General features: G+C 48.9%; 4 protein-coding genes, 1 non-coding gene and 1 pseudogene across 17 annotated transcripts in view; 4 read left to right on the top strand and 2 right to left on the bottom strand.

Annotated features, from left to right (window-relative positions):
* The first annotated feature begins 18,464 nt into the window (after positions 1–18,464).
* Positions 18,465–53,765, top strand: DHCR24 (24-dehydrocholesterol reductase). The gene is made up of 9 exons (XM_067726295.1): positions 18,465–18,820; positions 23,376–23,531; positions 32,800–32,905; positions 33,601–33,719; positions 35,608–35,871; positions 40,605–40,748; positions 49,294–49,491; positions 49,622–49,800; positions 50,856–53,765. The coding sequence occupies exons 1-9, from the start codon at positions 18,590–18,592 to the stop codon at positions 51,007–51,009; spliced, it is 1,551 nt and encodes a 516-aa protein (XP_067582396.1). The 5' UTR covers positions 18,465–18,589; the 3' UTR covers positions 51,010–53,765.
* On the bottom strand, positions 32,164–32,290 carry LOC137220346 (small nucleolar RNA SNORA8). The gene has a single exon (XR_010941648.1). It is a non-coding gene; the product is annotated as a small nucleolar RNA SNORA8 (small nucleolar RNA).
* A 17,728-nt stretch (positions 53,766–71,493) lies between the features above and the next one.
* Positions 71,494–96,410, bottom strand: CIMAP2 (ciliary microtubule associated protein 2). The gene is made up of 10 exons (XM_067709632.1): positions 96,199–96,410; positions 95,192–95,279; positions 94,571–94,735; positions 94,244–94,366; positions 89,186–89,323; positions 88,908–89,051; positions 87,096–87,257; positions 85,898–86,023; positions 81,848–81,981; positions 71,494–71,566 (listed from the first exon to the last, which is right to left on the bottom strand). Exons 1-10 carry the CDS (start codon positions 96,408–96,410, stop codon positions 71,494–71,496), a joined length of 1,365 nt encoding a protein of 454 aa, XP_067565733.1.
* LOC137210531 (charged multivesicular body protein 4b pseudogene) lies at positions 83,133–83,782 on the top strand (annotated as a pseudogene).
* A 4,527-nt stretch (positions 96,411–100,937) lies between the features above and the next one.
* Positions 100,938–129,002, top strand: TTC22 (tetratricopeptide repeat domain 22). Of its 8 annotated transcripts, none has more exons than XM_067726288.1 (7): positions 100,938–101,781; positions 115,185–115,240; positions 115,444–115,559; positions 116,187–116,305; positions 117,548–117,709; positions 120,832–121,047; positions 128,583–129,002. In XM_067726288.1, the coding sequence occupies exons 1-7, from the start codon at positions 101,215–101,217 to the stop codon at positions 128,784–128,786; spliced, it is 1,440 nt and encodes a 479-aa protein (XP_067582389.1). In that variant the 5' UTR covers positions 100,938–101,214; the 3' UTR covers positions 128,787–129,002. The 8 variants fall into 8 exon arrangements, with proteins under 8 accessions (XP_067582389.1, XP_067582392.1, XP_067582393.1 ...); XM_067726290.1 differs by lacking the exon at positions 128,583–129,002 and adding an exon at positions 123,143–123,397 and having other exon boundaries at positions 100,948–101,781; XM_067726289.1 differs by lacking the exon at positions 128,583–129,002 and adding an exon at positions 121,517–121,797 and having other exon boundaries at positions 100,953–101,781.
* A 6,504-nt stretch (positions 129,003–135,506) lies between these two features.
* The window catches only part of PARS2 (prolyl-tRNA synthetase 2, mitochondrial), an 8,622-nt gene continuing 6,222 nt past the window's right edge, over positions 135,507–137,906 (top strand). For 2 of the 6 annotated variants that reach the window (XM_067726281.1, XM_067726282.1), the window contains exon 1: positions 135,586–137,276. The gene's annotated coding sequence lies outside the window, so the exon portion shown is untranslated. Of the gene's footprint in view, positions 135,566–135,585 lie in introns of those variants that run through there. The other 4 variants (XM_067726285.1, XM_067726280.1, XM_067726283.1 and 1 more) reach the window with 4 other exon arrangements.

Below are 137,906 nucleotides of genomic sequence, written 5' to 3'. Positions count from 1 at the left end.
ACAATTACCACCATCATCACCACAACCATCACCAGCATCACCATAATCACCACCACCTCCTCTACCATCACCACCATCATCACAATCACAACCATTACCATTGCCACTATCGCCATCAACACAAACATCACTGCCACTGTCATCAGCACTGTCACCACCACCATCACCACCACAGCCGCCACTACCAACACTATCAGCATCACCATGAGCTTCACCACCACCACCACCAACATCACTACTACCAACACCTCCATTAACCTCTCAATTACCCCCATCATGACCATCACCACCACCGCCATCATTACCACTGCCATCACTTCTACCACCAGTCCCACCACCATCATCATCCTTGTATCCAAAGCTCATTCAAAGAGTTTTAGAGCTGAGTCCTCCTCGCTTTCTCAACTCCTGCTCAGTTGTTAACAAAACCAGCTTTCCCAATACAGTTTGTCCCCAGATGTGTCAATGCAAATCTTTCTCTGGTGGGTTTCCTACAGGACTTTCCGTGGCTGTATCAGCCAGACGGTCGGTACACATAGAGTGTTGTGTGGATACTAAACAGGGCTCCCCGTCCACGAGGAGCACATTGAACAGCCAGGAAAGCGTGCTCAGAGCACACAGGTAGGCAGCATGGCTCCTCGCTTCACCTGAACTACCTGACGTAGTGGGTCCTAAAGTCAAAGTGGCCTGGTTTCAAATCCTGGCTCTGCCTTTAAATGGCTCCGTAACTCTGAGCCAGACTTCTCCACACTTCATCCATAAAATTAGATGAGTAGCACCTATTCCTCGACTTGTTGGGAGAAGAAACGAGATAACGCCTGTAATGTGGTAGCTCAGAGCTGCCAGGTATCAAGCATCTACTGTTAGTTCTGTCTGCCCCGAGTCTAGCATGGAGCTTGGCCCGTTGGTCCTATTGATTGATCTCCCCTGAACTCCTCTCCCAGGCTGTGTGATCAGTCTCTTACAAAGGTAGAAAGAGCCACAAGGGTTGAAAGGAAGGAGTGACAGAGCCCAGCTGGAAGCTGAAGGTGGGGCAGGAGGCACTGATCAAAGGGGACTTCATTGGTGACTGAGCTCACTTTGAGGAGTACGCAGGGTTTCCCTTGGCCCAGGTGGATGGGAAGAAAAGGCAAATTTATTGTCCCTTCTCTGCCTTATTTCTGAGCCTCGACCATTGTACAGTTCATGCTGCAGGATGCCCACCACAGAGCTGACTTGCAAAAAAGCTGTTGAATGAATAAATATAAAGTGACTTTATTTACATATTACGCTATGACCACCACTAAACTGGTCACCCCTGAGAGCAGGAACCGCACCTTCTTCCTCTCTGTACCCCAGCACCCAGCAGTGTCCAACACATTGGCAGTGAGCTGTGTTTGCAAGCAACGTAACACAACTCCAGATAATTAAGCAGAAAAGGAACATATTAAAGGATCTTGGGTATCTCACCGCATTTCTGGGAGGCCCGGAGAACCTGGCTTGGAGACTACACAGCCTTGAGCAAGGCCACAGAAGGCGCACGGGCTTCAGTAGTTGTGGCACGCGGGCTCAGTTGTTGTGGCTCTCGGGCTCTAGAGCGCAGGCTCAGTAGTTGTGGTGCACAGGCTTAGTTGCTCCGTGGCATGTGGGATCTTCCCGAACCAGGGCTTGAACCTGTGTCCCCTGCGTTGGCAGGTGGATTCCTAACCACTGCACCACCAGGGAAGTCCCTGTGCTGAGCATTTTCCACACTTTCTCTCCCTTAACTACCAGCACATCCCTGTTAGGTTGTGTACTGTCCCATTTTACAGATGAAATCTGCCTTAGACTTGCTCAAAGCCACACAGGTGACAAGATGAGGATCTAGAATTTGAGCCCAGATGTGCCTGTCCCCTGAACCAGAGTCCTCGCCTGCTAAGCTCTTTTTCAGAGCAGAGCTTAGCCTTAGGGATATGGCTGCAATGGCCATGAGTTAACAGGATGGGCTGCAGAGGGAGATGGGGGCTGCAAGACCATTTAAGCAGCAGGGCATCCTCCAAGCTTTACGTGCCTATTATCCTTTTGGTCTCACTTGCCTCTTACTCGATTCTGAATTCCTCAGGTCGGAGACCACTTTAATTTACCTTTGCCGCCCAGCCACTGGCTCAGGGCCCAGCCCCCAGTAGACCCTCTGTGATGTGAGTTGAGTGAATTGATTGGATGCCCTGTGTGTTTCCAAGACAACAGGCCTGTCCCATTCATCTCTGCAGCCCTAGAGCCTGGCACTGGGCCTGGCACGTGGAGGGCCCTGAATGGCTGCTTGGTGCTCACCAGGCTCCTCATAAACCCAAAACCCTCTCCAAGGAGACTTTAGGCCTCGACTCCCTCCCCGTCTTAACCTCATCAGAAAATTACCTCCCATTTATCTCATCCTCGTGGACGATTTAACCTTCCTAGGTCACCATGTGCTTCTTGTTCTTCTCCGCTGGAACCTGATTAGAACATCGACTTGATCCCCTTTTAACAGCTTGTGTCCTGGCAGCTCTCCAAAGCATGGTGTCAGCTCTCTGCCTGCCTCATTTCTAATTCTAACAACCCAAAGGGGGGTATTACCTCCATTTTCCAGAGGAGGAAATGGAGAGGAAGTGCAAGCAATTTGCCTAATAATTGAGAAAGTCTGATTAGAAACCCAAATCCTGTTAATGCTAAAACATGGACTTTAAGGTCTGTCTACGGGTCTCGCATTAAAAGAAAAGTGTGTAACAGCTTCATCCATTCTGTGTGTGTGTGTGTGTGTGTGTGTGTGCGCGCGCGCGCATGTGTGTATTTGCTGCTATGCCCAGGCACTCACTCCGATAGACGCCAGACTCATCATAATGACCCAGTGGCCGCCCTCCGGGAATTCAGAATCTAGATGGGATGTTTTGTTTATTTTTAAATTAATATATCATAGAGGATCTTGGCCAAGGTCCAGTTATTTTAACAGAGAGAGTTTAGTATAAAGAAATATAAGGTCAGTTCATGTTGTTGACTCGGTAGCTGAAGAGTCAAGAAGGAAACACTTAGGAGGGAGTAAGTGCAGGAAGTGCGAGAAGCTGCTGACTCCGAGGGCTGCGGGACAAAGGGAAGAGGTCGGAATTATTCAAAGTAAACACTTGGAGGAGGGCCCTGTGGGCCTGGGACCCAACCCCTGGGGAAGGGGGGCTGGTTGCTGGTGCTGGTGCCTGTGAGGATGTTCTGCAAGGACTGGGAAAACTGCAGATTGGATCCAGCTGCTGCTACAGGGAGGCACTGCTACTGCAATAGAAGCACTGCCGGGTTATGCTCACAGGGAGAGGATGGCAGACACCTCTGGAAGCAAATAGGAGGGAGCAAGTCCCTTCTTCGCCCTTCCCCTCCCCCACTCCAACTGATGGCTGAGCAGCCTTTCTCCCTCTCTCCCCGCCTCTGTCTCTCTCTTTCTCTCTCTGTCTCTCATGTCTTGAGCACATGCACAGATCCTAATGTAGGGCCAGTGGGCAAAGCAGAACAGTGTAGTTTGCAGAATCCCATCTCCAGTATCCAAAGCCAAGCGTAGAAAGACAGGGTTGGAGCTGAGAGGCGATAACTTAATAACTGACACAGGATAGGAAAGGGTCTGGACTGGAAATCAACGTTCCTGAACCTTCTCCTGCCCCCGTCCACTAACTTGCCATGTGGCTTGAAGTATGTTGCTTTACTCCAAGCTTTGGTTTCTTCTGCTGCAGAATGAGAGGGGTGCTCTGAACTCCTGCTTCTCAAACTGTGGTCCTCAGACTAGAAGCTTTGGAATCCCTTGGGAGCTTGTTAGAAATGCAGACGTTCTGATCCCACCCCGACCTCCTGAATCAGAATCTGCATCTTGGCAAGATTCCCAGTGCACAGTCAAGTTTGAGAAGCAGTGCTCAGAGTACCCCTCCTAGCCAGGCCCAAGGCTGACAAGCATAGCAAGGCCAGGGACAAGACCCAGGCTCGCGGTCAGACAGGTCTGACTCGAATTCTGCCGTGGGAGCTGGCAATTTGCTTAGCTTCTCTCAACTTCAATTTCCTCATCTTAAAAAAAAGAGAGGGATTTCATGAAACTCATGGGATCACAGTAAGGATGAGACAAGGTGAAATATGCAAAGTCTCCAGACACCAGCAGGAGGGCCTCAAGAAGACGTTTATAGAATCTGTTAGAGAATCAGTGTACCAGTGTGGGTCAGGACATCAGGACAGTCAGTCTTCCTGGGAGCAACACTGAAACCGGACCTCAATGAATTCACAGGACATGAACAGATTAACCACACTCAAAGGAGACTGGCATCTGAAGAGACTCCTTAAAAAGCCAGAAATGTCAAACATTTGTTCTCGCCTCTAGAATAAACAGTGTGCACCTAGGAATGCCTCGTATTTGTTGTGTGCTCTTGAAGTCATGATGACTCTTCTCCTGGCCTCAGTTCCCACATCTGTAAAATGGGATCATTTTGTAATTTTCCCATGGTGGACATTACTTATATAATGAAAAGACATTTGCATAGTCGTTTATCTTTTAAAGCGTGACTCCAATGCTTCCAGCTTGGGGACTGTATTGGTTGTGCCACATTCCGGGATAGGGCCTTTGGGAGGTTAAACAGCAAGAACTTCAGGTATGCTGAGGTTGGCGTTCCCGCAGGACTCCAAGAGGAGATGTCCAGTAGCATTGCCTATACAGGATGAGAATGGGGGTATGTTTGTATATGTGTGCCCGATATGTCTCACTCACTTCCTCACTGTACAAATGTGGTCACATCTTTGTTTTTCACATTAACTGCTCAAGCCCCCACCTGCCTTTCTTAACAGAAAGTCCAAAATCTCTCTGTTAAGAGACCTGTTTCCTTCCCAACTACCCAAGGACTCGGAGGATTGAAGTCCTTACGTCACTGTTGTAATGACTCACCACTGTCAGATGGTGTCACTGTTCAACACCACTCCAGCTGCAGCCCATAGAGGCCAACAACCCTCTCCTTCATTTCCCCAAACAGAAGAGCAGAGCTAAGCCCTCCCTGTCCCCCGGTGGATGCTCGTCCACCGGATCCCTGTGGCAAGCTGTCGGTTGAGGCTTTTGCCCTTTCCACCAGCTCCAGGACCAGGGACAAGCTCGTGCGGTCCACCTGCTGGGTGTCTCTACCTTCAGATCTCAAGGAGAAGGGGCTGAGGAGGGGGCCCTCTTCTCCCCAGCAGTGCTGGATTCTTATGTAAATTGGCCCACGTTCCCCTCCGATCCTCTGCTTATCCGAGCCTGAGTCCAGAGACCCTGCACAGAGCCAAGGTCAGTGCCAAGGCGTCTTGCTTGGGAACGACATTTCTGTCTTCCCGGACACCTGGTGCCCAGAAAGGTTTGGGAGCCTCTGCGTATGGGTGAAGAGTGAGGTCACAGCAGGTCTGGGGTGTTGAGCACCAGGAGAGCCATGGGCCAAGGAGGGGTCCCTGAGCCCCACCAAGGCTGGGAAGAGGGAGGGAGGGGGCAGTGCCAGGTGGGAGGCTGAGCAGACTGGTGGAAAGAGGGCATGGGTCACAGGCTCGGGGGGACAGGGTTTCAAGGAGAGAGGACCAAGACGGCAGGGAGGAGGCCTGAAGGGACCCTCTGGGTCAGGCAATTCTAAAGTCATGGGTGGTCTCGATGCAAGCGTTAGGAGCGGGTCACAGGAGCCTAAGTGAGGTTGCAGTGGGATTAGGAATGAGGAAATGGGCAGAAGTATGTGTAACTTACCCAAGGAGCATGTCTGTAAAGAGAAGCCAGAGTTGGGGTAGGGAGGGGGGCAGGTCCGGAGAAGGCTTTGCTATTACAGGGCGGTGCCTGTGAAGACAGCACACAGAAGGGGTAATTGACTTGACTGAGGGAGGAGAGAGAGGGATTGAGGGCAAATGTTGGGAGGAGACGGAGAGGAACAGGAAGGGTAGGTTGGCCCCATCTTGGGTCATCATGTGATACCAGCTTAAGGAACCTGCTTGTAGCCAGCAGGGAGCCATGGAGCTGGTAGAGCAGGGGCTGTGCTTGGAGAAGATCATGTGTCTGGATGTTTACTTCACATTTAACCAAGCTGGAGGTCTCTGGGGTTGACGTTACGTTTTAAGCCAGCTTATCAAAGGAATACCAGTGATCTAATTAAGATATATATTTCTACACTCTGACTTCTCAACCCTATCATCTCCACAACAATCTGAGACACATTTCTGTGCTGGTGAAGAAAGGCAGGACTTGACTTGGGCTAAGCTATTCATTCACTTGACCTGTATTACAAAGATAAAGTTGTCAGTTTCTTCTGGGGAATCAAAATGTTCTAATTAGATTAGATATGTTGATGGTTGCACAACTCTGTAAATATACTAAAAAGACATTGAACTGTACACTTTAAACAGGCAAATTTTATCATATGTAAATTCTATCTCAGTAAAGCCGTTAAAATTTTTTTCATACCCAACTAATGGGCAGCCGCCTATGAAACACCATGCCAAGGGGAATGATAGGTTTTCCAACCTACGATGAAAGAGTACTGTCTTCCTGGAGGCTCCAGCTCTCCCAAGCTGCCTACACACATTGCTCTCTCCTACTGACATCTGCAGCCCGGCACTGCTAGGCTGGTGGAGCCCACGCTCCACCAGTCCACAGCCAGTGCTAGACTGAGTTTTCATTGCTGTGGACCAGAGTTCTAATTATAGAACATCTGACCTTCCCCATGGCATCCCCACAGCCTAGCAGATTGTCTAACACATTGTAAGTGCTCAGTAGATATTTATTGAATGAATGAAAGAATGGCATAGCTGGAAGGAGCATAAAGATTTCTTTTTAATATCACTAACTTTAGGGACAAGAGTACTGACGCTCAGAGAGGTTAAGTGAACGGACCCCTTAGCGAATAAGAGGCAGTGGGTTCAGTTCAACATGTCCTTAGTGAGTATCTGTCTATAAAGATTTATTCTGAGGACTGTGAGTGATACCCACACAATGAAGGTGAAGTCCTCGCTCTCCACAAATAGGGGATTTAAACTGCGTCATGCCCGTACAGGAGAAGGGAAGAGACGCTGAAAAAGTCCTTGAATCAGGCTCTGAGACGGAGCCGTATATTCGCCAGTCTCTTTCAGTCTCCGTAATTTTATTTTCCCCAATTTACAGATGAGGACATTTAATCTCAGGGACATGAGACACTAGAGGAAGATTCAAAATTTGAACAGGGGTCTATCTGGTGGCAAAATCTAAGCTCCTTTCCTAACACTATTTTAATTCAAGAAATAAAGACCAAATGAGTTCAAACGAAGAAGTTGCCTGCATCTCTTGGAGATGAGAGAGTACTTGATTGAAAACTTTGACAGAAAGCCATGAGGTGGAGGGAGGGTAAGGAGATGGGTGGTCATTTTGGATGGAGAAAATGCAGAAGGAACTTCATGTATGAAGAAAGGCCCATAAATCAGTTTAGCTGGAACTAGAGTCCATGTCAGGCAATAGTGGGGACAAGGGGGGAGTGGGAACTTAGGGCCATATCGTATGCAGACCCTTGAAAGCCAGGAAGAGAAACTTGGACTTACTTTGAAGATAGTGTTTCAACAGGGAGATGGCACACATAATCAGAGCTGGGCTTTGGGAAGAGTAACCTATCAGTGTATGCAGGTCAGCTTACAAAAGTGAGAAACTGGAGGGAGGGAATCAGGAAGTTGCTGAAATCATGCAGGGCCAGAAATAAATGGGTGTTCGGTGGAGTTGGAAAGGAGACAATGGTTTATATTGCTATAATGTACACGTGTGTATCCATCTGTGGATGGATGTGGATGTGATCCATCTGTGCTATAATTATATAATTGCTGAGTACATCTACTCAGTAATAATAAGAGATATTTACTGAGTACTGGGCACTTTGCTAAGTGCTTTATAAGCACAAATTCATTTACTACTCATAGCAGACTTAAATGGATGCTGTTATTATCCCCATTGTACAGATGAAGAAATTGAGGCTTAGAGAGACTAGGAAACACAGGCCAGCTCATACAATTAGCAACTGCAGAAAATGGAACTCAACCCAGGTTTGCCTGACTCCAGAGTCCATACTGTTACCCACCTGTTACATACTCTGTCCTCATGGCTACCTCTTCCTGGTTCCGCCTCCCCTTAAATAAGAAGATTTTGATGGAAATTTAAGGGCAACCTCATACAGTGGAAAGAACATGAGACCGGGAGTGCCACAGGCCTGAGTGTGGTGGAATCCTGGCTCAGCCACTCACCAGCTGAGGGATGTTGGGCAGTTACTTGACCTCTCTGAACTTACTCTTTCTGTAAAATGGAGATAAGAGACCAACTTCCCAGGGTTGTTGAGAACATTAACAATGAGGAGATATGGAATATCCCTAGGCAGTGTGTGGCACATAGTATCAAGTGTTCAATAAATGGTGGTTGTTAATAATGAGAATAAAGAGGGCTTCACATGAGGGCAACCAGGCTGATGAGAGGACTAGAGATCGAGCCATGGGAGGACCACTGATGAGCAGTGGCTGTGCTCACCTTGAGAAGGGAGCTATAATCGTCACCTTCAAATGTAGACAGTGTGTTGTCAAGTGCCAGGAGACAGGGAAGAATCATTCTGGGTGGCTCAAGAGGGTAGAACTGGGACCATCGAGACCCGTCCAGGAGTTTCTAACCACCTGAGCTGACTCACATTGAAACAGGCTTCTTTGCGAGGTGGTTGGGATCCTGTCATTGGAGGGTTTCCGGAGAGCATATGTGCCATCCATCTAGAAGGGATGCTTTGGGGGACATCCCTAGCTGTGCAGTGGTTAAGACTCCATGCTCCCAATGCAGGGGGCACAGGTTCAATCCCTGGTCAGGGAACTAAGATCCTGCATGCCACAAGGCACAGCCAAAGGAAAAAAAAAAATAGAAGGGATGCTTTGCAACCGTGGTTCTTCTCAAACTTGGGTGTGTCAGCATCACATGGAGGGCTTGTGAAAGTACAGGTTGCTGGGCCTGCTTCCACAATTTTTGCTTCACTAGGCCTGGGGTGGGACCTGAGAATGTGCATCTGTAACCAGTTCCCAGGGGTGCTACTGCTGGTCTGGGCCCACGCTTGGAGAACCTCCACTCGAGAAAGCAGTAGTTTCTAAACCCCAGGCCCATTTGTTCGGTACACAGCAACACTTCCAGAAGGTGCAGCAAAGTCAGAAAAGTCATGAAATGCGGCAAGTGTTTTGCAATGCCAAATGTGTTCAATTTGAAGGACTGTCCTTTATTCTGAGCATGTGGCTTTCCTACTTTCTCCGACGTTAAAATTTCCTTCCTTTCGTGGAAAGATGATAACAGATGGTGGTTCTCTTGTTAGTTTCTTGGTTTCTTTACATGGCAAAATAACAAGCTGGCAGCCCTGTCATGGTCTTCAATTTTTTAAAACATCTTTTTGGTCCATGTACTTCTAAAATTGAGGACATGCTGCTCCTGGGCATGTAAGAGTTTAGACTGAGTTTCTCTAAGAGATGCCGTCCAAAGTTAAGCTCAGGGGTCTTTTAAAAAGGCATTATGCACCTCTTTGCCTGGCAGAACTGCTTACTTGGAATATATGTGATCTTTTATTGATGATTCAAGGTATTATTATGCACATCTATTACTATAAAGAGCTGTCAAACCCACAAACATGCCCTCAGGGAGGCTACTCAGAAAAGGACAGTTTGTCTCTCATTAAACCACCCAGACTCCTTTCCAGTTGTGAGTAGCAATCCTTCTGCCTCTGCAATTCACTCTCACCCCACCCACTGTTGTCTATTCTTCCACCCATCGCCCACAGCATGTCAGGCCGCCGAGCTTATTAAATCAGTGGTTTCATTTTACACATTTTTAAGTCAGTAGTCTGTGACTTTGGGACTGTTTATCTCTGCCAAGCAATGAGGCCATAGGCCCAGTACATGATCAAAGAGATTTGCCCCTTTCTTCTGGGAAACGATGACAGATAATATTCACTGGAATTTGCTACCTGCCAGGACTTCTCTAGAGTGGATAATTAACTTGCCCAAGGTTAATATATGGAGGAGTCAGGATTCAAATTAGAGCTACGGGAATGAAATTGGTACAGCTAACCTCTTCTCCACCTGCCTTCAGGGGTGTTTGCAGTGCTGAGCAGCTGGAGGTCTGAACACTGAATAAATGAAGGTTCATAGATGGTATTGTTTGTATGTGATGCTTAGTCGTTGATCATTTTTTAAGGGATGTACTGATTTTGTTGGGAGAAATTGAAATTATTCTGATTTCAAGAATCAAGATGGAGAACAGGTAACTTCAGGACACTGGCCCTGTGCGGGCACTGGGCACTGGGCAACTAGGAGACAGCTCTTTTGTCCCCAGGAGCTCACAGCGCGGCTGCAAGAGAGGAAAGCAGGACTGGGTACGGGAAGGGAGGAGCAGGAGACTGCCATTTTTGTGAAAAAACCTCTTACTGTGCTTTGGCCTGTTGAACTATATGCTTGTGGCCTTTGCTGAAGTCGAACAAAGCCCGGACCCATACCACTTGTGTGTGCCTGGTTCATGATAGCTTTCTTAGGAGGTCAATGCCCAGCATCTTATTCTCTTTGTCCAGCTCCCTAACCTCTCCAAACACTGACATATCAAGGACACATCAATGCCTACATTACAGTGTTGTTTTGAATGTTATATTAAGATGATGGATGAGTCATGCCTGGTACAACAGGTGCTCAATTCTTCTCCTTATGATGATGATGCCAGAAAAATTTCCCTTCCTTTTAAGTATTCTGCATAATTGGACCGCTCATGAGGTATTTAGCATATTCTACTTTGTACTGTTACACTGTATTTAATTGTATTATGATAGTGTATTTAAATGTAGAGCATTGAGAATTGTGTCTGACAAAGAATCATGTTCCATAAATATTAGCTGCTGTGATTATTATGATTGGCATTGCTTTTTCTGCATATATATCTTACCTACCACACTATGACCCATGGGACAGAGGTCCTGTTGGATGTATCCATCTTTGCCCTCCCAACCTGTTCCCGGCAGTGATAGGCACATAGGCATTTGACCAATATTTTTGGAATGGACTATGGCCTATCTTATATAGTTATGAATATGTATATGACATTCCCAGAATTTCACTAACAGTTGTGTTTGTCTCTCAGTTGTATAGTACTCACATTCTGCCTTACTTTATAGTTAGCTTTTGTCATGTCTCCCCATTAATCTATGATCTCAAGGACCGTGTCTCTATAACCTAAGACCCAATTCAGTTTGCTGTATGGAGTTAAAGGTGGATACACAGAAAAGTGTCTATATGAAATAAATGAAACTTAAGCTTTAGGGACCCTCACTTACCGGAGCACCTCCTGAATCCCTGGTTAATGAGTGTCCTCAATTCAAAAACCAGAGATTATTCACTGCATGAGAAAATTCGAAATGCTTTGAAGACTTACAGCTCATAATTGAAAGAAACTTAATAGAGATTTTTCCGAATTTGATAATGATCCGAAAAAATTTGCCATGACATTGACAATAGTTACTTATATACCAAAACGTTTCCAAACTATCAATGATAAAAAGCAAATGTTGATCAGCCATGTTGGAAGAAGGACTGAATTATCATTTTATTCTCTCTGCTTATAAAATGATATTATAAAATTGTTTTCACAGGAAGAAATGATAAAAGAGAATTGAGGCCCAAAAATATACGAAAAAAGTATGAGACAGGTGTATCCAGCAGTTTAATAAAAATTTTATTTTTCTAGATTTTGTGATATCTGTGGTACCTGTCATCTTAAAATGTATAATTTGTGATTTTTTCTCATTCTAAATAAGTAACCACAATGATGCTTCATAATTTTGTGGTCTTTTCCTTAAGAAGAGCATCCCAAATTGTATAAAACTTAGACTCTGGGAATTCCTTGGTGGTCTGGTGGTTAGGACTCCACGCATTCACTGCAGAGGGGGTGGGTTCGGCCCTGGTCGGGGAGTTAAGATCTTGAGAGCTCATGGCACAGCCAAAACAAACAAACAAGCTTAGACACCATAAAACCTGGGAATATCCTTGTTGATACAGGTTGCTTGTTAAAATAATAATCTGACTGTATTACTCTGAAATTTTTAATGTTTTTTCTGGCCCCCAAATGAAGTCCAGAATCATTACCGTGGCCTAGCTCCTGCCTGTCTCCTCCACTCTTCTCCTTGTTCCTTAAGCTCCAGCCACACAGGACTTCTTCCTGTGGGTCCTCCCAGGCCCAGAGTCTTCCTTCCAGGAGGCTATTTCCTCCATCTTGACCAAGTCTAACCCAGATGTCGTTGCCCGGATGATGCCTGTTCACTTTTCAGGTTTCCCAGGCAAACTGTCCCTTCTCCCCCAGATAAGATCTTGTTAAAGTGAAGATTCTGATTCTGTAGGTAGGGGGTGGAGCTAAGATTCTGCATTTCTACCAAGTTCCCGGGTGAATCAGGCACTGCCAGTCCAAGGACCACATTTTGAGTAAGAGGCACTGGACCTCATGAAGTCCCTTGCTTTACTACCCTATGTTCCTCTACTGTGCAACTTGTGTACTGTGTTCAAAAACATGATAATGAAAATTCACTGGAACTTTGCCCATCATAACAAAACTTTGAAAATAAATGTCCTTCAATAGAGGACTGATTGAATAAATTAAGCCACACACATATACCCCCGTACACACACATACAAACACACACTGGAATACAAGGAAACCATTAAAAATGCCTATAGCCGGGCTTCCCTGGTGGCGCAGTGGTTGAGAGTCCGCCTGCCGATGCAGGGGACACGGGTTCGTGCCCCGGTCCGGGAAGATCCCACATGCCGTGGAGCGGCTGGGCCCGTGAGCCATGGCCGCTGAGCCTGTGCGTCCAGAGCCTGTGCTCCGCAACGGGAGAGGCCACAGCAGTGAGAGGCCCACGTAATGCAAAAAAAAAAAAAAAAAAAGCCTATAGCCTATGGTTCAGTTTTTATAAAGCAAACTGTAAAGCTCATGTTGAGTTGATCTTGTTTGGGAAATTATGTACATATATGTACATGGGCCCAGAGGTATGTCTAGGAGGATGTTCACGAATATGGGAACTTTAGTTGTCTCTGGATGATGAACCATTTGAGGTGATTTTTTACTTTCTTTTCTGGCTTTTTTTGTGTAGTTTGAATTGTTTAGAAGAATATACCCCACATTTCAAAAGGAATAAAGCTATTTTTACACAAAATATAATAAGTTATAGTATTATTAATCTGCTTTTTAAAAATATTGCTCCTTCTAAAACAGCCATGCCTTTAAAATAGCCACGACAAATTAGTAAGGGCTAATTTGCTAGACTGATTCATTAACGTCTTGGAAAGAAGACAACAGTGCCCTAAAGGCAAAGGATCAGAAAATGGACCCCGATGGCTTGTCCACTACTTACCCCAGTGATGTCCAGTTATCATTTCTTTGCCCCAGACCCAACGACCATAGACTCACTCTCTCAGTCAGTATAACAGAATATTGTAGAGTGGGGAGCTTAAACAACAGACATTTATTTCTCACAGTTCTGGAGGCTGGAAGTCTGAGATCAGGGTGCCAACACGGTAGGGTGCTTGGTGAGGGCCTTCCTCTTGGTCCACAGGTGGCTGTCTTCTCACTGCACCCTCACATGGCAGAGAGAAAGAGCTCTGGTCCTATCACCTCCTTATAGGGGCACTAAGCGCACCATGATTAGCTCTTCCCTCATGACCTCATCTAACCCCAATTACCTCCCAAAGCCCTCATCTCCTAATACCATCACATTGGGGATTAGGGTTTCAACTTATGAATCCGAGGGGACACAAACATGCAGTCCACAGCACTCATCTTTTCTCCTACTCTGCCCCCAACCTATCACTTTACAGTTGGCCCTCCATGTGTGCAGTTCTGCATCCACAGATTCAACCCCCTGGGAATCAGGTGATACTGTAGTATGTATCTAGTGAAAGAAATCCACACATAAGTGGACTCGTGCAGTTCAAACCCATGTTGTTCAAGGGTCAACTGTATAGACATATATATATATATATATAAAAAATGTATACAACTCTTCATGTGCTTCCATAGTACCCTATAATTCCTTATCATAGTACTTAACACATTGATTCATAATTGCCTATTCATTTGTCCAGATCCCCCACAATGATCTGTCAGGACAATGATTGTGTCTAGTTCACTACTGTATCCCCAGTACGTTGCACGATTCCTGCACATCAATAATCACTGAAGAATGCAGACACGGTTAATTTCCATCTAAAATTGATTCCCCTTCTCCTTCAGGATGTTGCTGTATCTGATGGAGCCCCTGGAACCGTGGCCACTCTGGCCATTATCAGGGAAGCTGACCCGGGAAAGACAGAATAAGCAGAAGACAGGAAGAACCGGGTCTTTCAAGAAGTCATTGAGGGGCTTCCCTGGTGGCGCAGTGGTCAAGATCTGCCTGCCAATGCAGGGGACACGGGTTCGAGCCCTGGTCCAGGAAGATCCCACATGCCGTGGAGCAACTAAGCCCGTGCGCCACAACTACTGAGCCCGTGAGCCACAACTACTGAAGCCCACATGCCTAGAGCCTGTGCTCTGCAACAAGAGAAGCCACCACAATGAGAAGCCTACACACTGCAACGAAGAGTAGCCCCCGCTGGCCGCAACTAGAGAAAAGCCCTCGTGCAGCAATGAAGACCCAACGCAGCCAAAAATAAATTAAAAAAAAAAAAAAGTCATTGAGCTAATGACTTAACCAACTCTGGGTCAAACTACACTCAGACTTCTGGCTATATGAGAGAATAAACACCCTTATTGTTGCTGCTGTTTGAGTTATAAAGCATCACCAGTGAGAGGTTGAGGGAACAAATGAATGAATGACTCTGACCACGAGCATAAGAAAGCCAGCTCCCCTAGAATGGAGTTAAAGTCTTGTCCTGGAGACTTCAAAAACTGCTTACTGTTTTTAAGATACACAAGGTGATAAGACAACAAAGTCTTGATTATCTGGAAGTTAGCTTATTATGGTTTTCCAGATAAACTGGGCTTTTAGGCAAAAGCTGCACTTTGCAAGGGAAAAGAATCTCTTATTAGGGCTTCATTTAAAAACAAAGACTATTCTTAGAGATGTTTCAGAGTCAATACACATTCAGTCCAATCTCCTAAATGTTAGCACGTGTAGTCATAACTTGGAGACCTGTTAAAAAGCTGACTCCTGGGCCTCACCCTCAGTGGGATGTGGTGGGGTCCTGGAATCTGCATTTTAGCCAGCAATCGGATGTGGATGGTCTCAGACCACACTTCAAGAAGCCCTATTCTTTTTTTTTTAATAAATTTATTTATTTTATTTATTTATTTTTTTTGGCTGAGCTGGGTCTCTGTTGCTGCACGCGGGCTTTCTCTAGTTGTGGCGAGCGGGGGCTACTCTTCATCGCTGCGCATGGGCTTCTCATTGCGGCGGCTTCTCTTGTTGTGGAGCACGGGCTCTGGGCACGTGGGCTTGAGTAGCTGTGGCACACGGGCTCCATAGTTGTGGCACACGGGCTCAGTAGTTGTGGCACGCGGGCTCAGTAGTTGTGGCACGTGGGCTCAGTAGTTGTGGCTCACGGGCCTAGTTGCTCCGCGGCATGTGGGATCTTCCCAGACCAGGGCTTGAACCCGTATCCCCTGCATTGGCAGGCGGATTCTAAACCACTGCACCACCAAGGAAGCCCAAGAAACCCTATTCTAAAGCTTGCACTTCGTATCTCTAGAACCTAACCACAAGATATGGTGTTTCACACAATAATCAAGGGAGCAGATTCAAGTGATGGAAAGATCCAGAAAATGGGAGCCATAGCTGGGCTTCTCTATTCACCAGAATAAGACGCTGATCAGGCAAGTCTCTCAAGCTCGCTCTGTCTGAATGACCCCATTTATTAAAAACAACGCAGATTAATAGTTCTCTGTATTGCCACCCCTCAGACTGGTTGTGAAGACCAGATGATCTCAGTAGCTGTACTGTACAAATATAATAAAATGCTCTTTGTTAGGACTCTGGTGTTTACTGAGCTCCTTAATAAGTAAAATTATTTGTGTTCCTTAGGCTCTATTCATTAAGCAAGAAATGGGGACTCACATTTTAGAAAGATTGTTTCATGGTCAAACTGTAAAAGGGATTTTGCTTAATTTCCAGTTAACCTGAGTACTTGTTAACCAGAACATCCTATTCCTAAGCATTCTAACTAGGTTTTTATGTAAATAATATACATTTATTAACAGTAATTCATGAGTAGACTCCCTATCAAAGGGAGCTTCCTTGACTTGTGCAAAAATTAATGGGCCCAACAACCCACAGAATTGGAGAAAATATTTGCAAATCATGTATCTGATAAGGGATAATATCCAGAGTACACAGAGAACACCTAAAACTCAACAACAACAACAAAAAGCCCCAATTCAAAAATAGGCAAAGGATTTCAACAGACATTTCTCCAAAGAAGATAGAGCTATGGCCAAAAAGCACATGAAAAGACGTTCAACATCATTAATCAACAGGTAAATGCAAATCAAAACTACAGTGAGATACCACCTTACAACCATTAGGACGACTACTGTCAAAAAATCAAAATAGAAAGCAACAAGTACTGGTGCAGCCACTGTGGAGCAATATGGCAACTCAAAAATTAAACACAGAATTACCATACAATCCAGCAATTCCACTTCTGGGTATATGCCAAAAGAATTAAAAGGGTCTCCGAAAGATATTGGTACACCCATGTTTATAGCAGAATTATTCACGATAGCTAAAACATAGAAGCCACTCAAGGGTCCATGGATGGATAAGCAAAATGTGGTACATAAAATGGAATATTATTCAGACTTAAAAAGGAAAAGTAATCAATATCAAAATTATTAATGAGGTATTCTGCGTTCTCTTTTTTGCACTGTCTTTGAAATCCGGTGTGTGTTTTACACCTAAAGTATGTCTCAGTTTGGACTAGCCACATACCAGTAGCTAGAAGCTATTGTGTAAGAGAGTACAAGTCTAGACAATTCATTTTTGAAGCCTAATGCAAACAGCCTCTATTTTGACTTTTACGTTTACTTGAATATTTGAGCCTCTGTCTACATTCTTCCTTCATTCACTGGTCAGCAAACACTGGCGTGCCCACTATGCACCTAGCATTATGCTAGAAACTAGAAATACAAAAGTGGACATTTTATCCTAAAGCTCAGTCTGTGAGGGTGAGAGACACACAGAGATGATTATGAATAATGTAAAAGAATCATGACATAGACACCCTCTATTTTATGAGCACTTGAAAGGAGAAGGAAGTACCATCAATGTAGTTTTAGAGGTGTCCCTGAGTTGACTTCAAGGACCTGTAATGTTAGCTCTATGAAAAGGATGGGAAAGGGCATTCCAGAGGTGTCAGCTTGAGCAAAGGCCTGAAATGAGAGATAGTGGGACCCCAGGAACGTCCAAAGAGTGCCTGTTAGGGCAGAGACGAAAGAGAGGAAAGTGTGGAGGCAAGCAAGGCCACTGAAGGGCCTGGTAAGTCATGTTTGGCTTCTAAAATAAAAAAATCTACACTTCCTAAAATTTCATAAGAAGTAACTGTCTCTCTACAGGATTGCGGTGGAATGCAAATGGCACTGGATTCAAGCTTTTGCTGCTAACAGTCACGCTCCTCTGGACTGGCTGCTCCTTGTGGGCTGGGCCGTCTGCTTTGCTCACCACCCTGTCCCAGGGCCTGCAACGCTGCCTGGCAGAGCGGGAACTATAAGTTTACAGAGCCGGTACCTTCCTTCAGTCCTTTCCCCCAGTCCTCCCCTCCCCCTCAGTATAGCGGGAGAGGGGGAAGAGCGCCAACCCTAGCCTACGCTTCTTAAGTCCTCGGGAGTTCAGAGGCAGGCCTTCACCCTTCTAGGATGTTTCCTCATCTATAAAACGGGCTCACAACTACCCGCCGCTGGACTGTTGCGTAACTCAAATGAATTTACAGAAAGCGCCTCGAAAAATGAAAAGGTGCATCTCGTGGCCATGAGGGCATAGAGTGACACGACCTGTGGCGGTCGAGGCCAGGTTTCCACCCTCCCTGGCCGGTACGGACATCCTCGGCCAAGCTGCAGGGTGACGGACCCAAGGCGTGGGGCGCCCCGACCCGACCCCCCGGGAGGTAACCGAACGCATGACCGCTTAACGCGCCTCACGAGAAGGCGCCACCTAAGGAGAAGGGGAGGAGGTTGCAGCCGCGCCCCTCAGCGGCGGGGCGACTCGTCAGTCCCCAGGGCCGGGAAACCTGAATCCCGGAGCCGCAGAGCGCCGTAGACCCCACCAGCGCCAGGGTCCCCGGCCACCCCCTCCCAGCGTGTCTGAGAGGAGAAGAGGGTGGAGCGGCCTGACTCCCGCAGCCAATAAAAGCAGCAGGTTCCTGGTCCGATCCCCGGCGCGGCTCGCCATTGGTCACCACCCGGGTCTCGGCCCACCGAACCTTTGCGACCCGAGCCAATCGCGAGGCGGCGAGGTGTCCTGGGGCTCGCGGGGAGCGGGCCGCGGGCAGCAGCGAGCGCAGGCCGGCGAAGAGCGGGTGGCGGTGACCAGCGGCGCGAGCCGGCATCCCCTCCCCCGCGCGGTGAGCCGCCGGCTCCACCATGGAGCCCGCCGTGTCGCTGGCAGTGTGCGCTCTGCTCTTCCTGCTCTGGGTCCGCGTGAAGGGGCTGGAGTTCGTGCTCATCCACCAGCGCTGGGTGTTCGTGTGCCTCTTCCTCCTGCCGCTCTCGCTCATCTTCGACATCTACTACTATGTGCGCGCCTGGGTGGTGTTCAAGCTCAGCAGCGCGCCGCGGCTGCACGAGCAGCGCGTGCGGGACATCCAGAAGCAGGTGAGCGGAGCCGGGTGGGGCGGGAGCCAGGCGCGAAGTGGTGCGCGGCGCAGGGGAGCCAGGGCTTCACGGAGGAGGTGGCGTCTGAGCGGGATTTGAACTAAACAAAAATGTAACTGGGGGGAGGGGTGCTTCCGGAGAGGGAACGGAGTAAGCAAAAGAGTAGAACAGAGCATTGCTCCGACATTTATGGAGTGCCTACTATGTGCAGAGTACGTACGGGGATCTGCAGGGATGTAAAGAATCATAAGAGAGGGTAGGAGAGCCATGCTCAAGTAGCTCTCACCCGGCCCAATCGATTTCAGAGGAGAAGGGGGTCTTCAGGAAGGTTCACCTGGCGCTGGAGACTGGGAAGCAGGGGGAGTGATTGGGGGAAAGTGTGAGCATAGGAGAAGAGAGGCAGAAGGTTGGAAAGTCAGTTTGGAACTAGGTTGGGGAGGGCCCTTCAGTTTGGAGTTTACTCCTTAGCAAGAAGGAGCTTTCCGCCTTCTTGTAATAGAGGACTAAAGTGAGAAGGTAGCCCCACACCAGGGTGGGGAGCCTCACAGACCCTGCGCCAGGCGCTCACTCTTGACAAGGCAGTGCCCACCTCCCAGTAACTCTATACGTCCTCCCCTGTGTCAGCACCCACAGAACCCCTGCCCCTGCTGCCGCTCACAGCCGCGCCTCCTCCCTCATGGCCACAGCTGGCATGGGCATCAGGCCTGGGCATCAGGCCTGGGCAGTTTCTTGGCTCCCTCTGCCCCTCCTTATGTTCCTCTCTTACTGGCGTCAGGTTGCAAAGAGCTTCTGTTTCCTGCTGCCACCCTCGCCACAGGTGTAGCAGCCTCCATGTTCTGTTTGCTGCTGGCTGGGTTCTGCCTCCAACAGCATGAAGATGGATGCGGAGAGCCATCCCTGTGAGGGATAGACCTTGGGCCAGGTGGGAGCAGGCAACATCTGGAAGCGCTTTACTCAGGCTGCCATGGGTTGCGCTGGTCACAGTCACAGCTCCAGAGCCCAGCCTACCCTCTGTCCCAAATGCACCCTGTTGCCTAGTTCTTTCTATGTGTTCAGATTTTTGATTTACCTGCTTGTCTGCCCCATCAGAGTGTGAGCTCCTTGAAGGCAGAGACTGCTATCTGACTCCCCTCTATCCCATGGGCCCTGGCCCAAAGCAGCACAGTGAGTGCTTAGGAACCTAAGCTAAACCAAAGGGCTCACTAGGGACAGGAAGATGAGGGACCTTGCCAGACTGGCCCGCTGCTGAGGACCTGCCCTGTGCCACACCCCATGCCATTGATGACCATTATTTCTCATCCTCACAGCAACACTTTTTTTTTTTTTAACTTAGGTCTTTTTTTTTTTTAACTTTTGTTTGCTTTTTTTTTTTTTTTTTTTTTTGCGGTACGCGGGCCTCTCACTGTTGTGGCCTCTCCCGTTGCGGAGCACAGGCTCCAGACGCGCAGGCTCAGCGGCCATGGCTCACGGGCCCAGTCACTCGGCGGCATGTGGGATCTTCCCGAATCGGGGCACGAACCCGCGTCCCCTGCATCGGCAGGCGGACTCTCAACCACTGCGCCACCAGGGAAGCCCTGCATTTTTTTGTGTGTGGCATTTATTCCCAAGCCATAAGTTTTTTTGTTGTTGTTTTGTTTTGTTTAATTAATTAATGAATTTTTGGCTGCATTGGGTCTCCGTTGCCGCACGCAGGCTTTTCTCTAGTTGCGGTGTGCGGGGGCTCTCATTGTGGTGGCTTCTCCTGTTGTGGAGCACGGGCTCTAGGTGCGCGGGCTTCAGTTGTTGTGGCACATGGGCTCAGTAGTTGTGGTGTGTGGGCTCAGTAGTTGTGGCTCATGGGCTCTAAAGCGCAGGCTCAGTAGTTGTGGTGCATGGGCTTAGTTGCTCCGCAGCATGTGGGATCTTCCCGGACCAGGGCTCGAACCCATGTATCCTGCATTGGCAGGTGGATTTTTAACCACTGTGCCACCAGGGAAGTTCCGTAGGCCATAAGTTTTTATTTCTTCAGTTTCTTCTGGAATATATTTTTCTTCCGTGCAACCTCCTCTTCTGGTTTAGTAACAATCTGCTCTTTTTCGGTAAAGATCATCTCAGTGTGGCAGGGAGAGCTCATGTATGGGTTGATCTGACCATGAGCTCTGTTAAGTCCTGTGCCGCATCTTGGGGGCTTTATTCACTTGGATGTGCTCAATGACCAGAGAATCTGCATTTAAGCCCTTAAGTTCAGCATGACTGTCTGCATTTTTGAGCATGTGCTGTCAAAATTCAGCAGTCCTTTTGGGCCACTGACCCCGCGTCCAGCCCCACTGTTCGGCCTGGGCACACCTACTAACTCCACCGTTGTAACAACGGAATGGCACACGTTGCTTCTGTAAAGTGGTATCCGTCAGATACTTGGTGGCTTTTCGGTTATGCATACCCTTAACGGCCTGGACAGTTTCACCAGTGTTCTTAAAGTGAACACGAAGATTCGAACCTCTTGATTTGCATGATTTTGTGGGATTTTCTGGGTCAAGTGAATACCAAATCATTTTTAGAGGTCACCTCAGGCAGCTTACCAGAAAACGACCACCCTGGTAGGTCTTGTACCTGTTCTACAGGTGGGAGATATTGAGGTTCAAACTGTCAGTCATGTTCCCAAGATGATATAGCTAGTAAATGGGTCTGGAACTCAGGTCAGCTTGATTTCAGAGCCTGAACTGTGACATTTCTCTCCCAGCCCATTTCATTCCACCCTGGAGGTCTGGTTCCGTTGACTCACACCTGGAATGTGATAATAGCTACCTGACCAGTTGCCTGTTCCCTGGGCCCTCCCCACCTCTCCTTGGCCTGCCCTTAGTCATAAGGGCAACACTCCATAGGATTGCCTCCCTGCCCGAAATCTTGGTTGGCTCGGGTCAGGATCCAACCCAACCAATGTTTCAGGCTTGATGGTCTCCACATTCACTTCATGCCCCACTGCCCCCCTTCCCATTCCAGGCTGCATGCAGCTCTCCCAATCCATCCTCCACACCTCTGATCTTGTATTAAGTCCTGGGACTGCAGAGTCAGGCAGGGGCAAGGTCTGCCTGGTCATCCCTTTACCCCCTGCTCACAGGAATCCCTTCCTCAGTAACACCCCTCTGCGCGAACACCTCTGCTTCACGTGGCACCCTGGCCTCTCCAGTCACAGAACAGTTCTTCCCCACGTTGAACTGTTTGCCTGACCAGCTTCAATCCAGCTTCTTCCAAGGACTCTTGGTTGCAAGTGATAGAAAACCAACTCCAACTGCCTTGAGCAAAAAGGGACTTCGTTGACCCAGGTCTTGAAAAGTCCAGGAGTAAAAGTGGCTCAGACATCACCGGATCCAGGATTCCTCTCCAGCTGCCATCCCTTGTCTCTGCTTTCCTCTGAGTTGACTTTACTCTCAGGGAGGCCCCCTCCCTGCGGAGGCCCCCTCCCTGCGGAGGCCCCAGCAGTTTCTGGCTTACATCCAACCAGCCTAGCAAACCCAAGTGAAGTGAGAGGGCCTCTCCCAGCGTCGGTCTTAACTGGCTTCACTTGGATCACAGACCCATCCCTGAACCAGTCACTGTGGCCAGGGGGATAGAATCAGACCTCAGTCATGTGCCCACCTCCTGGGGCAGGAGGGGAATCAGCTTCACCTGGACCAAAGGAAGATGGGAGTGTTACAAGCAGATGAAGAGGACATGGGTGGTCGCAGGTCACAGCAACAGATATCCACCTCCCTGCCCTTGTCCATCAGCAGGAAGGGCATGCTTCCTCCCATGTTCCTGATGGGCTTGTCATTTCCTGGGCCATTTCTTCTCTGTACTTTGTGCTCTGGTCACTTACAGAAGGGTTTTGCAAAAGTTCTTCCTTCCATTGGCTTGGTGGGCCTCCCCTGCCTGTCCTCTCCCCCTGCTAGTGATGCATGAGTTAACATGCGCAAATGCTTGGAACAGGGCTTGGCACCTAATAAGCCTCAGTAAATGTTAGCTGTTACTCTGTTGACTATTAATTTAAGCCCATTTATCCTTCCAGGCCTAACGTTAGTTAGTTCTGATGGTGAATCTGGGCTCTGCCCTTCAGTGGTTGTGTGACCTTGGACAAGTTATTTTGCCTCTCATTTTCTTCGTCTGCAAAAGGAGGCAGGTCATCCCAACCACCTGGGGTTGTTGTGAGAATTAAGTGAGACAAGATACAGCAGTGCTTGGTGCAATGATGGCAGCTAGTAAATAGTTATCATTTGTGCGGTTGTTATTACTACCATTACGAAACCTGTCCTGAACTTTGCAGTGAGAATAAATGTTTTCAAAGTGCTCTGATCCTGTTCTCTTGCTCTTTTTTCATTCTGCTTTGTGATGTGGCAGCACTTTGGCTTTTCTGTCGGCCTCACTAGCCGGGGAGAGTCCAGAGGATAGGGCCAGTGGGTGTTTCATCATTCCGCTCCTCCTGGTACCTGGAAGGATTCAGGGCCTCGGTAAATTCCCAGCTCCTTCTCCTGAAAGCAAGGCTGTGAGCTGCCCAGGGGATCTCTGGCAGGCCCAGCTCAGCCTCTTCTCATGTCTGCAGGTGCGGGAATGGAAGGAGCAGGGCAGCAAGACCTTCATGTGTACAGGGCGCCCTGGCTGGCTCACCGTCTCACTGCGGGTTGGGAAGTACAAGAAGACACACAAAAACATCATGATCAACCTGATGGACATTCTGGAGGTGGACACCAAGAAACAGGTGAGAGTGGCATGGTTCCCTGGCTCTGGGAGTGGGTGGGGCACTGCCCCTGGTGCAGATGACTCACGGGGAGATGATTTTAGCCAAAGGCGTCTCAGAGTGGACGGGACCAAGGCCCTTGGTCATCACAGAAGGCTCTGGCCACCATTGCCATCCTCTAGAGCCTCACAGCTTTGGAAGAGAATGGTCATAGCCCCATCTCACAGGTGGGCAAAGTGAGAGCTCAGGGGGATTCTTTGATTATCTGCAGTTCTACAGGAAGACAGGGATGGGGAAATCATGGGCAAAAATGAGAGACAAAAATGAACCTATTTACCTCTTCCCAGTAAGGAAGCATGCTGGCAAAAATTGGGCTGTGGAGGTGGCTCAGAGGGTGGGCCTCATTCCAAGCTTTCTGGGGACCCACTTGTTAATAGCCTGAGATGTGTGCGTACTCTTTGGCCTATCTCGTATTTCTACTTCTTGAAACCGGGCTCAAGGAAAAGGGAAATAAACTTAAATCAAAAACAACTCAGAGAGAGAGATTGTATCACGGCTTTGTTTTTAATCAAAGACAAACACAATATCGAATAGTAGTGAGTTGTTAAATATGGTATATCCATGTCATGGCATTTTGTTGTGACACCTTGGCCAAATTGCTTAATTTCCCTGTGCCTTTTTTCCCTTAACAGCTTTCTTGACATATACTTGACGTACAATAAACTGCACGTAAAATGTACAATTGGTAATAAATTTTGACATGTGTATGCACCTGTGAAACCATTACCACAATCAAGACAATGAACCATCACCCCAAAAGTTTCTTCATGCCACTTCGTAATCCCTCCCTCAGGCTCCTCCCTGCCTCTTTTCCCCACATCCCTAAGCAGATAATGACCTGCTTTTCATCACTATAGATGGGTTTGTATTTAGAGTTTTATATAAATAGAATCATGCATTATGTACTCTCTTTCATTTTGTCTGGCTTCTTTCACTCAGCGTAATTATTCTGAGATTCATCCATGTTGAAGCATGTATCAGAAGTACATTCTGTTTTTATATATATTATGTATATATATTATATATATCAATCACAGTTTGTTTATTCTTTCACTTATTGATGGATGTTTGGGTTGTTTCCAGTTTGGGGCTGTTACAAGTAAAGTGGCAAGGAGCATTTGTATATAGTCATTGGGTGGACATATGCTCTTGTTTCTTTTGGGTAAATACTCGGCGGTGGAATAGCTGGGTCATATGGTAGGTGTATGGTTAACTTTTTAAAAACTGCCAAAGTATTTTCCGAGTAGCATTTACATTCCCGCAGGTATTCCAGTTGTTCCACGTCATCGTAAACTTGGTATGGTTAGTCTTAATTTTAGCCATTCAGTTGGTGTATAGTAGGTATCTCAGTGTGGTTTTAACTTGCATTTTCCTAATGACTAATGAATGATATTGGGCATCTTTTCATGTGCGTATTTGCCCTTTGTATATCTTTGGTGAAGTGCTTGTTCCAGTCTTTTGCTAAAAGTTTTTAATTGGGTTGTTTGTTTTCTTACTAGAAACAAGACCTTCATCATATATACAATTTGTAAATATTTTCTCCCAGGCTTTGGCTTGTCTTTTGAAAACCAGAAAATTTTAATTTTGATGAAGTCGGATTTAATAATTTCTTTTATAGCTTGTGCTTTTGACATTTTATTTAAGAAATCTTGCCCTACTCCATGTCACAAAGGTTTTCTCTTCTGTTTTCTTCCAGCAGTATTATATTTTTCAGGGTTTACATTTAGAACTATGATCCATTTTGAGTTAATTTTTGCATATGATGTGAGATATGGGTCCCCCCAAATTTTTTTTCCACGTGGATTTCCAATTGTCCCAGCCTGTTTTGTTGAAAACACAATCCTTTCTCCACTGAATTGCCTTTGCACCTTTGTTGAAATCAGTTGTCCATATACACAGGTCTGTTTCTGGACTCTGCTGTTCTATTGATCTGTTCGCCCATCTGTATGCCAAGAACACACTGTCTTGATTACTGTAGCTTTATAATAATAAGTCCAAAAGAATGAGTTGGGAAGTATTCCTTCCTTTTCACTTTTCTGAAGGAGTTTGTATAGAATTTGTATTATTTCTGTAATAATTAGTGGAATTAACCAGTGAAGCCATCTGGGCCTGGAGTTCTGTTTGTGAGCAAGTTTTTAACTGCAAGTTAATTTTTTTTAATAGATACAGGGCTCCTCAATTTATTTGTTTCTCCTCAGTGAACTTTGGCAGTTTGTGTTTCTAAAGGTATTTGTCCATTTCACTAAGTTGTATAATTGATTGACATAAAGTTATTCATAATATTCCCTTACTGTCCTGTGAACATTTGTAGAATCTGTAGTGATGTCATATCTTTCATTCCTGATTCTGGTCATTTTGTGTCTGCTTTCTTTTCTTCCTGAGCAGTCTGGCTAGAGGTTAATCAGTTTTACTGATCTCAGAGAACTAGCTTTTGGTTTCATTGATTGTTCTCTCTTTTTGTTTGTTTGTTTTCTATTTCATTGACTTCTGTTTGATTTTTGTTAATTTCTTTCTTTTGCTGACTTTGGGTTAAATTTTACTCTTCTTTGTCTAGTTTTTTAAGGTGACAGCAGAGGCCATTGACTTAGACCTTTCTTTTTTTTTTTAATATAGATGTTTAGTGCTATAAATTTCCACCTAAGCACGGTTTTAGAGCCATCCGCAAATCTGATATCTTACCTTTTCATTTTCATTCAGTTCAGACTACTTTCTGGTTTCCTTTTTGATACCTGCTTTGACCCAGAGGTCTTTTAGAAGTATGTTAGTTTCCAAATATTTGGGGTTTTCCAGAGATCTTTCTGTTACTGATTTCTAATTTAATTTAGTTGTTGTCAGAAAACATACTTTATATGATTAGAATGCTTTTCAACTTATTGAGACATACCTTATGGCCCAGAATATGGTCTACTTCGTAAGTGTTCCTTGTGCCTTTTTAAAAAAAAATGTGTATTCTGCTGTTTTGGGGTGATGTGTACTGTAAGTGTCAATTAGGTCAAATTGGTTGATAGTGTTGTTCAAGTCTTCTATATTCTTATGAATTTTCTCTTTACTTATTCCATCAATTCTTGAAAGGGGGATATTGAAATCTGCCTGTGATTGTAGATTTGTTTATATCTCTTGCACATCTTTCAGTTTTTGCTTCATGTAATTTGAAGCTCTGTTATTAGGTATATAAATGTTTGGGATTTTTATGTCCTGTTGATTAATTGATCTCTTTTTTTTTAAAATAAATTTATTTATTTTTGGCTGCATTGGGTCTTCATTGCTGCGCGTGGGTTTTCTCTAGTTGCGGTGAGCAGGGGCTACTCTGTTGCGGTGCGTGGGCTTCTCATTGTGGTGGCTTCTCTTGTTGCGGAGCACAGGCTCTAGGCTTGCGGGCTTCAGTAGTTGCGGCGTGCAAGCTCTAGAGCGCATGCTCAGTAGTTGTGGCACACAGGCTTAGTTGCTCCGCAGCATGTGGGATCTTCCTGGACCAGGGCTCGAACCCCTGTCCCCTGCATTGGCAGGCGGATTCTTAACCACTGTGCCACCAGGGAAGCCCAATTGATCTCTTTATCATTGTGAAATGACCTTTTTTAAAAATTTATTTTATTGAAGTATAGTTGACTTACAATGTTGTGTTAATTTCTGCTGTACAGCAAAGTGATTCAGTTATACATATATATATTCTTTTTCATATTCTTTTCCATTATGGTTTATCACAGGATACTGACTATAGTTCCCTGTGCTATACAGTAGGACTTGTTGTTTATCATCCTATGTATAATAGTTTGCATCTGCTAATCCCAAACTTCCAATCTTTCCCTCCCCCACCCCACCTCCCCCTTGGCAACCACAAGTCTGTTCTTTATGTTTGTGAATCTGTTTGTTTCGTAGACATGTTCATTTGTGTCGTAGTTTAGATTCCACATATAAGTGATATCATATGGTATTTGTCTTTCTCTCTCTGACTTACTTCACTTAGTATGATAATCTCTAGGTCCATCCATGTTGCTGCAAATGGCATTATTTCATTCTTTTTTATGGCTGAGTAATATTCCAATGTATATATATACCACATCTTCTTTATCCATTCATCGTCAGTGGACATTTAGGTTGTTTCTATGTCTTGACTATTGTAAATAGTGCTGCTATGAACATAGGGGTGCATGTATCTGTGAAATGACCTTTTCTATTACTAGTTATATTCTTTGCCCAGAAATCTACTTTGTCTGATATTAATGAAGCCACTCCAGCATTTTTTGACTAAGTGGTGACATGGTGTATCTTTTTCCATCATTTTCCTTTTTTTTTGCAGTACGTGGGCCTCTCACTGTTGTGGCCTCTCCCGTTGCGGAGCACAGGCTCCGGACACGCAGGCTCAGAGGCCATGGCTCACGGGCCCAGCTGCTCCACGGCATGTGGGATCTTCCCGGACCGGGGCACAAACCCGTATCCCCTGCATTGGCAGGCAGACTCTCAACCACTGTGCCACCAGGGAAGCCCCATCATTTTCCTTTTAATCTATTTGTATCTTTATAGTTAAAGTGTTTCTTGTAGGCAGCATATAATTAGGTCTTGCTTTTTTATCCAATCTGACAATTTCTGCCTTTTAATTCAGATTTAAGACCGTTTACATTTAATGTTATTATTGACACGGTTTGGTTTAAATTTGTTGCCTTGCTCTTTGTTTTCTATTTGTCTCATTTGTTCTTTGTTCCTTTTTTCTTTTTTTCTGTCTGCTTTTGGATTACTGAATAATTTTTATGATTCTGTCTTAGCTCTTTTGTTGACTTACTAGCTATAAGCCTTTGTTTTGTTATTTTAGCAGTTGTTTTAGGATTTATGGTATACACTTTCCTTGTCACACTCTACCTTCAAGTGATGGTATCCCATTTCATGTACAGTATAAGAATCTTAGAATAATATGCTTCCATTTCTCTTCTTTCCACCTTTGTGCTGTTGCTACCCTCCTTTTACTTTTATATATGTTATAAACCCCACACTACTAGTTATCTTTTAAAGAAATTTAAATAATAAGAAAAATCTTATATACTTACCCATATAGTTACCATTTCTTCATTCCATTTTGTAAATTTATATTTCCATCTGTTTCATTTTCCTTCTGCCTGAAGAACCTCCTTTGACATTTCTTATATGGTGATTTTGCTGGTGATGAATCTTTCAGCTGTTGTATGTCTGAAATAATTTATTTGTCTTCATTTCTTTTCCAACTTGTGTTGTGGTAAGATACACATAACAATTACCATCTTAACCACTTTTAAGTGTGCAGTTCAGTGGTATTAAATATATTCACCTTGTCATTCAGCCATCACCACCACCCATCCCCATGACTCTTTTCTTCTTGTAAAACTGAAACTCTATATCCATTAAACAATAACTCCCCATTCTCCCCTCCCCCCAGACCCTGGCAACCATATTCTACTATCTGTTTCTATGATGTTAACCACTCTAAGTAACTCATGTAAATGGAATCATACAGTATTTGTCTTTTTGTGACTGGCTTATTTGACTTAGCATAATGTCTTCAAGGTTCATCCATGTTGTAGCATATTGCAGAATTTTCTTCCTATTTAAGGCTGAATAAGATTCCATTGTATGTACATACCACATTTTGCTTATCCACTGATTCATCCATGGACACTTGGGCTGCTTCTATGTTTTAGCCATTGTGAATAATGCTGCTATGAACATGGGTGTACACATAGCATTTCAAGACACTGCTTTCAATTATTTTGGGTATATACCCAGAAGTGGAATTGCTGGATCACATGGTAGTTTTAATTTTTTGAGGAACAGCCATACTGTTTTGCATAGTGGCTGCACCATTTTAACATGCCCACCAACAGTGCACAAGGGTTTTAATTTTTCCAAATCCTCACCAACACTTGTTATTTTCTGGTTTTGTTTTGTTTTTAATAATAGCCATCCTAATGGGTATGAGGTTGCCTTCATTTTTTTTTTTTTTAATTTTTTGTATTTTAATCATATAGAGATTTTACAACATCTTTTATTCTTTTATTATTATTATAATTTTTTATTTATTATTATTTTCTTTTGGGGTCCACGGACCTCTCACTGTTGTGGCCTCTCCCGTTGCAGAGCACAGGCTCCGGACGTGCAGGCTCAGCGGCCATGGCTCACGGGCCCAGCCGCTCTGTGGCATGTGGGATCTTCCCGGACCGGGGCACGAACCCGTGTCCCCTGCATCGGCAGGCGGACTCTCAACCTCTGTGCCACCAGGGAAGCCCTGCCTTCATTTTTGAAAGATATTTTCAGTGGTCATGGAACTCCAGGTTGACAGTTTTTTTCCTTCAGTACTTTAAAGATGCTCCAGTGTCTTTTTTTTTTTTAATAAATTTATTTATTTATTTTATTTTTGGCTGTGTCGAGTCTTTGTTGCTGCGTGCGGGCTTTCTCTAGTTGCGAGCAGGGGCTACTCTTCGTTGCAGTACGAGGGCTTCTCATTGTGGTGGCTTCTCTTGTTGCGGAGCACGGGCTCTAGGTGCGTGGGCTTCAGTAGTTGTGGTACACAGGCTCAGTAGTTGTGGCTTCTGGGCTCTAGAGCGCAGGCTCAGTAGTTGTGGTGCACGGGCTTAGTTGCTCTGTGGCATGTGGGATCTTCCCGGACCAGGGCGTGAACCTGTGTCCCCTGTGTTGCCAGGCAGATTCTCAACCACTGCACCACCAGGGAAGCCCTCCAGTGTCTTCTTGCTTGCGTTATTTCTAACAAGAAATCTCTCATCCTTATCTTTGTTCCTCTGTATGTAACTTATCTTTTTCCTCTGGCTGCTTTTAAGATTTTATCTTTATAACTAGTTTTGAGCAATTATTACAATGTGCTGTGGTATAGTTTTCTTCATAATTCTTGTGCTCGGGAGTCATATAATTTTTCATCAGATTTGAAATTTTGGGGGTCATTATTTCTTCAAATATTTTTCTTTCCCTTCCTCTCTCTCCTTTGAGGACTGCTGTTACACATATGTTGGGCCACTTGAGGTAGTTCCACAGCTCAGCTCACTGATATGCTGTTCATTAAAGGTTTTTTCCTCTGTGTGTTTCATCTTGGATAGTTTCTATTGCTGTGTATTTAAATTCATCACTCTTCTTCTGCAGTGTCTAATTTGCTGTCGGTTCCAACCAGTGTATTTTTCATCTCTAACATTGTGGTTTTCATTTCTAGAAGTTTGCTTTGGATCCTTTTACTGCCTTTTAAATGTCTGTACTTAACGTTCTGAACATAGGGAATACAGTATCAATAATTATTTTAATATCCTTGTTTGCTGATTTTAATATCTGTGTCAATTCTGGGTCTGTTTTATCAAAACACATTGATTGATTAGTCTCCTCATTATGGGTTGAATCTTCCCGCCTCTTTGCATGCCTGGTGAACTTTGATTGGATCCCAGGCATCATGAAGTTTACCTTGTGTGGGGCGCTGGATATTTTTGTACCCCTGTAGACCTTAGTAGACCTGTAAGACCTTCATTCTAAGATAGAGCCAAGTTAGTGAGAAACAGTTTGATCCTGTTTGGTGTTGATTTTTCAGGTGGGGCTGGAGCAGCATGTAATCTAGGGGCAATCATTCCCCGCTGCTCAGGCAAGAATATTCTGAGTACTCTACCCAGTGCCCTGGGAGTCATGAAGTTTTCCAGTCTGGCTTGTGGGAACAGATACTATTTCCTGCCCTGTGTGAGCCCCTGGTACTGTTACCTGCCAGGCTCTTCCCCTGGCGTCAGCCTCTGGTAATTTCGTCCTGTGTACGTACCAATCAGTCCTCAGTTGAATACTCAACGGGCACTCTTCGCAGTACTTCAGAGTTATCTCTCTGCAGTTCTCTCCTCTCCAGTACTCTGTCCTGCAGACTCTGTTCACCTTGGTCTTCTAGGGCTCTCGACTCAGAGTGCACTGGGCTCTCCCTTCCTGCACCGCCTAACTCCAGGCAGTTAGCTGGGGCATTCATAGAGCTCACCCTGTTTGTTTCCTGTCAGCAATCATTAACTTCCCTGCCTGATGTTTACTGTGTTGAAAACTCCTGTTTCATATATTTTGTCCTTTTTTTCTCCAGGCAGCAGGTTAAACTGGTTCTTTTCGCTCCATCTTGACTGAAAGCAGAAGTCCTCCTGATGGCATATTCGTGTGTCCATTAAAAATCATGTTTTTTTTTTTAAGCGCAAACGTTTTTTGTTTATTTTTTTATTATGTGTAACATAGGCAAAATTATTTAAGTCAATAAATTTTTAAGGATTTCCTTCTACTGCCGGTCACCTCAGTTCCTCCAATATTTGGGTCATAATCTTCAAGATAGCCCTTTCAAAAAGAATTTTTGCTCAATACACAGTTGTCTTGTCAGTCAGTCCGCAATTCTTTTAGTTGGGCTTCTTTGATCTACAGTGGAATATGGACACACTACAAAATTCCCCACCTGTAATCTTTGGGATCCAATTTCCCCAAGCAGTTTACTTTAGGACCGTGTTTAGGGTCAGAGGGGATGAATCTTCGTGGTTCTGGATTTTACACACCCTAGAAAAAGAGAAGCATTAGTTCCTGTTGAAGATTATGTCAAATTGAACAGTTTGAGAAACTATAGGAATACTGTATCGGTAGAAATACCAGGTCTAACATGCACAAAGCCAAGAAAACCAATGATGTCAGATACTGAATTAATATTGCCCTGTCCTTTGAACAAAAATCATGTTTTCCAGGAGCATTTAATGACAAGGGATCATGTCACAGTATAGCATTAAATTTTTTTTAAAAAGTCTGTGTTATGTGTGTTTGCATTGGTGTGTGTGTGTGTGTGTGTGTGTGTTGTATTAAAACATAAAAATAGTAATATAGATATGCATGGGAAAAGACAAAAAGGAGATATACTCCAGTATTAACATTGATAACTTCGAAGAACTAGGATTAATGATTTTTGTCTTCTTCGTATATGCTGTTTCTTCCAAATAAATGAGTATTTCTTCTTCTAGAATAAAAATAAACTAAGTATTAAATATAAAGGTATTTGAAAGAACAAGATTAAACACTATCTAACCCAGCACCAGAAACCCCATTCACTGTAACTAAAGGTGGTGGAATGCTCTGGAAAGAGGCTCTAAAGCCCATATAGGAATCCCCATGTTGATTGTTTGGGAAGGTCTGGGATAACACCTTCTGCAGACAGAAGCCCCCATTAGGCCTGGCAGCCTCCTTGTGACCCAGGGTCTCTCTTCTGTGTCAGCAGATTGTCCGCGTGGAGCCCTTGGTGACCATGGGTCAGGTGACTGCCCTGCTGACCTCCATTGGCTGGACTCTGCCTGTGCTGCCCGAGTTGGATGACCTCACAGTGGGTGAGAACTCAGACAGTCCTAGCGTCAGAGCTGAGGAACCTCGGCCCACCTTCCATCAGGTCCAGGAGTCACCACTGTCCCATCTGTGACAGATGTCACCCTGTCTGCTCGTCCAGCACCAAAGACAGGGCACTCACTGCCTGTCAGTCCATGTCTGAACAGCTTATGTTATCAGAATGCACTTTTCAATCGCTGTTTGGAACCTGCTTCCCTGTGACTTGCATCCATTGCTCCCTTTCTGCCCCATGGAACACACAGAATAAGTCATCTCTCCTTCTATAGGATTCAAGGTCCCAGAGCCTTTCTTCTCCAGGGGAAACACCTTCAGGTCCTTTAACTGTTCCCAAGGGACACGGCTTCCCCCACCCAACCAACCCTTCTTTCATCAGTGTCCCTGTTGAAATGAATGCACAGGTTTCTAGGTTGTGTCTGGCCAGAGGTGATGGCGTGAGCGCCCTTGACGGGGTCTCCCACCCATCTTCCACCTCTAAGCAAGCCCTCATGCCCACATCTTAGGCCCTCCTTCTCTCTCCTGCCCTCTACATCCGTGGAGATGGGAAATCTCCCCTAAGATCTGCCAGCCCTGTCATGCCTCCTTCATGCTCTGAGTTTCCCCAGCTCCAGCAAGGTGTCCTTTTCCCAGCTCTCCCCGACCCCCTTCCAGCTCTGCCTGGCTAATGCACATGTCTCTGCAGGGGGATTGATCATGGGCACAGGCATCGAGTCTTCATCCCACAAGTATGGCCTGTTCCAGCACATCTGCACTGCCTATGAGCTGGTCCTGGCCGATGGCAGCTTTGTGCGATGCACACCGGTGAGTTCAGAGATAGGGGATGCCCCCACCAGCCTGCTCTGGGCATTAAGGACCCCTGGGAGGTGGCTCCCCTGGGGGTGCTTCGTTTCAAATACACCTGTCCAGTCTGGGTCTGTATCCATAATAATAACAGAGATTTATGTAGCCCCTGATATGTGTTCAGATACTGTTGTAAATGCCTCATGTATATTAAGGCATTTAATTGTTAAACAACTTTATGAGGTGGGTACTATTATTAGACACATTTTACAGATAGTAAACTAAAGCACAGAGAGGTGAATAAACTTGCCCAAGATCACACAGCTAGTAAATCCCACACGGCTGGGATTCAAACCCAACTTATCAGGCTCCCAAGTCAATGCCCTTAGCAATTCATGTCACCATACTGTCTTGAAGTCAGGCCCAAGCATCAACATTCTATGCCAGTGGTGAGGTGTAACCAACAGTAATAAGAGGGGCTGTTTTGGAGAAATAAAAGGCAATTCCACGGCCCAAAGTAGGATGCAAACAGTTACGGAGCAGGACAGATTGAAACTTTAAATAAACTCGGATCTCACTGAGCATATCTAAGGAGCCCCTGGGAGAGTGATCCTTTAGAAGTGAATGTTTCTGAGAGCCACCAGAGTTGTTGGCCTCACAGAGTCCAGGGCAGGACTCCAGGCTTGAGAGCTCTGGTCTGGACGAGATAGACCTCTTTCAGGATTCACACCAGTTCAGCTCGTTTCCCGAAACGCTCGCTGGGCCCTGCCTTCTAACCTGTTTATTATGAGCAGAGAAAGGAGACAGGCATTCATGAATTACTTCCCTTCTCTGAGGTCCCGTTTCCTAATCTGGCAAATGCGTTGTCAGGAGGAGAACGTAGATGCCGTATGTTAAGCTCCTAGCACAGAGCCGGGTGTGCGGCAGACACCTGCTTATTACTGCTATGAGCTGACAGTGTGATCAGGCGGTGGCCCAGATGGGCATCGGGTGGCCCATGTCTGCTGTTGCAGAGACTTCTGCCAGCCTGCTGCAGAGCTCCCCTGCTCCAGCATGGCCCTCACCCCACCACCTCGCTGCACCCACCACACCAGTGCCAAGGGCGTTCAGCGTGAGCAGAGACCACACAGGACTGTCCTCTCCATAAAGCCTGGACAAGGCTAGACTTCTTCACAAGGAGCTTTATTAGAATCAAAGAAGCTGCCTTAGAACAGCCAGATGAAAAGTTGTTTGTCTCCAAGACAAATACCAAAACAAGAAAATCATGAGGTTAGAAGGAGGATCGCTGGATCAGGTGTCAGGTGGCCTTGCCTGAGCCCGACATTGCTGCACTGAATTGGGGGGAAGCCTTGGGTGAGCCATTGTCACCTCTTGGAGCCTCCCTCTCCTTACCCATTCAAGCAGGAACGTTAATGCTCTCCCTGGACTGTGGTTGGGGAGGGGCGGATTCACAGCTAATGGAATGGAAAAGGCTTTGTAAGTTTCAGTAATGGCCCATTTTAATGTCCCCTGGCTACCTTGACCCTCATTAAGGGTTCATCTCTCTCTAGCCTGGCCTGGGACCCCTGGCCCTTGGTCCCTCATTTTAGGACTCTGGGCAGAGCTGGTCCTGGCCTCTTCCTGGGTAGCCTGTGGTCCAGGGGCTGTGCCCAGGTGGAGGAGAGAGGAGGCACTCTCCCTGAGCATCCCTGATACAGAGGACAGTGTAAGGTCAGATGTCATGCTGAAGCTGCAGGGGGAGGACTGAGGCCCAGAAAGTGCAGTTGCGAGGTCCTTGTTCAGGTTGACACAGATAGTGCCAGGACAGGGATTTAGCGCAGGCCCCGGGTCCTCTGCGCCCCGCTGATGACTCGCTGCAGCGCGGGGTTTGGGGGTCAAACATTCAGCATGTGTCCACTCCGCCTCACAGTCGGAAAACTCGGACCTGTTCTACGCTGTGCCCTGGTCCTGCGGGACCCTGGGCTTCCTGGTGGCCGCCGAAATCCGCATCATCCCCGCCAAGAAGTACGTCAAGCTGCGGTTTGAGCCGGTGTGCGGCCTGGAGGCCATCTGTGACAGGTTCACCCGTGAGTCCCAGCGTCAGGAGAACCACTTCGTGGAAGGGCTGCTCTACTCCCTGGAGGAAGCTGTAATCATGACGGGTGTCATGACGGATGAGGCCGAGCCTGGCAAGGTAGGCCCGGAGGAGGAGGGCCTGGATGGGCTGGGATAGAGCCTGATTCCCCACCCTAACCCTGGCAGCCACGCTCTTTGAGGCTGCGACCTGGGTCAGCCCACCTGGGCTGGATCTGTAGTCCGCCATCTTAGGCTGTGACCAAAGTATCCATTTACTCTGCCCCTACCATCTGCCAGGTAACGTGTGTGTCTCTTGATAGGCGTAATCTTTGATCCTCACAGTAACCCCATTTTATAGATGAAGAAACCAAGGCTCCAAGAGGCCATGTAAACTTCCACAAGACGACAAAGCCAAGATTTGAGTGATTGATTTGATGCCTCAGGTTCACACCCCTTCAGCGTACACTGTGTAATGTTTAATAGCCGTTCTTTCTCCATTGAGAAAGGATTTGTGCTTATTATGAGAGGCTGGGAAAGTGTACCAAAGTAAAAGGAAAGAAGAGACTCCACCTATAAATATGACCCAATCCGGCTCTTGCTAATGTGTTTGATAGATTTATTTCCTCTCCTTTCGATGCACAGATGTTTTTAAAGCTTTTACAAAAGTAGTACAACAATGTTGAAATATATAAAGAAAAAGTTAAAGTGCATCTCTTCACCCAAGCATGCTCCCAGGGTAACCACTTGTAACACTGCACTCTTCAAGGCCTGTGCGTGTGCATGCGCGTGTACGCGTGTGTACATGCCCGTGCCCTCGTTTTATCCCGTGCTTTCTGTTGTTGCCTGTAATTAGCCTAACTCATTGCTTCCCGATGAGCATTTATTTTGCTTAAAATGTTTTGCTCTTACAAATAATATTGCATTGAAGAGTCTCTCGCATCTATCCTTGGCCTCTTGTACATGCATTTCTGTAGGATTGAGTCCAAAAAAAGGAATGCCTGACCCAGGGGTTTGAATATATTAAATATTGATAGACATGACCAGTGACCCGCCAGAAATGTGTGCTTCTGTCCACTTCCAGCGACGCAGTGGTGTGTGAGAATACCTTTCCCCCACGTTCTTGCCAGTGCTGGATAGCATCACTCTTTCATTTTTGCCAATCTGATAGGGTTAAAAATAGTAGCTCGTCTTATTTTGCAGTTCTCAGGTACTTTCAAGGTTACCATCTCTTTGCACAGTGTTTCGGTTTGTTTGTCTTCAGCTGTGATCACCAGTTCAAATTTGTAGTTTCTGGTTTAGTGCGATAAGCATTTCTACATATCGTTACATTACCTTCATGTTTAATGACTGCAGAAACATTGCAATGAGCAAATGCCCTATCCTCTACTAAACCACTGCCCCATAGTTGGAAATTAAAGTGGTACCCTGGTTTTCATTATTTTAATTAATGTAGCAGTGGACATCTTTTGTCTATAATTTGAATAATACCTTCAAGTAGAATTAGTACAACAAAGGATAGGCACTTTTAAGGCTCTTGATCTATCCCTATATACTTAAAGCATTTTAAAATCCAAAAGGACTCAAAAATCATCTGATACAATTCCCTCTCCAAATAAGGAACGGAGGCCCAGAAGGGGAAAGAGGCTCCTCTGAAGACCCACGGCAAGCATGGGGCAGATTTAAGTTCGGGTCTCTGACTCCTGGTTGGGTGTTTATTTCCCGCCATACCAGCTTCTAGAATTTGTCATCATCTGCAGACTTTGATCGAGCACCATTCTTTATGGGACACTAGTGAGCACTGGAGGATGGAGATCCTGGAGAAGGAGTGGGGCTTCAGACACTGAGCCCAAATGTTCTGGTGTCCCCGGGCCCTGGCTCTGCCTGAGCTCAGGTCGGGCCAAAGGCCAGGCAGTGTGTCACTCTGAACCTAGTCACCCGGCAAGGAGGCCTCGTCCAGAGGTTTTCCACCTCGTCTGAGATGTTCCTCTGGAGGCTGCCAGTGGTGATAAGCTAAGGGCCGGGACCAAGGGGTATCACCACCCCCTTTGTACTGAAAGTCATCTCTTTGATGTATTAGGTATCACCTAAGGTTGCAGTTGGGCAAAAGGGATTGTACAGCTTTTAAATCGTTTGAACACTCTGACCAGTTCCCTTATTTCCCAGGAAGACCAAGGTTTTCCCCAGAGGCTTGCCTGGTATCGGTGGCAGAGGGGCCGGGCCTCGGGCCATAGACTTTTGCAAAGTGTTCCCACGATGCCGGATGAGAACGGGGCCTGGGGCCGGGGGAGAGTGATGGGTGCCAGAGGCATGTGCGTGTTTCATCTGAAGAGCATTTCTCCCAAACATGCCTGTTCGGCAGGCTGCTCGGGCGTTTGTCCCTGCGTGCCCAGGCACTGTCCGCCCTGGGGGAAGGGAGCCACCCCCGTTTTACAGGGGAGCCCAGAGATAGGAAGTGGCTTGTTATCTAAGTGCCTGGGCTGGAACTGGAACTCCTGCCGCCTCTTGGCTGCCACGGCCGCCGTGTGCCCCAGGAGAGACGTACCATCCAGGTTCTTTATCATGTCCCGGGCTTCTCTGGCACAGAGAGTTACCGATGAGTCCATGAACACCAGGAGTGCAGGTACCCCCGAGTCTCGGGTTCACGCAGCTGGTGCCTCTGCCGGTGTGTGACCAGGTCCACCTGGGGTTAGATCAAGCTGCTCTGTTCCTGTTGGATCTGACTCCCCTTTGCATTCGCAGGTGGAGGCCAGCCTATGGTGACTTCTGCCCTGCCCCGCACTTTCCACGCTCTAACTGACTTGGACAGGCAGGCTCTTTAGCCCGGTTCCTGGTACTTTGTGGCCTGGTTTCCCCACTGCAGAGTGGCCTAGCAGCAGAGTGACCTGCACACAGCAGTGACCCCCCGATGGGCTGCAAGTGTTGGCTGCCAGAGGTGGAGGGCAGAGGTTGCCTGGCTCCAGGGTGGAGGGAGCTGCTGAGGGGCTGGGTGCAGTGAGAGGGCCGGGAACTGAATACTGTGCCCCTGCTGTGGGCAGGCCCTGTGCTCGGCTCTTCCTGCCTTATCTCTTGTAGTCTCTCTAACCATTTTGCCTGTACTGAAAATGAGGCTCAGAGAGGCTAAATAACCTGCCAGGGTCAGCCTAGTGCATTATAAGTGGAGACAGCAGATCAGTAAACAGTAGGCACACGGCAGTCCCATTTATATAAATCTGTGTGTGTGTGAAAATAAAACCTAATGAATACACATCGGTTTTTAGTAGTTCCCTCTGGAGGGTGAGGCTGCAGGGGCATCTCTCAGGTTACACATTACTGCAGTGTCTGAAGTTTTCACAAGGAGCGTACGTTGCTTTTAGAATCAGGAAAAAAATTAATACTTTTTTTTTTTTTTTTTTTTAATAATGCCCACATTCCAGAACCCACCATTCAAGGTTCTCTGCCGTCCGCCTTGGCCTTCTTTTGCAACATGGAATGTGCTTGAGTCCTTGCTTCTTGCCAGCCTTGTGACCTCGGGTAGTCCCTTCAACCTTGATGATTCTTTCTCCTGGTTAGTGAAGCAGGGACAGCCCTGCTGTGCAAGGTCGTGGAGGAGATAAAGAAGGAATGTGTGCAAGGTCATGGAAGAGATAATGAATGTATGCAAAGTCATGGAGGGGACAAAGAGTGGATACTCGGGTGCTGGTCCTGCCTCCCTGGATTGTGGGCGCTTAGCCCGTGCTGCGATTATTCTCCAGCCACCCTGGGCTTGCTTACTTCTTGCCTCTGCTCCTGTCTTTCCCTCCCTGATGGTCCCCTGGCAACATTCTACCTCTCCTACGCGGCCTCCACTCTCTGCTTCCTCCTGTCCCTTTGCTGGGTGTGATCTCACCTGCCCCATAAAACTCGGGTGCCTCTCCCACCCTAAGAGAAGCTGGTATGACATGGGCCCGAGCGTCTGCAGTGTGTGTGTATGTAATTTCTAATAGTCACAGAGATCTCCCACAAAGTATTTATTTTTATTGCCATTTTACACATGAAGAAACAAGCTCAGAGTGTCCTGCGCCAGGTCACACAGCTAGTGGGTGACAGCCAGGGTCTGGCCTCAGCCGCCCAACCTGAAGCCCATGACCCTTCCGGGTTGCTGCCCTGCCTGTCTCAAAAGCATCGGCCCACAGTTCCTTTCATGGGTGAGGAAGCTGAGGCTCAGAGAAGCTAAGTCATCCCAGGGCACACAGTAGATAGAGTCCTGAACCATTTAGGGCTGAAGAAAACACCAGCTAAATATATGATTTAGGCTTGGAGACCACGGGGCCCAGTGCCAGGGAAGACGGTAGCTTTACTGTGAGCTTCCTCCGTTGATGGTGGCTGCGTGGGGGGGAGCGCTGTGGCCAGAGGATGTGGAGCTTGGTCCAGGGCAGCAGGGAGAGCAATGTGGTCAGTTAGTGCTGTCGGCTGTGGGACCCAGTGGGGAGGATGACCCATGCGCCGTGTTCGTGCCGACGCTGGCCTCGTGGGAGGGAGGTGGGGAGGAACACGCCTGTATGGAGCGCTGCACTGTGGCCGACGGCGACAGACGTCGGCACTTCAGTTCTCTCACCGAGGAGGAGTAGCAGGCTGAGCTCTCGAGCCTGTCAGGAGTTCGCTGTTGGGCCCAGGGCTCACCACTTAACCTCTGTGAGCTTCTGCTCTCTCTGCTAGAGAATGCCGGCTCTGCTTAGTAACCTCGCCCGGCTTTCAAGAGCCTCCAAGGCAATACTAGACATGAAAGAGCTCTGGAGAGGCCAGGAGTGCTGAACAGAAGCCTGGTATCACTGTTACGCCCCGATGGCTTTGGGGCTTGCCTGTGGCCTGACACAGTGCCCTCTGTCATTGCAGCTGAATAGCATTGGCAACTACTACAAGCCCTGGTTCTTCAAGCACGTGGAGAACTACCTGAAGACAAAGCGCGAGGGCCTGGAGTACATCCCCTTGAGACACTACTACCACCGCCACACGCGCAGCATCTTCTGGGAGCTCCAGGTGAGGCTAGGATTTCCTGGTAGTCCTGGCTCCTGGCCAGGCTGGCAACCAGGATGGTTTCCCCTCCCTTGGGGGAAAAGAGTGGCTTTGTCCTAGGGACCAGAACAGCCTCTTACCCAGCAGCACAGTGCTTCCTTCTTCAGGAGCGGCCCCCTTGCCTTAAAGCAGCGGGCTCTCCCCACACACCTGCCTGTGCCAGAAGGTGGGGCGCGGGGCCCCGTGCTTTGGGGAGCACAGACCTGTTCTGTCCTTGAGGAGCTGTAGCCCAGCCGAGCAGACAGACTGCGGCCTGAGAAGAGGAAGTGGCTGGTCCTGCCCAGGGCTGGAGGTAGCTGTCAAGCGTGGCCTTGACGTGTGAGCAGGAATTTGCTGTTGTGTGATGAGCGATGGGGAACAGTGACATTTTAAATAAGTGGCCAGGGAAGGCCTCTCAGGAGATGCCTTGTGAGCGGGACCTGAACATAGGGAGGACACGCCAGGCAGAGGAGGAGCCAGAGCACAGGTCCTCAGATGGGCTGAGTGGGTAGCTTTTTATTTCTTTTTTTTAATTGAAGTGAAAACATAAAATCAAACATTTTAACACGTACAGTTCAGTGGTATTTTGGTACATTCATGATGTTGTGTGTCCACTATATCTAGTTTCAAAATATTTTCATCGCCCTAAGAGGAAATCCTGCACCCGTTAAGCAGTTACTCCCCATTCCCTTTCCCCAGACTCTGGCAACCATCAGTCTTGCATTCTGTCTCTGTGGATTTACCTATTCTAGACATTTTATTTAAATGGAATCATACACCATGTGGCCTTTTGTGCCCAGCTTCTTTCACTAAGCCTGTTTTCAAGGTTCATCCACGCTGGAGCATGTATCAGCACATCATTCCTTTTCGTGGCTGAATAATTCTCCATCGTGTGGCTGGACCACAGTTTGTTTTTCCACTCACCTGCTGGTGGACGTTTGAGTTGTTTCCACCTGTCGGCATTGTGAACGGTGCTGCTGCAAACATTCACGTACAAGAATTTGTTTGGGTACTAGTTTTCAGTTTTGGAGGATACACGCCTAGGAGTGGAACTGCTGGGTCGTGTGATGATTCCGTGTGTAACCTATTGAGGAACCGCCAGACGTTTTCCATGGTGGCTGAGCCATTTTATATTCTCAACAGCAGCATGTGTAGGTTCCAGTTTCTCTACATTCTCGCCAGCACTTGTTGTTTTCTGGTTTTTTGCGATAGCTATCCTAGTGGGTAAGAAGTGGAATCGCACTGTGATTTTGATTTGCATTTTCCTAATGACTAGCGATGTTCAGTATCCTTCCATGTGCCTGTTGGCCATTTGGATAGTTCTTGGAGAAGTGTCTGTTCAGATCCTTTGCCCAATTTTAATTGAGTTATTGATCTTTGTTGTTGAGTTGTAAGAGTTCTATATATATTCTAGATATAGACCCTTATCAAATACATGATTTGCAAATATTTCCTCTCAATCTGTAGGTTGTCTTTCACTTCCTTGATAGTGTCTTTTTTTTTTTTTAGATTTTTTTTGATGTGGACCATTCTTAAAGTCTTTATTGAATTTGTTACAGTATTGCTTCTGTTTCGGTTGTTTGGCCGTGAGGCATGTGGGATCTTACTCCCCGACCAGGGATGGAACCCACACCCCCTGTATTGGAAGGTGAAGTCTTAACCACTGGACCGCCAGGGAAGTCCCGATAATGTCTTTTGATTCACAAAAGTTTTTGGTTTTGTTGAAGTCCAGTTGACCTATTTTTTCTTTAGTTACTCGTGCTTTTAGTGTTGTATCTAAGAATCCATTGCTAAATCCCAAAGTCACGAAGATTTCTTCCTGCCTTATCTTCTAAAAGCTTTATGGTTTTAGCTCTTATATGTAGGTTCTTGATCCATTAAAGTTAAGTTTTGTATATGGTGTGAGGTGGGGGTCCAGCTCCATTCTTTTGCATCACAGCAAGGTGCAGGTTGTCACAGCAAGGCTGCGTGTTTCTGAAGACAGCAAGAAGGCCCTTGAGCTAGACCTATGGTGGAGAATGCTGTCAGAGAGCAGCCATGGCCTAGATCATGTGGGTCCTTGTAGGTCGGGGAGGACTTTATGTTTTACCTTGTGTGGTAAGGAAGCCAGTGGAGGACTTGGTGCAGAAAAGTGACGTGACCTGATGTTTGTTTTAAAAGGATAGTTTTGACAGCTAGGTGGAGAGTGGATGGGGTGGAGGTGGCAGGAGTGGGAGAGCGGAAGAAAGAAGATTGTGTCGTCCGGGGTGGTAGCGGTGGAGGAGGAAAGGGGTCTCAGATCTGGGAGGTGCTGTGAAGGTTGAACCAACCAACGGGATTTCCCACAGATTGCCCTTGGGTGTGATTCCAAGGTTAGGGACCCAAGCAACTGGGTGACCCCAGGTGCCATTGACTGCTATGGACAACATGGGAGAGGGGTCTGGGAAGGAAAATCAGAAGTTTGGTTTGGGACATGTCAGCGTGAGATGCTTTTCAGACATCCAGGTGGGACATTGAGTGGGCAGCTGGCACATATGTCAGATCTTCAGGGCAGAGGTCGAAGAAATCCATATCACTGTGGGTATCATCAGCAGAGAAATGTTAATTAACACCGTGAGACTAGATGAGTGAGGGAGGTTAGAGAAGAGAAGTCCCAGAGCCAAGCCCTGCAAGTTGAGGGAGGAGGAAGCAGCCAGGAGAGGAGAAGACGCCGTCAGCCCGAGGGGAGGAGAAACCCAGGAGGACTGGCATCCCGGAAGCTACCTGAGGACAGCGTGTCAAGAAGGAAGATGAACAGCTGTGTCAAATGCCCCTGCGTGAGATGACGACAAAGCATCGACCCCTGGTCTTAGTCGTGAGAAGATCACTCATGACCTTGAGCCATGGGGCTGAAAGCCTGACGTGGGTTCGAGAGAAAACAGAGACAGGGAAGTGGAGACAGTGAAAATGGAAATCTGAGAAGGCTCAGTATAAGGGAAAGCAGCAAAGTAGGGTGGGAGCCAGAGGGGGATGCAGGATCGAGAGGAAATATTTTGTGTGACTGTTTTATTTTTTATTTTGATTTTTTTTTTTGGCTGCGCCGCACGGCACATGGGATCTTGGTTCCCCAACCAGGGATCAAACCCGTGCCCCCTGCAGTGGAAGTGCAGAGTGTTAACCACTGGACCGCCAGGGAAGTCCATGTGTGACTTTCAAGAAGGGAGAGGTTACTGCATGTTGACGTGCTGGCAGCGCAGGGGAGAGGGTGTGCTCACAGGGTGAACCTTGAGGATGGATGGATCCTGTGCTCAGGTGGAGAGGTTGCCTTTAGGTGAGAGCACGGAGATTCACCCACTGGACAGGAGGGAGGAAGTGTTAATGGAACAGTTGATACAAACAGGAGGACCATTTGGTGGTGGGAGGGTGTGGGAGTTCTTCTGTTTTCTCAGTGAGATAGGAAGCAAGGATTTTAGCTGAGATGAGGGGTGAGGGGTTGTTGGAGGACTGAGGAGAGAGGAGATGGGAAATTTGTCCCTTGGAGAGTGGGAATGAATTAACTGGGGAAATGTCATAGGATTGCTGGGCAGCACTGGGCCTGCCAAAGATTCATGACGAGTTTACAGTGAGACCAGCCCTGGTGGTTGTGGATTTTCACACGTTCAGCTCTGTGGACGGGGTACAGCATAGGGAGAAAGTTAGATTTAACCACGGTTGAGGTTTTGCAAATGAGTATGACAAGTGGGGCAGGGTTGGAAAAGCCAGGACATGATCGGGATGAAATCCGAGCCAGCTGAGGCAGGGCAGTGAGGATGTGCGGGGCTGAAGGGACTGATACGGTGGCCTGGGTGCCCCTTGGGGTGAAGAATTGACGTCAGAGCACTGGAGGGCACGGGCGGCAGGAAGGAGAGTTAGTGGTGGCCAGAGGGCGAACGCTTGGAGTTGAAACTATGGAGATGCCAAATGAAGAATGTTGCCTACCATCCAGTTCTGCAGGAATGAAGTCATTAGGCCTTGCCGTCAACACCCCCTGAAAGGAATTCAGGGCAAAGGTCAGTAATGAGGCACTCTGTGCTATGGGAAAACTGGCAGATAAAGACAGCCTTCAGATAGGTAGATATTTTGAGGAGAAAATTTTATGAACCCAAATTCTTGGATCTTCCCATACTTAGAAAAGTACCAAAACCATTAAGAAGACGGCTGTTCCTCATAACTAGCAACAACCTTCGACCGAGACCAGTGCCTGATTACATGTACGCTTCCCCAAAATCACATACATACTGCTCTGGCCTTTACCTCTTCGGAACGGTTTCTCAGAGCTGTTGGAGAGCGGGTCTCCCAGGCTATAGTCGGTGAGACACTGAATAAACTCAGCTCACAGCTCTGACGTGCTTTTTCTTTTTCCAAGTCAGCAGAGGCAATGAATACAGACAATAGGACAACATCGAGAGGTCAGCAAACTTTCTTAAAGGGCCAAACAGCAAAAGCTTTAGGTTCTGCGAGTCATACGTCCTGTCACAGCTGCTCAGCGCTGCCCTTGTAGCGCAGAAGCAGCCACAGGCAGTGCACAAACAAACGTGCATGGCTGTGCTCCAGTGATACTATGTATAAACACAGGCAGGGGCCAGATTTGGCCAGCAGGCTGGATCCGCTTGCAGACCGACTCCCACGGGCTGTAGTTCGTCATCCCCTGCTCTGGAGTGTGACATGAGAGTCAGGGCAGAGGCCAGGTGGAAGGTAAGATCTCTGGAGGACAGAGAGGAGGCTGGGGCGTGGGAAAGATCATAGAGGTGGATATTAAATCACATCAGTGATAAGATGAGTGTTGAAGAAGGTGGTAGTGATCTGGGAACGAGGGAGATGATGGGGGTGGAGATGATGGGCAGGTGGCTGCAAAGCTGCTGAGGGTTTTCAGGGAATGGGAGGGGCAGAGACCTAGAAGCAGTAATGAGGAGCCAACCTCCCCTCCGTCTACCCCAGATGGTCATGGAGAGAAAATGATACCGCCTCGGAGGGCTGCAGGGGCCAGCCAGGTTCCAGCTAAGAGCAAGGAGAGGACACGACACGGTCGAGAGAAGAGCTTGAGGATGGAGGGGAGTTGCTGCTGTTTAGACCATGAGAGAGCACAGGGGAGGGGTTTGGAAGATGGGGGGACAGCGGCCAGTAGGGTCAGGTTAAAAGACATTGCATCGCTGTAGCACATCAAGGGTGCTAGTGGGAGGCACCCAAAAGTCCACCGTGACTGAGATAAATAGGGATGTCAGGCATGAAGGAATTACACCTGGTGGTCTCCTAGGAGGAGGTGTCAGGTCACTTCTAATCGTGGGCTAGGTCTCTCAGGCAGGATGTGACGGGGCAGTGGTAAGGGATGGAGGAGTGGGCAGCAGAGGCTTCATCAAGGCCTGGGGAGCCCTGGGCTTCCCCCATCCCTGTTAGTCCTCCTTTGAGCAGTGTCCAGGCCCAGAACGTTTGGTGGAAAGTTTTGCCAAAGGCAGAAGACCCCCGAGTCCCTCTTTATCCCTGCCAGGAGCAGTGTTAAGGATGTGGGAGGTGTGGTTTTGTCAAGAGCAGGGATATTTAAGACAGGAAAGGAAAGAGGGGCCAGCAATTAACATGAATCACTCCTTACATGTTAGTTCTTAGGCCAGACACTTTCCATGCATTCTCTCCGTCTTCCTAACAGCCCTGTGAGGGTAGGTCCTAGTGCTGTTTCCACTTAACAGATGAAGAAACTGGTTTAGGTTATCCAGAGTAACACAACTCAGTAAGAGATAAGAGTGTATTGGTTATCTATTGCTGCATAATGAATTAACCCCAAATTGTGAGGATTAAAACAACTGCCCAGTTTCGAGGCTCAGGGATTGGAGAGCGACGATGTGGGTGTTTCTGGCTCAGGGCTGCAGTCAAGGTGTCGGCAGGGCTGGTGTGCTGGAGGCTCTAGTGGGGCTGGAGAATCTGCTTCCTGGAAGGGTCCCTCACGTGGCTGTTGACAAGAGGCCTCCGTTCCTTGCCACCTGGGCTGCTCAAGTGTCCTCACAGCAGGGCAGCTGGCTTCCCCCAGAGCAGGTGATCCAAGAGAGAGACCAAGGAGGGGTCCTCAGTGCTTTCCATGATGCAGTCTTGTCACCTCACCACTCCCACCATACTCTCTTATTAGAGCGAGTCACCAAGTCTGGCCCACACCCAAGGAGGGGGGAATTAAGCTCCACCTCTTGAAGAAAGGAGTAGCAGAGAACTCCTGGATGGGTTTTAAAACCACAGAGCTAGGTTTCAAAATGAGGTCTGTCTTCTATTTTTGTGCTGTTAAACTCTAGCCTGTACTGCCTGAAGTTAAAGGAAGAATCTGGAAGGATGGGTGTTTTACTACCAAGATGTGCGCACAGGAAGTTTGTTCAGGAGAACTCTGGCGATCCTCAACTGCGAGAGGAAAGGGAAGCAGGGCCGGGCAGAGGGAAAAGCGGAGGTGTCAGGCAGCCACAACAAAGACCTCAGCCAACCCACAGGGAGCTCTGGGGCTGGATGGCCCTCCAGGGCTGTCCCACCTTGAGGCCAGGGGGCTAGGACTTTGCAGCCCCACCCCGTGAAGGGTGACCTTGGAGATATTGCATGTTGGGTTCCAGACCACTGCAGTAAAGCAAATATCACAATAAAGTGAGTTCCACGAATTTTTTGGTTTCCCAGTGCATATATATATATATATATATTTTTAATTTAATATCTTTATTAGACTATAATTGCTTTACAGGGTTGTCCCACCGCATATAAATGTTATGTTTACACTATAGTGTGGTCTATTAAGTGGGTACTAGCATTATGTCTAAAAAAAAAAGGGCATACCTTAATTTAAAAATACTTTATTGCTAAAAAATGCTAACCATTATCTGAGCCGTCAGCAAGTCAGAGTAGTGACATCAAAGATCACTGATCACAGATCAGAAGTGCAATAAAACGAGGTCTGTCTGTACAGTGTCAGGCATCCAGGACAAAGAATGCAGTAGCGCTCTGTGTGCTGACACCCAGGATACAGTGATACGCAGGAGGCTAGTAGACGCTGCCATTTGCGACTTGTGTTTTTCTTAAGCCCACGGACTTGTCTGTGCATCGAATGTCTCTAGAAGGGTACACAAATAATTCCTAAGAATGGTTGCCTTTGTGGAGGGGAAAGAGATTGGGATGGAGGAGGAATGATGAGTGGTCAGGGCTGTGAGGGAAATGGGATCAGGGCTTAGCCTTTGAGGGGGGATTTCTGCTATGGGCCTGTGTGGCTTTTCCAAGGACAACCAAGGGAACAACAAAAGCCACGCTATTTCCTGAGCTCCTGTTGTGAGCCAGGAACTGGTGTAGGAGCCGGAATCTAACAGAGAAGAGAGCAGACAGGCCCCTCCCTCCCTCATGGGAGTGGGCTGGTGATCAGAGGAGATGATTCCAGGGGAGGGGAGGGGAGAGGAAGAGTCATGCAGCCTCTGAAGCTTAGCATGGGGGCTTCTTTGGGCAGCCCCCGCTGACCCTAGTCTGACGTGGACCCTTTTATGAGCTGCCTCTGCATCTCTCTGTTGCAGCTCTTCACACCTGAGGTCAGGGACCACGTCTCAGTGATCTGGGTATCCCCAGCACCCAGCACAGAACCTGGCACCTGAGCACACAGGCACCTCGTCATTGTCTAACGAATGAAGGAATGTCCTTGGCTTCGAGGGCCCAGGAGCTATGAGGATGGGGTGTCAGGTGCACGCTGGCAGCCCTCGGGAAGACGGCAGACTGGGGGCAGGGAGGACGATCGTGAATGGGGGGCTCCTCCCTTGTGGAGGTTTGAGGAGTGGAAGAGTAAGGACAGCCCTGCTCAGGGGGGTTTCCCAAGAGGCCAGCTTGGGGGAGGCAGGCGGGGTCGCACTGTGCAGGGCCACAGGAACAAGAGAAAGTGGCTAGCTCTGCCTAGGATTGAAGGTAGCTTGGCCTTGACAGGTGAGCAAGAATTTGCTGTTTGTGTGTGTGGAGGGGTGGGAAGCAGTGACATTTTAATAGGGGCGTCAGAGAAGTCCTCTCAGGATATGCTGTAAAGCGAAGGGCTCATCGTTGAACCTGAGCGAGACCTTCCCCACCTCGGTGGGAGCCGTCTCTGGCGGTGTGACCTTAGGGAAATTGCTTAAGCTCTCTGAGTATCCATCCCTCTTGCCATTCAACGGCATTCTCAAACATTTATGGAGTGCCTGCACTGTGCCGGCCACACTGACCTCAGCAACTAGAACAGCAACGATAGCTTCGTTGTCATTTTGCTTCAGGCAATGGGCTGAGTGCCTTCCATTTGGTATCTTACCATTCATTCTCACAAGCCCCATTTTGCAGATCAGGAAACTGAGCTCAGGGAGGTTAAGTCCCCAGCCCAAGATCAACATCATAGCTGATAAATGCCGGAGCTGGGAATCAAACCCAGATCCGGCTGGGTACCACCACGCCCCCCCAGATAGGAGTGGACCCGTCACATTTCTGTCCAGTACCAGAGGAGGACCCAGCCCCTGGCACGTGGGGACACTGGGCCCTGCTGAGTTCCTTCTCTCCATCCCCAACCCTTGTCTTTTAGGACATCATCCCCTTTGGCAACAACCCCGTCTTCCGCTACCTCTTTGGTTGGATGGTGCCTCCCAAGATCTCCCTCCTGAAGCTGACCCAGGGCGAGACGCTGCGCAAGCTGTACGAGCAGCACCACGTGGTGCAGGACATGCTGGTGCCCATGAAATGCCTGCCGCAGGCCCTGCACACCTTCCACAGCGACATCCACGTGAGCCGGGCCGGGAGCTCAGCGGGGACGCGGGGTGAGGGTGGCGTGTGAGCAGCAGAGAGAGGGGAGTGCTGCAGAGCCTGCCTCCTGGGGGAGGAAAAGCACCAACACGCCCTCCCTGGCCCCCCAGGTCTACCCCATCTGGCTGTGCCCATTCATCCTGCCCAGCCAGCCGGGCCTGGTGCACCCCAAGGGAAACGAGGCCGAGCTCTACGTCGACATTGGTGCCTACGGGGAGCCGCGCGTGAAGCACTTTGAAGCCCGGTCCTGCATGAGGCAGTTGGAGAAGTTCGTCCGAAGTGTGCACGGGTGAGCGAGTGCCCAGAGTGTGGCCGTCAGCCACAGAGCACTGATGGGGGTGCTTTAGACGTGTCCAGGGGCTCCCACTCCAGGTTGGAGGCCAAAGCTGAGGAGCGGGGGGGACTCAGGACCACGAAAGCCACACAGAGGCCTGGACAGAGCATTGCTCAGAAACGTCCTGGAAGAAACTGTGGACGTGCAAAATCCATGTGGACGAATCTCAAAATAATTATGCTGACGGAAAGAAGCCAGGAAAAAAGAGTACTGTATGATTCTATTTAGATATATATTTTTTATTTGTATAAAATTCTGGGAAATGCAGATGAACCCATGGTGACAGAAGGCAGTTCTGCCTGGCATTGTGGAGGGTGACGGACAGACAACACAGGGGAATTCGGGGCATGAAGAAAGTTTGGGGGTGATGGATATGGCCGTTACCTGGACTGAGGTGACAGTTTCAAGGTTACAGACAGACATCAAACTTATCAAGCAGTACATTTCTTGTTTTTTAATTTATTAAAAAAAATTTTTTGCTTATTTTATTATGTTATTGAAGCATAGTTGCTATACAATATTATGTTACAGGTGTACAATTTAGTGATTCACAATTTTTAAAGGTCATACTCTATTTATAGTTATGATAAAATATTGGCTATATTCCCTGTGTTGTGCCATATATCCTTGTAGCTTCAAGTTGTACACTTTCCTTATGTGCAGTTTACTGACCGTCAAAAAAGAGAGAGAAAGCAGCCTGGTGAGCATATCGGGGAGACGGGCATGCAGTGCCCTGCATTCTTCTCCTGACTCTGCCTCCACTGCCACTTAAAGCCCTGAGCCCAGACTCCCCGTCTGTAAAATGGGGATAAGAATTCCTGCACCAGCCCCAACCACTAGCTCATTAGGGGGATTAAACAAGAGAAATCCTCCAAAAGCGCGTCCTGCCCTGCAGAGCAGGCGGTGCGTGAGGGGCGCATTAGGGATGGCTGGGGTTCTTTGCTCCCCTTTCCCCTCCCTACCCCTCTGACCCCCGTCCCCGAGTCCTCACCCTTGTGTCTGCGCTGCAGGTTCCAGATGCTGTATGCCGACTGCTACATGGACCGGGAGGAGTTCTGGGAGATGTTTGACGGCTCCCTGTACCATAGGCTGCGGAAACAGCTCGGCTGCCAGGACGCCTTCCCGGAGGTCTATGACAAGATCTGCAAGGCTGCCAGGCACTGAGCCGGAGCCCACCCGGAAGGAGGCGGACGCGAGGGCGGACCCTGTCCCCAGGGCCAGAAGGCATCTATCTTCCCTCCACTCAAGCTTGGCTGCTCTGCCAGATCCACACTTTCAGAAAGAAACCCCCCCAGAAACCCCACCCAGGCAGCCCCGACACTTGCTCCCAGCCTCCAGGGGCAGCCAAGCAGAGTGGCCAGGACGTGAGATTTGGAGTCAGACAGACCCGAGTCTAGTTCCCAGTTCTGCCACTCATGAGCTGTGTGACTCTGAGTGAGTCACTCAGCCACTCTGAGCCCTGTTCCTCACCTGTTGAAAGGGGGTAATGCCGTCTTCCTGCTACTGTCATCTAAGTCAAGCGCCTGTCGCAGCAGAGGTGCCGGAGAAGCGGCAGCTGCTGTTAGCACGGCTTCCCACTCAGCGTCACGTCGGACTAAGTGCTTTGGATTCAGTGGTTGAGTCCGGGAAGGCTCCATGTTAGGTCACCTGGGCTCGGGTTTGGCTGAAGGGGGTGCCCTCGAGTTGCGCTGCCATCACTTGTCAGCTGCAAGACCTCCTCGCGGAGGGAAGGAAGGAAGGTTCCTCTCCATCCCTGGGGTCTTGGGAGGGCAACAGATGGGGCGGGCGGGCCCAAGATGTGCTGTGCCAAAGCCAGGTCTGATTCCAAAGTTCTCCCTGCCGTGCTCGGTGGCGCCTTGCCCCTTCCTCCTTCACGCTCAGGCTTGCAGGCCCACTGCAGCCGTTGCCCAAGTCCACTCAGAGGGGACTGTGTCCTTGGAGAAGACACTTCAGGGTTGAATCCTGGCCAGGCCCAGGCCTGGGACACCTGCCCAGGCTGGGTGAGCCGTCTCTGCTCTGAATTGAATCCAGAGGACGTGGGCTCATTCTTGCCTGTCCACCCTCCATGGCTCTTGTTCCCAGAACCCGCTTTGCCATGGTGGGGCTGTGTCCTCTGCTCTGCAGTAGGGGTGGGAGTTGGGGGGGGGGGGGTGGGACCGCGCCAAGCAGGAAAATGGAGCCCGCCGTCACTCGGCTTCGTGGGGTTCCTCACTGCGGGGCTGAAAGAAAACAGCATCAACTTGATTTCTCCAACCACTCATCTCCCCCTTTTTTTCTTTCTCCCCCGACCCCCAACTGTAGTTAATTTTAGTGCCTTACAAATCCTAAGCTCAGAGAAAAGTTAGCTCCATTTCCGTTCCAGAGGGAAGGAAACCTTCCCAGGTCCCTGCCCGCCTAGTAGAGCTTGGTTGTTTGTGCAGCTCTGTCTTAAGAACTGCCCAGCCTCCGCTGAAAACCCAGAATCTGAGAGGGAATTGTGTAAGGGAAGCTGGAATTAAGTGAACTGTACCAGGCAGTGACATTTTGGGAGAGAGAGAGGGAGAGAGACCACTGCACCAGGAGCCAGGAGGCCTGGGTTTCATTCCTTGCTGTGTTCCTCACGAGCTCTGCACCCGTGGGCAAGTCATTTGTCCCTCTGAGCTGTAGTTTCCTCATCTGTCACATCAGTGCACACAAGACCACCTGAGGCCCTTCTGCTGTAGGAGCGCAGAGCTGTCTTAAACACCACGACTGCAGACCCCATGAAAAGCCTCTTGTGTGGATAGTCAGAGGAAAAACAAATGATCCAAGTGGACGCTTGGGGGTTGTCTCCCCTTTAAGGTCCTTCCTTCAGCCCAAGGCCCGCTCTCATCTTTTCAGAAAGGCACAGCCATGGCCTGCACGGAAGTGTCAGTCTTGTCACCACAGGTTGCCAGGATCCTCCCAGAGCCGTGCTTTGGCTGCCGAGGCTCGCTCATCCTGCCTGGGCTTGGCACGCTGTAGCGTCTCGGCGCGGTCCTGGGAGTTCTGGGCGCGTTCAGGACACTCAGATGGCAGAGGAACCACTCTTCCCCATTTGGCCTCTGGAGGGGGCGTAAGAAAAAAATAAGAAACCTCATTTTCTCGCTTGTATGCAAAGCACGTGAATACTGGCATTAGCTCTCCTAGTGGGCCCGTGGGCTTCCCGCTCGGCGCTAAACTGATGATCCTACTTACTGTAGAGGAATGGCGAGCCCGAGCTAGGTTAGCCCCACAGATAAGGTCCCATCCTTTCACCAGTGGGGCCTCCGTCCCTGGGCCCCTGGGAGTGTGGCCAGAGATGCCAGCAGCTTCTGTTATCCTCAGTCCTACAAAGCAAAATCCTGCCCTTCGCAGACCTCACTCGGAACCCGGGGCTCAGAAGGGAGGGAGGGTCTGGGGATCACACCAGCCTCAGGTTAGTGTTTCGCTTCAGTGATATCTTGCCTAGAAAGGGGCAGTCTTCCAAGCATGTTGAGCTGAGTGACCAGCTCGCTCTTGTAGCCAGTCTCGTCACTACCCATCCAGATGGTGGTTTCAGGTGGAATTAAACTTGGCACGTGGCGAGAGTGGGGCAGCGTGTGTGGAAAGTATAAGAAGAGGCCTCTCCCTTCCGGAACGCTGAGTTTCTCTGCATGAAGGTTTTCTGTAAAATCCGGATTCTAGCCAGTTTCTTTGGCTGGAAGGATGCATAATCTAATTAGCTGTTACTGAGAGGGAAGGGGTGGGGATGGGGGTGGCAGTGAATGCTGTGTGATTTTTAGTTTTTTCCTTAATCGTGGGGACCACGGAAAAAGGCCTGGGTCCCCCCCACCCCCCAGCAGGCTCTGCAGCTGCAGGCGCTGTGCCTACTGTCTGAACACTTCATGTCCCTATGGCTGTGTGGCCCCCGCTTCTGTAAGAATAAAAGTGTGATCTGGAAAGTAGCCTTTGTCATTTCTTGCTCTGGGGACCCCGACGTAGAGGCACTCCTGGCTCAAGTGCAGGCTCCAATTTCCCTCTGAACGTGCGAGGGCTAGAAGATGGCGTGGGGGAAGGGACAGGTGTGTTAGGGCAGAGGAACCAGGGTGATTTTCTTAACTGTTTTTGAATTTCCGTCACCGTCACAATGATCTGGCGTAGATGTTGATAATATTCCCCTATCTGCAGGGTGGAGAACAGAGTACAAGGAGAAACTTGGAAGCCAGGAGACCAGTGAGCAGAGTTCAGGTGAGGTGGGGCTCGGATCGAGGTGGGGCTGTGCTTTTTAAGGCACCAGACATGACAGAAGCTCTGGGCCGCAGTCCTGGCTTTGTCACTTGGATGACCTAAGTTTGGCAAATCAATTAATCCTATTGAGACTCTTTCCTCATTTACACACTGGTAGAGACCACCAACTGTCCACTAAAACCCCTTCCTCCCTTTGAGCACACCACTGAACTACATTTCCCAGCCTCCCTCGCCCTCAGATGGGCGGGCCCTTGGGTTAGAGTCGCTCTAGGAGACTGTGAGCAGAAGTGGTAAAGCCCTGTGTGAGGTTCTCCTGGCTCTTCTGTTATTTGGACGCAGATGACAACCAGGCCATAGGTGGTAGCAGAGTCACAAGGGGAAGGAGCTAGGTGCCTGGATCACTGTATGGAGAACTGCCCACCAACCTGAACTTAGGCCTGGTCTGGGAACTGGAAATAAACTTTCACTGTAGTTGAGTCACTGCATATTCAGGACTAATTGTTAGAGCAATTTAGCTCACCCTAATTGTTACAGGTCGTCAGGCTTAAATGAACAGAGACACACGGGTTGAGTTTAGTGCAATAAAGTTTTATGCAAATGCATAGATATTCATGATGGACATTTTCCTAAAATATATGTGATGTCAGGGTCCCATCCTAAAGTTGTTTGAGAGGAACCCCTTAGGAAATTCTTTTTCCAATTGTTCAGTTTCACAAATCAGGATTTGTAAATTCTCCTTAAAGGAGGAGAAAACTTTAATGTCCTTAAAACAGATTTTGTAGTTGAAACCTGAAATATCACCTTACATTTGAATAGCATGCGACATACAATATCTTCTTTAATCCTCACAGTCCTGTAACAAAAGCAGGTCAGTTTTTATCCCCATTTTACAGATGAGGAAAGCGAAGCTCAGGAAAGGTCAAGTGATTTGCTTGGAGGCCACACTGAGGCCATTAACGAGTTAAACAAGGATGCAGACTCATTAGTCTTAAAACATCAAAATGCTTCAAGAGCCTCACCCCGAGCTAGTTAAGACCGTAGTTCCAGGTCTAGAAACAGTGAAATGAGACCCTTGGCTGAGCCCCACACATAGTGGGGAGTCAGGAATCTCTTCGTGAACTCAGCTCAGAAAGGAAGCCACTAGGGATCAGCAGAGGGTCCTGCTTTGACCCAAAGCAGTTCCTTCTGCAAGGGAACCGTCTTGCCCCACCAGACCCTGTGGGCACTGTGGGCAGTGTCCAGACACCAACATTCATGCCAGAGTTGCAACAGTTGGTTCTCCAAACTTGGCTTATATAAGAAAAATCACACACGCATGCACACACACACACACGTACACACACTACACAAGTTAAATGTAGATGTGTTTCAAAAACATGTTTTCTAGCTATGTCCTGGTGTTAAGATGGCCTACAGGTTTCATCCTGTAGGACCGCTGCAGTCATTGCAGGTTGTGAAAGATGGGGAGGCTTTGTTGATTTCTAGGAGGTGGTATTTTGATGCTATGGACTGTTTGTGACCTGAAATTCATATGTTGACAGTGTTATGGAATTGGGAGGTGGGCCTTTTGGGAGGTAATTAGGCCATGAGGGTAATTACCCTCATGATAGGAGTGGTGTCCTAAGAAGAGAAATGAAACAGCTAGCCCTCTTTGTGGGGATATAAGATGCCCATCTGCAGACCAGGAAGAGGGCTCTCATCAGACCTTCCAGCACCTTGATCTTGGACTTCCCAGCCTCCAGAACCATGCAAAATAAATTGTTGTATAAGCCACGCAATCTGTGGTAATTTATTATAGCAGCCTGAACTGCTGATGACAGATGGTTTGAAGATAGTTGAGCCAAGGAACCCAGAAATAGCTGAATCCTGCTCTGCCCATCATACTCCTCCCCATGGGTTTCCCTAGGGGGCAGATCCAAGGGAATGATAAAGAAAAAAAAAAAAAATGGGGCACTGTAAGATAATATAAATAAATATAGATATAAATGTATATCTATCTATAGATAGAGATATAGATAGATGATAGATGATAGATAGATAGAGAGATAGCTGATAGACACTCCTGGTTCCTGACACTGAACTCCTAAATCTCTTGGAATTTCCTGGGTAATGGGGTGTCTTTTGTTCTAATGAGGTGACTCTGGGTGAGCACCTGGATTGCTCTTGTATGGGGGCTGGTCACCAGAAAGGCCAAGCCATGATTTCAGCCCCTGCCACCACCACCCACATTCTCCAGGGTGGGGAGAGGGGCTGGAAATGGAGTTAATAATTGATCATGTCTGATTAGGCATGTTCCTGATTCTGTAAGACCATTCATTCTTCTATATATGAAGGAACCATGAACAGAGCTCACAACCATCTCCTGCATATAATCTATAACAGAATTGCAGGGATTGGCAGTAAAAGCAAATAAAGTCAGCAATCTAGGGATCAATGACCACAGCCTGAATCAATCTTAGTTGACCAAACAACAGATAGTTGTGCATTCGTTGTAGGCTTGGCCCTGTGCTAGGCATCCCAGCATTGCAACAACAGGTAATCTCTGCCTGAAATTGCGAACTCTCTGTTTTGCCACCTTGACTCATATGAAGGACTTGAGGTATATCAAGCATATTTGCAGCTTAACTGATGAGTAAACAGAGCGGGTAATACCCCCAAATCCTTAAAATAAGAAGAATAAGTACCACTTTATAGGATTTGCTTATAGGGATCTGCTCCAACCTTCTGATGGATGCCTACAATTCCTCCATTAGAGTCCCATCTTGTTAATGTAAGAGTTAAAATGCAAATAATTTCAGAAAGGAAAACATTAAGTTGTTTTTCATCAATTATGCCTCCTTGTTAATAAAATACTTAGGAGTAAGTTTTTAGGAAGACAGGATGAGAGCAAGAAGGAGTGTAGGAAAGAGGCATTGGCAAGTGGGTAAAAGGTTGAACTGAATGTTGAGAAAATGAGTGATTCCACAGGACTGAGTCAAATAAGATGAATTATTGTTTTGGATGAGCAAAATCAAGGTAGATTGTTACATAAAAATAGAAAAATACTAAAATTTGGCTATTTCTAATAATTTTCAGAAATTTCTCTACTAAGATAAAAAGCAAATGTGTACGACAGTGAACAAATCAAAAGGTTATTGACAATAAAGCCACAATGTCAAGGGCCTGAACCAAGATGGTGGAGTAGCAGGACGAGCTCTCACTCCCTCTTGTGAAAACAACAGAATCACAACTAGCTGCTGGACAATCATCGACAGGAAGACACTGGAACTCACCAAAAAAGATACCCCACTTCCAAAGACAAACGAGAAGCCACAATGAGACGGTAGGAGGGGCACAATCACAGTAAAATCAAATCCCATAACTGCTGGGTGGGTGACTCATGGACTGGAAAACACTTATACCACAGAAGTCCACCCACTGGAGTGAAGGTTTTGAGCCCCACGTCAGGCCTCCGAATCTGGGGGTCCGGCAACGGTAAGAGGAATTCCTAGAGAATCAGACTTTGAAGGCTAGTGGGATTTGATTGCAGGACTTCGACAGGACTGGGGGAAACAGATACTCCACTCTTGGAGGGCACACACAAAGTAGTGTGCACATCAGGACCCAGGGGAAGGAGCAGTAACCTCAGGGGAGACTGAACCAGACCTACCTGCTAGTGTTGGAGGGTCTCCTGCAGAGGCGGGGGGTGGCTGTTGCTCACCGTGGGGACAAGGACACTGGCAGCAGAAGCTCTGGGAAGTACTCCTTGGTGTGAGCCCTCCCAGAGTCTGCCATTAGCCCCACCAAAGAGTCCAGGTAGGCTCCAGTGTTGGGTTGCCTCAGGCCAAACAACCAACAGGGAGGGAACCCAGCCCCACCCATCAACAGTCAAGAGGATTAAAGTTTTACTGAGCTCTGCCCACCAGAGCAACAGTCAGCTCTATCCACCACCAGTCCCTCCCATCAGGAAACTTGCACAAGCCTCTTAGATAGCCTCATCCACCAGAGGGCAGACAGCAGAAGCAAGAAGAACTACAATTCTGAAGCCTGTGGAACAGGAACCACATTCACAGAAAGATAGACAAGATGAAAAGGCAGAGGGCTATGTACCAGATGAAGGAACAAGATAAAACCCCAGAAAAACAACTAAATGAAGTGGAGATAGGCAACCTTCCAGAAAAAGAATTCAGAATAATGATAGTGAAGATGATCCAGGTCCTTGGAAAAAGAATGGAGGCAAAGATTGAGAAGATGCAAGAAATGTTTAACAAAGACCTAGAAGAATTAAAGAACAACCAAACAGAGATGAGCAATAAAATAACTGAAATGAAAACTACACTAGAAGAAATCAATAGCAGAATAACTGAGGCAGAAGAACGGATAAGTGACCTGGAAGACAGGATGGTGGAATTCACTACTGTGGAACAGAATAAAGAAAAAAGAATGAAAAGAAATGAAGACAGCCTAAGAGACCTCTGGGACAACATTAAACGCAACAACAGTCGCAATATAGGGGTCCCAGAAGAAGAAGAGAGAGAGAAAGGACCCGAGAAAATATTTGAAGAGATTATAGTTGAAAACTTCCCTAACATGGGAAAGGAAGTAGCCACCCAAGTCCAAGAAGTGCAGCAAGTCCCATACAGGATAAACCCAAGGAGAACACACCGAGACACATAGTAATCAAATTGGCAAAAAATTAAAGACAAAGAAAAATTATTGAAAGCAGCAAGGTAAAAACAACAAATAACATACAAGGGAACTCCCATAAGGTTAACAGCTGATTTCTCAGCAGAAACTCTACAAGACAGAAGGGAGTGGCATGATATACTTAAAGTGATGAAAGGGAAGAACCTACAACCAAGATGACTCTACCCAACAAGGATTTCATTCAGATTCGATGGAGAAATCAAAAGCTTTACAGACAAGCAAAAGCTAAGAGAATCCAGCACCACCAAACCAGCTCTACAACAAATGCTAAAGGAACTTCTCTAAGTGCGAAATACAAGAGAAGAAAAGAACCTACAAAAACAAACCCAAAACAATTAAGAAAATGGTCATAGGAACATACATATCGATAATTACCTTAAACGTGAATGGATGAAATGTTCCAACCAAAAGAGACAGGCTTGCTGAATGGATACAGAAACAAGACCCATATATATGCTGTCCACAAGAGACCCACTTCAGACCTAGGGACACATACAGACTGAAAGTGAGGGGATGGAAAAAGATATTCCATGCAAATGGAAATCAAAAGAAAGCTGGAGTAGCTATACTCATATCAGATAAAATAGACTTTAAAATAAAGAATGTTACAAGAGACAAGGAAGGACACTACATAATGATCAAGGGATCAATCCAAGAAGAAGATATAATAATTGTAAATATATATGCACCCAACATAGGATCACCTCAATACATAAGGCAACTGCTAACAGCTATAAAAGAGGAAATTGACAGTAAACAATAAGAGTGGGGGATTTTACCACCTCACTTACACCAAAGGACATATCATCCAAAATGAAAATAAATAAGGAAACAGAAGCTTTAAATGACACAATAGACCCGATAGATTTAATTGATATTTATAGGGCATGCCATCCAAAAACAGCAGATTACACTTTCTTCTCAAGTGCGCACGGAACATTCTCCAGGATAGATCACATCTTGGGTCACAAATCAAGCCTCAGTAAATTTAAGAAAATTGAAATCATATCAAGCATCTTTTCTGACCACAATGCTATGACATTAGAAATGAATTACAGGGGGAAAAAACGTAAAAAACACAAACAGATGGAGGCTAAACAATACGTTACTAAATAACCAAGAGATCACTGAAGAAATCAAAGAGGAAATCAAAAAATACCTAGAGACAAATGACAATGAAAACACAATGACCCAAAACCTATGGGATGCAGCAAAAGCAGTTCTAAGAGGGAAGTTTATAGCTATACAAGCCTACCTCAAGAAACAAGAAATATCTCAAATAAACAATCTAACCTTACACCTCAAGGAACTAGAGAAAGAAGAACAAAGAAAACCCAAAGTTAGCAGAAGGAAAGAAATCATAAAGATCAGAGCAGAAATAAATGAAATAGAAACAAAGGAAACAATAGCAAAGATAAATAAAACTAAAAGCTGGTTCTTTGAAAAGATAAACAAAATTGATAAACCATTAGCCAGACTCATCAAGAAAAAGAGGGAGAGGGGGGACTTCCGGGAAGATGGCGGAAGAGTAAGACGCGGAGATCACGTTCCTCCCCACAGATACACCAGAAATACATCTACGCGTGGAACAACTCCTACAGAGCATCTACTGAACGCTGGCAGAAGACCTCAGACCTCCCAAAAGGCAAGAAACCCCCCACGTACCTGGGTAGGGCAAAAGAAAAAACTAAACAGAGACAAAAGGATAGGGACGCGTCCTGCACCAGCGGGAGAGAGCTGTGAAGGAGGAAAAGTGTCCACACACTAGGAAGCCCCTTCGCGGGTGGAGACTTCGGGAGGCGGAGTGGGGGAGCTTGGGAGCCGCGGAGGAGAGCACAGCAACAGGGGTGCGGAGGGCAAAGCGGACAGATTCCAGCGCAGAGGATCGGGCCGACCGGAACTTGCCAGCCGAGAGGCTTGTCTGCTCGCCCGCCGGGGCGGGCGGGACTGGGAGCTGAGGCTCCGGCTTTTGTCGGAGCGCCGGGAGAGGACTGAGGTTGGCGGCGTGAACACAGCCTGCGGGGCGTTGGTGCACCGCGGCTGGCCGGGAGAGAATCCGGGGAGAAGTCTGGAACTGCCGAAGAGGCAAGAGACTTTTACGTCCCTCTTTGTTTCCTGGTGCACGAGGAGAGGGGATTAAGAACGCTGCTTGAGAGAGCACCAGGGACGGGCGTGGGCCGCGGCTAGGGGTGCGGAGCCCAGAGACGGACGTGGCTAGGGCCGCCCAGAGCGGCTAGGGCCGCTGCTGCCGCCACCGGGAGGCCTGTGTGCGAACACAGGTCACTGGCCACGCGCCCTTCCGGGGAGCCTGTGCAGCCCGCCACTGCCGGGGTCCCGGGATCCAGGGACAACTCCCCCGGGAGAACGCACAGGCGCGCCTCAGGCTGCAACGTCTCGCCGGCCTCTGTCGCCGCAGGCCCGCCCCACACTCCGTGCCCCTCCCTACCCCCGGGCCTGAGTGAGCCAGAGCCTCCGAATCAGCGGCTCCTTTAACCCCGTCCTGTCTGAGCAAAGAACAGACGCCCTCTGGCGACCTACACGCACAGGCGGGGCCAAATCCAAAGCTGAACCCCAGGAGCTGTGAGAACAAAGAAGAGAAAGGGAAATCTCTCCCAGCAGCCTCAGAAGCAGCGGATTAAACCTCCACAATCAACTTGATATACCCTGCATCTGTGGAATACCTGAATAGACAACCAATCATCCCAAATTAAGGAGCCCTGTGGATGAAAGGCTCTTGGGGCTGCAGCCAGGAGTCAGTGCTGTGCCTCTGAGGTGGGAGAGCCAACTTCAGGACACTGATCCACAAGAGACCTCCCAGCTGCACATAATATCAAACAGAAAAAATTTCCGAGAGATCTCCATCTCAACGCCAGCACCCAGCTTCACTCAACGACCAGCAAGCTACAGTGCTGGACATCCTATGCCAAACAACTAGCAAGACAGGAACACAACCCCACCCATTAGCAGAGAGGCGGCCCAAAATCATAATAAGTCTACAGACACCCCAAAACACACCACCAGACGTGGACCTGCACACCAGAAAGACAAGATCTAGCCTCATCCACCAGAACACAGGCACTAGTACCCTCCACCAGGAAGCCTACACAACCCACTGAACCAACCTTAGCCACTGGGGACAGACACAAAAAACAATAGGAACTACGAACCTTCAGCCTGCAAAAAAGGAGACCCCAAACACAGTAAGATAAGCAAAATGAAAAGACAGAAAAACACACCGCAGATGAAGGAGCAAGATAAAAACCCATCAGACCTAACAAATGAAGAGGAAATAGGCAGTCTACCTGAAAAAGAATTCAGAATAATGATAGTAAGGTTGATCCGAAATCTTGGAGATAGAATGGACAATAGAATGGACAAAATGCAAGAATCAGTTAACAAGGACCTAGAAGAACTAAAGATGAAACAAGCAACGATGAACAACACAATAAATGAAATTAAAAGTACTCTAGATGGGATCAATAGCAGAATAACTGAGGCAGAAGAACGGATAAGTGACCTGGAAGATAAAATAGTGGAAATAACTACTGCAGAGCAGAATAAAGAAAAAAGAATGAAAAGAACTGAGGACAGTCTCAGAGACCTCTGGGACAACATTAAACGTACCAACATTCGAATTATAGGGGTTCCAGAAGAAGAAGAGAAAAAGAAAGGGACTGAGAAAATATTTGAAGAGATTATAGTTGAAAACTTCCCTAATATGGGAAAGGAAATAGTTAATCAAGTCCAGGAAGCACAGAGAGTCCCATACAGGATAAATCCAAGGAGAAATACGCCAAGACACATATTAATCAAACTGTCAAAAATTAAATACAAAGAAAACATATTAAAAGCAGCAAGGGAAAAACAAAAAATAACACACAAGGGAATCCCCATAAGGTTAACAGCTGATCTTTCAGCAGAAACTCTGCAAGCCAGAAGGGAGTGGCAGGACATATTGAAAGTGTTGAAGGAGAAAAACCTGCAACCAAGATTACTCTACCCAGCAAGGATCTCATTCAGATTTGATGGAGAAATTAAAACCTTTAGAGACAAGCAAAAGCTGAGAGAGTTCAGCACCACCAAACCAGCTCTACAACAACTGCTAAAGGAACTTCTCTAGGCAAGAAACACAAAAGAAGGAAAAGACCTACAATAACAAACCCAAAACAATTAAGAAAATGGGAATGGGAACACACATATCGATAATTACCTTAAATGTAAATGGACTAAATGCTCCCACCAAAAGACACAGATTGGCTGAATGGATACAAAAACAAGACCCATATATTTGCTGTCTACAAGAGACCCACTTCAGACCTAGAGACACATACAGACTGAAAGTAAGGGGATGGAAAAAGGTATTTCATGCAAATGGAAACCAAAAGAAAGCTGGAGTAGCAATTCTCATATCAGACAAAATAGACTTTAAAACAAAGACTATTAGAAGAGACAAAGAAGCACACTACATAATGATCAAGGGATCGATCCAAGAGGAAGATATAACAATTGTAAATATTTATGCACCCAACATAGGTGCACCTCAATACATAAGGCAAATACTGACAACCATAAAAGGGGAAATCGACAGTAACACATTCATAGTAGGGGACTTTAACACCCCACTTTCACCAATGGACAGATCATCCAAAATGAAAATAAATAAGGAAACACAAGCTTTAAATGATACATTAAATGAGATGGAGTTAATTGATATTTATAGGACATTCCATCCAAAAACAACAGAATACACATTTTTCTCAAGTGCTCATGGAACATTCTCCAGGATAGATCATATCTTGGGTCACAAATCAAGCCTTGGTAAATTTAAGAAAATTGAAATTGTATCAAGTATCTTTTCCGACCACAACGCTATGAGACTCGATATCAATCACAGGAGAAGATCTGTAAAAAATACAAACACATGGAGGCTAAACAATACACTACTTAATAACGAAGTGATCACTGAAGAAATCAAAGGGGAAATCAAAAAATACCTAGAAACAAATGACAATGGAGACACGACGACTCAAAATCTATGGGATGCAGCAAAAGCAGTTCTAAGAGGGAAGTTTATAGCAATACAATCTTACCTTAAGAAACAGGAAACATCTCGAATAAACAACCTAAACTTGCACCTAAAGCAATTAGAGAAAGAAGAACAAAAAAACCCCAAAGTTAGCAGGAGGAAAGAAATCATAAAAATCAGATCAGAAATAAATGAAAAAGAAATGAAGGAAACGATAGCAAAGATCAATAAAACTAAAAGCTGGTTTTTTGAAAGGATAAACAAAATTGATAAACCATTAGCCAGACTCATCAAGAAAAAAAGGGAGAAGACTCAAATCAATAGAATTAGAAATGAAAAAGGAGAAGTAACGACTGACACTGCAGAAATACAAAAGATCATGAGAGATTACTACAAGCAACTCTATGCCAATAAAATGGACAACCTGGAAGAAATGGACAAATTCTTAGAAAGGCACAACCTGCCAAGACTGAATCAGGAAGAAATAGAAAATATGAACAGACCAATCACAAGCACTGAAATTGAAACTGTGATTAAAAATCTTCCAACAAGCAAAAGCCCAGGACCAGATGGCTTCACAGGCGAATTCTATCAAACATTTAGAGAAGAGCTATCACCTATCCTTCTCAGACTCTTCCAAAATATAGCAGAGGGAGGAACACTCCCCAACTCATTCTACGAGGCCACCATCACCCTGATACCAAAACCAGACAAGGATGTCACAAAGAAAGAAAACTACAGGCCAATATCACTGATGAACATAGATGCAAAGATCCTCAACAAAATACTAGCAAACAGAATCCAACAGCACATTAAACGGATCATACACCATGATCAAGTGGGGTTTATTCCAGGAATGCAAGGATTCTTCAATATACGCAAATCAATCAACGTGATACACCATATTAACAAATTGAAGGAGAAAAACCATATGATCATCTCAATAGATGCAGAGAAAGCTTTTGACAAAATTCAACACCCATTTATGATAAAAACCCTGCAGAAAGTAGGCATAGAGGGAACTTTCCTCAACATAATAAAGGCCATATATGACAAACCCACAGCCAACATCGTCCTCAATGGTGAAAAACTGAAAGCATTTCCACTAAGATCAGGAACAAGACAAGGTTGCCCACTCTCACCACTCTTATTCAACATAGTTTTGGAAGTTTTAGCCACAGCAATCAGAGAAGAAAAGGAAATAAAAGGAATCCAAATCGGAAAAGAAGAAGTAAAGCTGTCACTGTTTGCAGATGACATGATACTACACATACAGAACCCTAAAGATGCTACCAGAAAACTACTAGAGCTAATCAATGAATTTGGTAAAGTAGCAGGATACAAAATTAATGCACAGAAATCTCTGGCATTCCTATACACTAAGGATGAAAAATCTGAAAGTGAAATCAAGAAAACACTCCCATTTACCATTGCAACAAAAAGGATAAAATACCTAGGAATAAACCTACCTAAGGAGACAAAAGACCTGTATGCAGAAAATTATAAGACACTGATGAAAGAAATTAAAAATGATACAAATAGATGGAGAGATATACCATGTTCTTGGATTGGAAGAATCAACATTGTGAAAATGACTCTACTACCCAAAGCAATCTACAGATTCAATGCAATCCCTGTGAAACTACCACTGGCATTTTTCACAGAACTAGAACAAAAAATCTCACAATTTGTATGGAAACACAAAAGACCCCGAATAGCCAAAGCAATTTTGAGAACGAAAAATGGAGCTGGAGGAATCAGGCTTCCTGACTTCAGACTATACTACAAAGCTACAGTAATCAAGACAGTGTGGTACTGGCACAAAAACAGAAATATAGATCAATGGAACAGGATAGAAAGCCCAGAGATAAACCCACGCACATATGGTCACCTTATCTTTGACAAAGGAGGCAGAAATGTACAGTGGAGAAAGGACAGCCTATTCAATAAGTGGTGCTGGGAAAACTGGACAGCTACATGTAAAAGTATGAGATTAGATCACTCCCTAACACCATACACAAAAATAAGCTCAAAATGGATTAAAGACCTAAATGTAAGGCCAGAAACTATCAAACTCTTAGAGGAAAACATAGGCAGAACACTCTATGACATAAATCACAGCAAGATCCTTTTTGACCCACCTCCTAGAGAAATGGAAATAAAAACAAAAGTAAACAAATGGGACCTAATGAAACTTAAAAGCTTTTGCACAGCAAAGGAAACCATAAAGAAGACCAAAAGACAACCCTCAGAATGGGAGAAAATATTTGCAAATGAAGCAACTGACAAAGGATTAATCTCCAAAATTTATAAGCAGCTCATGCAGCTTAATAACAAAAGAACAAACAACCCAATCCAAAAATGGGCAGAAGACCTAAATAGACATTTCTCCAAAAAAGATATACAGAGTGCCAACAAACACATGAAAGAATGCTCAACATCACTAATCATTAGAGAAATGCAAATCAAAACTACAATGAGATATCATCTCACACCAGTCAGAATGGCCATCATCAAAAAATCTAGAAACAATAAATGCTGGAGAGGGTGTGGAGAAAAGGGAACCCTCTTACACTGTTGGTGGGAATGTAAATTGATACAGCCACTGTGGAGAACAGTATGGAGGTTCCTTAAAAAGCTACAAATAGAACTACCATATGACCCAGCAATCCCACTACTGGGCATATACCCTGAGAAAACCATAATTCAAAAAGAGTCATGTACCAAAATGTTCATTGCAGCTCTATTTACAATAGCCCAGAGATGGAAACAACCTAAGTGTCCATCATCGGATGAATGGATAAAGAAGATGTGGCACATATATACAATGGAATATTACTCAGCCATAAAAAGAGACGAAATTGAGCTATTTGTAATGAGGTGGATAGACCTAGAGTCTGTCATACAGAGTGAAGTAAGTCAGAAAGAGAGAGACAAATACCGTATGCTAACACATATATATGGAATTTAAGAAAAAAAAAATGTCATGAAAAACCTAGGGGTGAAACAGGAATAAAGACACAGACTTACTAGAGAATGGACTTGAGGCTATGGGGAGGGGGAAGGGTAAACGGTGACAAAGCAATAAAGAGGCATGGACATGTATACACTACCAAACGTAAGGTAGATAGCTAGTGGGAAGCAGCCGCATAGCACAGGGAGATCAGCTCGGTGCTGTGTGACCGCCTGGAGGGGTGGGATAGGGAGGGTGGGAGGGAGGGTGACGCAAGCGGGAAGAGATATGGGAACATATGTATATATATAACTGATTCATTTTGTTGTGAAGCTGAAACTAACATGCCATTGTAAAGCAATTATGCTCCAATAAAGATGTTTAAAAAAAAAAAAAAAAAGAGGGAGAGGACTCAAATCAATAAAATTAGAAACGAAAAAGGAGAAGTTACAACAGACAGTGCAGAAATACAAAGCATCCTAAGAGACTACTACAAGTGACTCTATGCCAATAAAATGGACAACCTGGAAGAAATGGACAAATTCTCAGAAAGGCATAACCTTCCAAGACTGAACCAGGAAGAAATAGAAAATATGAACAGACCAATCAAAGTAATGAAATTGAACCTGTGATTAAAAATCTTCCAACAGGGGCTTCCCTGATGGTGCAGTGGTTGAGAGTCCGCCTGCCGATACAGGGGACACGGGTTCATGCCCCGGTCCGGGAAGATCCCACATGCCGTGAAGTGGCTGGGCCCATGAGCCATGGCTGCTAAGCCTGCGTGTCCAGAGCCTGTGCTCCACAATGGGAGAGGCCACAACAGTGAGAGGCCCGCATACCGCAAAATAAATAAATAAATCTTCCAACAAACAAAAGTCCAGGACCAGATGGCTTCACAGGTGAATTCTATCAAACATTTAGAGAAGAGCTAACACCCATCCTTCTCAAACTCTTCCCAAAAATTGCAGAGGAAGGAACACTCCCAAACTCATTCTATGAGGCCACCATCACCCTGATACCAAAACCAGACAAAGATACTACAAAAAAAGAAAATTACAGACCAATATCACTGATGAATATAAATGCAAAAATCCTCAACAAAATACTAGCAAACAGAATCCAACAACACATTAAAAGGATCATACATCATAATCAAGGTGGATTTATCCCAGGGATGCAAGGATTCTTCAATATACACAAATCAATCAATGTGATACACCATATTAAAAACTTGAAGAATAAAAACCATATGATCATCTCAATACATGCAGAAAAAGCTTTTGACAAAATTCAACATACATTTATGATAAAAACTCTCCAGAAATTGGGCATAGAGGGAACCTACCTCAACATAATAAAGGCCATATACGACAAACCAACAGCAAACATCGTTCTCAATGGTGAAAAACTGAAAGCATTTCCTCTAAGATCAGGAACAAGACAAGGATGTCCACTCTCACCACTATTATTCAACATAGTCTTGGGAGTCCTAGCCACGACAATCAGAGAAGAAAAAGAAATAAAAGGAATACAAATTGGAAAAGAAGAAGTAAAACTGTCACTGTTTGCAGATGACATGATACTATACATAGAGAATCCTAAAAATGCCAGCAGAAAACTACTAGAGCTAATCAATGAATTTGGTAAAGTTGCAGGATACAAAATTAATGCACAGAAATCTCTTGCATTCCTATACACTAATGATGAAAAATCTGAAAGAAAAATTAAGGAAACACTTCTATTTACCATTGCAAGGAAAAGAATAAAATACCTAGGAATAAACCTACCTAGGGAGACAAAGACCTGTATGCAGAAAACTATAAGACACTGATGAAAGAAATTAAAGATGATACCAACAGATGGAGAGATAAACCATGTTCTTGGATTGGATGAATCAATATTGTGGAAATGACTATACTACCCAAAGCAATCTACAGATTCAATGCAATCCCTATTAAATTACCAATGGCATTTTTTATGGAACTAGAACAAAAAACCTTAAAATTTGTATGGAGACACAAAAGACCCCAAATAGCCAAAACAGTCTTAAGGGAAAAAAACGGAGCTGGAGGAATCAAACTCCCTGACTTCAGCCTATACTACAAAGCTATAGTAATCAAGACAATATGGTACTGGCACAAAAGCAGAAACATAGATCAATGGAACAAGATAGAAAGCCCAGAGATAAACCCATGCACTTATGGTCAACTAATCTATGACAAAGGAGGCAAAGATATACAGTGGAGAAGAGACAGTCTCTTAAATAAGTGGTGCTGGAAAAACTGGACAGGTACATGTAAAAGAATGAAATTAGAACACTCCCTAACACCATACACAAAAATAAACTCAAAATGGATTCAAGACCTAAATGTAAGACTGGACACTATAAAACTCTTAGATGAAAACATAGCAAAAACACTCTTTGACATAAATCACAGCAAGATTTTTTTTTTTTCAAGATCTTTTTTGATCCACCTCCTAGAGTAATGGAAATAAAAACAAAAATAAACAAATGAGACCTAATGAAACTTAAACGCTTTTGCACAGCAAAGGAAACCATAAACAAGACAAAAAGACAACCCTCAGAATGGGAGAAAGTATCTGCAAACGAGTCAACGGACAAAGGATTAATCTCCAAAATATATAAACAGCTCATGCAGTTCAATATTAAAGAAACAAACAACCCAATCCAAAAATGGGCAGAAGACCTAAATAGACATTTCTCCAAAGGAGACATACAGATGGCCAAGAAGAACATGAAAAGCTGCTCAACATCACTATTTATTAGAGAAATGCAAATCAAAACTACAATGAGTTATCACCTCACATCACTTAGAATGGGCATCATCAGAAAATATACAAACAACAAATGCTGGAGAGGGTGTGGAGAAAAGGGAACCCTCCTGCTCTGTTGGTGGGAATGTAAACTGATACAGCCACTATGGAGAACAGTATGGAGCTTCTTTAAAAAACTAAAAATAGAATTACCATATGACACAGCAACCCCACTACTGGGCATATACCCAGAGAAAACCATAATTCAAAGAGACACATGCACCCCAATGTTAGTTGCAGCACTATTTACAATAACCAGGTCATGGAAGCAACCTAAATGCCCATCGACAGACAAATGGATAAGGAAGATGTGGTACATATATACAATGGAATATTACTCAGCCATAAAAAGGAACGAAATTGAGTCATTTGTTGAGACGTGGATGGATCTAGAGACTGTCTAGAGTGTCTAGAGTGAAGTCTAGAGTGGATCTAGAAGACTGTCTAGAGTGAAGTAAGTCAGAAAGAGAAAAACAAATATATATTAACGCACGTATGTGGAACCTAGAAAAATGGTACAGATGAACCAGTTTGCAGGGCAGAAGTTGAGACACAGATGTAGAGAACAAACGTATGGACACCAAAGGGGGATAACGCCAGGAGGGTGGGGTTGGTGGTGTGCTGAATTGGGTGATTGGGATTGACATGTATACACTGATGGGTATAAAATTGATGACTAATAAGAACTTGCTGTATAAAAAAAGTAATAATAAAAAAAATTACTAGGATTTTGATTGGTATTGAATCTATAGATGAATTTGAGGGAATTGGCATCTTAACAACTTTGAGTCTTTTGATCCATGATTATGGTATATCTCTCCCTTTATTTAGGTCTTCTTTAATTTCTCTCAGCAGAGAGAAATTTCATAGTTTTCACTGTACAAGTCTTATACCTCTTTTGTCAAATTTATACCTAAGTATTTGATAGTTTTGATGCTATTATATATGACATTTTCAATTTTTGGTTGTTTATTGCTAGTGTATAGCAATAGTTGATTGGGGTATATTGATCTTATTTCCTGAAACGTTGCAGACTTATTAGACCTACTTGCACCTAGTTTGGCTTATCAACCTTTTTGAGGATTCAGTAGTATTTTTTTTTCGATAGACAACATGCCTGTGAATAAATTCAGTTTTACTTCTCCCAAAACAGTCATTTTGACATGAGTGACGAAGTAACTTCTGTAAGGCACTCATGCTCTTAAGATTGTTTGAAGTATTTTTGATCATTATGTGAGTTTTGTGGCTTAGGCTGTGAGTTTATCTCCTCTTTTCTAAAGACAACACACTCCTGCCATCCCACCCAATCTCTCACTGTCCAAAAACATTGAGGGCAGAAGCTCAGGACATTGTGACCAACCCGCACAGACCCACCTCTGGGCTAGACTGGCGTGCCCACGAGTTCTGACTTTGGGAGTGGAACTGTTTGTTCCCAATGGCTGCATGATTCCTGGAGGTCAGCAGCCTCCTCATGGCATTTGGCCCTGCTGAGCTTCCAGGAGCATCCTGGGATGGAGATGGAGTATTCCCAGAGAGGGCCTACAGCCACCTTAGGACATATGCTCCACTCTCCCAACTCTCTTTGGGTTTTACTGATCAGGGATCCAAGGACTTTGGCTTTAGAATAAAAGGGGTTCCAAGAGTGTCAACCACATTCCACCCCTTTAGTCCATCTGCTGTCTGGCTCCCATGTTCACGTCAGTAGCCAATTCTCAGGATAATTGATCTCTCATATCAAAAGATATCTGGCCCAGCAGACATCACGACCTCCCGGTAGACATCTCCAGCAAAAGTGATCCCACCACACCTCTCCCCTCTTCCAGGCATTCCCATGTGTCCTTTCTCCAAGACCCCCCATTCCCACTCCTACCCTCCCATCCCCAGATCTGTCTTCAGGCCTTTGGATCTTCCGGTCACTGCAGGCTGTCCTTCATGTGCGACTTTAAGGAATAGGATCTGAATTGTAATCCACAGTTGGAGAGCACTTCCCCCTAGTAAAATGTGTGATTCTTTCCCTTTAAAAGACAGAGAAAGAGAAAATGGAACTGGTCCCTTGGAAGAGATTGAGCCCCCCATCCCTGGAGGGGCACCCACAGGGGATGAACAGGGTGCTTCCTAGGGAATCCTACATTAGTTGAGAGGCCAAAATTGATAACCTCTAGAGCTTTTCCAACAAAACAGCCTGGTTCTAAGGAGGAAATTCCTCTGCTATGCACCTACTTTGGCTCATCAGAGCCCCCAAACCGGTTTGTAAGAACTTCAAATACAAAATCCTAGCACCTAAAAGACCATCCCAATAGGGAGACTGAGGGTCACAAAAAGGAGGGAACTTGTCTGAGGTCACGCTGATGACTAGAATTCCAGCCCAGATCCCCTGACCACAGTCTAACATCCCTCCCATTGCTCGGATTCTTTCCTAAGGGTGGAACCATGAGGACTCTCTCTGGTTTCATCTCAGAAGCCATTTGGAAGGTGGCATTTTATAAGAACCCCTTGCTTTGTGTGTCCAACAGCATATACCAGCCATTATGGTGCACACATGTATGTGTTTGTTCGTTGTCTGTCTTTCCCACCAAGACGTAAACTTGATGAAGACAGGACTTTGATGTCTTTATTGATATTTCCCCTATGCCTAGACTGTTTCAGGTGCTTGAAAGGTGGTGTCCACAAATATCTGTCAAAGGAAGGCAGGCAGGAGGGCGGGCTTACAGGGCCAAAGAGGCCTTTATGATGATCCGGTGGGTCTCCGTGCCTTCTGCTCTTCAGTCCTCCCCAGCCCACTGCCCCTGGCCTGGCTCAGAGCCTCAGCTCTCACCTGACACTAAGTCGGCCTCCTTGTCTCCATCCGGCCCCATCCCACTCCCCTACCCAACAATGCCACAGAGTACGTCTTTAAAACACAAGAGTTACTTCCCATTTAAACCCTTTTGAGGGTCCGGAAGAAAATATTTGCACAATACATGTCTGATAAAGGATGTATGCCTGGAATATATAAAGGACTCTCAACACTCAATAGAAGAAAACAAGTAACCGTTTTTTAAAATGTGTAAAAGAAGAGATATGGAGGAGGTACATGGAAAAATGCCCAACATCTTGTCGTTAGAGAAATGCAAATTCAAACCACAAGGAAATACCCCTATTAGGATGGCTAAATTTGGAAGGAAAAAAAGCCTTATAATACCAAATGTTGACAAGAATGTAAAGCAATTAGACCCACATACATTGTTAGTGGGAATACAATCTTTTCAGAAAATAGTTGGGCAGTTTCTTATAAAGTCATACATACATTTATCAAGTGACCTAGAAATCCTACTCTAGATATTTCCCAAAGAAGAACGAAAGCATATGTCTACATGAAGACCTATATGGGACTGCTTATAGCAGCTTTATTCAAAATTGCCCAGACTGGAAACAACCCAAATGGCCCTCTCCTTGAAAGTGGATAAACTGTGGTATATCCATTCAAGAGAACACAAGTCAGCATTAAAAAGCAACAAACTGCTAATATAAGCAACAGTATGGATGAATCTCAAGAACGCCATGCAAAATGAAAGAAACAAGATTCTACATACGGCATGATTCCATTTATATGACATTCTGGAAAAGGCAAAACTATAGGGCTGGTAATCACATCAGTAGTTGCCAGGGGCTGGGGCCTACAAATGGCACGAGGAAACTTTTAGGGGTGATGGTAATATCCTTTATCTTGCTTGTTTGGGTGATTAATTACATGACTATATACATTTGTCAAAACTCACAGAACTGGAAAAAAGATCTCATAGAGCTATATACCTAAAAAGGGTGAATTTTACTGGCCCTAAGTTTTACTATTATAAATCTAACTTTTACAAAAATCCTTCTGTGGCTTCTCACAGGTCAGATAAAGTCTGAGCAGCTTAGCTTCACAATCAAGGCCTCTAAGGACTGACCTAACCAATCTCACCTGCCTTATTCTCTGCGATTCCCCTTTACACACTCCATACATCATCCGAATCGAACCATCTAGGGTTTTCCGGACAGGTCCTGAGCTTTTTGGCTTCCTTTCCTTTGTTCATGCTCTTTCCTTTGTCCTAATTTTTCTCCTCCCTGAAAGAAGTGAACACTTGTGGAAAGAACACAGCTTGGAACCCTGGGGAAGGGGGACTCTGTGCTGAATTTCTTAAGAGTCCCCCTTTCCTGTTCAAACTTCCAAATCTCCCACCAAAGCAGCATGCACAGAGGCCCAGGAGGTCCAAGGGGAGTGACCGGGTGTGAGCAGGTGGGGCGAGGACAGGAAGACTGGCCATGGTGAAGGCTATCTGTGCCTTAGCCTTCCTGGGTTCAAAGGGCCTTCTCTCCTGGTCTCACCCTCCAGAACGCTGTGGGTAAAAGAGTGGGGAGAGCATTCTGGACATAGAAAAGTCCCAGGCCCCTCCTGCCCTCATCCTTCTCACACTACCCTGTAACTGTAGAACAGGGGTTGAGTGCCTTCCCCAGAAATGTGGGAGCCACTCTGGGACAGAACTGCTGTCTGTCTGGTTCTCTTCTGCCATGTCCCAAGATGTGCCTGCCACATAGCAAGTTCTCAATTCATTTTTGAAGATTACATGCATGAATGCTGTTGCCTAGCAGCAGCTTTAGGAAATCCCTTTCTCTCCCCAAATTTCAGTTGTCTCAACTGAAAAACATTGAGAGTAATTCCTACCTTTTAAAGTTATCATATACAGTAAATACATATAAAATCACTTTGAATATTATAAATATACTCTAGTGATATAAGAATTTATTATTATTGTTATAAAAATGGATACTTACGATTTCAATTTCAGATTTCTGGACAAGGAATGTGACTTTAGTTAAAAATACTAAAAAGTTAGTATGCCTACTGAAGTATTTAGGAGGAAGTATTGATGTCTGCCATTTACTTTGAAATTTATCAGATTGTAAGGTAATTAATAGATGGGTAGAAGGATGATCATAGATAGATGATTCATAGATTAACAGACAGGAAGCTATGTCATAAAACAAGAAGAATAAAACATTAATGGTAGAGTCTAAGTGATGCATATACAAGGGTACACTGTAAAATCCTTTCTATTTTGGTGTACGTTTAAATTTTTCGTAAAAAAATGTCAAGTGAAAAAACTTAGGAGAAATAAGCTTCTGACAGATCGAACTGGAAGTTTCCTTTGCGTGGAGCACTGACTCATCCTTTAACAAATATGCACTGAGCTCCTTCTACACGTGCCAGCCAGACGCTGGAGTTTGAGAATAGAGAAATTCTGTTTAGTAGGGACCACAGGCATGTGAATAAATAATTACAATATAAAGGGAAAGTGCTCCAAACTGGGAATGCACAAGAGGCTGAGAATAAAGAGGCATCGTCTGGAAAAATCAGGGAAGCCTTCATATTTAAGCAGAATTGTGGAGGATAAATAGGAATTTTCCAGACAGAAACTAGGAGAAGAGTGTTTCAAGAACAGATCGCAGTGTGGCCAAAGCGTGGCCTGGCTGGAGTGCAAAGCGAGCATGTCCACATGGCCAGAGGGTGGCCAGATGGAGTAAAGAGACCAGGCTGTAAGAGCCAGAAAGGTGACCAGGTGGAAAACTTGCTCCATGGGTCCATCAGCCACATTTATGAAGCACCTCCTATGTGTATAGCTCTAAATAATGGAAAGCAAAAGGCTGCCTTTCCACACGGGAGTCAAATCCCAGGCTGCCTCGCTGGAAGCCCAGAACCAGCGGTTTGGCAGGAAGAAGCAGGTGAGGCTTGGCAGTGACAGGTGAGAAAGATTAGCTGTCACTACACATTCCAGAAGGAGACTTTACAACTCTCCCACACACGCCCTCCCTCGCCTGGACTGAAGACAGCAAATTGTTCAAGGCCAAGTTGTGTTCCACACCCATGGCCTCTGCAAACCTGGCCAAGGAGGAGAGGCTGAAGTACAGGACCTGAGTCAGAGCCCTGGTCCCCGCCCTGCCTGCTTGGCTGCGGGCCTCTGAGCCATTTCCCCCACCTCTGCAGGCACTCACGTATAAGATGGGAAGACAGCCCTGACCATCGCTCTTTGCCTTTCTACAGCAGCCTCGCAGTCTGTGGACCCTACACTTTTCCATCCACACCCACACTGAGTCGTGGCCCGCATCCTACAGCCGAAGCAGGGATTGACAATAGCACATCAACATGGAGGAGTTGTGAGGCCCCAGTGAGAGCACCTCCATCCTTCCAGACTCGACTTGTTCTCATTAATTCTTTACTCCTGCCTTAGTTTTAAATTTATTTTGACGTTTTTAAACTTCTAGAGTAGAATGATTGTTTCTGTTGGTTTCAATCTTTCATATTTAATATTAAAAGCTATTAAAGCTATGAATTTTCCTCTAATGGGTGCTTTGACAATATTACATAGGTGTTTTTTTTTTTTTTTTTTTTTTGTGGTATGCGGGCCTCTCACTGTTGTGGCCTCTCCCGTCGCGGAGCACAGGCTCCGGACGCGCAGGCCCAGCGGCCATGGCTCACGGGCCCAGCCGCTCCGCGGCATGTGGGATCTTCCCAGACCGGGGCACGAACCCGTGTCCCCTGCATCGGCAGGTGGACTCCCAACCACTGCGCCACCAGGGAAGCCCCTTACATAGGTTTTGATACAGAGTTTTTATTGTAATTAATTTCTAAATGGACTGTAATTTCAAACTAGATTTTCTCTTAGACCCAAGAGCTTTTAAGAAGACTACTTACTAGTTTCCAAGTACTTGGTTTTGAGGGTTATCCTTTTATTGTTAATGTCTTGTTTTATTGTACTCTGTTTAGAAAAAGTAACCTAAAATTTTCTATGTAGGGTGTTTTTAATTTAGATATTTTAAATGAAATTTTCTTAGAAGATTAACTTTTATAAGTGTTCCATGGATATCTGAAAATGATGTGGAGTAAAACACACCTATTCAAATCCTCTAAATAATTATTTACATGTCCTTGTCTGTCAAATTCTCAGGTCTATTAAGAATTCCCGGGCTTCCCTGGTGGCGCAGTGGTTGAGAGTCCGCCTGCCGATGCAGGGGACACGGGTTCGTGCCCCGGTCCGGGAGGATCCTGCATGCCTCGGAGCGGCTGGGCCTGTGAGCCATGGCCGCTGAGCCTGCACGTCCGGAGCCTGTGTTCCGCAACGGGAGAGGCCACAACAGTGAGAGGTCCATGTACCAAAAAAAAAAAAAAAAAAAAAAGGAATTCCCATTATGATTGTGGGAGTTTGTTGCTGTTATTTTGAGTGCGTGAAGGTTCACGGTTTTTATAACTTCTTCATGGATTTCATTGTTTACCATGATTAAATACTCATCTTTGTCCCGTTTAATATTTTTGCCTTGAATTCTATTTTGCTTAGTATTTGTATTACCACTTTTTGCTGTTGTTCACATTTATCTGGTAAATCATAGCTAGATATATTCTTACATTTTATGTCTTCCCCTTTGTTGAGCTCCTATGCTAATTCATTTTTCACTTGCAGTATATCCCCCAGTAATATTTTCAGAAAAGATACATTTGGTATACATCCCAAATTCTTGTGCATCTCTATTTGCCCATGAATGATAGTTTGGCTACATAGAGAATTCTAGTCTCAAGTCTTTTTCTTGTGGTATAAACAGTGTTTTCTATCATTCATGTTTCAGAAGAGAGGCCCCAAACATGTCTGATTGTCTTTTATCTAGATCGTAGGTTATTTGTCTTCTTAGATCTGACATCTCCAAGATTTTTACTTTACTTTTGAAACTCAGAAATTTCACCACACTTTTAGTGGATTGAATGCGTATATTAACCTCCATCCCTCCTGAAATCTCACTAAAACAGGAGTAAAGGAATACAAATTTAAACTCATATACCCACAAGGACAAAAAGCATAGAAGCAGCAGCAGTAAGAGAGAATATTTAGGAAGTTGAAAAGCAGATGGAAGAATGGTAACTATGTTAGCATACCCAAGAAAGCTAAATCCTAAAATAGAAGAAGTTAAAGCTAAGAATTCCCTCACTCCAAAAGACCGAGGAATTGGCAGCACTAGGTACCCCTGGAATTGGGAGTGCACCAACACAAGGATATGGATTGAATGTCTGTGTAATATCAACCTCCCTCTCCACTCTCTGCAGCCAGATGAATACCCTTCATGAATGAAGATTGCAGAATTTATTCTCTGGAGACAGAGAGGTTCTCTGTACAGGATGATACCGGGAAGAGTTGATGTCACGAGTATCCTATTTAAAACAGGGAATCAAATGGGAGTTTGATCACTAAATATTGAGATCTCTAAGTTCTTCTCCCCCACGTAACGTTCTGGCAGCCAGATTTACATCTCTCAGAAGAGCTTTCTCCAGCCAAGGCCAAGGGAAAAAGATCTAACAACACTGACACTGAAATTCCCCCAGTGAAAACACTCAGCTTGGTCATGCTATGGTGAACCAGTGGTCAACAAGTGCCCCAGAGTCTCTAGTAGGATTTTCAATTAGACATGAGTGCACTGTCAAGGATCACCAGATATTTGAGAAAAATCTCTGATATGGAAGATTGAGGCCAAAACAAACACGTGAAAAAAAAAATTGAAACAGAAGGAGACTATGTCAGGCAAATTTGTCTTAATAATATCTTCAAAGGATAAGAAAGCATTGTATCCATGAAATATGAGCATGTTGTTACTAAAAGGAACATTCAGAAAACAAAAATAACTCTTAGAAATTAAAATATGAACTCAGAAATAAAAAACTCAGTGAATGAATGAGAGAACATTTCTCATCACCTGAAAACAGTCAGCAGCGCAGCAATACTCAGGGCAGAACCAAGCACAGAACAGGTCTTTCAAATGAATCAATCAATGAAAGAGCATATAAGGAAATCCTTCTTCCCAACTTATGACTTACCTTCTGTGCCTCGTGGCAAAGTCCTCCTGACCCAAGAGTCCAATTGAGTTGGGGCTTCATGAACAATGAACCTGAGTCCCAGTGAGAATCATGCACTGGCCTGACCATCAGACACCCACAGGCACCTGATGGTTGGCTTCCATTCGGTAGCATTCATAAGCCTTAATTATGCCCAGCCATGTCCTCTAGGGTATAAAGTATTTCCCTTTTACAGATGGGAAAACTGAGGTCTGGAAGACAAAGGGTGACTCTTGGCTAGAGATGGGTCCACAAGAACCCATAATTGGTGTAGTCTGCCTCAAGAGTTCTTGTCCTTTTTTTATTTGTTTTTTTCTAATTATGAAAATAATATATGTTTACTTTGAAAACTTCAAACATTTCAGAAATAAAACAAGGTAGAATGCAAAAGACCCCCCAGGTGTAACCCTGGTCAGCAGTCTGGGGTCTAGTCCTCCATGGTGTCTTGTCAAATGCATGTGGCAATGCATTTGTTGATGGGATTGTTAGTCTCCTATTTTTTAATATTCATATGTATTTACTCTTTCAGACAAAGCTTATAATAAATGTATTCAATTCCCCCTACCAACCCCCTTACAATTTGATTAAAAATTGCACTAAATGTGTACATCAATGGGGAGAATTACTATTTTTTCAATATTGAGCCTTTCCATCCATGAACCTGGTATTCGCTCCAGTTATTCAGGCCCTCTTTAACATCTTTTAGTAAAGGTTTATATTTTTCTCCATTTATGCCTTGAATATACTTGATTAACTTTATCCCAATGCATTGTATTGTGTAGCTCATAAGAATAGAATCTTTTTCTCAATTAAGTTTTCTATTTGTTGTGGCTGCAGAATCAAAGGAAACTATTTACACACTTTATTGCACTTGCTTCCTTACTTTGCAGTTTTAAAATGAACTCTCGGGACTTCCCTGGTGGCGCAGTGGTAAAGAATCCGCCTGCCAATGGAGGGGACATGGGTTTGATCCCTGGTCTGGGAAGATCCCACATGCCGTGGAGCAACTAAGCCTGCGTGCCACAACTACTGAGCCCGTGTGCTACAACTACTGAAGCCTGCACGCCTAGAGCCTGTACTCCACAGCAAGAGAAGCCACCGCAATGAGAAGCTCACGCACAGCAATGAAGAGTAGCCCCTGCTCGCCACAACTAGAGAAAGCCCACATGCAGCAATGAAGACCCCACGCAGCCAAAAATAAATTATTTTTTTAAAAAAAAGAGTGAATTTAAATAAATAAATAAAATGAACTCTCTTCGATTTCTTTAGGTAAACACACATACCATTATAAATTGTGATGATTTTGCTCTTCTTTACCAATATTTTTATTTCTTGTCTTACTACATTTGCTAGAACCTCCAGAACAATGTTGAATAATGCCACTGATATAGGCATCCCTGTTTCGTTCTTGACTTCATGAGAAACCTTTGGTATTTCACTGTCACATTTAATGTTTTTGGCCTCTACTTTCAAAGCTCCCACCCTCCCTCAGGGTGAAATGCCCTCCTGTTTCTCCCTGTCTCTATCAAATCTCCATCTTAGTAATCTTTTCCTTGGGTCTTTGACAACAAAGGGTGATTTAAGCCATTGTAGTTTCTTTTCCTGGGTGATGTGCATTTTCAGCCTCTGTAAAGAACTTACCCCTTGTCCCCAATGTTCACTGCAGCACTATTTACAATAGGCAGGTCATGGAAGCAACCTAAATGTCCATCAACAGATGAATGGATAAAGAAGATGTGGCACATATATGCAATGGAATATTACTCAGCCATAAAAGGGAACGAAATTGGGTCATTTATTGAGACGTGGATGGATCTAGAGACTGTCATACAGAGTGAAGTAAGTCAGAAAGCCAAAAAAAAATATCGTATATTAACGCATATATGTGGAACCTAGAAAAATGGTACAGATGAACCGGTTTGCAGGGCAGAAATTGAGACACAGATGTAGAGAATAAACGCAGGGACACTAAGGGGGGAAAGCGGAGGGGGTGTGTGTGTGTGTGTGTGTGTGTGATGAATTGGGAGATTGGGATTGACATGTATACACTGATGTGTATAAAATGGATGACTAATAAAAACTGCTCTATAAAAAATTAATTAAATAAAATTCAAAAATTAAAAAAAAAAAAAGAACTTACCCTTGTATTAACAAGACGGAATTCGGCCAAGGCCTAGCAGCAGCTAAGGGCCCGGGAAGCCAGCACTTACAACATACCTACAAAACATCATCCACGGGGCAGGGCACATCTACATGCATTATGGCCTTCAGTCCTTAAAGCAGACTCTACAAGGTGGTTATTTTGTTTACTCTCACTTTTCAGATATAAGTCTGTCTCCAAGTAACATGTAGGTCGCACAGCTGAGTAGTAGACACAGAATTCTAAGCCAGTTTACAAGGGAAATCCTGTAGCACTCACGCAACGGGAGAGGCCACGGCAGTGAGAGGCCCACATACCGCAAAAAAAAAAGAAGACACAGGTCTACTTTGATAAAAATATTTAAAAGCTGGGGGTTTTTTTGTTGTTTTTTTTTAACCTCTCACTGTTGTGGCCTCTCCCGTTGCGGAGCACAGGCTCCGGACGCGCAGACTCAGCAGCCATGGCTCACGGCCCAGCCGCTCCGCGGCATGTGGGATCTTCCCGGACCGGGGCACGAACCCGTGTCGCCTGCATCGGCAGGCGGACTCTCAACCACTGCGCCACCAGGGAAGCCCTAAAAGCTGTTTTTAAATATTTAGATCTGGTCCCCCAGAATCTGGTCCTCATGCTCTCACCAGAATTTCCGATGACAGAATGACAGAATTTCCAATTCTAAAGTGCATGTTTATTCATATTTTAACATGTCTGAAGTTGAGATTATATGGCAATTGATGGTATCTTAGGTCAATAAGACACGGCGGCAGCTAACATTTGCAAGCTGTTTTACAGTTAGCCACAGTATTCCATGTGCTTTTTTCTTTAGGTTTCACAACAACTTCCTGAGGTGAGTTTTACCAGCCCCGTTTTCAACACCAAGAAGCAGATTCCATGTGGTGATGCCATGCAACGTAATCCTAGACCGTGTGGGTTGTGGGTGGAGGAGTTAGCCTCGATGGAGTTCCTTTTCTCCTTACCACCAACTTTAGACAGAATATTCCATTTGGGTCTCCACCGTCCCCTGCTCATTGACAGCTGAGGGAAGTGAGGCCCAGAGAGGTTAAGCGATGTGCCCCACCTCACATAGCCAGTAAGCATCAGAGCCAGGATCTGAACTCTTTCCACTGCCACAGCTGTTTTCCTGGCACTAGGGGCGGCAGCTGTGCTCCCATGGGAACCAAGCACAAGATGCTGGAGCCCCCAGCCCAGCCCAGAGTAAGCCCCTCTGTGCCCTTGCCCCTCTGCTGGAGCTCCAGTGGCACTCACTGCATGAGCCTGTCCCGGGCTGGGTCCGAGAGGTAGCGCTTGGATCCACCCATGAACAGGGACCGGTATCGCTGCCGATGGTCCTTTGTCTCCATCAGCTGGGTGTTGAGGTAGCGACCCACACCCACGGGGTTCTGCACCAGGGAGAAGAGGCAGGACATTAGCAAGCTGGATGCCTGGCTTGGAAACTTGATCTCAGGCCCCCTCCCCTCCCTCTAGGCTCCTCCTTACTCCATCTGTTACACAATGAATCGTGTTCCCCAAAGAGATGTGGAAGCCCTAATCCCCAGGACCTCAGAGTGTGAGCTTATTTGGAAATAGCTGCAGATGTAATCAATTAAGATGAGCTCATACCGGAGTAGGGTGGGTCCTTAATCCAATGTGACTAGTGTGCTCATAAGCAGAGACATACAGGGGGAAGATGGCCATACAACATGGAGGCAGAGGCTGGAGTGATGTATTTACAAGCCAAGGAGTTCCAAGGATCGCCAGCCACCACCAGCGGCTACAAAGAGGCCAGGAAGGATTCTCCCCTACAGGTTTCAGAGGAAATGCGGTTTTGTCGATACCTGGATTTCAGACTTCTGGCTCCCAGAACTGAGAGAGGATAAATTTCTGTTGTCTTAAGCCATCTAGTCTGTGATACTTTGTTATGGCAGCTTTAGGAAATGAATACACCATCCCACCCAGAAACCCGGGTTGTAGTACAAGAAGCGCCAGTGGAGAGGTTCAGAGAGGAGAGGTAGCCTGTCCAGAGTGACGAGTGAGGGCAGGAGAGTGGCAGGACAGGAATCTGCCACTTGTATAGAATCTGTCCCAAGGTCAGACTGGGTCCCCAAGCGAAGACTCTCTCCCCTTGGAGGAGGTGCAGGCTGGAGGTGAGAAAAGGAAGAATGTAGGGACCTGACCGTCTGGACCTCACAAGAACCGAGCAGGGCAGGGGGTATGGGCACACTGGGGGCCAAGGCATCGCTCGGGAGACAAGGAGGTGGAGTGGAAGAGGGAGAGCTGGGGTGTGGGCCTGCGGGATGGGGCAGGGGGAGCTTAGTAGGAAGGCAGGTTCCAAGCAAGATGTTCCCAGGGAAACCAGGAGAAAGCCACAGCTTAAAAATACACAGCTTTTCAGGAGGGCTGCGGCGGCAGCGGGTGGCAGGGCGGGGAGCGGGCAGCGCAGGCTGGCATGTCCAGCAGCAGCAGTGTCAGTGTTTGGGCAGCTGTTCGGGGCTGGAGTGGGTAAAGCCGGCAAGGGCGGCCCAACCCCCCCCGGGAGGCCATCCAGAGGCTTTGGAACACAGAGGAGATGCTAAGTAAGAAGAAAGAATTCCTGGAGAAGAAGATAGAGCAGGAGCTGATGGCCGCCAAGAAGAACGACACCAAAATCAAGCGTGCTGCCCTCTAGGCACTGAAGCGCAAAAAGAGGTATGGAAAGCAGTTGGTACAGATCAACAGCACGCTGTCAACCATCGAGTTCCAGCGAGAGGCCCTGGAGAATGCCAACACCAACACCAAGGTGCTCAAGAATGTGGGCTATGCCACCAAGGCCGTGAAGGCTGCCCACGACAACACGGACGTCGATAAAGCTGACGAGTTAACGCAGGACATTGCTGACCAGCAGGAACCTGCAGAAGAAACTTCAACAGCTATTTCAAAATCTGTAGGGTTTGGAGAAGAGTTTGACGAGGAGGAGCTCGTGACAGAATTAGAAGAACTAGAACAGGAGGAACTAGACAAGAATATGCTGGAAATCAGTGGACCGGAAACAGTCCCTCTACCAAATGTTCCCTCTATATCCCTACCAACAAAACCCACCAAGAAGAAGGAAGAGGAAGACGATGACGTGAAGGAATTGGAGACCCGGGCTGGATCCACTTAACCGGTCCAGTGTGGGCTGGGCCCAGTCTGATGGCCTGCGCGGCGGGCAGGCACGTGCGTGTGCAGGGCAGGCAGGTTCCATCACTCTCGAGTCTTCCTCCAAAGCAGTAGGGCAGCATCACTGCTCACTCTGCATAGCATGGTCTGCACCCAGCGGGACAGGCAAGGGGCGGGGGAGGTGCCTGCTGTTTATAATGTTGACTTTCTGTAAAATAAACTGTATTTGCAAATCCAACATTGAGCTTCTGGACTACACTGACTCCACTGCTGAACCTCAATGGATAGGGTCGACCGTTTGCAGTTGAAATGACCTGAAGATGTAGCCTCTGTCTTTTTAAGTCAGCTGACTTGTCACACGTCTCTTCGTAAGACTTGTATGGTACTGGCAGGAGTTGTTTTGTATTTTTTAAATAAATTTATTTATTTTGTTTAATTATTTTTGGCTGTGTTGGGTCTTCATTGCTGCGCCCAGGCTTTCTCTAGTTGCGGCGAGCGGGGGCTACTCATCGTTGCAGTGTGCGGGCTTCTCATTGCAGTGGTTTCTCTCGTTGTGGAGCATGGGCTCTAGGCACGCGGTCTTCAGTAGTTGTGGCACGCGGGCTCAGTAGTTGTGACACACGGGCTTAGTTGCTCCGCGGCATGTGGGATCTTTCCGGACCAGGAATCGAACCCGTGTCCCCTGCCTTGGCAGGCGGATTCTCAACCACTGCGCCACCAGGGAAGCCCAGGAGTTGTTTTTTAAAAGCCATAAGCTTTTCCTTGTCCTTAGCTGTAATAATGCATCTGATTTTGGTTTCCTTGAGAGCTGTATTTCTGTCCATCACCTGTGTACGGGCCCCTGTGTTTCCCACTCTGGCCCACTCCTCACTCCCACTCCCCTGGTCTTTTTGGAGTTTGTGACACTGATTTGAAATGGATGGTGTTCTCTTGAGAGCACGTGAGATTGTTAGAGTTAAGTCCCAGCTATACATTTTTCTAACGTAGCTCTAAGGTCCTTGTTGCTGTTTGTGATAACTGATAGATAACTCATACATTTATAATCAGATGAAACTATGGTTTGCACTGTGTATTAAATATCTCAATTAATTTAAAAAAAAAAAACAGCTGTTCAAAACCAGGCAAAACTAACCTGCACTACTGGAAGCCAGGAGAGGAACCACCTGATGGGGAGGGAGGTTGGGGGGTGGCCCTGGGGTGCTGGAAACGTGCCCTTCAACCCTCTGGGGGGTGGTTACATGGTGAGTCTATTTTGTGACAATTCATGGAGCTCTTCGCTTAGGACTCATGCTCCCTTCTGTATGGTTATTAGACCCCAGTAAAAGGTGGGCTTAAAAAATGAAGGACAGGAAAAAAAAAAAAAAAAAAAATGAAGGACAGGAATGAGAAACGGAATGAGGCTGATGCCCAATGCCATCTGGTGCATGAAGAAGGCAGGCACACGAAGGCAAGAGCTTAGCTGTCTTACACGAACACCAACAAACCGAAGATTACGTCATATATGGGGGATGGCTGCCTCTGGGGAGGGGGAGGAGAGGGGAGGGGGAGGAGGGGGGGAGGAGAGGGGAGGGGGAGGAGGGGGGGAGGAGAGGGGAGGGGGAGGAGAGGGGAGGGGAGGAAAGGGGAGGGGGAGGAGAGGGGAGGGGAGGAGAGGGGAGGGGAGGAGAGGGGAGGGGAGGAGGAGGGGAGGGGAGGAGAGGGTCCTTGCTCAACCAGAGATGAGAAATGGGCCAACTCCCTGAGCTGCCCCTGAGGCCTCAAGACAAATATGAAGAGAATGGAGGGAGCATTTCCCTAGAAAATAAGAGAGTGGGATGGCTCTTGGTGATGTCCATTAGCACAGTGGTTCTCAAACTTGTCCCTGGAACACAGGATCAGCATCACCTGAGAACTCATTAGAAATGCAAGTTCCCAGGCCCCACCCCAGGCTTACTGAATCAGAAGGTCTGGCGTGGGGCAAGCCCTCCAGGTGAGGCTGATGCCCGCTCAAGTTTGAAAAACCACTGCCTGAGAGAAATGAGACAGTGGGAGTGGGTGTTAGTCCCTGGTAGAAAAAAAAAAGGTGGGATGGGCTCCCTCAGAGCATCAGTTCCCAGGGGGAAGGAGAACTTGGGGCTGCCTGTAGAATTAGGAGAGTGTTCCCTGCTTCTCACTGTGTATCCCCTACCCAGACGCACTCACCCAGGTTCCCAGAATCATCGGGGAGGCCTTTATGCCTATCCGCTTGGGAGACAGCAGGAACGGTGGTTGGTTGATGTGTTTGCATTCCTTCTCTGGAGGAAGCCACATACCGGGACCAGACACGGCCTAGAGGTGAGGAACAAAGGCTGAAAGCTTGGCGAGGTCTGGCGGTGGTCAGCCTGGGGCCAGGCCTGATGAGGGCTCTGGGCAGCTGACCTCACCGCCCTGGCAGCCCTGAGACTTGAGCCAAGGATGGTAGGAGGTACCTGGCCACCTCCCAACTTACCAGGAGCCCATCCTCTGGGGGTGAAGGGGCCCTGCGGTACTCTCATGACCCCTGCCACCCACTCTATGCCCACCCATCAGCCTGAAACCTCTTTCCAGGTTCCCAAGGGCTCTCCCAGTCTGGCAGGGTCCAGAGAGGTGCTCCAGACCCCAGTCTGGGGAGCAGAAGCCACACAGACTTTGCAGCTAAATGAGTTGGGCTCCAATCTTGGCTCCTCCCCCTTGCTGGGAGCCTGGGCAAATCCCTTCCTATCTCTGGGCCTCAGTTTCCTTTCATGAAATGCAAAAGACAATCCCTCCCTCCAGGGGGCTGAAATGTGCCCTCCCCAGAGCAGGTGTTCAGGAAATGTTGGTACCCTTTTTCATTCCTCTGGACACGCCCACCTTCCCAAGCCCTTAGCAGTTCCCTCCCTGGGGGGCAGAACCTGCTTGGGGGTTGACTAATGTCCAGAGCCTACTCAAATGACTGGCTGCCGAGCCCCCAGAAAGGAGCCCACCGCTCCCCTAAACAGAACCGGTGTGCGGCCTTCTGTCGGGCAGACCCCTTATTCACACTTGGTCCCGCTCCAGTTTTCCCCTCATCCTCTCTGCAGGGGAGGGAGGGGCAGAGATCAATGCCCACTGGGCACTTCCCGGGTGCCAGGCTCCATGCTATAGGCTCTAGTACTAACCTCAATGAATTCTCACAGCCACCTGGTCATGCTCACGGGACAAGCATGTAAACCAAGGCTCAGAGAGTGACAGACACTGATCCAATGTGACTAGTAAGTACAATACCAGGATTGGGAACCAGGTAAGTCTGGTACCCAAGGGTGAGCTTTCGGTTGAAATAGCCACTTCCACCCCACCCTGCCCCCGCAGGAAAGCCCCCTTCCAAGAGAAGAAGGAAGGAAGGCCATAGGGGCACAGTGACTAGTTTTGGGCGACACTGGCTAAGTGTGGCCCAATAAATTCTTTCTGGAGGGGCTTCCGGGTTGCGGGGAACTTTTGAAAAAACTCCACGCTTCTTATTATGACATGACTTAAGTTCTTCCACGAAGCTCTTGAAATTCATCAGTTCCCTGGGCCGTTTTTTCTGAGAAACAGAGGAGGAAAAAGAATATGTTATGTCAGGAAAAGCAAGAGCTGCGATGCTGGACCCTTACCACAGTCAGAGACAAGCAGTGATCCAATGAGGCATCACTCTCCCCCATGCCTGCCACTGTCCCATGGCCAGGCCAGTCCACCCTGACCTGGGCGACAGAGACGAAGTCCCCCAGCCAGGGGTGGGGTCAGTCTGATGGGGTCTCTAACAGCCCCTCCTCCGTGCGGTGCCCTGCAGCCCAGCTTGCCTTCATCCATTTCTTCTTTCTTTCACTTGTTTCGTGGACATTTACTGAGTCAGGCACTGTTCTAAGCAGGAGCGATAGTCCAAATATTTAAAAACCAGTGTGACGGGGGAACACTCAGGATTCTTAGGGCAGCAAAACTACTCTGTATGATACTATAATGGTGGATACATGTTATTATATATTTGTCCAAACCCATTGAATGTACAACACCGAGAGTGAGCCCTAATGTAAACCGTGGGCTTTCGGCGATAATAATGTGTCAGTGTCGATTCACTGATTGTAAGAAATGTTCCCCTCTGGTGCTGATTACTGATAGTGGGGGCCTGGGCATGTAGCGGGGACAGAGGGAACATGAGAACCCTGTACTTTCTGCTCAATTTTGCTGTGAACCTAAAACTGCTCTTTAAAATGTTTATTTTTTAGATAACACAAAATAATATCCTGTGGCCTGGGCATTGGCTCTAGGGCCTACGGAGCGTCTGAGGCCCCTGCTCTGCTGACAGGACACCTTCGTAGCTGGTCATGGGGAGGCCTGGGAAGCCCCAGGGAGGAGCCAGGTTGCAGGGCTCATTCAGTGGCTGTTTACCAGCTGGTCCCAAAGAATTTCAACATTTCACCACCGCCACTTCCTAGCACTCCTGATGCCTTTACCACAGCACCCACTCCCTGCTAACATTCTATATTGTTTTCACTTGCGATAGTGTTTCTTTTTGCACGAGAAAGTAAGCACTTACTAGAAAGTAAGCACCACTGGGGCAGGTTCCCCTGCACTTAGACGATTACCTGGCCCAAGACACACATGAGTGAAGGCACAGTAGAGACAAAATAAACAGTTAGACAAATACTTAAGTCCAATTACTATGAAAGCAAAGCCCACAGTGCTAGGGATCACACAACAGGAATTTGACTGGTGCAGGAAACGGGGGCATCAAGCTAAAATTCGACCTCAGCTTCCCCTCCCAGCCCTCCAGTTCTCTGCCACTAACCCACTCAGCTTAGCTGGGTCTGAGATGGCTGGGAAGTGTCTCCCAAACAGCAGGACACTCAGGCCTGCACCATCTAGGTCCCTGCAGGCCTGGCAGCCTGTCTCCCATCCAGGCCTGGTACTGGGGCCCCCTGCACCTCCCCTGCAATTCGTGCTGGTACAGAGGAGAGGGGACTGGAGGTGAAACCAGACAGATGCCGTGGGGTTCAATCCCGGCTCTGCCCCTACCAGCTGCGTGGCTAGCCTCAGTCTCCTCCTCTAACACAGGGCGCCTTACCCTGCCCTAGCTGGGAGGGGGGAGTGAGCAGGCTACGGGAAGAGTCCTGCGCAGAGCCTGGCACACAGGGTGCCGTGGATAGGTGAGGCCTGTTTTCCTGCCAGGGGAGGCATAGCCCGCCTGGGCACACACCCGCACAGAGTAATGTCCATAAGGCTGAAGCTTGCTTTGGTCACCCGAGAAAGTGTCATAGAGGCCGCGGGTGCCCATGGATCGTGCCAGGTACGCCTCGATGCCACTTTTGAAGGTGTAGGTGCCCAGTGCCAGACTGCTCCCCTGGAACAGAGCACAGAGGACAATCCCTGCAGGTCCATCACCCCTTGGGGCCTCAGTTTCCCCATCTGCCCTGGAGTCCCCCCTCCAGGTCTGCGCAGCGAGGTGGGTGAGGCCTGGCCAGAGTAGGGGGATACCTGATGAGCCAAGGGGGGCGGTTTGTTGGTCATCCTGCACATGAGGCCCTTGGAATGAGACCGGTTCCAGGCACTCTCCTCCAGCTTCGTGTACGGGTTGCCCTTCTCCCCATAATTTCCAGGGCCTGGATAGTAGTTCTGGGGGCGAGAGGGAGGGACATAAAGGCTGTTAGTCCCACGCCTTGTGCTGCTGAGCGCATCTGAGGAAGAGATGCCCTCCAGAGGGTAACGGGATTTTCAGAGTCCCTGTGTGTTAACTGCCCCCCAAAACACACAGCACTGTGGGCCTGGGAGCCTCTGCCACTGCTCAGACCTTCAGTTCCCAGTTCAGACTTCACTGGGGCCCCACTGGTCTGTCCAGCTTATCCCTCACTGTTCCCTTCCTACATCTGACGCTTCAGCCAAAGTGAGGTCCTTGCTGGTCCCCAAACCTATGCCATTCTGGCAACCTCCTCGCCTTTGCTTGCTTGTGCCATTACTGCCACCCAAAATGCCCTTCCCGCCTTCTTGGCCTTGGAAAGTTCTTCTAATCCTGCAAAACCAGCTCGAATGTCATCTCTCCTGGGAATGAAGGCTTTCTTCCCTGATCACCCCAGACAGCTGCTTGCCTTGGTGGTCTCGGAAATCCCAACCACTACACCCCTGTGTTATAGCCCTACGTTTACATGAATGGGTTTCCCACTGTGCTGTGAACAGCGCTGCGACCTGGAGGGATCTGGAGTCCTGGGTTCGAATCCTGACTCCACTGCTTCCTAGCTGACTGACCTTGGGCATATGCCACTTACTCCTTCTTAGCCCCATGGCCCACATTTCAAGCACAGGGTTAGTAGAACTTTCTTCCAAGGTAATGAGGATGATATGAAATAACGTCTATAAAGCCTCTTGCACATGCCCAGTCCATAGTGGGTGCCAACACCTAATAAGTCAGGGTGGGGTGGCTGTCTTGGTGGGGCGGGATAGGAGAGAAAGAGGTAGGAGAGGTTGAGAACTGTGGCTGGAATGAGGATCTGAAGCCTCGACTGCCAGGGTCGGAAATATGGCCTTTGTATGTGGAAAGAGAAGGGCCACCCTGCAGTACAGGTGGGTGAGTGGGTAGCCATCGTTGGGTCAAGACCCGGCAGGATGTTTTCTGCTGCTTTGCACCTTTTAGCCACACGGGATCGCTGCCACTCCACATATGGCTCAGCCCTGACTACCTCCAGTCCCTGGAACCTCCCAGGAAGCAGCCCAGAACCAGGCCTGGCAGAGAGGGTGGGTAGTCAGGCCATGGCAGGCATCAGGTTCATTCACCCTCAGAGGAACCAGAATGCACATTGCCTCCTTCCAGGGCCCACGGTTTCCAGGTACGTTCAGGAGAAAAGCCCCAAAGGAGGAAGGTGGGTCTCAACATCATGTGCCGGCTGCTCTACTAGGCTTAATATCTTGGTCCTGGAGACATCCTGATGAGATCAGATCAGTGCCACTTGCAATCAATAGATGGGGAAACTGAGTCTCAGAGAGGCAAACCTTGTGTCCAAGGTCCCACCTCCAGAAAGGGGCAGCACAAGGGTTCTAACTTCAAAATCCATGCATGATCCTCTGAGCTTCTACTGTTTCCCAGGCACTGTGCAGGCACCGGAGGTGGGAGAGAAATAAGCACCACGGTGTCTAGGGAGACCTCAGAAGCGAGGGTTATAACAAAGGGGTGGAGCTGCTGATCCCGGAGCTCACAGACCAGGAGGAGCCCAGTGCCGGCACTCTGTCGGCAAAGCCTCATCTCTCCCTTCAAACCTTCAGGTTCAGAGGTGCAGCAACACACCTGGGCTGATGTGAATACCCCTGACTTTAACTAGAATGTTATGTTTCAGGGCTTCTGGGACCAGGCAGGAGTGCTTAATTCTGGGGGAAGTGGGAATTGTCATTTACAAGATTTCCTTTTAGGTGGACCTTGAAGAAAGAGTCATCTTCCCAGAAGATGAAGGGGTGGGACAGGTGTCCCAGGTGGAGGGGGCCATAAGAGCACCTTTGAGGCAGTTGGGAGAGGTATACTGGGAAGAGAATGGGAAGGCCTTGAAGGCCAAGCAGGGCATCCAGACTTGATTCTGGGGCATGAGGACACTTAGGAAGGCAACTGGGGCAATAGTAGGTGACCAGGACATCAGTCCTGGGGGCGCCCCTGGGCAGGGGGAGTGTGGCTTGGGCTTGGGCAGAGGTCAAGGGGATGGAAGGAGGAGGATGGGAGACAGAAGCACAGACGCCCGTGACTACAGGAGAACAAGGTGCCCGTGGGCCTCCGGCTCTGGCCGCTGGGCGGTGCCATTGCCCAGGAAGAGCAGGCCTGTGGGAGATGCTGACATCGCAGGAGCAGGGCATGCAGAGTTTGAGGAGCCTGGAGGACCCCGGGGTGGGGATCTGAAGCCATGTGCATGGAGCCTGGCTGCGCAAGAGAGAACACCCCACAGAGGGTGGTGGGGAGGGCAGGGCCTGGGAAAGAGAAGCCATGGAGGGAGGCTGGCAGAGGAGCTCCAAGGACACAGAGTCCAGTGTCCCCACAGCCAAGGGAGGGCAGAGCGTACTAGGAGGAGGATGGAGGCAGAGCCCAGTGCCAGCACAGGAGGCGCTGGCTTTGCAGGGGTGTGCTTCAACAGCCCATCCGCTCTGGGGAAGGATTTACAGGACCCAAAGCAGGCACCCACAGCTTTGGCACTGGCGCTGCGGAGGCCCCCATGGAGAAGTCAGCACCCTGCACAGGTGGCATTTGTAGGCCTGTCCCACCCACACTGGGGGGACAACTGGAGGGACCAGAGGCCAGAGGAGGCCATCAGGTTCCCAGCCCAGAGCAAGATGGTAGCTGAGAAAGTCGGGCCTTGGATGTGAGCTCTTCCCGGGGCTGCCTTCTGCCCACTGGGGCAGTGCCACCTCCTTGAACTTTCTGTCCAGCCCTGAGCCCAGGAGAGTGGCTCGGGGAAATCCCGCAGGGCCCAGTGAGGTTACTGCAGGAGCAGATGTGGGGACCAGAGAGAAGAAGAGACAGCTGGAATGGAGGGACAGGCCGTGGGACCTTCACCCTTCTCAGCCAAACTCGCAGATGCTCCAGCGCTGGGGACCGGGCACAGGAGGAAACAGACAGCATCTGATTTGTTCCCCCAACTCCTCTGCCTTCAGTGGGGCTGGGCTCTGCCATTAGATCCTGTCCTCCACGGATGGTCAAGGAACAAACCAAGTGAGCCCAGCCTACGGGTCAAGTGCAGTTGTTACGTGTGGACACCTTGGACTCAATCCTGCCTCTGCCGCTTAGTAGCTCTGTGACCTTGGGCAGTCACTTAACCTCTCTGTGCTCGTTTTCTGTCTGTAAGTGGCGATGACAGTGCCTGCTTCACAGGGCTGTGGTGAGGACTACATTCATTAGTACACTCACGTGCTTAGAACAGTGCCTGGCACACGGCAAGTGCTGCATTAAGTGTCGGCTATTATTACTTTAGACTTGAAGGAAATCACTCATTTTTCAGTGCCTCCAGCCAGCCCCTCTCCCCACAGTGCAGTTACAGCTTCTGCACCTGAGGATGCATGTGCACGTCCCCTGAACGTGGCAAGGAGTAATTCCCAGGCTCCACAGAAGGCTTCACAGTGGTGAGGTGTGGAGGTGAGGCCCTGGCTTGGGGTTTGCCCATTTGGCCCACTGGGGCAAGATGTTTATCCTCTCTGAGCCTCCAGGGCCTCGTCTGGAGTGGTTATAAAAAATTAGAGTGTTTTGGAGAACCAGTACTTAGTAGGCAGGCATGGGTTTAGTCCACAAAGACTTATCACGTGCCAGGAGCTGCTAGGACCTGGGGATTCTGCAGCGAACCAACCGGGCAGATGTGGTCCACCCTCGGGGGCTGCTGTGCGCTGGGAGAGAGACGCTGAACCCACAGCCACAATTGGGGCTCCTGGGAAAGGGAGATGGCCCCTCATGGGGTCAGGTCAGACCTCGGAGCTGAGAGCTGAGGGATGAGCAGGGGGTCCTTAGGTGAAGGGGCCGCTGGTGGCGGAATGGTACTTCTGGTAGAGGGGAGAGCAGGGGCAAAGCACAGGGCGAGTGCTGTGCCTCACTTTGAGGCGTGAGGAGGGCAAGGGTGTCCAGCCCAGGGAGCGTGAGGGGCAGGGGAGGAGGGGTGGCACTGGCAGCGTGGGTGTGACTCCCGCCTTTGCCCGCATGACCCTATGGAGCCTGAACCCCACTCATCCCGACCCACACCGATGCCACGGCAGCCCTCCCGCCACCCCCACCTCTCACCACAGTCACCTCCCCTCTGGATGCCTCCGATCCCCTCCCCCACAAGCATGTCACTCAGTACCCCTCCCACACACAGCAAAACCCTCCTCCGCTGTCCTCCCACAGCACCTGGAATCAAACCCGAGGCCCTCACCTTGCCAGAAGGGCCTCATGTCCTGGTCCTCACCCCTCTGCTCTTGCCTCCTCCCCCCTCACTCACAGATTCCGTGAGTCTCCATTGCTCACCTACCACAGGTTTTGCTCGAACACCACCTCCTCCCAGAAGTCTTCCCTGACTACCCTATAAATGGCACCTCATCGTTCACCATCTCTCCCTGTCTCATTTTTCCCCATGGCCCTCATTATATGTGATTTGCTTCTCTGTACCATTGTTTCTACCACTAGGACCACAGCTCCATGAGGGCAGGGACCTTGTCTTCATCACTGCTGGATCATTACGTGGCACTAGAGGGCGCTCAACCATTATTTACTGGATGGCTGGATGGCTATAGATATGGAGGAGTTTGTTGAGCACCTAATGTATGCCTGGCTCTGTGCCAGGGACTCAAAGATGAACCAGACCCATCTCTGCCGGCAGGGAGCTCCTGATCTGGTGGGGGAGATGCAGAAACCTACGACAGCCAGTGGGCTGAAAGCTGTGGAACTGGAAAGCAGAGGGGCTGTGGGGTCCCAGAGGGGAGCCTGGCCAAGTCTGGGAAGAAGAACGGTAGGAGAAAGGGCGCTTCCAGCCCCACCCAGGCTGCATGCTCTTCAGACAGAGCAGAGGGTAGGAGGGATCCCACTCCGTGTATGAGAACACCTACCCCAATGAGTCCTCGGAAGCGAATCTCCCCGGAGCTGAGCAGCCCCCGAGTGCTGCCCGGTTTCTCCTGCAACTCTTCTAAGAAGTCTTTGGAGTTGTAGGAGCCAGGCCCCAGCTCTTCCTTCTGCCCCAAGAGAAGAGAGCAGAGTTGAAAACTTTACACTTGGGAGTGTCCACACGGGCAGGAGTCCAGGCGAGGATGTGTTCCTTAAAGGATGAGGTCTACCTGGGCCTGGGAGGACACTGCAGGCCACCCTGGGGGCAGGCAGGACCGGGCAGGAGGACCTGGCACCAGCAGTAGGGCAGGGTGGGGCCCCAGGGGCCTCACCTGCTGCCGCTTCTCTTTGAGGATGGCCCGGTACTGGAAGTGGGGCAGCTGCGTCAGCCAGGTGGCTTCCTGGGCCTTGGCGCAGCCTGTGCCCACCTCCTTCTTCAACTTCTTGATGCTGAAGCAGGTCTCCTTGCAACCATAGGTCCCAGGTCCTATGTGGGACTGAGTCAGAGCACAGTCAGAGCGAGGCCAGCCACACCCACGAGTCCACCCACAGAGCAAGTCCTCTCTAAGCTGTCACCCTGACCTGGGAGTGGACAGGCAATACCCCTCTGGGGGCCCCTCCCCCAGCCCCGAGCCTGGCCCTCAAGGTGCAACCATGACATCCTCTGTCACTGGCCCCCTTACACTTCAGAGAGAGCCCGCAGCCAGTCTGTGCAAGAGCTGCAAGTGGAACCCAGGTCTCTGTGGATCCGACCCATGCTGTTTTCATTACAGTCCTGCGTTTATCAAACACATTGAGGCCCCAGCTCTGATTCAAGCTCTGAGCTGTGGGCTGAGGACACGGAGGGGTGTGAGGCATGCCCCTTACACAAATCAGCTCATCTGTCACAGGGAGGGACTCAGAGGGGCAGTGGCCAGACCATGTGGGAGACTCGGGAAGCTATGCAAACTCACCACATCCACAGAGTAAACCCTGGAGTACGGGGCCTCCCTGAAGGCGCTGAACTTCTTCTGGTTGGGATAGACAGCGGAGACGTCAAACCTGGGAGGGACAGATGCCCAGTGAGAGGCACCCAGCCCTGATGAGGGCAGTTCTGGGTGGTGGGAGAGTTGGCATCCCACGGGAGGTGACTTTGGAGCTGGCCCATGAAGGATGAGCAGGGCTGCTGCCTCCTCAGGGTCTTCGTCCTTCCAGGTTCCCTCTCCCTAGATTCCACCCTTGTCTGGTCCCCTAACCCCCTGCTGGGAACCTTTACTCAAAATCACCTTCTCAGTGCAACCACCAGCCGCACCATCCCCTGCACTCGCAGGTTCCCCCTCCCCACTTCCTTTTTCTCCATAGCCCTTATCACTAGCCAACATTTTATATCTTTTTCTTTTTTTGTTTATTATCCACTCCCACCACCCCTCCCATATGAAGGCAAGCTCATGAGCAAGGGCTTTGCTGTTTTGTTCACTATTTTATCCCCAGATGCTAGAACTGTGCCTGGAACATAGTAGGTGATATATATATATATATATATATATATATATATATATATATATATATCACCTATCACATATATATATGTGTGTGTGTGTGTGTGTGTATATATATATATATACCACCTATGATATGATACATATATCATAGGTGGTATATATATATATGATATACACACGATATATGTCATACGTATGAATGAAGAAAGACACCCGGGTTGAAATCCAACCCATGACTTTTGGGCTGAGTGACCTACTATGGGCCAGGCCACTTGGCCTCTCTGAGCAGCACATAGTAGGTGCTTCTGAAATGATTTTAAATAACTTAATAACGGTGGTAAAAGACTCTGGGCCGGGAAGTGCGGCAGGCAGGAGAGGTATAGAAAGTCCCGCCCCCACCCCTCACTGCCAGCCCTACGCCCCCCCCCCCCCCCCCCGTCAAGGGAGCCCGTGAACCAGTTGGTGGCCATGGCGCTGGCCCGCCCGCCGCGGCGAGTTCCGCGCGCTCGCGGAACTCGACTGTGGGAGTTTTCCGCGCCCGCCGGCAGGCCAGACCGGCTTCTGCCACCGCCGCCACCGCTGCCACGGCAACCCAGGCCTTGCGATTTGTGATCGCCACAGACCTGTGCGCTGCGTGTTTGCCCGCGCTGCGCCCCTGCAGGCGCGCCCGCAGGGTCCCCGACTTTTCCATTCGGCTATGCACATTTTCATTGCTGCCCTGCCAGACATCCTTCCCCGAGCCCGGCAGATTTAATGGCCCCTCGCGGTGGTTACTATGGATGCCATTTGGTCGGGTTTTAGAGTCATTAGTTGAGGAACCGTTTCCGATTTCTTGCTTTATGGCAGAGCCCCGCGCAGGGCCTGGTGGAGCGCAAAGGCCTCTTGATGTTCACCTTATGCTGGTGGGACCAGTGAGACACACAGAAACGGCTCGCTTAGGCAAAGGGCATTCCATTCCTTCTCCACTCTGGGGAGGGGAGGAGGAGAAAGAGGGAACGGGCAAGGGGGGCCAGAGCGTGGAGGGCAGGAATAAGGTGGTCAGGAGAGAGGTAGGGTTGCAGGGATGGTGTCAGGACTCATTCCTCCCCCAGTTACCTGGACACCCACTCTGGGCAGACACTGTGCAGGGTGCCTGGGACCCAGATATGGTCCCTTCCTGGAAAGTCTAGAGGGGGAAACAATGACTACACAGTGTGACCAGGTCAGTGTGATAGGGAGGCCTCTGACCCAGACTGTGGGTGTGTAAGTCAGGGAAGGCTTCCTGGAGGAGGAGAATTCCAAACTCAACATTGAAGAGTGTGTGTGGCTTGCTAGGTAAAGAAAGGGGTTGAGGGTATGTGCCCCCAACAGGGCATGGTCAGCTCTCTCCTCTCATCCTCCCTTATCTCCCACCAGTGCCCCACAGTCATGCTACAGACCATCTAATATCATCTCCCACGATTGTCTTTGATCCCTCCAAGGGTTTTAGGCTAAGGTAGGGCAAAGGGCCATACGCCATTTGACGATGACAAGACTGAAACCAGAGAGAAACAGGACCTTCCCGGGGGTCCTGCCTCCAGCCTGTGGTGGAAATGGATTACCAGGACAGTGGGTCTTCTTCCAGGCCCCACCCAATATCCTTTTGACATCCCAATATAGCATTTAAGCCATGAGCTGGGCTCACGGGCCCCAGGCTGGCAGGCACGTGGTCGCGGTTGACAGAGCCTCCACCCTGCACTGCTGAGCTGAAGGTGAGAGGCATCAGGCCTCGGGAACACACACAGAACAGTCACCCCAGGTCATCCAAGCACGGACTTTGCCCATTCCCAACCACGTGACCTTGGGCAAGTCACTTCCTTCTCCGATTCTCAACTTTCTTACCCATAAAATAAATCCCGTAATCTCTTTATCTCCAGACTGCTGTGGAGATTAAATGAGCTAATTTAGGTATGCTCCTGGAACATAGCAGAAGCACAACAAGAGGTCATTCCTAGCCCTTGGAAAGGGACCTTACAGAAGGTCCAGGGGCAGAGATTGTGTGTCATTCACTCCTGGTGCAGTATGTGGCACATAGTATATGCTCAGCAAATATTTGTTGAATGACAAGTGAATGAATAAATGAATCTAACCCAGCTTCCCAGTAATGCATAAATCTTCAAAGAGAATCATGCTCGAATCCTAGCCCTGCTGCTTCCTAGCTGGTGGGCTTGGGCAAGTTACCCTCGCTAAGCTTCAATTTCCTTGTCTGTGACACGTGACTGCAGTCTCCTGGTGGAGCTGTTTTGAGGAGTGAGTGACATGTGACTGTGTCCACTACCACATCCTATGTGCTGGGGAGGCCCTGCAACCAGCCCCAGGGCTGCTCAGGTGTTCTCAGGTTCTCGCAGCATGAGAGCCTTGGCTCTGGGACTTATGAAGGAATAACCACAGGATATAGGCCAGGGTTCACTGGGCTGGGAGTTCCGGCTGCCAGGCAGCTCAGAACAGGCCAGAGTGAGTCAGCTCTGCAGCAAGGCAGCCTGCTCTAATCAGCCCAAAGCCTTCCCATCACAGCAACTTACTGATCACAGCAATTAACTCTCTCTTGTAGGTATGATTGCAATCCTCTCCAACCCCTATTATACAGAAGAGGAAACTAAGGATCAGACAGGGAGAGCAACTTGCCCTGGTCACATCTAGTGAGCATCACACAGCAGATACAAAGCTCATAACTAAGTTTGCAAGAGTTTCTAACCCATCCTCTAGAGCCATCTATTATGTCAATAAAGTCAAATCAAGTTTCTTAGCCAGGATTCAGGCCTCTGTGATGGGGCTATGGCTGCTGCCTTATGTCCTCATCTGTGGTCATCTCTTCCCCATGCTCCGTAAGCTGCAGCCATATGGGGCTACTCTGTCCCTAGGCATACCCTGCCCTGGCAAAGATCTAGCCTTTTCATGTGCCTTTCCTGCTGCTGAAATGCACCAGCAACCTAACCTCCCCATCCAACTCCTACTAATCTTTTCAGAGTCAGATCAAAAGCCAAAGCCACCCATTAGGATGGCCATTATAAGAACAAACAAACAAACAAAAACAGAAACAAATTACAAGTGTTGGTAAGGATATAGAAAAATTGGAACACTTGTGTATCGTTGGTGGGAATATAAAATGGTGCAGCTCCTGTGGAAAAAAAAGTATAGCAGTTTTACAAAAAAATAAACATAGAATTACCATATGACCCAGCAATTCCACTTCTGGGCATACAGCTAAAAGAAGTGAAAGCAGGGACTCAAACAGATATTTGTACACCCATGTTCATAGCAGCATTGTTCCCAACAGCTAAAATGTGGAAACAACCCAAATGTCCACTGATGAATGAATGGATAAACAAAATGTGGTATATACATACAATGGAATATTATTTAACCTTAAAAAGGAAGGAAATTTTGACACAAGTTACTACATGGATGAACCTTGACATTATGCTAAGTGAAATAAGCCAGACACAAAAGAATAAGTATTGTATTATTATTCCACTCATATGAGATACATAAAGTAGTCAAATTCACAGAGATGGTTGCCAGGGCTAGGGGAAGGAGGGCATGGAGAGTTGTTCAATGGGTACAAAGTTTCAGTTTGGGAAGATGAAAAAGTTCTGGTGATGGATGGCAGTGATGGCTGCACAATGTGAATATACTTAATGCTACTGAACTGTATAGTTAAAATGGTAAATTTTATGTAAAGTATATGTTATGACAATAAAAAGGGGGGGGGGGGAAGCCGAACTCCCTGGAAATCTGTCTCTGATCCTCCCAAGCAGGTCAAGAGCCCAAGTTTCATCTCATAATCACCAGCAATTTATAGTAACAATTTTTAATTAAAAGTTATTAAATTTTACATTTAAAATTACAGGTGAGGGATTTCCCTGGTGGTGCAGTGGTTAAGAATCCGCCTGCCGATGCAGGGGACACGGGTTCGATCCCTGGTCCAGGAAGATCCCACATGCCGTGGAGCAACTAAGCCCGTGCACCACAACTACTGAGCCCACAAGCCACAACTACTGAAGCCCGCGCACCTAGAGCCCGTGCTCCACAACAAGAGAAGCCACTGCAATGAGCAGCCCGTGCACCGCAACGAAGAGTAGCCCCCGCTTCCCGCAACTAGAGAAAGCCCGCGCACAGCAAGGAAGACCCAATGCAGCCAAAAATTAATAAATAAATAGATAAATAAAATAAAATTACAAGTGAAAAATATCTCCAGAATGTTGTTTTAATTTACCTTTTTATTGCTCAAGTCAAATATTTTTTCCAAGTTTACAAACTGGCTCTATTTCCTCTTCTGAAAATGCTGGTGTGTTTTTCAAGAAGATAAAGCAACAGGGTCTCAGGAGCCCAGCCCCAGATGGAATGAGGTGTGGGAGGGACTTAGAAGTTCAGACCTGGGACTTCCTTGGTGGTCCAATGTGTAAGACTCTGTGCTCCCAATGCAGGGGGCCAAGGGTTCCATCGCTGGTGGGGGAACTAGATCCTGCATGCATGCTGCAACTAAGAAGTCCACATGCCGCAACTAAAAAAAAAAAATCCCACATGCTGCAACTAACACTGGCGCAGCCTAAATAAATAAATAAATATTTTAAAAAAGAAGCAGCTCAGACCTGCTACAAAATCCAAGTCCTGGAGGACTAGCAGCTTTGCGTCAGGGAGCACAGCCCAATCTTCTGGAGGATAGGGGACTGATGCCAGGCCTGGGGGAAGGCTGGCAAGAGCAAGACAATTGGGCCACAGGTGGAACGCAGACTGAGTGGGAGCTGCTAGTTACCCAGAGTGATTAGAAGCAGCACCTGGAGCCCCGTCCTTCCACTGGGGCCGACTGCAGGGCAGAGAGGAGGCAGAGAAATCTCAAGCGGGGAAGCCTGCTAAATAATGACCAAAGGAAGAGCTGCAGGAGGGGGCAGGCTCCATTCAGAGGAAGCAGAACACTGAGGGACTGTGGCGGGGATGGGAGAGCAGCAGGACTGAGGTGGCTTGGGTGCTGCGTTGGAAGGGCCAGGCCTGACTCTCCTGTTCAGTGAGCTCGCACAGGGTGGAGCAGTGCTCAAGGAGGAAGGGCCTGGCTTTTTGGGGTTCAGCAAACTGGGTTCCCAGGCCTGCTCGGGCACACCCAGTTCTGTGACCTGGGCAAGTCCTTTTCCTCGTCTGAGCTTCAGTTTCCTCATCTCCTGAGCAAAGAGAGTAAAAGCATGCCTTTTGCCATGCACCGGGGGTTACACGCCCCGCGTTTGGCACTGCACCTAACAGGCACACCTGGTTGTGCAATGCGGGCGTCTAAAAGCCGCTGAGCTGCGAAAGCGTAAACACCTACAGGGCGCTCCCGAGCGGACGCTCTGACCCACCCACCGGCGGGCGGCGCCCCGGGATGGGAGGTGGCCGCGCCCCGGGCCTCTGCGCGCTGACCCTTGCCTCCCGCGCCGGGCTCGCTTGAGGGGCGCCCCCATCCACGGCGGCCTCCGGAGCAAGGCTCGGGGAGCCGCGGGGCAGCCATGGCGGAGCCCGAGGCCGCGACCGAGGAGGTGGACGCCCTCATCGACGACCTGGACTACCTCCCCGGCCACTTCCACCTGGAGATGCAGCTGAACTTCGAGCCGCGCTCGCCGGCCTCGCTCCACGCCCGGGACCTGAAGCTGCAGCGGGACGGCCTGCGGCAGGAGCTGGCGCTGACGGCTGCCACGCAGCGCCCCGCCGTGCGCCACCTCCTGGGCGCCTTCGCCTTCTACCTGGAGGAGCTGGATGAGGCCCGCGAGAGCTTCCTCGAGGTGGCCCGCGAGGACCCGGGCAACCTCAACGCCTGGGCCAATTTGGTGCACGTGTACGGGCGGCTGGGGCAGAAGGAAGAGGAGGAGGCGTGCGCCGAGCGGCTGGCCGGCCTCATGGGCCTGGCGGGGGACCGCGGGGCCACCGGGGACCCCCCGCTCCGCGCCGCGCGCTGCCTGGCCGAGCAGGGCTACGCGCACGGCTTCGACGTGGGCTGCGCCAGCCCAGAGGAGCGGGCGCGGGTGCTGGAGGCCGGCATCGAGCTCTATGACAAGGCGCTGGGCCACGCGCAGCAGGTGGGTGATCCCTCCCCAGGCTGGGAGGGCTGGGGTCGCGGCCCCTAAAGTCTGCAGGGATGCCCCCGGCCTCCAAATTCTCACCGAACCCTGGCCCTTTGGCTTCCAGAATACGGTTCCAGCGTGCCCCTCCCACCTTGGGTCCTAGACCAGGCTTGTAGCTTTTCTCTGTCGGACTAGGGCGTGGACCCACTTCCCAGCGGGTTAGCTTGCGTAAGTTTCTTTGCTGGCAGCACTGCAAACTCCACACACCAACTCATCCCTCTCACCTTGCTCTTCCCAGCAAGTACCTGTCCCTGCACCTGTCCACACCCACCTAAGTATAAGGCACAGCTCCACATCCCGCCAGAAACAGGCAGCATTCTTGCCTCCTCTCTCCCGCTCACGCACCATAGCCATCCACTCAGACCCCGGATCCTGTCCGCTCCGCCTCCTCATATCTCCAGGGTCTATCCACTCCTCTCCTGCCTCCCCTCGCCAGCCCAGCCTCCATCATTCCCTGCCTGGGTTCCTGCTCTCTGGCCTGACCCTTCGGCCTCCTCCTCCACCCTTGCTGCCAGTGTCATGTTGCTCAATCCTGCCGGCCATATCCGTCAGCTGCTTACAACCCCCAGTGACTCCCCACTGCCTGGCACGTAAGTCCCAGGCTCTCCGGTAGGCACTAGAGACCCTCCGTGACCTCGCTCTCTGCCTTCCCTCTGCCGTGTTCCCCCTTCCAACCAGGCTTTTGCCACCGTCTACATCCCCTTGTTCCCCGTGGGCCAGGTCTCCTTACAGCCCACCTTGCCACTCTTTCGGCCTCTTTCAGAGGTGCCCTTTGCTCTACCCTTGCCTGGAAGGTTGTCCTCTCTCTCAGGCATCCACTCCGCTGACTTTTCCAGGCTGGGTCAGGCATCTCCCCTGGGCTCCCACAGCACTGCTCACACTGTCCATGTACAAGTCTGTCTCCCCACCTCAATCTTGAGATCTTCAAGAGTGGGGACAACATCTGTCTGGTTTACCACTGTAAAGCCGACACCTGGCCAGTGGCTGGACACAGTGGCGCTCGGTAAATGCATCTTGAGTGAATGCATGTGTAGCACAGGGCCCGGAGCTACATAGACAAACGCTAGGCATATCAGTTACCCATTGTTGTATGACAAATAGCTCCTGAGACTTAGCAGCTTGAAACAATAAGCACCGATCATCTCAGAGTTTGCGCTGAAGAACCCAGGCATGGTTTAGCTGGCTGCCTCTAGGCTGTGGTCTCATCTGAAGGCTTGCTCAGCTGGGGGCGGTGGGGTGGGGGTCTGCTTCCAAGCTCACATTCATGGCTACTGGGAGAATCAGTTCCTCACTTGCTGTTGGCCGGAGGCGTCCCTCAGGTCCTTGCCACGAGGACATCCCATCACTTTTGCTCTATTCTCTTCATTAGAAGCAAGTCACTAGGTCTAGCCTCCAGGCAAAGAGCGGGGGTTACACAAGAGCACAGATACCAGGCAGTGGGGATCACTGGGGGCCATCCCAAAGGCTGCCTGCATTGGATGACAGACAAGTGACGTAGAGGCATTGTCCTCTTGTTACAGAAGAGGAGATCACAGTTCAGAGAGGTACCCTGGCTTTTCCTTGAAGGCACTGCATAGGCAGTGTTGAGCTGATAATGATGACTGTTTGATAGTTAAACGACAACAAGCCTTCACACGTGGGTAGGATGGCTACATTCACAAAGGCTCTGCACACCCCCTTGGAGGCTTTTCCACCAAAGCTTATGGCTCCCGCATATGAGGAAACGTGGAGTCAAGACCTCAGGGAGTGCTGGGTGAGAGGCACGGACTTGACTTAGGGGAGCAGGGCAGGTGGAGGTTAAGACGGTAGACTCTGGGTCACACAGTCCAGGTCCGAATCCCAATTCCCCATGCTCTCACCTCCAACCGGTCCGTAGCATGACTGAGCTTCCCTTTCTATGAAATGGGGATAATAATAGTGCTTTTGTCCTAGGATTCCTCATCCGTAAAATGAGGAACAGAGCCTGCACAGAAACAGCAGGATCACAGACGACCTCTGCCTCTCCTGACCTGGGAGAGCCTCCTCCCTGCTAAACTGTGTGCAGCTGTGGCTGTCCCCTGGGGCCAAAAGGAACCCAGGTCTCCTGTTTTAGAGCCTGAGCACAAGGCCCTGAATGCCAGCCGCCCTCAGTGGAAGGCGTGGCCAGCTTGGTGTATGTTGAGTATGGTCACAGTCTCAGAGCAGGGCCTGAAAAGCCCTGGACTGGGAGCCAGGAGTCCTGGGTTCTCATCTCAGCTGCAACCACCCACGGTGGGGCCTTCTCCTGTCTGGGTGGTGGTTTCCCCATCTGTGAAAGTGAGGGAGGGGGGACTGGATGGTCTCTGAGGTCCCTTCCTGCTCTCAGGAGAAGGCTTCCTGGAGGAGGTGAGCAGGGAGGCAAAGTTTGGGGCATAGGGAAGGAATGGGGGCCGACTCCTCCCTCCCTGCTGCTGGTCTGCCCAGCCACAGTGGGGGCCGCACCGTCCCCTTCAGTGACCGCTCAGAGGAGAGAGTGTCAAGCAGGGCACTGCCCTGTGCTCTAGGGAGGGAGCTGACTGTCTCAGGTGGGAGGTGGCCTGTGCTGTGTCCTTGGGCCTGGCCCAGTGGCTGCTCCCCAGGTCTGCACAGAGTATCTGTGGTCAAAACCTCCCCCCAATCCCAGGAGAAAGTGGGTATTTGAACCCCCCCCTTTTCATCATCTGAGGATTAGGAGAGATCATGCTTATAAAGTACCTGGCACAGGGTAGATGCTCAAGAAATAGTCGCAATCAGGATGACAGTGATGATTTTGTATAGTAAGAGCAGGAGGCTGGGTTCAAGCACCCAGGTCGCTTATTATTCTGCTGTGTGACTTTGTACAAGTCACTTGTCATCTCTGGCCTCAGTGTCTGCTTTATAAACATTAAACAATAGTGATTTCTGCCTCAGTTTACTATGATTATCCAATCAAATCATGGGGTAAAAGTGCCCATAAACTGGTAAATTCTGGGCATGTCTGAGACACACATGCTCAGCATCTTAACGTTTATTGAGCACCTACTGTGTGCCAGCCCCTATCATTAAGAACTCCTGCCTTTTAGAAGCTCATGGACAAAGGGAAGAGCAAACATTAGTTCCTTCAGTAACCAGCCTTCCCTGAGCCCCATCTCTGGTAGTGGGGGCCAAAGGGACGTGTCAGAGGTGTGCCTATGACTGGCTGAGGTCACAGGCGTTCATTACATGGCCTGTGCCAGGTGAGAATCATCTCTGAGTGCTGTACACCAGAGACCATAGTTTCTGAACCAAAAACAGGACCCCCCCAGAGGCTGACAAGGGAAGTGCACTTCGAGGACGTCAGGACCCGTGTTGGAGTCAGCAGGGACCTGGCAAGTCCAGGTCCTGGGGATAGAGTGACAGTAACGGAACTTCAGAGAGGACACACTTCCTTTCAGCACAAGTGACTGAGGGAGGCTTCTGGAAGAGGCAGTAGTGTACTGGCAGGAATGAGAGGAGGGCAATCCTGGCAGGGGCGTGGTGTGTGCAAAGGTCCTGCGGTGGGGGCTTTAGTGACAACTGAACTGGATGAGACCTGGAAAGAGGGCAGCCAGAAGCTTCGTGGGGAAGAAGAGCACGTGGTGGCCCTGAGGAACTGCTGATGTGGTCTCTGAGGTCTGGTTCCTGCCCTCCTCTGAGCCGCATTTCCTCTTACTTCCCTTGAACCTTACTTCCCAGGGACTCTAAACTTCTCCTACTTCTCCAGACATGCTGTGCTGTTTCACAGCTGCCTGTGCAGGAACTTTTCCCTCTGCCTAGAAAGCAAACTACATCCATCAAAACCCAGCTCAAATGTCACCTCCCCCTTGAAAACCTTCCTTCACACAATGCCCACCTTCACACAGTAATATTCATGAACGCTCTTCTCCAGGTGCCTTGCGGACTTCATCTTAGTCCTCACAAGAACACCCTGATCCCATTTTATAGATGTGGGAACTGAGGCAGGCGAGGCTAAGTAACCTGCCCAAGACCACGGAGCTAGTAAGTGGCAGTTGAGTTTATGCCACTCTGACTCCAAAGCCTTTGCTCTTTCTGGAGAGGTGGGAGAATTGGGGTGCAATAAGTGTGAAGCAGATGGCCGGCAGGATGGACAGGGGAGCCCCCCACACCGGCCACCTCCTGGAAATCTAGGGTGGAAGTGTGGAGAAGTAGAGAGAGGGTTGCCGTGTATAGGGAGTGGTGGGGGGATAGGAAGGACGAGGGCAGAGGCGAAGTCAGCATGGGGTCAGGGAAGGAGGAGTGGGGAGAGTGGAGCAGCCGCTGAGGGACCTCCAGTTGAGAGGGTCGCCACCCACAGGAGCGCAGCTGGGGGTGGGCGGCCAGGAGTCCGACCCTAGCCAGTGCTGCAGCTCCAGGAGATTTTCCATCCTGAGGGGGCTGGGACTGTCCCAGGCAAGGAGGAGCCCCCGGAGCTCAAAGAATAAAGAGCAACCAAAGAACCAATGACGGCTGCTCATCTGCTAACTAAAATTACAAGAGGAAACATTACAAAGGTTAGTAATTCAGCCCATAATCCAAAAATAAGCCGCATGTCTGTGTACGAGTGGACGAGTGTCTGTGCCTTCCCTCTCAGCCCTTAGTTCCCTCCCTTTCCTCGTCCTCAAGTTACAAAAATATGATGAGGCAGATTGCTTTATCCGTCATTCCTCCGCACCCCCGTCACGTCTCCACACACACTCACAGACGGATTCTTGTTGGAGTCTCCAGGCTGAGTGGGTATTAGGAGCAAACACTTTGCAGTTAGACACACTCGGTTAAAATTCTGCCTCCATCTCCAGGTGGCTACGGACAAGTCACTTCACATCTCTGAGCCTCAGTTTCCTCATCTGCAAGGTGGGATTCTAACATCACCTCACAGGGTTGCTGTGAGGATTAAGTGAGAGACCGTGAAGGGCTCCAGGCAGAGTGTAGATCATGTTGGCGCCCAGCCCCTCACCTTGCCCACCCTCTGGCCGCCACAGCCCTCAGCTTTGCTCTATAACAGTGGTTTCTGTCTTGCCCCCTAGAGGGTGAGCCCTCTGTCTTGGGCGACCCTCTATCTCTACCTACCACCCCGTGTCTGGAACGGGGTTGGACACCCAAGAGGGGTTTGTGACTGTTGCTAAATTTAATTTGTTTTTTTAGTCTTAAAATTCCCATTATTTTTCTAAAATAAAGTAACTCGAACTTATATTTCTCTAAAAAAGTAATATCTCTGTCCCAAGCTAACTCAATCATTTGAGTTTCTTCCCCTTTTCCTGCAATATTGTGTGGCTTCACACACACACACACATGTACCTGCACACACACGCACAGGTGCACACACATGCAGATCCTTCACCCCTGCTGCTGGCCCAGAGCAGGCTCAGGGTGGTAACAGGAAACACCACCACAGTGGGCGCCATTGATCCAGCCTGTACACCAGGCACAGAGCTCAGAATGTTACGTTCATTAGCATATCCGATTTTTATTCAAACCTCACAGACACACTGCCACTGGTATTGTGATTCCCTGGTGCACAGAGGACAGAACAGGCTCAGGGAGGGGACTCGCCCCAGGTGACCGGGTGCACACAGGCCATCCAGGTTTCACCGGGCCTGCTGGGGCGGGCGGGGATGGACCCAGTGCTGGTAGGCCCAGCAGCCGGCCTCACAAACAAACGAAGGTGCAGGCATCCACACAGTCGCCAGGCAGGAAGGACCGACAGACACACACAGCTGTGCCACCATTGGGGAGGCCAGCCCCAGGACCTGGGAATTCCTCAAGGAGCTGCCCTCCCAACAGCTCTCCACCTCCCACATGCCCCCCTCTCTCCCCCAGCCTCCCTTTCTCCCTCACCTCTTCGTCCCACAGCTCCAAACCCTGACAACTCGGGCGCACGGTGCAGGCAGATGCGCTGCTGGGACTGAGGTCAGAGTGTTGGTGTGGGAATCTGCAGGCTGCAGGGACGCCCTGGGTGACCTGGGCTGGCTGTGTAACCTCTCTGAGGGTCCATGTCTCCCTCTGTGAAATGCGGACAGTGGTACCAGCCTGGCAGGGGTGTGGGAGGAGGAACGGGTCACGGAGGGAAGGCCCAGCCCCAGCGAGCTTTGATGGACGCGTCCTTCTCATCCTCATCCCCTGATGGGGCTGCCAGGACTCCTTCTAAGTGAGCCCCCGCCCTCTTTCTGCTTCCTCCCACTTCCTCCTGCCCCTTCCTGAGCTCGCCCTCAGCCCAGCCCAGCCCAGAGCCAACTTTAGGAAAAGAACAATGACATCGGGGAAGACCCCACTCGGAGCCAGGGGTCAGGATTTGGGTTCCTGCCTCAGCCCTGCCCCGACTGGCTGTGGGATAGTGGGCAAGTCCTCTGTGGACGGTGGACATTTCCTCCTCTGTCACTGGACTAAGGTGGTGGCCAGGGTGATTTCAGGGACAGGAAGGACTTTGATAATAGAGAAGTGGGGGAAGGAATGAACCTCCTGGCAGAAGAAAACACATAAACACACAGAGGGAGGTAGGAAACCACAGCTTGGGGAATGTCAGGCACGGCGTTTTGAGGACTTTAGAGTTGATCTCCAACTTTTGAGATCATGGGCAGGGTTTCTCCTCCCATGGTGCTTGCAAACACACACACAGAGCTCCACAAATCTGAGTGGTTTGGTTTGGATGACGCTGGACGATGAGCTAGGGACTGCGCACTTGTGATTTTTTCACAGATTATCTCACTTGCTCCTAGAAATGCTGGGGAATCAGAACTATTATTAACCCCATTCTACAGATGAGCAAACTGAGGCTCAGAGAGCCGTAACAACTTGCTCAAGGGCACACAGCCATGAGTGGCTGGCTGGAACTGAACTCAGTTCTCTGCGACATAAAGCCCAGGCTGAGGGACAGCTTTCCTGACACTCTAGCCCCAGCCTTCTGATGGCCTCGGTGCTGCTCGCATTTGCATAACAGCACCTTCTGAATTTGCTGCTGGCTTCTTTCCCTCCACACCTGGCAATTTTGGGAACTGTCCTTATTGATACAGGACCCCAGAGCCAAAGTTGCCTGTAGCATCATCTGACCCAACTGCCTTCTTCACAGGAGGAAAGATAGAGTGTGTTAAGGGTGCACACAGCCCAGACCCATGGGAGGGGCTGAGAAAATGCAGGACTTCTTCAGACCTACCCGGTGCCAGAGCTGGATTTGTACCCAGGACTGGACAGGGTCCCTTTTCTCTAGGGACCATGGAATAGAGAAGTGGCTCTACTCAGTCCTGCGAGTCTGTGGAACCAGTGCAAAGCAAAGCTGGCTCACAGAGTCTGCGTCTGCGTGACCGATCTAGGACCAGAAAGGGGGTGAAAATGGGGAGCTGCAGTCGATCTGCTCCACTCTTAAAATCCACAAAGACCATGCAGGGAACCCAGCGAGGGCTGAATAGGTGACTCACCTCCATGGCACAGCGCCCAGTCACACTGATCACTCCCACCCATGTGCCTGTGACACAGGCAAACCCAGTCGATCATCCCTGCTTATAGATGTGGAAACTGAGGCCCAGGCTGGGCCAGCGGACTTTCAAGGAACCCTGGGGGAGGTAGAGGCAGGGGTGGGACTCCAATCTCAACCCTCTGTTTACTCCCCGCCCCCACCGAGGCAGGAGCTGCATGAGGAGAAACCGCTGCCCAGCCTTTCTGGGGCAGACCCTCAGGGGTGCCAGGCCAGCCAGGTGGGCTGGGGCCGGAGCTCCGCGTGCAGAGCCCGAGGCTGCTCTGTCATCACAGAGGACATTCCAGTTGAGCAGGAAGAGCATGGTCCCGAGACCTGCCACCTGGTGACTTTTATTTCTGCAGCGTCAGCCTTCACAGACAGGGTCAGCCTGATGAGGTGGAAAGAACAGGGGCACTGGAGGGAGGCAGATCTGAACTTGAATCCTGGCACCTCCCCCTGGGCTGTGGGGCTGGCCGGGCAGCTTTTCTCTTAGCCTCTGTTTCCTCACCTGTAAAAGGAGGAGGCTGCATGACACCTTCTCGGGCTGCTGTGCGGGTGGATTCAGTGCCACGATGCACGAAGGTGCCCAGTGGACAGTTGATGGTTGAGAAACGTTCATTCTCTTTCCTCCTTCTCATCCCCCCTCCCCTGAAAGAGAATCAGTCAGCTCTCAGGAACTGACTCTGAAACACAGAATACAAGGTCCACAGGGGCAGAGTTCAAACTGCAAGGCAAACATTTTCCTTAAGAACCAATAAGGTCTCTGTAGAGCCTACGCAGACACATATAGATTCATAAACCATTAGCACATTGAGATCTTCTATTGAAATCCTCTAAAATAGCTAAGCCCTGCAACATCTCCTTCTGTGGGGACCACCTTTTGAAGTAAATGGAGTAGCCAGCTGAGACCCATCCTTCTATCTGCCAAGTTAACACAAACCTGCTCTGTAACGTCTAATCCTCATCCTGATATTCTCTGCAGGTACTGCCAGGTCACCCACCTTTGCCAGTTACCCACCCAGCTGTAGCAGCTTGGATCGTCAGGCTTCCAGAGGATCACAACTGCTGATCCTTTTGTTCATTTAAAAAGAGATGCACTGGTGCACTGGCCTGCCATTTGCACCTGGCTCTCTGCAGTGCTAGACTCTAGTGCAGTGGTTCTATCAGATTCCCAGGTGCTGCTGATGCTGCTGGGCGGGGGACCCCACTTCGAGGACCACTCGTCTGCTGCTGGGTTCCCAGCTCTGCTACCTTCTAGCTATGCCGCTCTGGGCCACAGGTGCCTCTTCTGTAAAACTGGGATAATTGTAGTCCCTACCTCCTAGGTAACCCCGGAGTTAACACATGTAAATTATGTGCCTGGTGCATAGTAAGTGCTCAATAAAAGGCACTATTATTAGTATAGCTAAAAAAGCAGCATTTCCAGGTTTCAGTCCAGGATTTCACACTGGCTTTGTGTCTGTGAGGATGTCTTCTCACCTCAGTGTTCCCATCTGTACTAGGGGGGTGATGCTAACCCACTCTACATTCCACAAAGGGCTTTCTGAGGGTCATGTGGCATCTGTGTGAGTGCACTTTGTAAATGGTAAGCACTGTACAAACACTTGCAGCGAGGTGTTGTGGGAGTAAGGTGCATTTGAAGTCAGAGACCTGGCCTGAAATAGGTGAAGTAGGCACGTCTCTGCCTCTTTGAGCCTCGGTTTCCCCATCTCTATAATGAGGGAAATACTGGTGAGGGCCTCGGAGGAGCGGGGAGATGTCCTGAGAGCCCCTTGCCTGAAGTCGGTGCCTCACTCTCACCCTCACCTAGTACCAGAATCTAACCAGCTACTTAAGGGCAGTGCTGGTGCCTGGGCCTTGCCAGCTTGAAGCCTCAGCGGGCTCACGCTCTGGCCAGTGCCCCCTCATAGACCCCAGAACCCCCGGCTCACGGGGTCCTGATGAGGATGAACAAGAGAAAAGGTGGGGTGTCCTGCCAAAGCCCACACGGGGAGGCCCTCAGTCAATATTCCTCTCCTGGCAGAGGTGCTGTCAGCCCCTCCCAGGCTGCCTCCAAATATATTGCCTCTGGGAGCCATCAACTCTGGAAGTGAATTCCTTGCAGCCATAAGAGGTTTCACAGCAACTTCATTCTCCAGGAGAGAGGAGGGGAGGGGGCAGTCAGAGGCCTGTTTAATTTAATTTAGCATACGTGGCTTGCCAGGTTGCCCCTGGTAACAGCTTCAGCTGCTGCTTCAGTTACAACTAGAAGGATTTTTAAAGAGACAGCCCATTTTAAGACCAGAATTGCACAGCAAAATGAATGGACTCTCTCTACTAGCTCCATCACAGGGATGGAGGATTGGAACCCAAGCACAGTGAGGCTTCAAACGAGGTCTGTTTATACCATTAACTCCATTCCTGATTCGCGACCCCATAAGCCCTCCTGCAAATGTTACTCTTTTTTTTTTTTTTTTTGTGGTACGTGGGCCTCTCACTGTCGTGGCCTCTCCCGCCACGGAGCACAGGCTCTGGACGCGCAGGCTCAGCGGCCATGGCTCACGGGCCCAGCCGCTCCACGGTACGTGGGAGCCTCCCAGACTGGGGCATGAACCCGTGTTCCCTGCATCGGCAGGCGGACTCTCAACCACTGTGCCACCAGGGAAACTCTGCAAATGTTACTCTTAAGTGGGATCTGAGGAGGGGCTACATTTGGGATTTGTCATAGAGATGTCACTCAGCTAGCTACTTCTCTGAAAATCAGTTTTAGTCTTCAAGTAGAAGGGGAGTTAACCTTTAGGAGTTGCCCCTGCAATTCAGGCACTCTGCCACCAGGTGGTAGTATTGCTTACTTAGTGCAAACCATAACCAGCCTTGACTTACTCAAGACTATCACAATGGTGGTGAAACCACTGGGTTTTAAGTCCTGATACTAACCAGTGTGTGACCCTGAGCAAGCTGCTTCACCTCTGTGGTCTCACTGTTCTCAGAGACATAGTAAGGGGATTGATTGGATCAAGATAACTGAGTGCTGTGGACAGGCTTCGGGCTGGGACTAGGAAGGCATGAGTTTATGTCCCAACTCTGTCATGTACTAACTGTGTGATGTGGACACATAACTTAATTTCTTGCATCTTGAATACCAAACAAGAAAGTGGCTATGAACCAGGGAGAGCCCTGAGGACAACACACTGCTCTTCAACACTGGGGATCTGTGGACCCCACAGGGCATGTGAGGCCCTAGGAGCAGAGTGGTGGGGTAGAGAGGTGGAGAGTGGGGTGAGGCAGGATAGCCGCGGACTCCAGAGCCTGAGACTTCGATGCCCCACCTAGAACTGAAATAAGGCAAAGCAGCCTCCTAGACACGCCTAATTCTGCACGTTTCTAACCCAAACCAGGAGAAAGGGGGCGAACGTTTATGGAGATTTATGGGCACGGTCCCCAGGCTGGTCACTGCCTCTCAATGCCCCTTTGCAGGTAAGGACACAGCCTCTGAGGGGTAACACATCCACCCAGGGTCACCCCCCTCTTGTGGCCAGACCTGTTAGCCACCCGAGCCTCTGCTCTCTGCACTGTAGCCCTCCCTTAGTCTAGGATACCTGCTGTCACTTGTGGTCACATCTCCTTGTCAGGAGCCTGAAAGGGGGAGCAAGTTCTGTGTCACCCCACCATGACTCAGTCTGGCCAACCTCAAAGCAGGCATGGGGCCAGAGGTCACGAGATCACAGCCACAGGCAACCAGGGAGACTGAGGCACACGTGCCTTTGGTCCTTCACACAGACAGGTGCTGACATTATGTCAAGGTCCTTGGCCAGCTTGGCCCACAGTAGGTGCCCCATGAATCTGAGTCCCCTTCCCATGTCCCAGGTCCCGTGCAGGTGCAGCAGGTAAGGTCATCTGGCAGCCCCTCCAGCTTTTTGCTTTGGCCAGTGTTCTCCATTGCGCTCTCAAGGATGCCCTTTAATCCTTGGGTCCCGCCCCTCTCCCCTCCAGACAGCCCTGTTCCCAGCCGAGCCCGCATACACGTATTCCAACCTAAGTAACAGGATAACTCCCCACTTCTAACCCCTTCTATGCCTCCCCACTGCCTTGCAGATGACTTCCAGGTCCTGAGCCTGACACTCAGGGGACCCTCCTGATGTTCCCCTGCTGGCTCATCCCCTCGCCCCTTACAACTGGGGTTCTAGCCGCTCTGGGCTGCATGCAGCCCCCGACACACCTGCTCGCTCATCTCTGAGGTTTTGCACATGATGTGCCCTCCATCTGACGCCCTCTCTCACTGTATCCACCTGGTTGGTTCCTACTTGTCCCTGAGAACCCTGCTCCAGCACGTCCTCCTCTAGAAGTCTTGGGGGTACCCCTGGATCATGTAGGAAACCTCCTCCCATAGCCCCTGGTGTTCCTTCTGCTCTAATTTTGTCTTTGGTCTGGCTTTCCTGCCAGACCTGGCTTGGGTCAGCATTCAAGACACTCCCCTATGGGCAATCACACTGTTCACTGAGATCAACTCACAGGTCCCCCTTCCTCTCTTCCTCCGAACCATCCAAGACCACCTCAGAGCAGTCGCAGCCTAACTTGGCAACGTTAGCTCCCGCCACACCCCAGTCATACTCACCGTGCCCCATGCTCCCCAGCTGCCCACTCGTGTCCGTGCTGAACACCCCGTCTGGAATGCCCTTGTCCCCCACCTCACCCTCTCAAATACCACTGCTATTCAAGGCCCACCTTACAGCCCATCCTCTATGAGACCTTCTCAGAGTCTTCTGGCTGGAAGTGGCCTCTTCATCCTGCTGCATTTGTCTGCATCCCCCTCTCAGCCTTGACCAAACCCTGCTTCATATTATAGCTATTGGTAAGCCAGTGTAATGAGGGGAGCAAGGGCCTTGGAGACTAACAAATGGGGTTCAAATCCCAGCTCTGACACTTGCATGCTGTGTGACCTTGGGCAAGTCATTTTGCCTCTCTGAACTTCAGTATGTGCCTCTGTAAAATGGGATGACACCTACCTCATAGGTTGTTGTGAGATTGAGATGATGAGTGTCAGGATCCTGGCATGTGGCAGGCGCTCCTTCAAACCCCATTATTTATGGTCTCCCCAACCGAGTTGTGAGCCCATGTGGGCCAGGGTGCAGGTCCCATTCAGTGCCACAGCTCCACAGCACCCAACACATCATAGTTGGGCCTCACACCACAGATGCCTCACACCACAGAAATGCTGGCTGGACTTAATGCTTCATCCTAGCTGCTGAGGGTGGGGTGGAGGGATAACAGGGGCCCTGAGCTGAGAAAGCCTCTGCGGATGGCGGGTGGTGAGTGCAGAATGGAGCCTGGAGATCAACCACAGGAGATGAATGTGGAGGGAGGGGCTGGAGCCTGAGGCAGAGCTGCTGATATGCACTGGGGGTTTTATTGGTTTTCATTAAAATTCCTTCCCAAGGCAGGAGCAGCTACTCCCATAAATATTTTATCTGGTGCCCAAGTCAGTCTAAATGCACAGCAAAGTTGGCAAGAAAAACAGTTCAGGGTGGGGTCCTGGGCTTCAGCTGAACTCACTCGCATGCCCAAAGGGGCTTCCTCAGGAAGGTGGAAGCTGAGGGATGGCGCCAAAGGGGAGAAGCGGGGGGGGGGGGGGGGGGGGGGAAGGTGACTGGTGGAGTGTGGGCCCTGCGGTAGTGGGGAGGGAAGGAAATGGACGCCACGCCCGCTCTGTGATGGACACCTTGCTCGGGGCATTCACCCAGGTCATCTTGTCAAATCCTCTGTGGTCACAGAAGTGAAGTGACTCGCCCAAGGTCACCCAGCCAGCCAGTGGCAGAGCCAGCGCTATGACCAAGAGTGTACTTGCTGCTTCTCAGGGTTCAGGGAAAGCATGGGAGTCTATGAACAATGTCCCAAGTGCTTCAAGAGCAGCAGCACAAGCCATTCTCTGCTTCCCTAGATCCCGAACGAGGAAAAAAGGGGCTGGTACTTCACCATGGCGACGCTCTTCATCAGGTCAGGCTATGGGTTGAGGATGGGATGGTGGGGAGGGACGGGGAGAGGTGGGGCCTGGAAACCAGGGGAGAAATGGCTGAGCCCATCTGCGTGGCAAGGGCTCCCCGAGTTCCTCTCCCTGCCCACTGGCCTGGGGAGGACTCGCGGCACCCTGGGGACGGCTGGAAGGGTGCTGACCAGCCGCGTCCCCTTCTCTGCCACAGGTTAGATGGCATCTTCCTGGAGCTGGGCAGCGAGGAGCAGAAGAGGTTGCCGGCCTTCAACCGCACGCTGGCCCTGCTCCGGCAAGTCCTCAAGTCGTCGGAACCCCACCACCAAGGCAGGACCCGTGGGGACGGGTGGGAGAGGAGCCTCTGCCCCGTCCTCCCTGCACCCGCCACCAGCCCTGCCAGTCTTGTCACTGTCCCCACCTCTAGCACTGTTTCGGTGTCCCTCACCCTCTGTCTCATCCACTCCCTTGTTCACCTCAGGGAGCTCGCACACCTCGCACAGGTGAACGGGCGCCTGCAGATCACTCCAGGTGCACGTGTCCAGGCCTGTCTGTGACCGAAAGTGTAAGAAACAGAGTTCTCACCACTGCAGCCTCTTATCCCCATTTTGTGGTGGGAGGAGGGAAGGCTGTTCTGGAGGGGAGTCGAGTCATTTTTCCACAGGGACCAGAGCTCCAGAGCTGGGGAGAGCTGGAGTCAGAGAGCAGGGTGTCCCGCGTGACACAGTAAACACAACAAGCACTGAAACTGTTCATCCCTCCACTCACACGTCCCTCTCCCCACCCTTGTTTCTCTCGGTCCCTGGCTGGCCCACAGTGATTTCATGCCACTTCCCCTCCCTTTGTCTTCCTGGGGGCTGACGCCTGGGGTGGCACTGGCCCCCTGCCTCCTCGTGGCTCCCCTCCCTCTCTCCACCCCGCTGTTGCCTGAGACCCCTCTCCCGGCCTCACTCCCAGCTCTGGCCTGGTGCTACCTCGGGATGCTGCTGGAGAGGAAGGACACCTTCTCCATCACCCCCATGGGCATCCATGACTGCGGGTTTTCAGGGACCGACCCCCTGGACTGCTTTGGCAAGGTATGTGCCCCCGGCCACAGAAGCTCTCCGAACCCGGATTGAGACTGACACCTCAGCCTCCTCTCCTGGAACCCGCTGCTTCTCTGGGTGTCATCCCCACCTCCCTGCCTTACTCAGGGAGTGCCCTTACTCCAGACCTTTCTCTCCATCCCAAACAAAGCCAAAGTGCTCCCTTGTCCTCTTGGCCTATGAGTCAGACCCTCTCCACTTCTCTAGGCCTGTCTTCTAAGCTAGTCACGATTTCCCAGATATACCCTCAGGCCTTTCCCCTTCACACCCCCGGGAGCAAAGTGGAAAGAAGACGAGGTTAGCTGGGGTCTGGATGCCAGCTCTGCCCATAGGCCCTGTGACCCTAAAACAAGTCACTTCCATCTCTGAACCTCCTTATCTGTTAATTATGTGATCCATCCACCATCTAGGATATTGAGAGACTGAAAGGAGGCAGTGGATGAAACCGTTCACTGTAAACCGTAAAGTGCTGTTCAAGCCTTATTCTTGGCACCTCGTTTCTGTGGCAGTTTCCACACTTAGCTCAGTTTTTGAAGACCTTCCTGGAGGCCAGGGACCCTGTGATTTTCGTTCCCCTTGCAGTCAGCACGACGCTCTGGCCGGGGCACGTTCCTAGCATTTGCTGCTCAGTAATGAGCAATTTCTTGGTGACAGATCTTAGTGAGAGCAGAGCATAAACACTGGTTCACGTGTGTTCCGAGAGTTGTGTCCAATTTAACGCACTGCCTTTGCCCCTCCTTGGGAACCTACTCTGTGCGGGGCACAGAGGTGGACAGATGGGGCCCCTGCCCTGCAGTTCACCATCTCAGGGGCAGCAACAAACACAAGGCAGGCAGCTGTCAGTAACAATATTGGGGTGGTGGCGGGGGCAGTGCTGTGCCCAGCTAGAAACACTGTGTGAGTCTGGGGGAGGTGGAGGCTGATTCTGGCCCCTCCCCCGACCTGCCCCAGGAAAATGGGGGAGCACACAGCGACGTGTCTGAGGAAGAGGGGTCTGCCTGGGGTCTGGAGGGATTCACTGGACGTGTCCCGTGAACATGGCAGAGAGCATGTCAGCGAGTCGGGCTCTCAGGAGTTGAGTGCCAGTGAGCTGTGCCCAAAGTGTTGGGTCCCATGATGTGGTGGATATGAAGAATAAGATCTTTGGGGTAATATGGCTCTACTGAGAGAAGGGGTTCCAGTTCTGGCAAACAGCCAGACAAATGGTTTGTTCTTACCTCCTCCCTTACCCAGGCCATTGAGATTGCCAAGGACCAACCCCCAATCCTGAATCACCTGGCCAAAATCTTCCACTTCCTCGGAAAGCAGGATATGGCCATGGGTACCTGCAACATGGCCCTGGACACCCTACGAGATCCGGAGCTCAACTGGCAGGCGTACTGCACAAGGGCCAAGGTGAGTCTGCCCGCAGCTCCACCCCATCCTGCCATCCAGAATCAGAGAACGACGGCCAAGACCCTGTGGCCAGAGCCCAGAGGTCAGGGAGCCTTCACGGTGGAAGGGAGCGTAGGTGTCATCAAGGCTCACAGTTTGTGTTCTCTAAGATTGTTGAGTGAGAGAATGAAGGAGCTTCCCACCCACTGCTCATCCCTTCTGTAATGACCTGGCCAACAACCTGCCAGCCTCCTCTTTGATTAGAACCTTCGGCAGTCATACTGACCTGGGTGGAATTCGGGCCTCCCCACTCATCACTGTGGGACTTGGGGCAAGCCACTTACCCCTCCAAACCTCCATTCCCCAATCTGGAAGATACGGACAATAACATCTATCTTAAAAGGTGGTCAGAAGACTAAGTGAAATAACATCTAAAGCAGGTGCCTGGAGCATGGGAGGTGCTTGGGAAAGGCAGAGGGTATATTGGAGGAGGTCTGATGTCGTAGATCAGAGCTCTGGCTCTCAACGCCGCTGGCCTCGGTTCAAATCCCACAGCACCGCTTACACGCTACGGGACTGTAGACAGAATACTCTTGCCCAAAGTCTGAGCCCCAGTTTCTTCTTCTATAGACTGGAGGTGATTGTACCTGCCTCACAGAGTTGTTATGAGAATTAAATTAGACTCTTGTGTAAAACTCAGTACTGACCACATAGTAAGAGTTCATAAGTGGTTGAACAGTATTATTAGGTATATATATATATATTTTAAATTTATTTAGGGCTGTGTTGGGTCTTCGTTTCTGTGCGAGGGCTTTCTCTAGTTGTGGCAAGTGGGGGCCACTCCTCATTGCGGTGCGTGGGCCTCTCACTATTGCGGCCTCTCTCGTTGCGCAGCACAGGCTCCAGACGCACAGGCTCAGCAGTTCTGGCTCACGGGCCTAGTTGCTCCGTGGCATGTGGGATCTTCCCGGACCAGGGCTCGAACCCGTGTCCCCTGCATTAACAGGCAGATTCTCAACCACTGCGCCACCAGGGAAGCCCCTATTAGGTATATTTTTAACTGGCTCACTGTCGCTTGGGGCAGTCCACTATGGTCACTGAGCTCAGCAGATTACTCATTTAACTGAGAGCTGCGTGCCTCTGGCTTCCCCCTACTGGTCCCAGATCTGCCCTCTGGAGCCCCTACAGAACCCATCTGCTTGTGGGCAAAGAGGTGGAGCTCTGAGTTCGCTTTGCTCCAGGCTGGACAGCCTCCTCCACTACCTTTCATGGGACATGATGGCGAATCTGCTCCCTTGGTCTTGGTCTGTATGACATAATCATTTTGCCAGCAGGTACTAGACAGTCAGTTCCTTCATGGCAGTTGATGTGGTCATTATCAATAGTAGTGATATTACTCATGATTGATAGTAAATAATAACACCTTTCTATAACACTCTGCATTTCACCCAGCACTTTCATATTCATGGCCTGATTGAATTCTCGCAAGATCCTGTGAGAGGCCAAACGTGTGTCATTTTACTAATGAGGCAACAGAGAGGCAGTGACCTTCAAGGGGTCCTGCATTCCGTTAGGGGGAATCCAAACCTCACTCTCCTCACGCCATCACAGGTTGGCCTGTAGCATATGCTCGCTGTCTCCCTGTAGCTCCAAAGATCACACTTACTACTCAGATGACCAGACTGGCACCAGGATGGAGGCAGGGCATAGTGAGGAGGAAGGAACAGAAGGGAAGGGAACTCATCTGTGTAAAAGCCTCAGGCCCTGCTGTGAGCCTAAGGCCCTACCTGGCCCATGACCTTGACCCACCCCGGCTCAGCTCCCTCCCTCCCAGCCACACTGGGGTCCTTGCAGCTCCTGAGGCATGATCTTGCCTCAGGGCCTCTGCCTAGAATGCTCTTCTCCCAAATATCCAGTTGGCTTCCTCCCTCACTTCCCAGAGGGCTTGAAGAAAAGGCGGAGCTGCTAGCAGCCGTCTTCTTGAAAATGTCAGCTTCTCACCAACACTTTGTGTCCTCCTGTCTTTGTTTGTTTTTCCTTTTTAGCACTTATCACTCCCTAGCACACTATTTGCCGATTTATCATGTTTACTGTCTCTCCCCCCAGCTGTAATACACACTCCACTGAGGGCAGGGAATTTTGTCATTTTGCTCTCTACTATATATCCTCAGCTCCTGGAACGTAGCAGGCTCTTGATGAATATTTGTTGAAAGAATGAATGAATGAACTGAGCACCTACCATGTGCTAGGTCCTGGCTAGAACATATTCTCTCCATTGTCATGGTAACTCTCCAAGGAAGATCTTAGTGTACTGATTTTTCAGATGTGGAAAATGAGCCTCACAGAGGTCATGCTAATAAAGAGGGGGAGGGGCTGGAATTCAGCCAAGTTCAATTGGCTCCAAAGGCAGAGCTTCCCACTCCCACCCCACCCCCACCTCATGAAGCTGTCTTAGAACCAGAGCCCACCAATGGCTATAAAGCATTAATACCTTCAACGACAATGACCCCCTTTTTCTTACTTCCTCCTTCTCCACCCCTTCCCTACCCCTCCTGAGCCTCTAGATTTTCTAAATGCTCCAGATAGATGTGGGGGAAAAGGGAGGAAGTGGTGATGAAGGCAAGGGTCTGGAATCATTTGTAATTTGATGCTTGTAAGCTGGGCCACCTGCCATTCTTCCCACACTACTTGCTTACACAGACTCTCACATCCCATCTCAAACAACCCCCTCCCCTAGTCACCTCTATCCCATCACCCTGTTTATTTTTTCATACCACTTGTCACCACTTGAAGTGGTACCACGTACTTTTTTACGATCATCTCCCCTACTAGAATGTTCTGCCAGGGCAGGGACCTCCTCTCTTATCAGCACTGTACCCCAGTACCTAGCACAGGGCCTGGCATATGGTGGGCACTCAATACATATTTGTTGAATGAATGAGTGAATGAATGAATGGCTCTTACTCCATCCAACGCCCTTCATTGTACAGAGAGGGGTCAGTGTAGTAAGGCCCAGAAAGTGGAGTGGCTAGCCCAAGCTGGCCCAGGAGTAGGACCTCGGACTCCCGAGTCCAGTCACAGGGGCTTTCCACGGCACCACAGGACCTCCCTGAGCTGCTGTTAAGAAAAAAACCTTTATTTAGGATAGAAAAGAGGGCAAGGGTCCTTGCTTGAGCATCTTCCCTGAGCTGACTCTCTGTGGGCAGATCCACGTCAGAGCCTACCTGCATGACCTGGAGCGAAGCAAGATGGGGCTCGGGGGCATGCCTGACAGGAACCACCTGGCCTGCGCCAAGGCCGACCTCGAGGAGGTGGTCAAGGTGTGCCCAGGCCTCAAGACCTACCTGAACATCGGCCAGGTAAGGTAGCCTCTTGGCTAGGGTAGCCAATAGCTGACTAAAAACCTATTAACTCTCTGCCAGGCCAGGCCTGGGCACTGAGGACACAGGGAGGAACGCGGGGCATCCCCAGGCCTGATAACAGTACCTGCCTCCTACTGCATTGGTGAGGATGATAGGAGATGATGCACCTACAGCGTTCAGAACAGGGCCCAGTGCTTTCTAAGCACTCAGAAAGTGTGGGCCATTATTCTGTATCCTTCTGTGCCTTCCGCGAGCACGGAATGACTACCAGAGGTTACAATATCTTATATATGAGAACACTGAGGCCCAGAGATTGCCCCGCTCACGGTTATATGGCCGAGAGCGCTGGGGCTGGAACTGGAATCAGAGTACTGTCTCCTTTGCCAGGAGAGGGGCACCAAAATTTGCGATGAATAATTGTCGAGGGAGGGAGGGTGGCAATGAATGCGTGGAATTTTTAAAACAGCAAGTGTGGGAATGGAATGAACGGGCAGCGGCGACGGCAGGGGAGAAAGGCTCACCCCGAAGCCCCCACCCCAGGTCTACTACTACATGGGCGTGGACGCTGTGCAGGAGCAGCTGGCGGTGGACGAGGCGGCGCTGAACCAGGCGCTGGTCTTCCTGGCCAAGGCCGGCGAGTCGGAGCTGGGCGCCACGCTGCCCGAGCTGCAGCTGTTGCGCGGCAAGTGCCTGCGCATCAAAGGCGAGGAGGCCAACGCGGCGGCCTGCTTCAAGCGCGCCGTGGAGCTGGACGACGCGGGCTCCAGCCACACCGAGGGCTTCGGCTGCCTGCTCGAGGCGCTGCTGGCGCAGTGGAGCCAGGCGCAGCTCAGCGACGGCGAGCTGGGCAGCGAGGTGGACGCGTGGCTGCGCTGCGCCCAGGACAAGTACCCGGCGGCGCGCCTGCGCCAGGAGCTGCAGCGCGTGTGGCGCGGCCACACGGGCGAGGTGCTGGGGCTGGCCCGGGCCTTAGTGGCGCAGGGACGGCCGGCGCTGGTGCGGCTCCTCTTCGAGACCATGCAGCGGGAGGGCACGGGCCCACGGAGGGGCCGCCGCGCGTTCTCCTTCGAAGGTCCCTGAGGCCCCGCCCCGTTGAGGCCCCGCCCCGTTGAGGCCCCGCCTGTAAGTGATTGGACCTGGTCGGGGCGCTGCACACCGGCTTTCACTGCCGTAAGCTGGCGGGTTCGGGGAGCCTGTCGGATTCTCTTTCGGGAATTGTAATGGAAACGTTAGGACCCTAGGACGGTTTGACGTGCCTACGGAGGCAAAAGGGCCTGATTCAGCTGGGGCAGACGCGAGGGGCCACTGGGAAACTGAATTGAAGGACCAAATTGTACAAATATGCAGAAAAAATAATAGGGAGCCTCCCAAGAGATACAGAAGATAATTGCCTCCATTTTGGTGGCTTTCTAGTACCCAAGAGCCTGTCTTTGGATTCCGTGAGCCACGCTCTATCCTTATAATAAGGCCCCCTTTACTTAGGTTGACTGGAGTAGGTCTCAGGTCCTGCCTCCAGGGAAGCCGTGGCTAGAGAAGAGGGCACAGCTGCTAAGGAGCAAGTAAGGGAAGGGCGGTAGTCTACACCTGGCTGCTCAGGGCTCTTTCCTGCCTCTCTAGCAGCCTTGCAGCAGCCCTCATCCTTGGCCAGCTTGGTCTGAAAGGCCCTCAAACTCCCTGAAATAAAGCCCATCAGTAGTATCTTTGCTTGGCTTCTCTGTTCTTGGGGGAAAGTAGGGGCACCACCCGAGGAAGTGCCAACTGCTCCCAATCTCAAACCTTCTACAAAAGAGTGAAGAAAATCTTGGAATTTTGGAATCATAGTCATAGACTCTTAGACGTGGAATTTTATTGTCAAAGTACTTAGGCTCTGGTTGCCAGCAGAACGTTCAAGCTGGATTCTTGTGGTCCTACTTACTTACAAGATCTATTTTAACCTAAAATTCCAAATCAGGTTCTTTCCAGACTGCAAGAATGCTGGTTGTACGTAAATGCAATGGCAAGACCCCCTTCATGGTTTGTGATTTATTTTGCACTTTTCCCCTTTTAAAAAAAAAGTTATACTCACTGCTTTGTTCATTTTCCTGATGCTCAGACTGTACCCAGGATAGGCCAGCACCCCTGCATCGCTTCTCATGTCCCCAGTGACAGATGGAGAACAGACCGAAAAGTGCAATCCCTAGAGATCACGCACCCGGATGTCTCACTGTGCACATGGGAAGACTGAGAGCCCTGGAAGGGAAGTAGCTTGCTCAGAGTCACACTTCCTAGCCTCCCCACCCCTGTCCCTCCAACTTACTCTCAGCATTTTTCAGGTTTGGAAAAATACTAATAAACTGGTAACACTAAAGCATTAAGTGTTTACGTGTTAAGGGTTTACGTGTCACCTGTCACCTGGGGCACTCTGATATCCATTGGGATAATGCTGTCGTTCCAGGCACCTGTGAAATCCAGACAGTGAGGCCACCCTAAGGCCCTTGAATCCCACCTCAGGGCTCATCATGGCTCACCACTTCAGGTGGTGACTTTCTTTCCCTCCTTCCTTCCTCTCATCTCCATTGCAGGAGAGTCCAGGAGGTGACTGGACAGCAGGCAGCATACACAGCCCTGTCCACTTCTCCCCCATCCCTTCTCCACCCATGGCTGTGACCTGTGACCTTCCCTATGACAGGAACCCATCTCTTTCTTCTCCTGCTTCCCCAGACAGACAAACTGAATTCAAGGTGGTTTACTGGCGAAGTTGGGAAGTTGGTGAGGTTTGTCCCTTCCCCAGTCTTCCCAGTTTGTTTCCTTCCTCGCTTTTCCTGTCCTCAAGGTCATGCGTTTCTCCCTCCATTCCTGCCAGACCTTTTCAATAAGCTTCTTTCCGATAATCTCATTCACAGAATCATATAAATGACTAACAAACACCCACTAGGGCTTCTGTCAGGGGTACTGACAGAAGCCAACAAGAGAAAGGAAACCCCATTTCTGGAACTGCCTCTTGTGTGCGATACACTTCATACATGTAAACTCATGCAGTTTTCTCACCAGCCTTGAAGAGTAGGCATCATGATCCTGGTTACAGATGAGGACATTGAGACACTGAACAAGGTCACACGTAAGCATGGGAAGAACCAGACCTACCCCGTGTGTGCTGTCTCCTGGGACACAGCCCTCCCTGGGAGATGTGTCATGGGTAGTCTAGAGTTGGGCCTGTGATCCCCAACGCAACCTGTCATTACCCTACTCCCTCCCCACAGTGTACTAGTCTCCCTGCTCGAAAACTGCCTTACCTCTGTGCCTTTGTACATCCCGTTCCTCCACTGGCTTTTTTCCTGTAATTTCTGTCCCAAGTGCTAGGCTCAAAGGTGCCTCCTCCAGGAAGTCTTGCCAAATCCTCCAGCTCTCATTAATCACTCCGTTTTGTGCACACTCTCAAGGTATTGTGTCCCTCTGCACTGCTTATATTCCCTTGTCCTTGCACCATAATGATGTCACCATGACTGTTGTCCCCATTCAACTCTGGCTCTTTACAGCAAGGACCACGTCTGATTCAGCCCCATGACCCAGCACTGAGCTTGGCACGTAAGACAGGCTCAGTTTTGGTTGTTGAACTGAGTAAACTCACAGTAGGGACGTGGCTACGTCAGTCCCAAACCGGCGACTCCATCACCAGGTCCACAAGGGCTGAGGTTGGGGCCAGGTCTGCCAGCTAGGGAACTATGCAGGCTAGAGCTCAACCGGAGAGCATGGGCTTTCTTTCCACCTCCTCTCCAGCTTTAGACCAAATCCCCAAATCTGAGGCTAGGAAACTGAGGCCCAGGTAGGGAAACTGAGGCAAGAGAGCAGGGACTTGCCCAAGGTCAAGCAATGAATCAGTGACAGACAGAAACTCAAACCCCACCTCCAGCCCCTTGGTCCAGTGTTCTCTGCCCTTGGGGCTGCCTCCTTCGCCAAGCTCACTTCTGTTAAGTCCAGGAAGACCACAGGCCTACCAGTCATTCACTCAGCATTTATCGAGCAACGGCAAAGTGCCAAGCATAGTGCCAAGCTCTGGGGCTACTGTGCAGAACAGAACAGACCCTGCCCGGGCCTTCAGGGAGCTCACAGTCTAGAGCATGCAGAGCAGCTCATGCAGGACCTTGTGGGCCACAGTGGGGACTTTGGAAGACCAATGGGAAGCTCTCGGAGGTTTAAGGTGGCAGAGCTGGCTACTCCACCCTCCACGCTGTTCACACTCATTCTGTGTTAGCGGCCTTTCCCCAGTGCGGAGGAGAGGATGGCCGTCCCTGGGGCTCAGGACGTGTCCTTGGCCACGCCTCTTCAGCAAGCCCCTGCTGAGGCCAGGCCTGGCAGTCCGCCAGGATCGTGGCTCTGGCTGGTTTGATCTTTATTCAATTACAGCTTTGAGTCCTGTGGAACACCCCTGCCTACTGGGCAGCTGGGAGGACAACTCTCTGTCACACAGCTGAAGCAGCGGGAGCTCCTTAGGGGAGCACTGCAGAGTAAAAGCCTTAATGACCCCATAATCGGAGTAATGAAGATGAATCGCACCTTGTGCTGCCTGCCCATTCCTTCCTCTGTGTCTAGCAGCCCACATCAGGTGCTAGAAACTCCTGTTTAGCCAGCATGAACTAGGCATGTTACAGATCATGAAAACAGGTAAGATTTTTCAGTTATAGGTTTTTAGAATCTCAGTATTGAAAAGAACCTTAATCATCACCTCTTCCAGCCTCTCCATCTAAATCAGAATTCTCTCAATAGTGAGTGTTCTGAAAGGAGTATCTAAGCCACTTGCATGCCTCTGGCAGACAGGCAGCTCACTACCTATTGATGGAATCAATCCATTTCTTAACAGTCTAAGTTTTCTGAGTTTGTCCTTTTATTGAGCCGAAACCTTCTTTTATGTAATTTCTATGTCTTGATTCAAGTTCACCTTTGCCACATAGAACACAGACCCTAATAAGCAAGGTGACCTTGATCAAGTCACTTTGCTCTGGCTCCCATTCTCACTTTATGTTGTGGCACCTATTACAGCGTTTGAATTGTTCAGAAGGTGGCTGGCTACTCTGCCCGCAGCCTGGCTGAGCTCTGGCCTGGCCTCTAGCTGCCAGTGCCCACCCTGGAGCCTGCACAGAGCGGGTGCCAGCAGCTGAAAGCAGAACAGAACAGGTCTTCTCCCGTCTCTAATCAGGCCCCGAGGGAGCACCCTGTGTAGATGGTGGTGGCTGGATGCCAAATGAAGTGAAATATCTCCTTTTCTCAGGCTGTTAACGTTTTTTCTTGTTTAAGGAAGGGGAGGATAATGACATTTAGCACTTTACAACTCAGCAGTAAAATGAGCAGATGGAAACAGATCCCCAGCATCATGGGCATGCTTCCAGAAAGAAACCCTCCCCGGCTCTGGCTCTGGCGCCGCGGGGCTGAAGTTACTGGCAAGGTTTGCTGAGGGGGTGAGGGACACCACCTGCTCGCTCCTGCCCGGGCTCCTCCCCCAGGCAGCCTCACCAGGCTGCACATTGGTAGTAGTGGCCCCCACGTCCTGCTTCCCGCCTCTGCTCACCCTGTTCCACTTACCTGAAGGACCTTTCCTACCCCCGGGTCTGTTTGGACTCTGACCTCTCTAGTTTGGAGATGAGGACGAGAAGCAGAGGGGGGTGTTCTTGGAGAGAGTGGTGAGCAGAAACTCCTGTGGAGCTGTGGAAAAGCTCCAGCTGGCCTCTAGATGGCCACAGAAGAACAATTTGAGCAGTGACTATTCCCACAGGGAGGTTAAAAAAAAAAAATCATCATCATTATCATCATCAAAACTATTCACTGAGAACTTGCCATGGACCAGTCCCTGTGGCCCATGTTTCACACGCCTCACCTCGTTTAACCTTCACAAGCCCAGGAGCTATGTATCAGCATTGTCTCCATTTTACAGATGAGGAAACTGAGGCTCAGGGAGCTTCAATAACTTTCCTGAGTTCCTCCCACACTGCCTTGATTTTTAAAAAATATTTAATTTATTTTTGGCTGCGTCGGGTCTTAGTTGTGCAGGCTCTTTGTTGTGGCGTGCAGGCTTCTCTCTAGTTGCGGCGCACGGGCTCTCTAGTTGTGGCACGCAGTCTTAGTTGCCCCGTGGCATGTGGGATCTTAGTTCCCTGACCAGGGATCGAACCCACGTCCCCTGCATTGGAAAGTGAATTCTTAACCACTGGACCACCAGGGAAGTCCCCCCCCCCACACACCCAACACACTGCCTTGAATGGCAGACAGGCTAAAGAGTACTAACGAATGGCTTTTTAACTATTTGGGGTTTAGATTAGTTTCTCTCCTAGCACATATGTTGATTTATAAACTGCACACTTAAAAAATCTGAATGCACTTTTCATATTTATGTTCCCAAACCAGTCTATAGCTCTATGCTGGGTCTTCTTCTATTTTGGCATGTAAATTTTTTCATTAAATTGCAGCTCCTCTGTGAGTTTTATTTGTCATCCACAAAGTAAAAGAAACAAACCTAAGAACCCCTACTGTGGTGGAGAGCTACTGCTTCCATCTGCCCAGTGCCCCTCCCTGCTGGGAATAGAACCTCTCCTTCCTGGGCTACTAAGCACTCCTTCCCCTCTCTGAGTGGTGGCAGAGGGCTGCCAATCATAATACCCCACCCCCTGACTGCAAATGCAGACACGTGATCCAGGTTGGGCCAATCAGAGTCCTTCACAGAAAGTTTTCCAACCGGGTGCAAGGGACAGAAGATGCTCTCTGGGGACTTCCCTGGTGGCGCAGGTTAAGAATCCGCCTGCCAAAGCAGGGGATATGGGTTCGAGCTCTGGTCCGGGAAGATCCCACATGCCGTGGAGCAACTAAGCCTGTGCACCACAACTACTGAGTCTGAGCTCTAGAGCCTGCGAGCCACAACTACTGAGCCTGAGCGCCACAACTACTGAAGCCCGCGCACCTAGAGCCAGTGCTCCGCGACAAGAGAAGCCACCGCAATGAGAAGACTGCGCACCTCAACCAAGAGTAGCCCCCGCTCGCTGCAACTAGAGAAAGCCTGCGTGCAGCAGCAAAGACCCAACGCAGCCAAAGAAAGAAAGAAGGAAGAAAGAAGATGCTCTCTGTCTGTCTGTCTACTGCAACAGCTATTAGCGACTGTCCCTGTTAGGATTAGGCTTAGCTGTGGGCATCAAAGACCTGAAAACAGTATCTTAAACAAGATGGTGTTTGCAAGGCCAGCTCAAGTATCACCTCAGTGCCCGCCACGCCCCCTCTCTGCTCACCAACCTGGTACCCACTAATGTCATCCTACTGCAAGTTCCTGACACTCTCCACCTGGCTGGAAGCACTGGGTAGCTGACACCCCTGGGAGCAGCCTTCAACCAATGGGGAGTGGAAACTGGATAAATACCTGAACCTTATAAACAGGGGTGGGTGGGGGGATAAGATAATTTGGAGGAATGTGGGACTGAGACCCAGTGGTCCATAGCTGTAAGCTGCCCGTTCGTTATCACACACTGTATTCATTTCTGGCCCTTCTTTCTCTCATTTCCCTACTCTCCCACCAGTGTTTCCTGAGATCACCTCCCAAAGAAACTGCCTGCCCTCGAATCCTTGACTCGGGGCCTGCTTCTAGGGGAGCCCAGCTTTCGACACCCTTGAAGTCCTCCCTCACCCCAAGAGAAGGACTCTGCCACCTCCCAGTACTTGCATGGCGCCTTGCTTGTACCTCTAATACAGTACATCATGGCCTACCTTGTTGTATTTATTAAGTATAAAATAGGAAGGAATAAGCATTTATTGAGTACCAGTCCCTGTACCAGGTGTCTTGTGCTCATTCATTCACTTATTCACTAATTAATTCATTCACCAAATCTTTATTGAGCATTTATAATGTGCCAGACAATGATTTAGGCCAGGCCTTGGCAAACTGTGGCCCACAAGCCAAATTAGGCCCACTGCCTGTTTTTGTAAATAAAGTTTTCTTGAAACACAGCTGCGCTCATTGTTTACATATTTTTATGGCTGCTTTCATGTTATAACAACAGAGTTGAGTAGTTGTGACAGAGATGACATGGGCTGCAAAGCATAAAATATTTCCCGTCTGGCCCTTTGCAGAAAAAGTTTGGTGCCCCTTGGAACAGGCACTGGGGCTCCTGCAGTGAACAAAACAAACAAAAATCCTGCCCACCTGGTTGGAGCTTACATTCTAATTGGGGTGGAGTCAGGTGGTAGAGGGAGAATGTAACACAGTAAACCAAAACCTAGATATTTAGCATGTTAAATGATGATAAATGCTATGGAGAATAAAAGTAGGGAGAGAGAGAGTATCAGGAGTGCTGGGGAGCAGGGATGGGGATTAGGGTGTCAGGAAGTCCTGGCTGTGAATGTGACATTGGAGCAAAGACCTGAAGGAGGTGAAGGAGTGAGCCATGTGGACATGGTGGGGAAGAGCCGTCAGGTAGTGGAGCAGCAGACAGGAGGGCCGTACTGGAGTATTAACAATAGTTCATCCAATATTGAGCGCTATGTACCAGGTGCCCTTCAAGTGCTTTACATACATAATCTCATTTAATTACTTAAAAGTCATCATCTCATTACACATTTAATCTTACAAAAGAATGATCTGAATATATTCCTATTATTAATATTAATACAGAGCTTTCAGTTTACAAAGTTCTGTAATGTTTTTCACTTGCTCTTCATAGTATTTCAAGGAGGTTACTGACCCCATTGTAGTGCAGCCAAAGACCAGAAAGGTCAAGTCCTTTGCCCCAGGTCACACAGCCAGTAAATGCTGGCTCTGGAAAGCAAACCCCTCTGTTTGGATCCAGATGCTGCCTTCTTCTCTCTAAGCCACCAGCCTTGGAGGGCGTCAACTCTACCTGGTCCATTCACACCTAACTCAACTCTGCACCAAAGAGAAAAGGCAAAGCCTTGTTGGAAAGAACTCAATTCCCATCATCCTTCCAGATGAGGGTGACCAGGTGAACTGCTGGAGTCACACTCAGAACTCACAGACGTGATGATTCCCTCTGTCCTGGGGCATCTACATTGTGCCCCAGACTTCTGGCTATGCCAGTGCTCTGCAGCACTAACCCAAAGCAGGGGCTCAAAAGGGAGTTGTTGGTTGACAGATTAACTGTTGCTGAGAGTTTTGTTTCATTGCATTTTTAGCAAGCCTTTCTTATGAATTGAGGGAATTATTTAGAAAGACATTAATTCAGCAAATACGTACTGAGATTTACTATGTACAAAACTTTTCTACATAGTAAACAGATTTACTATGGCAGAGCTGGAGATGAACAGGACATGGGCCCTCCCCTCTGGGAGCTTGCAGTCTATGGGGGTGAGGAGATAAATGTTTTGCATGTGCTACATGCCCAACTCTGTGCCTGGCATTGTGCCAGCCAGGGCACTTTCACCATTAAAAATAATTGTAATAAGGGCTTCCCTAGTGGCACAGTGGTTAAGAATCCTCCTGCCAATGCAGGGGACACGGGTTCGAGCCCTGGTCCAGGAAGATCCCACATGCCGCAGAGGAGCTAAGCCCGTGTGCCACAACTACTGAAGTCCATGCGCCTAGAGCCTGTGCTCCACAACAAAAGAAGCCACCACAATGAGAAGCCCGCGCACCGCAACTAAATAGCAGCCCCCGCTCGCCACAACTAGAGAAAGCCCGCGCACAGCAATGAAGACCCAAAACAGCCAAAAATAAAATAAATAAATTTATTTAAAAAAATAATTGTAATAATAGCAAACATTATTGAACCCTGGCTATGTGCCAGGCACTGTGCTAAGCGCTGTACCTGGGCTAACTCCTTGTATCTCACCACAACTCCATGGGGGAGAGGTCACTGCTATCTTCAGGATGAGGCATCTGAGCCTCAGGGAGGCTGAGTATCTCACCCACAGGCACACGGTAAGTGGGTGACAAAGTGAGGATTTGCACTCAGTTCTGTTTGCCCCACCGCATGTACACACTCATGTGACACACCTGAGAGAGAGAATGGGCCAGAGGAGAGACTCAGACAAAATGTCCAGGGGTCTCAAGAGAGGGGGAGGCCCTGCCAGAGGGGACTTCAAGGGAGGGTTCCTCAAGAGGATGCCATTGTGGTGGTTGCCAAAGAGTGGGCCTCCAGCAGAGGGGATCCAGTCAGACAGAAAGAGTCTGTCTGGGTGACTGCTCCCACAGCTTTGGATGTATGTTTGATACAAATAACATTGGAGGCTCTGAGTGGGGAGATCAGGCTGTGCATCAAACAGACCGGGAGATGAATCCTTTCTCTCCCTGTTACTAGTTGTCTCAACCATGCACAAGCTAACCCAACTTTCCAAGCCTTGGTTGCCTGATCTGTAAAATGGACACAACAGTGATATTTGTACTGCATGGGGTTTTATTGTAAGGACTTAATCAGACATGGGTGTAAGGTGTTTAATACAGCCCATGGTACATAGCAAGGGCTCTACAAATGTGAACGATGATGATGATGACGTTTGGTGCCACACTCTTCAATTCTGAAGAATCTTGATTTAAAAAATGAGGCCCCCTCCCCAGCCCGCTTCTGAACTCTAATCATCCTAGACTTGGACAGCGAATAAATGAGCGAGGGGAATTCTGGGCCCAGGGGGAAGAGGCCCCCTGGAGAGAGAAGGACAATGGCATCCCACACTGTAGCCAGAGAGGGGAGTCTGAAGGAAACAGAGGCGGCAGCAGAAGGATGGCTGTCTCCTTATGGTGGCCAAGGGCAGCCATAGGGTCCCCGGAGTTGGAATGGGCTGGAAGAATGAGCCAGTTGCTCTCAGTTACATCTCTCATGAACCCTTCACAACAGCCTTACGTGGTATTCTGTGTTACTGATGAAGAAACAAGGAAGCAAGTGGCCCAGGGTTGCACAGCTGGGAACTGGCTGGGCAGGATTCCCAGGCAAGGCCACCCTCCCACCTCCAGTCCAGTCTGTCTGGGCCAGGTTGGGCTAACAGGATAGGGGATGGGCTCAGGAGTCCAACAGGTGGACTGTCCCAGTGGTTCTCTGGAGTCTGTCCTCTCCTCTCCCCCCACCACCCCAGTCTGGGCCATTACGGGAGTCTCCCATCCAGCCTCTCTCCCCATCCTCTTCCTCCAGTCTCAGTTCACACCTCACTCAGGCAAAGAAACACAACTGACCACGCCCTTCCCTGGTGTAAAACCCTGTCATTGCCCACAGAACTGCCTCTCACACTGGCCAGCGCCCTCGGCAGAGGAGGCAACCATCTTCCTGGAGTGACAATTACACTTGTTTTCCAAATATAACAAATATATGTTGTAGAGTGGAATGCAAAATGCCCAGGGATTTTTCTCAGAAGAGGAGCTGTTTTGGGTTAAGCCTCAAAACAGATGTGTGTATGTTGGCGGGGGTGGGGCAGAAGAAGTATCATTCTTCATAGAAAAAGTTTCACTGGCCTCAAAGATGAGAAACTGGCAGTCTGGTCCAGCAGGCCCTGGCACAGTGGCGCCCACTGCCTTTCCAGTTGTGCTTCCCTGATGCCTGGGTGTGCTCTGTGCTCCAGCCAGAACTATCTTGAAGCCTTTTTCCTTACTTACTGTCCCTCTGACTAGAATGTCTTCCAATTCTTTTTAGCCTGGAAAGTTCCTAGTTATCGTTTAAGGTCCAATTTCACGCCCCCTCCTCCGAGAAGCCCTCCCTGATCCCACCCCCTCTTTGCAACACTGCTCCCTCAGCATCTTGCTCTCCCCTCTTCATAATGTCTTACCACAGGCTGCCGGGACCACCACTTTGAGAGACAGCCTCTTCAGGAGGCTATGAGCAAGTTGAGGTCAGGGAGTTCACCGTGAACTCGGCCTTTGTTGTTCATTCAGCACACACTTGGAGCCTCTCTGTGCCAGGCCATGGGTTCGGTATGCAGGGACGACTCAACCTGTCCTCGGAGGAGCTCCGATCTGAGAGAGAGACAAACCATCCATTCATTTATTGATTGATATATTAAAACAAGCAAAAAGCAAAACCTTTTGCTGAGCCCTGACTGGGCCAGGCCCTGTGCTCAGGGCTGTGCCTGCCCCCAAGAGACTCCCAGTCTGGCCAGCAGCCGGTGGAAACCACTAACAGCATGGTGAGTCCCCAGGGCCGTGGGGCACCAAGGCAAGTGTGCGGTCCTTTGCTTTTGCTTTGTCGTAGATGACAACGAGTGAATGAATGAATTTTTCTTTTTCTTTTTTTCCGTTTTAGGGAACTTGTGGGTTTTAACCATGAATGGACTCTCTAAATCAAGGCACCCAATTAATGACTAATCAATTAATTGATTGAAACGTCACCCAGGAAGTTGCTAGCAGAGAAAGGGCTATATTCTGGTCTCCACCACCATGGACTTTCTCAATGGGGAGCAAATCTACTCTGACCAGGGCTGGCTGGAATGGACCCTGCAGCTCCCGGCTGCAGAGCCTCCTGTAAACTCCCGGTAAAAGGCAGCAGTTCTGGCCTGCCTCCCAAGAGGGTCATGAGCATTAATTAGTTACCATTGGTAAAGTGCTCTGAAGATGTGGGGATGTTTAAACACGGCGAGTCATTAGGCCTCTCCACACCACTATACTCTACAGCCGGCAACTGCTAATTGAGAAATAATTAACACCTCAGGGTGCAGAGGATGGATGCCTGGCTTTTTCGGGGTTGGAAAGGATGTAATAAAGTACACGAGCAGCAGGAAGAAATATAAGGCTACTTTGGATCCTGAAATATACTGGAGATTATTCAACTTCTGCCCCCAGAGAAGCATGGGGACTGTTGCCCCAGTAAAACCTTTGGGACTGCATTCCTTGGGAAAGCCCCGAGCACAGTGCTGGGCTGCAGAGGCTGTGATGCTCTTAGAGCAAAAGAGCTCAGGTCCAGCCCAGGTCTGCCTGGCCTTCTAGCTGGTGAGCAGATGCCAGTTGTGGAACTCACCAAGCTGTATTTTCCTCAGCTGTTAAGACTGGGATGATGACATATGTCTACCATCCCTCCACCTGGCACCGGGTTGTCTGATGCCCTTCCTCTAGGTCAGCAGATCTAGCCCAGGCTTCACGTTAGGATCACTGGGGACTATAAAGTACCAGCATTGTGGGGCTGGGACTGGGGGCACAGGGTGATTCCCAGTTCAGTCAAAGTTGAGAACCACTGGTTTGGTTTGTGTATCAGGCACTGCGTTGGGAGCTGTGGGAAATAAAGTTGTAAACCCTACCACACCCCATGTTTCCCTCACACCAGCTCAGTATTTCCTGATTCTGTGCCTGTGAGTTGTCCTGGACATTTCACTCCACTCCCACTGCCATTCTTGTGCTGCTAAACCCCACTCATCCTTCAGGCTCAGCTTGAAGGCTTCCTCAGGGAAGCCATCCTTCCCTGTGCTGCCACAGGACTGTTCTCAGCCCCCATTACACCACTGATCGCACAGTGTTTTTCCTGGCAGATCCTGGCAGGCTGAGAGCTTCTTGGGGCCAATAGCAGAATCACCAATGTCTTGCACTGGGTCTGGTAGATTTTAGGTGCTGAATAAACTATAGCTGTAATCGGTTAGGTAGAGTTATATGATATGCAGCTCTCGCTCAGGACATTTGCACTTCTTCCCTGTGTGTGAAACATACTTCCCCCAGATATCTGCAAGGTTCTCTCAACTCCTTCAGGTCTTTGCTAAAATGTCACATTCTCCACCAGGCTTTCCCTGATCCTTCTATTTTAAATGGCAACCAGTCGACCTCCAATCCTTTCCCTTCCCTAATTAATTTTTCTCCATAGCATTTAACAACATCTGACTAACAGATCCTGTCATTATGTAAAATTTTGATAACTTGTTCACGATGTCAGTTTTTGGTTTTTTTAAAAAATTTAATTGCGTTAAAATACCACTTATCTTGAGTTCTTTGGCCTTCCCTTAAATTTCATTGTATTGGATTATTGACTAGAATGTAAGCTATACTGAATGCCGGGAACTTTGTCTATTTTGTTCACTATTCCCAGCTTCTACAAGCGGTTGGTACGTGGTAGCTGCTCAAAAAATATTTTGTGAAAGTTTGATTTAGTGTCTTAAAGATTAAATAAAGGTGTCTTATTCCAATGGTTTAAATTTTTAAAAATTTATTTAAATTGGTACGCTGTAAAATCATAGGGTAGATTCGAAACCGCATGGCCTACTGTTGTCATCGTTACATTATAGCCGGCGGTTCTCCTATTCAGAGAGTGGGGCGGGCCCTGGCAGTGGGCGGGAACACCAGACTCAAAACCTAGACCCGAGGCCTTGATCATAGAGTTACACCTCCCTCAATCCTAGAGAGCACTTCCGGGACGGTGATTTACTTATTGCTGCGTAGGCCAACCTATGAGCCCATTCTCTCTCCTTGCCTAGGTTTCCGGCGAGCAATTCACTGGCGTCTAGAGTGGGGTGGGGCCAGTCCCCGTGAGCGCGGTTTTGTGATTGGCGGGAAGGACAGGAGGCGGGGCTTCGTGCAGGAACGCCCCTGGCGCAGGCGCGGTGGCCCGGCGCGGCGGTCCCTGCGGGGTCGGCGTTCGCTGGGACTACGGTTGGTGATCGTGGGTGACAGTGAGGGCCGGGGGCTGAGGGACGGGCTGCGGAATGAAGAGAGGGCTCGGTTCTGGGCGCGGAGACCGAAGACCGTGGTGTCCGTTTTCCCACGTGCATCTCGTCATTGGATTGGGGCGGGCCACCATCACAAACTCTTGAATAATACTCGTCTCCTAGTCTGTTTCCTCCGTTGTGAAATCGCAGGACTTCCTTGTCTGCCTCGGGTCGTTGTGACTGGGAACTTCTTAGAAATACAGGTTCTCTGCCCACACCCCAGACTTATTGAATCAGAAACTCAGGGGATGAGGCCCCACCATCAGTGTTTTAACAAGCCCTCCAGGTGATTCTGATGCTTGCTTAAATTTCAGAACCACTGGGCTACCGTAATGTAGCAAGCTGTACTGAGGGCCTTCTCAACCCAAGCTGAGGAAGTAAGAGAAAGAAAGGAGGTGGACTTGAGAGAAGTCTTGGAGACAGACTCAGTTGCTTGAGGAGGAGTCAGGGGTGAAAGAGTTTCTGGCTTGGGCCACGGGCCTGAGGTGGGACCTTAAGTGATGGCTCCAGGTGTCAACCACGTGTGCCCTGCCTCCAGGCCTGCACTCTTCCGCGCAGTCACACTAGGGCTCTGTGGCCGTGCCTCCCGGCCGTTTTCAGGTCATAGGCCACATAGGAAATGATAATATTTGTACAGTGCCCAGGGGAAATGGATGAAGCTGCTTGAGGTTGGAGGAGACCGGCTGGAGGATTGAGGCTGCTGGAAGCTGGAGGGAACCACCTGGGGGGGATTTGAGCTTCCCAGAGCTGAGGGAAATTAGTAACCTGTTCTCAGCATACTGCAGAAGAGCTTTGTCCCATGGGATTTGCTGAAGATTAGGGGTGCTCACTAAATTTGGCAACATAAATCAAGAAGCTTGAAAGAGTTTATACCCTTTGACTCAGTAATTCCGTTCCTGAAGATCTCTCCCAAATATATAACAAAAGAAAAGAAAGCCTTCTGTTGTAGATTACATACAACAGAGAAAATTAACAACTCTCTGGAGAATCGTTTTTGATCTAGTCAGTCAATGAAATGTTGTACTGCCCTTAGGAATGTGTGAATATTTTGTAAAAATCATAAAGAAACCTACCGTGCTCATTCATTAGACAATTGTCTAGTAAGCCCCTGCTCTGTGCTGAGTGGTGAGCGAGTTAGCTCCACAGAGCTGACTGCCTGGGGGAAGACCCAGCTGAAGGAGCAGTAACTCCAAAGAGTGATTGGTGTTTGATAGGGGATCAGGGGCTGCTGCAGGAGAAGCTGCTCTTTGGGGTATGGGGAGTGGGTCAGGAAAGGCATCCTAGAAGACAAGGTGGCACTCCTAAGGCCTGGAGGATGAGTAGATGTTGGTACGCAAAGGGGAGAGGAACATTCTACGCAAAGGGAACTGTGTTTTAATGAGTGTGCTGAAGCTGGAGCACAGAGAGGGCACTGGTGAGAGGAGGCCAGAGGGGACCAGCGGCTTGCTCACATGGGGCCATGTGCACTGTGAAGGTGAGAAGGTTAGACCTGATTCTAAGGGTAACAGGAAGCTGTTGGAGGATTTTAAGCAAGAAAAGCTGTTGCTGTATGTGTCTTGGAAGTATCCCCTGTGGCTACAGTGTGGAGAATGGATTGGAGGAAGGTGGGCCTGGAAGCTGGGAGCCCAAGTGAAGAGGCTGTTGCAATAGCCCAGGTGAGAGATGATGGTGGCCTGGACCTGGGTGGAGGCTGTGGAGGTGGAGAGAAGGAACAGAATCAAAAGCAAGTGAAACAGTAGGAATCACAGGGCCAGAGGGGTTGGTGAAGGTGGGGCACAGAGGGAGCTCAGAGTGGATGAACCTGCGTTTCTGTTTTGGACAAAGGGTGGCTTGCACTACCATTCAGAGTGACAGGCAGCACTGGACGGGGAGCAGGCTTAGGGGGAAGATGCCAAGCTCCCTGTGGGGTGCTGAGTGTGAAGTACTCATGCAGTGTGTTCTCTAGGAGGCAGTGGGATGGGTAGGTGTGAAGCTTAAGAGGCACAACGTACAGAATGGAGATGTTGACTCGGAGCCATGAACGTGTGGCCTGACCAGGGATTGTGTGCTGTGAGGGGGGAATAGACATTAAGGACATTGAAGGCATGGGTGGGGTGGGGGCTCGTGGGCAAAGACGGCTCGCAAAAGAGACAAGGGATTGTCAGTAGCGGTTGTCTCTGGGCTGGGAGATTATAGTTGATTTCCTTTCTTTTTTGTTTCTGTTTTTCTTAGCAAACTTAGATTCAGTTCATAGAATATACCAGATACTGTTCTAATAACTTCTTATAACTCTTCTCTAAATTCCC

Source organism: Pseudorca crassidens, chromosome 2, assembly GCF_039906515.1.
Source record: "Pseudorca crassidens isolate mPseCra1 chromosome 2, mPseCra1.hap1, whole genome shotgun sequence".
Classification (NCBI taxonomy): Eukaryota; Metazoa; Chordata; class Mammalia; order Artiodactyla; family Delphinidae; genus Pseudorca; species Pseudorca crassidens.
This window is presented reverse-complemented; position numbering and strand designations above follow the sequence as displayed.

Bases quoted from the DNA above. Each gene is read 5' to 3' on its own strand.
- DHCR24 (XM_067726295.1), top strand. From the start codon at position 18,590: ATGGAGCCCGCCGTGTCGCTGGCAGTGTGCGCTCTGCTCTTCCTGCTC. The intron at 33,720-35,607 runs GTGAGTTCAGAG...TCCGCCTCACAG, and splicing joins GCTTTGTGCGATGCACACCG to TCGGAAAACTCGGACCTGTT. The intron at 49,492-49,621 runs GTGAGCCGGGCC...CTGGCCCCCCAG, and splicing joins CCTTCCACAGCGACATCCAC to GTCTACCCCATCTGGCTGTG.
- CIMAP2 (XM_067709632.1), bottom strand. From the start codon at position 96,410: ATGGAAAAGTCGGGGACCCTGCGGGCGCGCCTGCAGGGGCGCAGCGCG. The intron at 95,280-96,198 runs GCCAGCGCCATG...TGTCCCTCCCAG, and splicing joins GAACTCGCCGCGGCGGGCGG to GTTTGACGTCTCCGCTGTCT. The intron at 71,567-81,847 runs GTGAGTGCCACT...TGTCTTTTAAAG, and splicing joins GCCCGGGACAGGCTCATGCA to GGAAAGAATCACACATTTTA.
- TTC22 (XM_067726286.1), top strand. From the start codon at position 101,215: ATGGCGGAGCCCGAGGCCGCGACCGAGGAGGTGGACGCCCTCATCGAC. The intron at 115,241-115,443 runs GTCAGGCTATGG...TCTCTGCCACAG, and splicing joins ATGGCGACGCTCTTCATCAG to GTTAGATGGCATCTTCCTGG. The intron at 121,048-121,590 runs GTAAGGTAGCCT...CCCCCACCCCAG, and splicing joins CCTACCTGAACATCGGCCAG to GTCTACTACTACATGGGCGT.